Raw genomic sequence first — 133635 nt, 5'->3', positions numbered from 1 at the left:
AGAATGATGATGCTGGGAAAAATTCTGCTGAAATTATCAAACTCCAAGGATAAAGAATACATGCTTCAGGAATCTAGGTGAAAAAACTAAGTCACAAGAGGAAAGAAGTCAACAAGTCATAGACTTTTCCACAGCAATGTCTGCAAATTTTGAGAAAAGCATATAATTTTCAGCCACAATGCTATTCGGTTATTAAAGCAAAAGTCAGATATTCTCAAATATAATCGTATTTGTAGTTTTCATGAGTTCTTTTCGGGAAACCTGATAGTTAAAAACAAGTCAACAAAGAGATTATCAAAAAAAAGAGTACAGGGATGAAAATGCAATAACATGCAGTGAACATTAAGTCCATTTAAGAACCAAGAGTTAAAGTGGGAATTATGTTTATGAAATTAAATCTAAATATTTTAATGTTTGAAAACATAAATTTAATCTATAGATAAAAGAGCTAATTTATATAATGCACAAAATAAGTGAAATAAAGTGTTAAGCATAGTGGTTTCTTAATCTTTCATGGCATGGTATCAGTCAATTCTATCTTAAGTGAAATACATTACTTAAAAAATAAATTGACTGTAACCTCTTTAGTTCAGTTGCTCGGTCATGTCCGATTCTTTGCAACCCCATGGTGTGTAGTATGCCAGGTGTCCATCACCAACTCCCAAAGCTTGCTCAAACTCATGTCCATCGAGTCGGTGATGCCATCCAACCATCTCATCCTCTGTCGTCCCCTTCTCCTGCTGCCTTCAATAATCTTTGCATGGGTAACAGCCTAGAGAGCTGTTGGCTGAATATGGCTAATGGACTACGGAAATATTTTACTTCTTCATTTTCTTTGACCTACTCAGTGGTGACATTGACAATGTAATCAGAGAGATTTTTTATTTTGAAAATAATACCAACAATTTAATATCCACAGCTTACTTCACAAGTCATGTTGTCATTGGTTCATTGGTCCTAAAGCTGCTTGAGTTTGTGACCTCTGCCTTAGAGGAATATTTGACTTTGTTAAAGAAACAACTTCCAATCTGAAATTTCTTCCATTTCTCTTCCTTCCTTATCCACTTTAATAAAACTATTTCTATATAGCCGTATATAGCTTTCAAAAACTGCATATAGACTGAGATCTAGAAAAATATCCATCTAGAGGTTACTGGAGGCACCCCACTCCAGTACTTTTGTCTAGAAAATCCCATGGACAGAGGAGCCTGGTAGGCTGCAGTCCATGGGGTCGCTAGAGTCGGACACGACTGAGCAACTTCACTTTCACTTTTCACTTTCATGCATTGGAGAAGGAAATGGCACCCCACTCCAGTGTTCTTGCCTGGAGAATCCCGGGGACGGGGGAGCCTGGTGGGCTGCCGTCTATGGGGTCACACAGAGTCGGACACGACTAAAGCGACACAGCAGCAGCAGCAGAGGTTACGGGAATTTGGTTTGGCTAATATTTACAGTATTATTTCAGGTTGGTAAGATTTTCTATAATTTTTTACCCTCTACTTTGTATTTCTCTGTACTGCTTCATTCTGGACTCCAAGGCCAAATTTGCCAGTTACTCCAGGTGTTTCTTGACTTCCTACTTTTGCATTCCAGTCCCCTATTATGAAAAGGACATCTTTTTGGGGTGTTAATTCTAGAAGGTCTTGAGGTCTTCATAGAACCACTCAACTTCAGCTTCTTCAGCATTACTTGTCAGGGCATAGACTTGGATTACCATGATATTGAATGGTTTGCCTTGGAAACGAACAGAGATCATTCTGTCGTTTTTGAGATTGCATCCAAGTACTGCATTTCAGACTCTTTTGTTGACTAGGAGGGCTACTCCATTTCTTCTAAGGGATTCTTGCCCACAGTAGTAGATATAATGGTCATCTGAGTTAAATTCACCCATTCCAGTCCATTTCAGTTCGCTGATTCCTAAAATATCAATGTTCACTCTTGCCATCTCCTGTTTGATCACTTCTAATTTGCCTTGATTCACGGACCTAACATTCCAGGTTCCTATGCAATATTGCTCTTTACAGCATCAGACCTTGCTTCCATCACCAGTCACATCCACAACTGGGTGTTGTGTTGTTTTGTTTTGGCTCCATCCCTTCATTCTTTCTGGATTTATTTCTCCACTGACCTCCAGTAGCATATTCGGCACCTATTGACTGACCTGGGTAGTTCATCTTTCAGTGTCCTATCTTTTTGTCTTTTCATATTGTTCATGGGGTTCTCAAGGCAGGAATACTGAAGTGGTTTGCCATTCCCTTCTCCAGTGGACCACATTTTGTCAGAACTCTACACCATGACCCAAGAAAAATAAATGCAAAAAAGCAAAATGGCTGTCTGAGAAGGCCTTACAAATAGCTGTGAAAAGAAGAGAAGTGAAAAGAAAAGGAGAAAAGGAAAGATATAAGCATCTGAATGCAGAGTTCCAAAGAATAGCAAGAAGAGATAAGAAAGCCTTTGTCAGCGATCAATGCAAAGAAATAGAGGAAAACAACAGAATGGGAAAGACTAGAGATGTCTTCAAGAAAATTAGAGATACCAAGGGAACATTTCATGCAAAGCTGGGCTCAATAAAGGACAGAAATGGTACAGACCGAACGAAGCACAAGATATTAAGAAGAGGTGGCAAGAATACACAGAAGAACTGTACAAAAAAGATCTTCATGACCAAGAAAATCACGATGGTGTGATCACTCACCTAGAGCCAGACATCCTGGAATATGAAGTCAAGTGGGCCTTAGAAAGCATCACTATGAACAAAGCTAGTGGAGGTGATGGAATTCCAGTTGAGCTATTTCAAATCCTGAGAGATGATGGTGTGAAAGTGCTGCACTCAATATGCCAGCAAATGTGGAAAACTCAGCAGTGGCCACAGGACTGGAAAAGGTCAGTTTTCATTCCAATCCCAAGAATACTCAAACTACCACACAATTGCACTCATCTCACACATTGGCAAAGGAACGCTCAAAATTCTCCAAGCCAGGCTTCAAGAATACATGAACTGTTCAAGCTAGATTTAGAAAAGGCAGAGGAACCAGAGATCCAATTGCCAACATCCACTGGATCATCGAAAAAGCAAGAGAGTCCCAGAAAAACATCTATTTCTGCTTTACTGACTATGCCAAAGCCTTTGACTGTGTGGATCACAATAAACTGTGGACAATTCTGAAAGAGATGGAAATACCAGACCACCTGACCTGCCTCTTAAGAAATCTGCATGCAGGTCAGGAAGCAACAGTTAGAACTGGACATGGAAAAACAGACTGGTTCCAAATAGGTAAAGGAGTACATCAAGGCTGTATATTGTCACCCTGCTTATTTATCTTATATGCAGAGTACATCATGAGAAACACTGGGCTGGAGGAAGCACAAGCTGGAATCAAGATTGCCGGGAGAAATATCAATAACCTCAGATATGCAGGTGACACCACCCTTATGGCAGAAAGTGAAGAACTAAAGAGCCTCTTGATGAAAGTGAAAGAGGAGAATGAAAAAGTTGGCTTAAAGCTCAACATTCAGAAAACTAAGATCATGGCATCTGGTCCCATCACTTCATGGCAAATGGAGAAACAGTGGAAACAGTTGAGGGACTTTATTTTGGGGGGTGCCAAAATCACTGCAGGTGTTGACTGCAGCAATGAAATAAAAAAAGCTTACTCCTTGGAAAAAAAGTTATGACCAACCTATACAGCATATTAAAAAGCAGAGAAATTACTTTGCCAGCAAAGGTCCATCTTGAGGCTATGGTTTTTCCAGTAGTCATGTATGGATGTGAGAGTTGGAATATAAAGAAAGCTGAGCACCAAAGAATTGATGCTTTTGAACTGGGGTGTTGAAGAAGACTCTTCAGAGTCCCTTTGTCTGCAACCAGTCCATCCTAAAAGAGATCAGTTCTGAATGTTCATTGGAAGGTCTGATGTTGAAGCTGAAACTCCAATATTTTGGCCACCTGAATCGAAGAGCTGACTCACTGGAAAAGACCCTGATGCTGGGAAAGATGGAAGTCGAGAGGAGAAGGGGACAACAAAGGATGAGATGGTTGGATGGCGTCACCAATGGACATGAGTAGACATGATGGACACCGATGGAGATCATCAGTGGACATGAGTTTGAGTAAACTCCGGGAGTTGGTGATGGACATGGAGGCCTGGTGTGCTGCAGTCAATGGGGCCGCAAAGAGTCAGACAGGACTGAATGACTGTACTGAACTGAAGACATCTTCCCCCACTCTGACTCAATATCCAGTATTCATCCACTCCTAGTCCTCTCACACCCCATCCCAGGGCCCATAAACCTTCAGGAACCTTTTGTTCAGGACTTGTGGACCGTAAGACGCCCTCCAATCACTGCCCAGTCCACCTGACCCTCCACTATGGAGAAAAGAGAACAGGGTGACGGGGTGTGGTACTTTGCTTGGTTTTGGCCCCTTGCATATTACCATCTCAGTAAGTGATTAAAGACTTAATTCTTTCCTTTTTGTCCCCTTAATTGGCTGCTATAACTCCTGACAACTCAGCTCTTTCTCCCAGCTCAGCGAGCTCCTGACAATTGGTCCTGAGGTCACTTTCCTCTGTTCGCTGCTCCCCAGCTCCACAAACAACCTGCTCTTTCCAAAGTGGGCTCTTATACATTACCTCACACGTGGTGGATCCTTTTTTGGCTTAAATTAGCTAGACTGTTTGCAGTTCAAAAACTGTAACAGATATAAGCATGTCTATATGCTGATCATGAAAAGCTAACAAAGAATAAGAGTGCAGAGATACAGAAAAGAAAGAGAAATAACAACAATTAATACAGAGGGGATCCAGAAGAATCAGGGGAGATGGGATCCAGAGGTCACATCTTTGGCAGGAGAGAAGCTAGAGGCATGGAGGCAAGAAAAGAATAGAAGTTGTAATGAAAATTTGGGGTAGGGGAGACAGAATGTCAAACTTATCTGTGTTGGCAGACCTCTATCCTTTCTAAGAGAGAGAAACATTCCTCAAATGATGAGGAGGTGGTGAGTTCAAATGGCTAAAGTTTAAATGGCGAGCAGCTGAGGAGTTTGTTGGACCTGTTCGCATTGCCATGGGTACATGCAATGGCATCAGTCTGCATAACTGGTACCTTCACCACAGATAGCTTGAGAAAAAGTCAAGATAAAGAGAAAAAGTCAAGATAAACAGAGCCACACATTTTTATTTGAAATACTTTCTAAACTTTATGTTTTTGCTAAAGGTAGCCTTTGTTTTCAATTATAACTTTGAAGGAAAAGAAAGCAGCAGAATAAAAATGTGGATACAAAATTGAAAGACTGTCATAGATTTGGAAGCATTAAACTGAAAAATTCCAATAAACTTTGCAGGGTAAAAACCCAAATCTGTTTCGATAGTGGTGTTTTTGTTCTCGGTGTAAAACTTACAAAGAACATAGGACTCCCCCAGCAGAGGGAGCCAACACCATGCATATAACTTTACAAAGCTTTTAGGAAAGAGGACTATTAAAAACTGCAAAATGCAAATGAACCTCATCTTCCAAGAATATATGCAAAAGTTGTAGAAATCATATAATTTAATGCTACTCTGATGCCAAGTACACTAGAGAAATTTCAAAGCTAGAAGGATTCTGAATCTCAATTAGTTCAAAAAAGCAGCATCCCTCCCTGCCTCCCTTCCTCCTTTTCTCTCTTCTCTCTCTGGGGCTGGTTTGCAGTAAGTCCCCAAAGCTAGCTCATTTGTATTCTATTTCAGTGGAGACATTCTGTGAGCTGTATCAACACTTTTTTCAGCTACTGCTGCAGGGAGCATACTGGTTATAGGTGAAGAAACAGAGCAAGAAACAGGTCTGGCTCAGACCTCTCAGGTAAGGCTTCAGATAAAACTTAGGAAAGAGATGGGAAACACTTCTGGTGGCAGTTTTTTTTCTAATTGCTGCCACTAAATAGACATGTGTTTCCATTTTCTGCATCATACTTGTGTGCGTTAGAATATTTATAATTCAACTTTGACTAACTTGCTGCTGCTGCTGCTAAGTCGCTTCAGTCATGTCCAACTCTGTGCGACCCCATAGACGGCAGTCCACCAGGCTCCCCCGTCCCCGGGATTCTCCAGTCAAGAATACTGGAGTGGGTTGCCATTTCCTTCTCCAATGCATGAAAGTGAAAAGTGAAAGTGAAGTCACTCAGCTGTGTCCGACTCCGTGCGACCCCATAGACGGCAGCCCACCAGGCTCCCCCGTCCCTGGGATTCTCCAGGCAAGAACACTGGAGTGGGTTGCCATTTCTTTCTCCAATGCATGAAAGTGAAAAGTGAAAGTGAAGTCGCTCAGTCTTGTCCAACCCTCAGCGACCCCATGGACTGCTCCGTCCATGGGATTTTCCAGGCAAGAGTACTGGAGTGGGGTGCCATTGCCTTCTCCTTGACTAACTTAGGAGAAAGGAACTGATTGAAAGATATTGGTCTGTACCACCCTTTGAGCAGTTTATAACTAAAATCTGGGGAAATATTTTATAGTGAAAAATGATAATAAGAGTTTATTTTGAACAAACTTATGTTCACAAATGTGAAAATTCAGATTTAATGGATAATTCCAAAATTGACATTAGGATAGAATATAACTGTTTTTACAAATGTATATATTATTATACACCTTCTTATAAAAACCAACCAACCAACCTCAGATTCAGTGGTTTCCCTGGCAAGTTCCAGCAAACATTTACGGAAACCACAGTCATCTGAAACAAAGCCTCCCCAGAGAAGGAAAAGAGAGAGAGGGATCCACAACTCCTTTTGTGAGATGAGCACTATCTCTGTATCAAAGACGACAAGGGACTCCCACCTCCAAAAAGACGGGGCAGACATTCTCCCATTTCTCTGAGGAAGTACAGGTGAAAAGGTTAGACAAACACAGGATGACTCTGAAAAGAGGAAGGCAGACTGGATAGAGAGCTTGGATCTGAGGAATGACAGTTTAAGTAGCCTGCGTTTTCTTTCTACTTCATATATCCCAGGTTTATGAATTTTTTTCTTACCCACTGTATCCTTCAGATCAGATCAGATCAGTCGCTCAGTCCTGTGCGACTCTTTGCGACCCCCATGAATCGCAGCACTCCAGGCCTCCCTGTCCATCACCAACTCCCAGAGTTCACTGAGACTCACGTCCATCGAGTCAGTGATGCCATTCAGCCATCTCATCCTCTGTCGTCCCCTCTTCCTCCTGCCCCCAATCCCTCCCAGCATCAGAGTCTTTTCCAGTGAGTCAACTCTTCGCATCAGGTGGCCAAAGTATTGGAGTTTCAGCTTTAGCATCATTCCTTCCAAAGAAATCCCATGGCTGATCTCCTTCAGAATGGACTGGTTGGATCTCCTTGCAGTCCAAGGGACTCTCAAGAGTCTTCTCCAGCACCACACTTCAAAAGCATCAATTCTTCGGCGCTCAGCCTTCTTCACAGTCCAACTCTCACATCCATACATGACCACAGGAAAAACCATAGCCTTGACTAGACGGACCTATGTTGGCAAAGTAATGTCTCTGCTTTTCAATATGCTATCTAGTTTGGTCATAACTTTTCTTCCAAGGAGTAAGTCTTTTAATTTCATGGCTGCAGTCACCATCTGCAGTGATTTTGGAGCCCAGAAAAATAAAGTCTGACACTGTTTCCACTGTTTCCCCATCTATTTCCCATGAAGTGATGGGACCGGATGCCATGATCTTCGTTTTCTGAATGTTGAGCTTTAAGCCAACTTTTTCACTCTCCACTTTCACTTTCATCAAGAGGCTTTTTAGTTCCTCTTCACTTTCTGCCATAAGGGTGGTGTCATCTGCATATCTGAGGTTATTGATATTTCTCCCAGCAATCTTGATTCCAGCTTGTGTTTCTTCCAGTCCAGCATTTCTCATGATGTACTCTGCATGTAAGTTAAATAAACAGGGTGACAATATACAGCCTTGACGAACCCCTTTTCCTACTTGGAACCAGTCTCCTTAGCACCCAGTAAAGTAGCTGGTAGACAGGATGTACTCGAATGTATGAATGAATGGTCACTAAGTAGTATATCTATTAAGCATTCAGGGCTATTGAATTCACCATCCAAGGAATAACAATTAAAACCAGTCATCTCTTTGAATTCATTATATCTGATTTAAGCATTGGCCAATTTTAAAAGAACCATACAAAGTGAGGAGGGAAATTCTGCTCAAACTACAAACCATAAACACAAAATAAACTACTTGTTAGACACACATAGACAGTGATGGTAACAGAGTGAAAAAGATTACGGAAAAAGAAAAATTGTAGGAAATGTGTGAATATGAAAAAGAATAATCCAATCTAGGATTAAAATGTCAACTATGAGAAACAAAGTATGAAAACTGGTTTGACCAGATAATATATTTGGAGTACTGTTCAAACTAACCTGAAAACTGTAGTCTGCTCTTAAAAGACACCACAGAGGATGAAGGTAAAAAAAACAGTTCAAGGGGAAAAAGCACGATGTAGGGCTATTCTGTTAATTATTTTATACAAGATAAATCCACACATCGAGGGCACCTGCTACAATAGAAGAGCCACTTTGCTGTGCTCCCGGGGGAGTGGTGGCAGTATAGTAGAGTATATATTATAATATAGCATATATAGTATCAGTTCAATTCAGTTCAGTCACTCAGTCGTGTCCGACTCTTAGCAACCGCATGAATCGCAGTACGCCAGGCCTCCCTGTCCATCCCCATCTCCTGGAGTTCACTCAAACTCATGTCCATCGAGTCGGTGATGCCATCCAGCCATCTCATCCTCTGTCGTCCCCTCTTCCTCCTGCCCCCAATCCCTCCCAGCATCAGAGTCTTTTCCAATGAGTCAACTCTTTGCATGAGGTGGCCAAAGTACTGGAGTTTCAGCTTTAGCATCAGTCCTTCCAAAGAACACCCAGGGCTGATCTCCTTTAGAATGGACTGGTTGGATCTTCCTGCAGTCCAAGGGACTCTCAAGAGTCTTCTCCAACACCACAGTTCAAAAGCATCAATTCTTCAGCGCTCAGCTTTCTTCACAGTCCAACTCTCACATCCATACACGACCACTGGAAAAACCATAGCCTTGACTAGACGAACCTTTGTTGGCAAAGTACTGTCTCTGCTTTTGAATATGCTATCTAGGTTGGTCATAACTTTCCTTTCAAGGAGTAAGCATCTTTTAATTTCATGGCTGCAGTCACCATCTGCAGTGAATTTGGAGCCCCCAAAAATAAAGTCTGACACTGTTTCCACTGTTTCCCCATCTATTTCCCATGAAGTGATGGGACGAGATGCTATGATCTTCGTTTTCTGAATGTTGAGCTCTAAGCCAACTTTTTCAGTCTCCTCTTTATAGTATAGTCCCCATGAAAAGCACCCCCATGTAACAGCCTGCCTGGCCAAACACTGCAGTCCTGCCTGTATGTTTACGTTTCCAAGGCATTAGAGAACTACAATCCACGATAACCACAAAATATCACGTTGGCATTGTTCACTTTCCACAACAAGTACATAAATATATAAAGGAGAGCTTAAGTGATTTTTCTTTTTTTTTTTTTTTAGTGATTTTTCTGAGAGTTTGCATCCAGGATTCGTATTGTGGGGTGGGGGGAGGTACAGATTCTTTCTCTTACAAATTAAACTCAGATAAACTATTATGCAAATTGATGTGATATGCCATTCTACTTGCATGGAATAAATCCTTGTGTAAAGGAATACTGAGTGACTTTAAATCCTTCAGTTTATATTTTAAACAACCTATGAAATAGCTTTCCTTACAATTGCTATACATATTCATGAAGACGCACTGGTCAACACTGAAGGATCACCAAGAAGAGAAAAAATCCTATTACACTGACAAGACAGTGTCCTTAATCAGATGGTACAGCTCTATTTCTTGTTAATTTGAATTTAGTTCAAATAACTAAAGAGCTTTGCTCAGTCTGTGATAGAACTAGACACTTACAAAATAAGTTTCTGACAATTCACATCAATTTATTTTTGCAATAATCAACTGCAAAAGGCTTTTCAAAAATATATTGAATTGGCATTAGATCAAGATGAAATAAACTGCTTTACAAAAAAAGGACTTCATCAAAGACTTTACTAGGCTTCCATAAGAGCAGTATATCTGCTTAATAAATATGTGCATTTATTTTTTGCTTTATTTGGAAAACTTGCCACCATAATCTGCCAACATGTTTTAAATCAGATTCTCTCATCTAATGTTTAAGACGATAGGACAAGAGGAGATAAAAGGGAAAGACAGTTTAATGTCAATTTGCCTGATAATTTTTTAATATGAAAATGAGTTGTCACTGGACAAGATACAGATACAAATTGAACAGGGAGGTTAATATGAACCAGTTCAGTATCTATTTCCCCATTTCAAATCTGTATCACTGAAGAGTAGTTTACCTTGTCATGCTGACTCTAAGTGTTCTAAATCTGAAGTTACCAAATACGTGTATATTAATAAAAAGTATTTTTAAAATTATATATATGTGTGTGTGTGTGTGTGTGTGTGTGTGTGTGTATACTTGGTAAAGCAATGTTTCTCAGACTCACCTGATCATGAGACCTACTTGGGGGCGCTCGTTTTAACGTGTGGATTCCCAAGCCTCCTCTCCCTGGGGATTCTGATTCCTATAAGGTATGGGGGTGGGTATGGTGGGCGCTCAGGAATGCACACTAGTAAAAGCACCGCATGAGTTTACAATCAGGCCAATTAGGAACGTATGTGATGTCATGGAAATAACCTTAACCTCACTTACCTGGGCAGGTGGGCGAGCAGGCCTCAGAAGGAAGAGCAGCTGGAAATGGCTTTCGGGAGAAGCGACGGGGAGTGGGCGCATTTGTAGGGCCAGGGGGAGGTGACTAGGGTGTGGCGGGACCCTCCGGAGCCAGGGGGAGCGCGCGGGTCGCGATCTCAGGGGTCCGAATCACCGCCGCAGGGAACTCGCGCAAGGAACGGGGGCTCGGGGGCCTGCTGGCGGACGGAGGCGGCGGGGGTCGCCTATCTCCGAGACCCTCCGTCCACGTGCAGCCCAGAGTGGAGCTGCCGCCGTCGGGGGAGGGCGGTGTGTGGGAGGGGATCCTTCCGGGTGCGAGGAATGGACGTCCTGCCTCGGTTTGTCGTCCTGCCCACCTGGAGGCAGGGATGAGGCAGGGGAAGCCAGGTGGGCTCGAGTTTTGCTCTCTGGGACCCAGGCTTTGGCTTCCCGGCTCGGGTGCTCTTGGCTCTCGGCCACCCTGCCCTATCCTCTTTCTGGAACACAGGCCTTCCATCTTCCTGCTCCCTGGCCCACCCTCCCATCCTAGCCTCCCTTGTTCCACTCTTTTGCCCTCCCGGCCACGCTAGCAGCACTTCCCCTTCCCCGCTGGCAAAAAATACAGTTTTCTTGAATTCTGACCTCGTCCAAGGTAAGAAGCAATGGCTATGCTTTGCTGGAGCAGCCATGAAGAGATACCCCATGCCCAAGGTAAGAGAAACCCAAGTAAGACGGTAGGTATTGCAAGAGGGCATTAGAGGGCAGACACACTGAAACCATAGTCACAGAAAACTAGTCAATCTAATCACACTAGGACCACAGCCTTGTCTAACTCAATGAAACTAAGCCATGCCTGTGGGGCCACCCAAGACAGGCAGGTCATGGTGGAGAGATTTGACAGAATGTGGTCCACTCGAGACAGGAATGGCAAACCACTTCAGTATTCTTGCCTTGAGAACCCCATGAACAGTATGAAAAGGCAAAATGATAGGATACTGAAAGAGGAACTCCCCAGGTCAGTAGGTGCCCAATATGCTACTGGAGATCAGTGGAGAAATGACTTCAGAAAGAATGAAGGGATGGAACCAAAGCAAAAACAATACCCAGCTGTGGATGTGACTGGTGATAGAAGCAAGGTCCGATGGTGTAAAGAGCAATATTGCATAGGAACCTGGAATGTCAGGTCCATGAATCAAGGCAAATTGGAAGTGGTCAAACAAGAGATGGCAAGAGTGAATGTCGACATTCTAGGAATCAGCAAACTGAAATGGACTGGAATGGGTGAATTTAACTCAGATGACCATTATATCTACTACTGCGGGCAGGAATCCCTCAGAAGAAATGGAGTGGCCATCATGGTCAACATAAGAGTCTGAAATGCAGTACTTGGATGCAATCTCAAAAATGACAGAATGATCTCTGTTCATTTCCAAGGCAAACCATTCAATATCACAGTAATCCAAGTCTATGCCCCAACCTGTAATGCTGAAGAAGCTGAAGTTGAACGGTTCTATGAAGACCTACAAGACCTTTTAGAACTAACACCCAAAAAAGATGTCCTTTTCATTATAGGGGACTGGAATGCAAAAGTAGGAAGTCAAGAAACACCTGGAGTAACAGGCAAATTTGGCCTTGGAATACGGAATGAAGCAGGGCAAAGACTAATAGAGTTTTGCCAAGAAAATGCACTGGTCATAACAAACACCCTCTTCCAACAACACAAGAGAAGACTCTACACATGGACATCATCAGATGGTCAACACCAAAATCAGATTGATTATATTCTTTGCAGCCAAAGATGGAGAAGCTCTATACAGTCAACAAAAACAAGACCAGGAGCTGACTGTGGCTCAGATCATGAACTCCTTGTTACCAAATTCAGACTGAAATTGAAGAAAGGAGGGAAAACCACTAGACCATTCAGGTATGACCTAAATCCAATCCCTTATGATTATACAGTGGAAGTGAGAAATAGATTTAAGGGCCTAGATCTGATAGAGTGCCTGATGAACTATGGACTGAGGTTCGTGACATTGTACAGGAGACAGGGATCAAGACCATCCCCATGGAAAAGAAATGCAAAAAAGCAAAATGGCTGTCTGGGGAGGCCTTACAAATAGCTGTGAAAAGAAGAGAAGCGAAAAGCAAAGGAGAAAAGGAAAGATATAAACATCTGAATGCAGAGTTCCAAAGAATAGCAAGAAGAGATAAGAAAGCCTTCCCCAGTGATCAATGCAAAGAAATAGAGGAAAACAACAGAATGGGAAAGACTAGAGATCTCTTCAAGAAAATCAGAGATACCAAAGGAACATTTCATGCAAGATGGGCTCAATAAAGGACAGAAATGGTATGGACCTAACAGAAGCAGAAGATATTAAGATGAGATGGCAAGAATACACAGAAGAACTGTACAAAAAAGAGCTTCATGACCCAGATAATCACGATGGTGTGATCACTGACCTAGAGCCAGACATCCGGTAATGTGAAGTCAAGTGGGCCTTAGAAAGCATCACTATGAACAAAGCTAGTGGAGGTGATGGAATTCCAGTTGAGCTATTCCAAATCCTGAAAGATGATGCTGTGAAAGTGCTGCGCTCAATATGCCGGCAAATGTGGAAAACTCAGCAGTGGCCACAGGACTGGAAAAGGTCAGTTTTCATTCCAATCCCAAAGGAAGGCAATGCCAAAGGATGCTCAAACTACTGCACAATTGCACTCATCTCACACGCTAGTAAAGTAATGCTCAAAATTCTCCAAGCCAGGCTTCAGCAATACGTGAACCATGAATTTCCAGATGTTCAAGCTGGTTTTAGAAAAGGCAGAGGAACCAGAGATCAAATTGCCAACATCTGCTGGATCATGGAAAAAGCAAGAGAGTTGTAGAAAAAACATCTATTTCTGCTATTGACTATGCCAAAGCCTTTGACTGTGTGGATCACAATAAACTGTGGAAAATTCTTCAAGAGATGAGAATACCAGACCACCTGATCTTCCTCTTGAGAAATCTGTATGCAGTTCAGGAAGCAACAGTTAGAACTGGACATGGAACAACAGACTGGTTCCAAATAGGAAAAGGAATACGTCAAGGCTGTATATTGTCACCCTGTTTATTTAACTTATATGCAGAGTACATCATGAGAAATGCTGGACTAGAAGAAGCACAAGCTGGAATCAAGATTGCTGGGAGAAATATCAATAACCTCAGATATGCAGATGATACCACCCTTATGGCAGAAAGTGAAGAGGAACTCAAAAGCCTCTTGATGAAAGTGAAAGTGGAGAGTGAAAAAGTTGGCTTAAAGCTCAACATTCAGAAAACGAAGATCATGGCATCCGGTCCCATCACTTCATGGGAAATAGATGGGGAAACAGTGGAAACAGTGTCAGACTTTATTTTTCTGGGCTCCAAAATCACTGCAGATGGTGACTGCAGCCATGAAATTAAAAGACGCTTACTCCTTGGAAGGAAAGTTATGACCAACCTAGATAGCATATTCAAAAGCAGAGACATTACTTTGCCAACAAAGGTCCATCTAGTCAAGGCTATGGGTTTTCCTGTGGTCATGTATGGATGTGAGAGTTGGACTGTGAAGAAGGCTGAGCACCAAAGAATTGATACTTTTGAACTGTGGTGTTGGAAAAGACTCTTGAGAGTCCCTTGGACTGCAAGGAGATCCAACCAGTCCATTCTGAAGGAGATCAGCCCTGAGATTTCTTTGGAAGGAATGATGCTAAAGCTGAAACTCCAGTACTTTGGCCACCTCATGCAAAGAGCTGACTCATTGGAAAAGACTCTGATGCTGGGAGGGATTGGGGGCAATAGGAGAAGGGGACGACAGAGGATGAGATGGCTGGATGGCGTCACTGACTCGATGGACGTTGAGTCTCAGTGAACTCCGGGAGTTGGTGATGGACAGGGAGGCCTGGCATGCTGCGATTCATGGGGTTGCAAAGAGTCAGACACGACTGAGTGACTGATCTGAGCCGTCTAGACTAGTAGTCAGAGAAGGCAATGGCATCCCACTCCAGTATTCTTGCCTGGAAAATCCCATGGATGGAGGAGCCTGGTGGGCTGCAGTCCATGGGGTCGCTAGGTGTCGGACACGACTGAGCTACTTCCCTTTCACTTTTCACTTTCATGCACTGGAGAAGGAAATGGCAACCCACTCCAGTGTTCTTGCCTGGAGAATCCCAGGGACGGGGGAGCCTGGTGGGCTGCCGTCTCTGGGGTCGCACAGGGTCGGAGACGACTGCAGCGACTTAGCAGTCTAGTAGTGTTCCTCACACCCAGGACTCCTGCAGCCCTGGTGGCATACACGGAGAGAAGAGCTACAGGGGGAGGGAGATCACTCCAGGATGTGGCCTGGAGCCCCCACCCCCTGGAAATGGGAAACTGGGGGTGCGCGGGGTAGTGAGAGCTCTGCACGTCCCCCGCTCCCCTTCCTTGCACTTGTTTCAGGAACAGTCCCTAGGCGAGCCCCCAGAATGGCTGGGTCCAAACTGAAGAACTGAAAGGGAAATTTGATCACTTGCTATCTGGGGAGATGTGGGCATGTTAGGGAGGCACCCTAAAAGGAAGACAAAAGGAATTCCTCTGGCTACATGCCTGGATGGCTGAGTGGAGTGGGGGGTGGTGGAATCTAGGGGTCCTGGTATCATGTTATGGACTTCCCTGGCAGCTCAGACAGTAAAGCGTCTGTCTACAATGCAGGAAACCTGGGTTCAATCCCTGGAAGGGATCAGGAAGATTCCCTGGGGAAGGAAATGGCAACCCACTTCAGTACTCTTGCCTAGAAAATTCCATGGATGGAGGAGCCTGGTGTCCATGGGGTCACAAAGAGTCGGACATGACTAAGCGACTTCGCTTCACTAGTCTTAAGGTGCAAAACACCAAGGTTGCCAGGGCTTCTGTTTGTCCTTAACCGAGTCATTTTAATCTTACTGGGTCTAAGTTTCCTCAATTGTATTAAAAAAAAAAAAAAAAAAAACAGACTGTTTTTAGTCGCTAGACTCTGAAGACAGGACCAGCTGTGTTCTACGCATGGCTCCATCTCCGTGCCTCGCACAGAACAGTCTCTTGGTTATAATCTGCTGACAAACCCCTAGTTAGACAACCTGGAAGATTCCTTTTAGACTTTAAAATTATATTATCCTAAAATAAGTAATGAAACAATTCACTTGGTCAGTCATTTACAAAATAACGATTATTCTTAAAGGAAAACATAATCTAAGCCAAAAAAAAAGGACCCCATTTCTTTTGACTGGTCTCAGGGCTGTGTGCCCCTGATGGGCATTTCAAAGGATCTGACTTGGGTGATTTGATTTCTTCCTCCCAGGGCTGTGATGGTTAAAGGCAGTGAACTGGAAGCATAGAGCACAAAGTTGAGTCTGGAAAACCCAGTAAATTCTGTGAAAGAGAGTCAGTTTTCCGGCTACATATACAGGAATATCGGCGTCACAGCCTGACTTGCAGGATTTTTGTTACTTTAGTCTCCTTTTGAAAAAATATTCTGAAATACTGATCCTGAAATGAAAAAACAATGTAAACTACTGACCTTTAGGATATTCAAGTCCTGTTTCCATGTTACAAGTAAAATACAAATTTTTAATACAAACACTGCCAAGTATTAACAGATTTTATTGTTAAAACAGTAACAACAAAAAATGAGACTACGGGTATGCAGTGCCATGTCAATCCAAAGAGCAGTTCTGATCTAGAACTGGCAATGTGTAACTAACTAAGCGTAACTATTATAAATGTATGACTCTACGTTCTATGTCAAGACAAGCTCTCAGCTACAGAATTCTGAAAATCCTCACACTCCATCTTCCAAGGTCCCAGCAAAGGGGAAAGGGACTTTTAGTCTGAAAGTAAGAGTAGTGATGGAGGTGCTGGTACTGATAACCACCCCAGGCCTCGCTCCTGGGTTACCAGGGGAGGAATCTGAGACATCAGAGCAGGAAGGTTGGAGAAGAGGGGCCCGTTCCACACGGCTCTGTGGCTTCAGAGAACATGCGTCTTAAGTTACGTTTTTAAACACTGTTTCCCCCAGCCCTAAAATGCATCCAGGAAAAAGAAACTGGCTTAAACGCAAAGAAGAGAAAACCGATCCGCCTGCAGGGCTGCGTCCTAGTCGGGGATGTCAAACGGCTGCGCGCTGATGACCTCCCCGGTCTCGGTGACGATGGCGTCGTAGACCCAGCGGCGGTTGCAGCGGCACTCGGGCCCGCACTTGTTGGAGTTGCACTTGGGGCAGGGGTAGAAGCAGCCCAGGCAGTTCTTCTCCAGGCAGTCGCACAGGTCCGCGTCGTTGCAGATGAGCCTGCCGCTTTTGTCGTACTTCTTCATGACTCTGCAGAGGAAAAGAATAGCGCTAGCAACCTGCCGAAACAAGCTCCCTTTGTTCTGAAGAAGCAGAACCCTAAAGATGACCCAGCCACACTCCAGAACTTTAGAAGGCAGTATGTCCTAGGAAATTCAGTCCATACACTGCCTGACCAACGCAGTCAGGCTGTCACTGAGAGTGGTGCTCCATCCTTCCAGCATGCTGGGGGCGTGATAGCCAACTGCAGCCAATTGTGAGGAGGAACCGACTGAAAGCTTTCTTCTACAAAATTTCACTTAGAAATATAACCATTCTTAATGGGATTTTTTCCTACTACATTACATTCTTTTTTTTCTTTCTTAACAAGAAGCACTCCATACACCTAAAACTGGGCTTCACCTGGCGGCTCAGTGGTAATGAATCTGCCTGCCAACACAGGAGACACGGTTCCTTCCCTGATGCGGGAAGATTCCCCGTCATGGCACTAAGATGGTGCACCAGTCACTGAGCCTGTGCTCTCGAGCCTGCGAGCTGCAGCTGCGGAGCCCGAGCGCCACAACTGGAGAAAAGCCCACACAGCAACCAAGACCCAGAATAGTCCCAAATAAATAAATACATCAAATAAAATTTTTTTAAAATAGTGGTCTACTTTTACAAAAAAGGAAGAAGGGACTTCCTGGTGGTCCAGTAGTTAAGAATCTGCCTGCCGGTGCAGGGGACACAGGTTTGATCCCTGGTCTAGGAACTAAGACCCTACACACTGTGGGGCGGCTAAACCTGCCAGTCGCAACGACGGAGGCCTGAGCACCGCAGCACCGTGCTCCCCAAGAGAGAAGGCACTGCCGAGAGAGGCACTGCAGCTGGAGAGCAGCCCCCGCTTGCTGCGACCAGAGAAAGCCCGTGTGTCATGGCAAAGGCCCGGTGCAGCCAGAAATAAATAGATTTTAGAAAGAAAAAAAAGCACTGTAGTGAACACAATCACATTTCGAATGACTCAAGATAAGCATCAGAACTGTTAGTTACTATTCTGACATCACTAAGAACAAAAACAGGCAGTTATCCATGAAAAGATGCTCAACATCACTCATTATCAGAGAAATGCAAATAAAACCACTATGAGGTACCATTTCACGCCAGTCAGAATGGCTGCGATCCAAAAGTCTACAAGCAATCAATGCTGGAGAGGGTGTGGAGAAAAGGGAACCCTCTTACACTGTTTGTGGGAATGCAAACTAGTACAGCCACTATGGAGAACAGTGTGGAGATTCCTTAAAAAAACTGGAAATAGAACTGCCTTATGATCCAGCAATCCCACTGCTGGGCATACACACGGAGGAAACCAGAATTGAAAGAGACACGTGTACCCCAATGTTCATCGCAGCACTGTTTATAATAGCCAGGACATGGAAGCAACCTAGATGTCCATCAGCAGATGAATGGAAAAGAAAGCTATGGTACATATACACAATGGAGTATTACTCAGCCATTTAAAAGAACGCATTTGAATCAGTTCTAATGAGGTGGATGAAACTGGAGCCTATTATACAGAGTGAAGTAAGCCAGAAAGAAAAACACCAATACAGTATACTAACGCATATATATGGAATTTAGAAAGATGGTAACAATAACCCTGTATACGAGACAACAAAAGAGACACTGATGTATAGAACAGTCTTTTGGACTCTGTGGGAGAGGGAGAGGGTGGGATGATTTGGGAGAATGGCATTGAAATATGTATAATATCATATATGAAACGAGTCGCCAATCCAGGTTCGATGCACGATACTGGATGCTTGGGGCTGGTGCACTGGGAAGACCCAGAGGGATGGTATGGGGAGGGAGGAGGGAGGAGGGTTCAGAATGCGGAACACTTGTATACCTGTGGCAGATTCATGTTGACGTATGGCAAAACCAATACAATATTGTAAAGTTAAATAAAATTAAAAAAAACAAAACAGGCAAACTGAAGACTCCTCTGCTAACCGTCTCCTGAGGCCATGGCTTCTGTCCCTGTCTCATTCCGTTTTCCACCCAGTGTGGAGGCAGGACATTCTATATGAGTGGAGAACACTAGAGAGCTACCTCGTGATTTGCATCCGCTTGATGCCTTCAGCCTCTACAAGTCCAGGAAGCAAAAGTCTTCCACCAGGACTCTGCCACCCTCTCAAAACCAAACCATTCTGAAATAAATCCTGCAATACGGAGCTGCTTGAAACCCTGAGAATGACAAAAGTACCTATGTAGGGCCTGTATCCATTATTCCCAGCTGAAGTCAGACAAGGCTGTGAAACTCTGACCTTCTGCACCCACGGTCCCCAAGCATTACCTCCGCTTCCTGTTAGCGGAGAAGGTTAAGGGTCACTACACAGATTTGCCTGATCATCTCAATTTAGCAGGACAGCCTTCCGATGAGGACTTACACTGGAAGCATTTCATCTGAGGAATGAGAGCGCCTACCCCCAACAGGAAACTCAGGTGTCAGCAGCCAAGGAGATGGAGAATCTATTATGGGAACGACAGGGATGGGGAGTCACGCAGCCGGCAGAGAGCCCAGCTCAGCCTCTGTCCTCCCTGTGCCTTCACCCAAACACTCCCCACCATGACTCAGACGTCAAGACGGATCCTAGTTGCCTGCCCACCGATGCTATCTATCCGCTCTAAGAGTCTAAGCTAGCCTATGTACAAAACTGTACAAGACACACATGCACAGATCAATAAAACACACGTGCCCACTGCCCAGCTTAATGAAGGGGTGTTGCGTCTTTGACATCTTCTTCATGCGCCACCGGCTGCATCCCTCCACTTGGCCAAAAGGAATCTCATCTCCTTATTTTACTTTTTCTGATGCCATATGCATCATTCAGATGCAACATTCAGAAAACTAAGATCATGGCATCAGGTCCCATCACTTCATGGCAAATAGATGGGGAAACAGTGGAAACAGTGGCTGACTTTATTTTTCTGGGCTCCAAAATCACTGCTGATGATGACTGCAGCCATGAAATTAAAAGACACTTGCTCCTTGGAAGAAAAGTTATGACCAACAGAGACAGCTTATTAAAAAGCAGAGACATTACTTTGCCAACAAAGGTCCATCCAGTCAAACCTATGGTTTTTCCAGTAGTCATGTATGGATGTGAGAGTTGGACTATAAAGAAGGCTGAGTGCCAAAGAATTGATGCTTTTGAACTATGGTGTAGGAGAAGACTTTTGAGGGTTCCTTGGACTGCAAGGAGATCCAACCAGTCCATCCTAAAGGAAATCAGTCCTGAATATTTGTTAGAAGGACTGATGCTGAAGCTGAAACTCCAATACTTTGGCCATGCGAAGAACTGACTCATTAGAAAAGACCCTGATGCTGGGAAAGGTTGAAGGCAGGAGAAGGTGGTGACGACAGAGGGTGATGAGATGGTCGGATGGCATCACTGACTGAATGGACATGAGTTTGAGCAAGCTCCGGGAGTTGGTGATGGACAGGGAGGCCTGGCGTGCTGCAGTCCATGGGGGTGCAAAGAGTTGGACACGACTGAGCAACTGAACTGACTGATGCCATATGTGTATGTATCTCCAAGCACTCTGCATTTTCCCTTCTGTAATTTTCTTTTAGAATTCTATATCATGATTTGAGATTCATCCATGGTAGTACATGTAGCCATATTCAAATATTTCTACGTCTATATGTATTCCACTGTACAACTCTAGCAGCTACTCATCTTTTCCATAATGGAGAGGCATTTGGATTGTTACTGCTTTATTTTCTTTGCTATTGCAGAGATGAGTTTGTTGAACATGTATCCTGTTGTATGTGTATGGGTTTTTCCAGGATACACACCCAGGAGTGAAGGTGTTAGGTCATAAGGTACACAGGCAGCAATGCAAGCTGTTTTAAAATAGTGGTTGTCCTATTTTACACTGTTTCATGTCCCATGGCTTCATCAACAGTGATCTCAGAAGACTAACTTTTTACCCACCTGGGCAGTGCAGCACTGCCCACACATCCTGAGTGTTCACTAGCCTCTTCGCGTGTCGTGTGTGTGTGTGTCTAGTCGCTCAGTCGTGTCCGACTCTTCGTGACCCTATGGGCTGTAGCCCACCAGTCTCCTGTGCCATGGGAATTCTCCAGGCAAGACTACTGGAATGGGTTGCCATGCCCTCCTCCAGGGGATCTTCCCAACCCAGGGATCAAACCCAGGTCTCCCGCATCACAGGCCGATTCTTTATCAACTGAGCCACCAGGGAAGCCCAAGAATACAGGAGTAGGTAGCCTATCCCTTCTCCAGGGGATCTTCCTGACCCAGGAATCAAACTGGGGTCTCCTGCATTGCAGACAGATCCTTTACTGGCTGAGAAAGCCTTTTCTTCTATTCACTGTTTGGTTCATTTTTCTCTTAGGATGGTTATCTTTTCCTTCAGAAATAACTTCTCCTACCATGTGATATCTCTCTTGTTATTTTTAGGGTATCTTGCAAAGGGCATTAACTCTTAATTTTAATGTAGTCAAATATATCAACTTTTTCTTTATGGTCTTCTTAATTTATGCCTCTGATGTGCTAGCAATAATTGAATTTATGATACTTCTGTGCCCTTCTGATACTTGAATTCATTCCTATGGGTATATTATTTCTCCTAATCGAAAGGGATGGAGTAAAGGGACAAAGTAGGTGATTAAACTGTTAACCTCACTAGAGGACTGTAATGAAGAAAGAAGTATGGAAGACCCCTGTAAGTTAATGATCACTGAAGAAAGCAGGTTGGCTTAACCATAAAACCAAGCAGGCTTGCTTAGACAACCACCATGTAACAACAGCATGAGACACGCCCCCAAACAATGAAACAGTGGTGGCCCGAGACCTGCATCCTGCCCAGGGAGCACAGGAAGCTGATGAGCCCCAGCACGTGCTCTCTGGATACATAAAAAGCAACGATTTATGGAAAGATGACATTTCCAAATGAAAGGCCCTCACTGCACTGAGACCTGACATAATTTTTCCACAGTGCCATGATAGTCCTGGCTTGACCCTGTAGGAACAAGAACACTCCCCTGCCCAGCCTGGAGGAGGAGCTGATGAGACAGCTAAGGAAGAGGAAGAAGGTGGTCTCGCCTTCCTCCTCACTTTTCCTTTGATTATAAAACGGTAGCCCACTAAGTTCTCGGGGCCTGGCACCCTCTTGCCTGCCCGTAACCCTTCCAACATCCTATTCTAATGAATCACTTCTTACCTATCTCTTTGCCTCTCACTGAATTCTTCCTGCACTGAGACACAAAGGACCAGAGCTCCTTGGAGCCCCTGAAACTCCACCTCGAGGTTGCATAATATGCGTGTGCTTGGCCACCTCAGTCATGTCCAGCTCTCTGCAACCCTGCAGACTGTAGCCCACCAGGCTCCTCTGTCCATGGGATTCTCCAGGCGAGAATACTGGAGTGGGCTGCCATGCCCTCCTCCAGGGGATCTTCCTGCCTCAGAGGCTGAACCCATGTCTCTCATGACTCCCGCACTGGCAGGCAGGTTCTCTACCAATAGCGCGACCTGGGAAGCCCTTCATAATTATATAACTTTCTTAATTTTAATCATCTTTCATACTACATCTATTACTCCAGTGCAAGGAATTCTGAAGCATGTTTTTAAAAAATTGATGCCTCATTGGCGATTACAGGCTATTTCTTGAAATTGCTAACTTCCAGACATATGGGGTGATACTGTACTTTAGAAAATACATTTTTAGTATACATGCTACTGAAGCGAACACGGAAAATACATTTTTCAATCATAAAAAAGAGGCCACCTGTAATTACTTTATCAAGGAGAACTCATGCATTTTATAATCCCACAGATCAAATATAATAAATCTTGATCTTACTTGGAGTTTACAGAAAAATACTCGTTCATCTTTGACATTCGTGCTTTCTTTTTTTGCTGCCTTGTTTCAGGATTAAAGTCAGCTACCTGTGGTCCAGGATTTTGAAATGCCAAGCATTTTAACTGCCGCTCTATCTGTTGCTACAAAACAAATAAAATGTATTAGTAGTAAGAATCTGATAGTTTTATCTGTTTTACATTGCATCAAGATGAAGTTTCTGTAACTTTTACCATAATAGCATGACAGTTCAGCTCTTTTACCTAGAGAAATAAACAGTTTAATCTGATTAGTTTCAAAAGATGATGTAAAATTTTTCATATTAGGTCATTCTTTCTGAATAAACAAATACATAGTGTAAAACTACATATAATTGAAAAATAAAAAACAAGGGGGAACAGAAGAATTTCCTTTAAACCTGGAAAACACCCCTTGGCTTCAAAAACTGGTGGGGATGAAGTAAAAGCCCTTCCCCCAGGCAAAGTGTCCAGAACACAGTGAGAGCACAGCACCAGAGCCCTCCATCCCCAAGCTCAGCAGAGGGGCACCCAGCCTCTGGGGTCTAATACCCGACGATCCGAAGTGAAGCTGATGTCATTAAGAACAGAAATACAGTGCACAAGAAATGCAATGCACTCGACTCATCCTGTACCCAGTCCATCCCCCGCCTCAGTCCATGGATAAACTGTCTTCATGGAATCAGTCCCGAGTCCCAAACGGGTTGGGGACTGCTGCTCTAGGGACGTCTCCAAACTCACTGCGCTGGGGGTGTGGACCCCACCAGGGTGCGGGTGCAGAATACAGCCACCCGAGGGACCCTCTCTCAGTCAAAGCCAGGTTGCAAGACGACGACTCTGGCTTGAAAGACTTTCTAGCATGTTAGTAGAAATTTTCAAAATACCTGTTTGGGGATATTTATAATTTGAATTCCCACTCCAGTACTTTTGCCTGGAAAATCCCATGGATGGAATGCCTGGTGGGCTGCAGTCCATGGGGTCGCTAAGAGTAGGACATGACTGAGCGACTTCTGTTTCACTTTTCCCTTTCATGCATTGGAGAAGGAAATGGCAACCCACTCCAGTATTCTTGCCTGGAGAATCCCAGGGATGGGGGAGCCTGGTGGGCTGCCGTCTATGGGGTTGCACAGAGTCAGACATGACTGAAGCAACTTGGCAGCAGCAGCAGCAGCAGCAGCAGCATAACTTGAATTGGAGAAGGGAAATGGGGACCCACTCTAGTATTCTTGCCTGGGAAATCTCATGGACAGAGAAGCCTGGGAGGCTACAGTTCATGGAGTCACAAAGAGTCAGACATGACTGAGTGACTAACACAAACACATAATTTGAAATTGAGGCTTCCCTGGTGGCTCAGTGGGAACAGAATCTGCCTGCAATGAAGAAACATAGGTTCGATCCTTGGGTTGGGAAGATCCCCCGGAGAAGGGGACAGATACCTATTCCAGTATTCTTGCCTGCAGAATCCCATGGACAGAGGAGCCTGGTGGGCTACAGTCCATGGATCAAAGTCAGAAACAACTTACCAACTAAACAACAACAAACTGGAAAGGCAAGTAATAAACATGTTTCGATCAATCCTGAGAACTAGTTCTGATCATGCAGCACACATATCAGGAGGGAAGGCAATGCTCTTTCAAAAGTTCTTAGAAGAAAGTAATCTGAGTTGCCCCAAAACACTCAGGCTAACCCATATATGAAATAGAACATTTCTAAACCAAGGGGAAACTTTCAATGTAACAAATTAGTAACAGAACCTCAGACTTTTCTTAGAAATAAGTCTAGTCACTCTAAAATAACATGGGTATGTTTCTTTAAATTTCATTTTGGTTGGTGTGTATGGCTTTCTCTTACAACCTTAGGAAACAATTCTATATTTAGATATGCTGCTGCTGCTAAGTAGCTTCAGTCATGTCTGACTCTGTGCGACCCCATAGATGGCAGCCCACCAGGCTCCCCCATCCCTGAGATTCTCCAGGCAAGAACACTGGAGTGAGGTGCCATTTCCTTCTCCAATGCATGAAAGTGAAAAGTGAAAGTGAAATCGCTCAGTCGTGTCCAACTCTTAGCAACCCCATGGACTGCAGCCTACCAGGCTCCTCCATCCATGGGATTTTCCAGGCAAGAGTACTGGAGTAGGGTGCCACTGCCTTCTCCATATTTAGGTATGCTATGCTAAGTCACTTCACTTGTGTCCGACTCTGTGTGACCCCACAGACGGTAGCCTACCAGGCTCCCCCGTCCCTGGGATTTTCCAGGCAAGAACACTGGAGTGGGTTGCCATTTCCTTTTCCAATGCATGAAAGTGAAAAGTGAAAGTGAAGTCGCTCAGTTGTGTCCGACTCTTAGCGATCCCATGGACTGCAGCCTACCAGGCTCCTCCGTCCATGGGATTTTCCAGGCAAGAGTACTGGAGTGGGGTGCCATTGCCTTCTCTGATATTTAGGTATAGGTGTGTAATAAACACAGCTTAGCATGATCTACTATTCTCTGAAGCACAACAAGGAATTAGATGTCTCTGCTCAAACCCTGGCTCTACCACTCTTACTGGGGTGCTTTAAGAACATTCCTACTTCTTCTAAGACTCAGTTTCTCCTTTTGCAGAATGGATTAACAATAGTATCTTATGTTAAGGGTTAGGTGTGTTAACCTGGGCCGAGTTTTCGAGCCAGGATAGCATACTATCCTGGGGGAAAAAAACACAAGGATTTGTTACATGAAAATACTTGACCATATTCTTGGCAATTATTCTACTCCAAGGGTAGGACTTTATCACACAGGACACTGGGAACTGAGAGGCACAGAGGGGACAGGGGAGATGAGAGCAGCCTGGCAGTGAGCAGGATGTGGATGAGGGAGCAGAGATCCTTCCCGTGGAATCCTGATGGGGCCACCTTCCCACCCAAATCCAAGGCAACACAGAGACTCCACACGTTGAGAACGCCCCAAATACCACGGAATCATAGTATCCATGTGCCATACCAGTTGCTTCTGTCCGATCTGACAGTTTTTCTCAGAAGTTTGACCTGCAGGTCTCTCTTGCGTGGAATTGGTTTTTCCTGATTGTTCAGTCATTTCTGATCACTAAAGAGAAGTAATTGGAAAAAATAAAAACACATTAACATCATATATTCCAAGTAACTTAACCCTGTGACTTTCCTGCTCTCTCCCAACATCTTACTCTCTTCTCAAAGCCAGACTTACTGGAAAAACCATTGCTTTCCTGGCTCTTAATTTTTCTTTACCACTCACTCTTAAATCCTGCATCTTACTTCTCCAGAATGCTTTACTGATGTCTTCTTGGCCGGGTGTTCAATGAGCAAAGTACCTTTGACAGTTCTTAGCATCGCAGACCTCGCAGGAGCAGGCAACCCTGAGGCCATCCACTCCTGCTCAAGAGGACTAGAAATTCTTAGACCTGGGTTCTTCCCCCACTTACACTTACTTCCTTGAAAAACAGTAAGATGTGTTATCATACACACATCCTCAGTAACTTTGCGAACATCTCTGCTCCCATGGTTTCATTATCACATCTTCCGAAATCATTGCCTGGGTTGCCTCCAAAAGCCCTAACTTTCTCACTCAAGTTTTCTGACAAATTTCTAACACAATTTGTGGTAAATGGAAACAATCAGTTTTCCATACAACTCAGCTGTTTACATGCCTGTAATTTACTTTGAAATACTTCAATATATGTACAAGATGTCTCTGCAGACACACGTGTGTATGTGTGTGTGCACGTGCGCATCTTAGGTGAAGCTCACACACGGTGCCAATGACAAATGCCCACTCTGAGCTTCTCTGCAGTGTTCTGCCAGAAAGGACCATGCTCCAGAAATGGTACTGCCACCCTGCTGGCTCCCGCCTCTCTCATCAACCACCCATGCTGGGAGCAGGGCACTGTTTCTAACAAAGGACCTGAGCGTTATGCTCAGTTATGACCAGTCCATCCTCACTACCGCTCTGCCTCTGCCTGCCAACCAGAAATTCCAATCCCACCAACACCTCTGCATTCTCCCATGTCCAGGGCCACTAGATGTGCACTGTCCACTCTTGTATCCCCTCTCCAGTTCCCAAGGTAGGTTAGAAGTCATGTTGACTTTTCTTTCCTAACATTCCTAACACTGACTCTTCCTTTCCATCCTGTATCAGGTGGTTGTTGTTTAGTCACCAGTTCATATCCAACTCTATGACCCCATGGACTGCAGCACGCCAGGTTTCTCTGTCCCTCACCATCTCCTGGAGTTTGCCCAAGTTCAGCCCCATTGAATCAGTGATGCCATCCAACCATCTCATCCTCTGAGCCCTCTTCTGCCTTCAATTTTTTCCCAGCATCAGGGCTTTTCCCAATGAGTCAGGTAGAAGCTACCCGAAAGACAGCAATAATAGTAATAGCAATAATGACCAAGATGAGTATAATGTTCACCTCGGTCTGACTAAACTTCCGCCTTTTTCTGACTCTATGCCTTGACCTCCCTTTTCTTACATCCTTTCTTCAGAAAATGTGTCATTGTGAATTCTTTCTCTACTCCATTGAGATGTAAATCTTTTCCCAGCCTCCTAAGGCCAGTTTTACAAGCCCAGAAGGTCTTTCTCAAGGACTATGAACTATCCCTTTGAAATGTTATCAGCCAGAAAGACCAGACACCCATTTGCCAGTCTCTGAGAGAAGGCAGAGAAGCCTAACTCACTCATTGGTGGAGTAGTGAGCGCCGGTTAGTAAACACAGGCGGCCTAATCACAGAGAACATTTGCAAGCTTTGGAATTACTCAATGTGCTCAACACATCCCATGGATCTCGCCCCTAAAATCCTCTAATATTTCACTCCCACGTTTATTTCAGTGCAGTTGAGTTCAGACTGAGTTCTGGCTTTCCTTCTCTATGATAGCATGGTACAGAATCTACTTTGCCTGTTTCACTTGGTCAGGTGCAGTTTTTGCTTTGACACTATCCCATGCAATTTCACATCAGCCAGACATTCCCAGAGAGCGTTTCTCCAGCTATCTGGAGATAAAACCATACGGAGCTATTTTAAAATGATCAATTCCTTGTCAGATGTCAGCCCTATTGGGGTGACCACTTGTGGAGGAAAATCGTGATGATTGGCAATAATTAATAAGTTCTCCAGATGAATCATCCTTAGGAAATTACAGGCGGTTAGGATAGGTGTAATTTTCTTCACTCAGTTTTGCCATCTCATCCTATAACGACTGCCCACAATTTCTTCCTACCCTAAATTTACCCAGAACATTGTGGTCATGTTGATATTTTTAAATCAGAAATGTCTTTATCTGATTCCTATGAAGACTTCAGTGACTCCCCTCTGCCAATAACATCTCACATCCCTGGCATATCAGTGAAGGTTCATCGAAATGGACTCTGGTGACCTATCTAGGCTCACCTCCCCACATTCCTTCCCTTGGGCCAAAGCTACTGAGCTACCCACTCCTGTTAACATCCCTCCCATCGCTTACCTAATTCCAACCTTCCCCTTTGAACCCTGGTTTATCTCTTTATTCCAAGAAGCCTCCCCATCACTCTCATCCTCAAAGAGTCCTTTCTTTCTTGGGCTCAGTTAGAAGCTTCCTCAAGAAAATTGCCCCCAGAGGTGTCCTAAACCTTCTAGCTTCTTCATGTAACAAATTTTCTTCCATATGGGAATAGTCATGACTTTATGATCATCTTTGCAGGCAAGAACATCTGAAAGAGCATCCATTTAACTGCATTGGGAAAAATGAGTATTTTATGCAAATCCTCGACCCAACATGTCTTTAAGTCCTTCATGAAATAAATGTTCAGTTCAGTCGCTCAGTCATGTCCGACTCTGCGACCCCATGAATCGCAGCATGCCCGGCTCCCTGTCCATCACCAACTCCCAGAGCTTACTCAAACTCATGTCCATCGAGTTGGTGATGCCATCCAGCCATCTCATCCTCTGTCATCCCCTTCTCCTCCTGCCCCCAATCCCTCCTAGCATCAGGGTCTTTTCCAATGAGTCAACTCGTCACATGAGGTGGCCAAAGTATTGGAGTTTCAGCTTCAGCATCAGTCCTTCCAACAAACACCCAGGACTGATCTCCTTTAGGATGGACTGGTTGGATCTCCTTGAAGTCCAAGGGACTCTCAACAGTCTTCGCCAACAGAAATGTAGGTCTCCACAAATAGATTAGATTAGGGGTAAAACTTACTCCTTCTTGCTCTGAATAAAGCAAAAGGAATTTTTAGTAGAATTCCACCAGGTCCTAAAACTGTAATTGGATTTTAGTAGGAGTCCAAAATACCTGTCCCAGGAAAAGTAATAAAATGGTTCAGAACTCCATTTATTCCCCTGCTTGGCATTTCCCATGCAGGGGTTCCTAACCAGAGAAGGAAAGCAGGGGACCCTTGAACTTGGGATGAATAAAGAATACCTATTTATTTTTACTCACCTTTAACTGAAATTCTGATATTTCCTTTTATTACAAAAAAACCAACAAACCACAATAGTGTTAGTCACACTTTTGACAGAAGTTTTTTATAACTCATTATAGTTGGGGATATGTCAAAATGTCATTGAGACTCACCATCTCTTCGAAATGATGGTAGATCTCATTTGACACATTAATAATAAAAAATATGCATGATAAGTCACCTGAGTCTTGTCCAGTTCTTTGCAACCTTATGGACTGTAGCCCACCAGGTTCCTCTGTCCATAGGATTCTCCAGGCAAGAATACTGGAGTGGGTTGCCATGCCCTCCTCCCGGGGATCTTCCCAAACCAGAGATCGAACCCATGTCTCCTATGTCTCCTGCATTGCCAGGAGGGTTCTTTACCACTAGCACCACCTGGGAAGCCCCAATAAAACATATATCACCAACATAAACTGTTTTTTTAACATTTTGGTAAGTGTATTTCAATATGATTGGTTTTCTTTGTAACCTTATAAATTTTTTTCTGTATGATTAAAAACATCATTCTGGAAAAAAAAAAAAAACATTCTGAGAAATGGCCCATAGGCATCCATGACACAAATAAGATTAAGAATACTGGAGTGGGTTGCTATTTTCTTTTTCAAGGTATCTTCCCGACTCAGGGATTGAACCTGCATCTTCTGAATCTTTAATGAAAGGCAGATTCTTTACCACTTAGCCACCTGGTAAGCCCAGTACATAGCTGCTGCTGCTGCTGCTAAGTCGCTTCAGTCATGTCCAACTCTGTGCGACCCCAGAGACGGCAGCCCACCAGGCTCCCCCGTCCCTGGGGTTCTCCAGGCAAGAACACTGGAGTGGCTTGCCATTTCCTTCTCCAACGCATGAAAGTGAAAAGTGAAAGTGAAGTCGCTCAGTCGTGTCCGACTCAGCGACCCCATGGACTGCAGCCTACCAGGCTCCTCCGTCCATGGGATTTTTTCCAGGCAAGAGTACTGGAGTGGGGTGCCATTGCATTCTCCAGTACATAGCTAGTACTCAATAAATATTTCATAAATATCATGCTAATAATGCTAATTATTAGGCTCCTACTATGTGTCAAGCACTTTGTTAACCACCATTCTACATATATTATTTCATTTAATTCCACTACTGCACTCTGAACTAGATACTGCTATCCCTGTTTTACAGATGAGGAAACTAAGGCCCAGAAAGATCGTGTAGGCCACACTGATTTAAAATCCAGATTTGTCTGACTCCCTAAACTATGCCCTTTTCAGGAAGTTACACTGCTTCAAGCTTTGTTTTTATGATGACCACAGGGTATCATTTAGGGATTGGATATAATCAACCTGAGCCACACGGAGCCTTTTCAATCAAAGCTGGACTAGGAACAGGGGAAGATGCATTTAGATCAACTCAAGTCTGCCTCCTCCCACCTCTCTGTCCCAGCACACACCTCCAAGATGTGCTGGGAAAGGGGTCCCATCTCAGACACATGAGCCATAACTGACCTCAGGATTGGATTCAGAAGTCAGCTGAAAAGAAGAAAGTTACATACAGATCAGTTCAGCTCAGTTCAGTCACTCAGTCGTGTCCGACTCTTTGCGACCCCATGAATCGCAGCACACCAGGCCTCCCTGTCCATCACCAACTCCCGGGAGTTCACTCAAACTCACATCCATCGAGTCAGTGATGCTATCCAGCCATCTCATCCTCTGTCGTCCCCTTCTCCTCCTGCCCCCAATCCCTCCCAGCATCAGAGTCTTTTCCAATGACTCAACTCTTCGCATGAGGTGGCCAAAGTACTGCAGTTTCAGCTTTAGTATCATTCCTTCCAAAGAAATCCCAGGGCTGATCTCCTTCAGAATGGACTGGTTGGATCTCCTTGCAGTCCAAGGGACTCTCAAGAGTCTTCTCCAACACCACACTTCAAAAGCATCAATTCTTCAGCGCTCAGCTTTCTTCACAGTCCAACTCTCACATCCATACACGACCACAGGAAAAACCATAGCCTTGACTAGACGGACCTTTGTTGGCAAAGTAATGTCTCTGCTTTTGAATATGCTATCTAGGTTGGTCATAACTTTCCTTCCAAGGAGTAAGCGTCTTTTAATTTCATGGCTGCAGTCACCATCTGCAGTGATTTTGGAGCCCCAAAAAATAAAGTCTGACACTGTTTCCACTGTTTCCCCATCTATTTCCCATGAAGTGATGGGACCGGATGCCATGATCTTCATTTTCTGAATGTTGAGCTTTAAGCCAACTTTTTCACTCTCCTCTTTCACTTCCATCAAGAGGCTTTTTAGTTCCTCTTCACTTTCTGCCATAAGGGTGGTGTCATCTGCGTATCTGAGGTGATTGATATTTCTCCCGGCAATCTTGATTCCAGCTTGTGCTTCTTCCAGCCCAGCGTTTCTCATCATGTACTCTGCATATAAGTTAAATAAGCAGGGTGACAATATACAGCCTTGACGTACTCCTTTTCCTATTTGGAACCAGTCTGTTGTTCCATGTCCGGTTCTAACTGTAGCTTCCTGACCTGCATGTAGGTTTCTCAAGAGGCAGGTCAGGTAGTCTGGTCTTTCCAACTCTTGAAGAATTTTCCACAGTTTATTGTGATCCACACAGTCAAAGTCTTTGGCATAGTCAATAAAGCAGAAATAGATGTTTTTCTGGAACTCTTTTGCTTTTTCCATGATCCAGCAGATGTTGGCAATTTGATTTCTGGTTCCCCTGCCTTTTCTAAAACCAGGTTGAACAACTAGAAGTTCACGGTTCACGTATTGCTGAAGCCTGGCTTGGAGAATTTTGAGCATTACTTTACTAGCATGTGAGATGAGTGCAATTGTGCAGTAGTTTGAGCATTCTTTGGCATTGCCTTTCTTTGGGATTGGAATGAAAACACCTTTTCCAGTCCTGTGGCCACTGCTGAGTTTTCCAAATTTGCTGGCATATTGACTGCAGCACTTTCACAGCACCATCTTTCAGGATTTGGAATAGCTCAACTGGAATTCCCTCACCTCCACTAGCTTTGTTTGTAGTGATGCTTTCTAAGGCCCACTTGACTTCACATTCCAGGATGTCTGGCTCTAGGTCAGTAATCACACCATCGTGATTATCTGGGTCGTGAAGATCTTTTTTGTATAGTTCTTACATACAGATAAGATTACTCCTAAAAATCCTTTCAGAAAATGCTGACTGGGAAGAGCCCTGGACAGACAGGCTTTTGTCCAGTTTCTCAGGTTAGGAATCAGATGAAGTATTAAAGTGGACTTATATGTACAGGTGGCACCAGTGGTAATGCCTCCGCCTGCCAATGCAGGAACAAGAGGGGTTTGATCCCTGGGTTGGGAAGATCCCTGGAGGAGGAAATGGCAACCCCCTCCAGTGTTCTTGCCTAGAGAATCCCATGGACAGAGGAGCCTGGCAGGCTGCAGACCATGGGGTTGCAAGAGTGGGCCACGACTGAGCGCACACACACTACTACTGTACGTACCTAAGAGCCAGCATGACGGAATTGTGTTTACCTTTAAACTCCAGATCCATACACCCGGGCAAGTTTCTCACCCTGTGGAGGCCTCCAGAACTAGGTCACCCCAGAAACAGCACTGGGCCCTGAGCCCCGCATTTCTGCTCACTCTCAGGTACCCGGATCGAGGGAAACGCAGCGAAATGACTCACAACTGTAAGCACTTAACTCTGTCTCCGGGTTGCCTCCAGCACGGTAGGGTTAAAGTCAGCTGATGGTATCTTGCACAAGGTAAAGTGCTTTTTCTACTTTTATCCCTAAGGATATTTTCACATTTTCAAGGGAGGACAAGTCTTCAGTTTAAGCTCTAGCTCAAAAGTTGGTCTCCACTTTTACTCAGTAGCACATAAAGGGGTTTATTCAGAGAGGCTCTCAGTCAGACACTCCTCAGGAAACATTTAGAAGTAAAACACACACACGTTTTCATTCAATGCCCTTGAAGAACAGAGTCAAGTTCTCTTAATCTCATTCTGTCTCTAGCCTCAATTCCCATTCTTGGTGAAAATGACAGATCACTCAGATAATAGGTGAGCCAATCCCACCAGGGACCTATTTGGGAACAGAAACAACTTTGGTGCTGGCGATCAATTTAGGCCATTCCCTTGCTGCTCCCTCCTGGCTGACTCAGTTGTATTCAAAGCCACAAAATCACTGGATATCTCCAACGAAATCTCCATCGCCCTTCTTCCATAAGAATTAAAAGTTATCTTGATCCAAGTCTTTGAGCATGTTTTTAAAGCAACGTTAATGCTTTAGAAACAACTTTATTTGCAATGTATAATGATTCCTAGAAACATTTTTATTGCTGGATTTGCCACACATACACATGTAAAATGGCCCAGTATAAAATAATGTGAAAACAGCTATCATAAAGTAATTTGAAATGCACTCAGAAGAGAATATGATAAGCTGTGTGACCATACTGTTGCTTTTATTCTATTTTTTATTAGTGCCAGGAAGGCTGCATTCTGTGTGGTCATTCTGAATGAAACCAAAGCCCCTAATGAGTTCACACCTCACTCATTATCTGGATCTCTTCAATTATACATTTATATTCCTCCTTGTGATTTTAAGGATTATTTAAAAACAACAAAAAAAATGTCTGCCTGATGAGTCTGCCCCATCAATGCAAAGCAAAAGAAGAAAACTGGTTTATGAGACCAACAGCCTGGGCCACTTCAGCCTGATGCTGCTAAGTATACATTCAAATGTGTCCTGGTAAACATACTTCAGAACCACTCATCCCAAATTTCAAGCGTGGAGGTCCTTTTTCCTAAGGCCCTTGTACGCTCATTTCTTAGTTTTTGTTTTTGTTTTACGATGCTCTGCAACAAAAGCACCCCAATTTTCTTCTGCTCTTACCTGCACCACCTTGACTGTGATGGTATCTATTCAGAATCGACATCCTGTGGCTTACTTTTACCTCTCCTCTCTCTGCCAGCTTCAGAGGGACTCAAGAGCATCATTTGAAAAGGAGGGTCTTTCCAGTGATGATTTTCACAATGTTGTGAGTGCCTACTTAGCAATGAGAGTTGCCTTGCCAAGCCGAAGCAGTGGGAAAGAGAAAGCACACATACCTTTATGTTTGGATGATAAAGAGGAGAAGAATACCAGACAAAGAGAAACTGTACTGCCTGGTTTCCTTTGTTTTGCTGAGAAACCGCAGAACCCTCTGGGGGAAAAGTCAGAAGGCCCCTAAGGTGTTCCTACAATTTAACGCCTTGTCAGAGTGGCTGAGAGGAGGAGAGGTGGAAAAACAGAGGGGCTGGAGGGTGGGTGTAATTGTTACCTATCTCTTCCACCATGAGTCTATCTAAAATCATGTAAAATCAGGCAATGATCATTTCATTTGCTCACCCATCTTCAATCTGCAATAAGCAACGAATCTAGAATCCACAATTTAACTCTACTGCTCAATGTTATATCTCAACTTCAGATATTCAACTAATGTTAACAGCAAATTGTTTCCTAGCTATTTTTACACTTCAGTGTAAACAGCCCAATATACATATATAATGGATACATATATGTAGTAAAGGCTTCCCTGATGGCTCAGATGGTCAAAGAATCTGCCTGCAATGCAGGAAACCCAGGTTCCATTCCTGGGTGGGGAAGATCCCCTGGAGAAGGAAATGGCCACCCACACCAATATTCTTGTCTGGAGAACTCCATGGACAGAGGAGCCTGGTGGGCTACAGTCCATGGGATTGTAGAGTCGGACTGTGACTGAGTGACCAACACACAACACACACACACACACACAGAAATCTTGCAAAGAACAAAGAAGGGAAACAAAACTGTCAAGTTACAGGAGCTTCCAACCCATCTTGTATCTTGTATCTTGCAGGGATACAAGACCTGAAGGTGGTGCCAGAATTAAGTATATGTGACCTGAATTTTATATCCATTAAGTAACTGCTGTATTCTTGAGATTACACAGTAAGTATTGCATATAAATATAAAGATGTATACATACACATTTAAGCTAAAAACCATTTAGAAAAAAACTGATGTGAGTGCCTACTTCTCAATGAGAAACTAAACCATGTTTGTAAGCTGTGCCTAAGACATACATTAATCTCTAAATTACAGTCCTCTAATCATTCTCCTCCGTCACCAGGACTCAGATGTTGTGATGCGGGTCATTAAAACCACTTTTCAGAGAGATTAACACCTGCCTCGTTCATTTCTGAATTATATGGTAAAAACCATCATTTCACTCCTAATAACTTTTGCCACAAAAACAAGGAAAAAGGAAACAAAATCTTAGTTATAAGAGCTTGTAATTCCTTCGGCAGTGATGTAAAACCTTAAGGTGGTACCAGAATTAAGTATGTTTGACCTGAATTTTATAACCATAAGGCAAAGGCTGTATTTTTGAGACTACATAGTAAATTCTGCCCATCAAAAATACATCATCTTGTCATGTAAGAACTGCCAATTCCATCTTGCCAGTTAAGGATTAACAATCCTCAAATCAGGTAAAAATCCTGCCAGATTTTTTCACAGGCAATCACACCTTACAAAAACACATCTTTGGCCAATGTTTGGCTTTGTTCTTACATGTATAACAGGAGAATGCACTCTTCACTGATCTGACCACACAAGATGCTACAGAAAGAACATACATCAAGGTCCAAATACAAAGGATTATCCTGTAAAACTGAAGGAAAATCCTCTAAAGGATACGGATTATGGTCAACCAAGAAAAGTTCCAACTGAAAATCTTTTTTAAAAATTTAAGTGCTAAGAAATATGTGCCACAAGTTCAAAAGTTATTGCTTCCTCTTATTTCTTCAATTTTAAAAAGATATAAATTACACAAAATAATTTTCCTGCATTATTTTCAAGTTTCTCAAGCAAATTCTAATGATATTTTTAATAGCGGAGGGAACTATATATCTTACAATAGCTTATAATGAAAAATATCTGAAAAAGAATATATATGTGCATAACTGAATCACTGTGCACTTGAATTAACACAACACTGTAAATTAACCACACCTCAATAAAAAAACAAAAAGGGAGACCTGCTTAAAAAAATCTAAAGCATTGCAAACTAATCATGTAGCTAGCAAAGTTTCAGAGGAATTTCACATCATTTTTTTAAAAAGATAACAATATGATTTTAAAAGATGGAAGATAGTATTTTGTAAAGTTAATTATACTTTGCTAAAGTTCCTAGTCCTGAATATATTGCACTTTGACATGACTTTGACTAAGAAAATAATTTTCTCTCTTCAGATGTTCTCAGGTTTTTTAGAGCTTAAGTGGAGGTAATTCAAAATTGGCTGTTTTAAAATTAAGAATTCACACGGTAAAACACTCTTCAGTTACCTGTTAATTCTTGGAGTTTAAAATCCTTTATATTTGTAAGTTATATTCATTTGTCAGTTTGTAGCTACCTGAATCGGAGAAGGCAATGGCACCCCACTCCAGTACTCTTGCCTGGAAAATCCCATGGATGGAGGAGCCTGGCAGGCTGCAGTCCATGGGGTCGCTAAGAGTTGGACACAATTGAGCGACTTCACTTTCACTCTTTACTTGCATGCACTGGAGGAGGAAATGGCAACCCACTCCAGTGTTCTTGCCTGGAGCATCCCAGGGACGGGGGAGTCTGGTGGGCTGCCGTCTCCGGGGTCGCACAGAGTCGGACACTACTGAAGAGACTTAGCAGCAGCAGCAGCAGCAGCTATCTGTATACGAATTTGTAACAAACTATATCAGTTCAGTTCAGTTGCTCAGTCGTGTCTGACTCTTTGCGACCCCATGAATTGCAGCACGTCAGGCCTCCCTGTCCATCACCAGCTCCCAGAGTTCACCCAAACTCATGTGTATCGAGTCAGTGATGCCATCCAGCCATCTCATAGTTAACCCTTGAACAACATGGGTTTGAACTGTACAGGTCCACTTATACAGCTATTTTTTTTCAATACCATAATACCACATGATCCACGGACTTCCCAAGTGATGCTAGTGGTAAAGAACCTGCCTGCCAATGCAGCAGATGTAAGAAATGAGGGTTCGATCCCTAAGTTGGAAAGATCCCCTAGAGGAGGGCATGGCAACCCACTCAAGTATTCTTGCCTGGAGAATCCCATGGACAAAGGAGTCCGCTGGTCTTCAGCTCATAGAGTCACGGAAGAGTCAGACACAACTGAAGCAACTTAGAATGCAGGCACACCCATGATTCATGGATAGCTAAACCTGCTGGAGGTTGAATCCATGCATTCTGAGAAACCCTGGACACAGGAATTCTGGATATGCAAGTCTGGCTACAAGTTATGATCAGAATTTTGCCATTGTAGAAGGTCAGCATTTCAACCCCCATACTGTTCAAGAGTTCAACTGTTACTTTAAAAATAACACCACTCATAAACTTATGTATTGTAGTATTTCTTAAACTGGGAAATATTGGAATGCCCATACATACAAGAGTGGTTGAACAAAGTATGATGTAGCCACATGTACTATAAACATAGACTACTATGCAGCTGTGAAAAAGAATGAGGAAGATCTTTATGACATAATTTCCAGAATATTCTATTAACTGAAAATAGCACAAATGAGTATTTACCCTTCCTGTGAGAAAGAAGGGTATATAAGAAAATTTGTTACTTGCAGCCAAATAATTTTAATAAACCCAATGTGATATAGGATGTGGCTTATAAAGTAATTAAAGTCACTGATTTTGAGAGTCAGGAGCATCAAGGAAGGGGCTGCAGTAGGAAACTCTCTAGTTTAACTTCCTAACTGCATTAGAATCCTTCTCAGCAGCTACTGAACAGGCTTTCAGTGGGTTTATCTGAGCCTCTACTGGAAGGATCCCAGTGAGATGAATCCTTACTGTCGGGTACCATTACTGCAGGTTATCGTTTGATTAAGGTACTGTTCCGTTGTGAAACTCTTATGAGTCGTACTTTTGAAAGGACAGACTTCCTAGTGGGAATCAACATGAAGGTTTAGAAGTGAATGAAGCTGATAACCTGAACTAGGACCAGTGCCTTGATCACTGGAGGTGCTCACTGGGATCTATTATGACTGCTCTTTGAATCATTCACATAGCAAGCATTGATTAAATACCTTACTGGCGAGGCACCCTGTGAAAGATAAAAAGACAAATAAGACATGATTCATCTCTTTAAAAGAGTCCTATCTCTGATTTGACCTTTCATTTCAAAGAGGAATGCTCCCAAATTATTTTTTATTCCATGGAGAAATTTGTTCATATTTTCTTCTTCTTTATGGTGTATTTGTTCTGCTGTGTATTCTTCCCCAATTATTTGGGTTTTTTCCCCAGTGCCTTTGCAGAGGTCCCATTCTAATCATTTCTGATTATCTCTGGTCATAGCATGGAGGCCATTCTTTCCGGCTTCGCATGTGCTCCTGGCTTGCAACTCCTCTGACTTGGAATGTCCCTGGTCCTTTTACTGATCAAGACAAGGAGCTGCACAGCTGACTGCCACCCTGTCTCCCCAGTCCTACCACTCCAACAGCAAGCATCGTTTCCGTGCGTCTCCACACTCTGCCCCATTTTCCTGGTCGCTCAGGTGCCAAGGATGTACTGGAAGTCTATTGAAGGCTTTCAATTCTAAGGGAAGGGTTTCCAGTTTCCCCTAGGGTCTGCTACTTCGTATTGGAAGGCTCTGCATATTGTTAAGGATCCATCAGCACTGTGTGCTCAGTCGCTTCAGTTGTGTCTGACTCTTTGTGACCCCATGGACTGTAGCCCACCAGGCTCCTCTGTCCATGGAGTTCTCCAGGCAAGAATACTGGAGTGGGTTGCCATTTCCTTCTCCAGGGGATCTTGCTGACCCAGGGATCGAACCCAGGTCTCCTGCATTGCAGGCAGATTCTTTACCCCGAGCCACTGGGGAGGCCAGATCCACAGAACATATATCTGCTCTCAGATTTCTTTCACAATTGGGTCCAAATTTTACTTTATCTAGCAGTAATTAGTCATGGGATGTGATTTTCTACTTTACTCTGATTCCTAAGTTCACTGAATAAGGCATTTTCATCTCTGTTTCATACTCCACACAGTTAACAGGACAGCTTGGGGCCCTAGCCGGGTTTATGTGCTTTAATCCTGGTATCTCCACACATGACTACCACGGTCATCCTCCTAAAATCGCCTTACACTATGTCACCTCCCTTCTCCAACACGGCGGTGGAGTTTTGTGATCCTCAGCCTCGATACATGACCTGAGTCTGCTTTCCCAGCCTCACGGTCACTGCATCCTTCCGTTAGCCTGTCACTGAACGTCACTGTCCTTTCCTCAGTCCTGTTGCGCAGTTAGAGTCAGCATCCTGCTTCTATGTTTCCAAGCTTGTGTTGTAATAGTTGTTTAGTTGCTAAGGTGAGTTCGACTATTTGTGACCACATGGACTATAACTTGCCAGGTTTCTCTGTCCATGGGATTCTCCAGGCAAGAATACTGGAGTGGGTTGCCATTTCCTTAGGGGATCTTTCAGATCCAGGGAACAAACCTGGGTCTTCTACATTGGCAGGCAGATTCTCTACCACTGAGCTACCAAGGAAGCCCTGTGTTATAGTTAGTTGTCTATACACTGTTCTCTGGTACTGGACTTACCTCATTTCAAAGCAACAGATTTCTTCATTTATTTTTCTTTTTAACACACTGACAAATTTAATTAAAAAAACAAACTCTATTATATCTGCTAGCATAATATTCTAAATTATATATCAAAAAGGCTAAAAACAAAAGAATGAATAAAAATATATGGAAACATTCAAACAAAAAACATAGAGTTGGCAATCTTAATTTCAAACTTTAAGATGAAAAGAATTAGGAAGGACAAGAGAGCATCATTTTTTATATTTATAAAAGATATATAGTCCCAATATAGCTATGATGATAACGGAGCTTTATGTAAATAAATAACATAATATTGACATAATACAAGAACTGTTGGAAGCAAGGAGAGAGTAAGACTTCAGTTCTGTAGCATATGTCATAGCCACGAGCACGCTGCGGCTCAGTACATGATCACTGACATAAAGGGGCAGTGCCACACTGGACTAACTCAGGGAGCTGTTTCCTGGGAATCCAAGCAACAAAAGACCCTTTCCCCAGGGTCTAACCCGCACCCCCACCCGTACCTTCTCCCACGCTGCCCAGGTAAGTTCGAAGGTAGTAAGATCCCTGTCTCGCATAACTCGCAAAGCAAACCTTAAGGTTCACACACCACAGAACCCAAGTGCACTCCCACCCCATGAACCTCATATCTGCAAAGTGCCCTCTCCTTTTACTACAGCTGCAACCCAAATGAGCAGAGTGTGGACCTCAAACTTAAATGTTTTCTTATTTAAAACAGAAACAGACACACAGACATAGAAAAACAACTTATGGTTACCAAAGGGGAAGTGGGAGGGATAATTGGGAATTTAGGATTAACAGATACATACTATTGTACAGAAAATAGATAAACAAGTACCACCTACTGTATAACACAGAGAACTATTTCAGAAGCTTGTGATAACCTATAATGGAAAGGAATCTGAAAAACAATATATATGTGTGTGTACATGTATATGCTGTACACCTGGAACTAACACAGCACTGTAAACCAACTATACGTCAATAAAAACAAAACAAAACCCCTGAAACCACAAATCAAACCTAATGATGACATAATTGTGCGTTGTGTGTGCTTAGTCGTGTCCGACTCTTTGTAACCCCATGGACTGTAGCCTATCTAAGCTCCTCTGTCCATGGAATTTTCCCGGTAAGAATACTAGAGCTGCAGTGGGTTGCCATTTCCTACTCCAGGGACTTATTCTTGTGTGTATTTAAAAAAGAAAAAAAAAAAACCTGCTATATATTAGTAGTAGTTATCTCTAGATCTTTGTCTTATGCTATATTATTTCCTACACTTATCCATTTCCTATAATAAACATGCCTTTTACAATTTTTTTAAGTATTAATAAATATTTCAAAAAACACTTCTGAGAATAAATGTTCTCTTGTAGTGTAGCAACATATGTCCAGCAGATGGCGCAAAACCTCAATCCAGAATTAAAACAGACATAAAAAATGATAACCCTACTGCTCCAAGAAAGCGCATGTGGAGGGGACGTTTCCTGGTGGCCACAGATCAGTCAACGTGCACGCTGGCTCTAGAATTTGTGTTCCTCGAAGGTAATCTGTTTGACCTCTTCTACAGCCAAAGGTGAGTCATTGCAAAGAAAAGGAAGAAGACTATAAAGAGGGGGCATATGGAACTTCCAGAAGCTGCCACACAAGATGATTTATAGAGTGTCAACGTGATGTCACACCTGCAAAGGGTTTTGCAGGTTGTAGAGTCCATCAGTTTTCAAACATTGTTTTTTAGATTTTTCTCAGAGTAAACCCCAATATATTGAGCCAATAACACTCTAGCTATTCTAATTGGAGTGGGGGTTAGGGACAAGAGCCATCCCGAGCCTACTCTTTTTGTCCAAGTTTCCTCACCCCCGTACCCGGAGCTGGCATAATCAAGCATTGGCTATACTTAATCAACAGCTATGCAATCCATAAAATACTTCTAAGAAGCCCTAGAGAAACCCCCTAAGGGCAGTGCAATACTTTTACTTTACTACTCTCCTCCTCAGAGGAGTAGAGTTTCCAATTTGAAATGGAAACATGCATAAAAACAAACCAAAAAAAGTCACTAATTGATTTTAAAAGAAAAATCAGTAAGGACATTCAAAATGCATCAATAAATTCAATACTCATACATTCCACACATTTGACATCTGCAATTAAAATTTATGTTGAATTAAATTAACTTTCAGTTCAGTTCAGTCACTCAGTTGTGTCCGACTCTTTGCGACCCCATGAATCGCAGCACGCCAGGCCTCCCTGTCCATCACCAACTCCCAGAGGTCACCCAGACTCACGTCCATCGAGTCAGTGATGCCATCCTGCCATCTCATCCTCTGTCATCCCCTTCTCCTCCTGCCCCCAATCCCTCCCAGCATCAGTCTTTTCCAATGACTCAACTCTTCACATCAGGTGGCCAAAGTATTGGAGTTTCAGCTTCAGCATCATTCCTTCCAAAGAAATCCCAGGGCTGATCTCCTTCAGAATGGACTGGTTGGATCTCCTTGCAGTCCAAGGGACTCTCAAGAGTCTTCTCCAACACCACACTTCAAACGCCTCAATTCTTCGGCGCTCAGCCTTCTTCACAGTCCAACTCTCACATCCATACATGACCACAGGAAAAACCGTAGCCTTGACTAGACTAACCTTTGTTGGCAAAGTAATGTCTCTGCTTTTCAATATGCTATCTAGGTTGGTCATAACTTTCCTTCCAAGGAGTAAGCGTCTTCTAATTTCATGGCTGCAGTCACCATCTGCAGTGATTTTGAAGCCCCCCAAAATAAAGTCTGATGCTGTTTCCACTGTTTCCCCATCTATTTCCCATGAAAGTGATGGGACCGGATGCCATGATCTTTATTTTCTGAATGTTGAGCTTTAAGCCAACTTTTTCGCTCTCCTCTTTCACTTCCATCAAGAGGCTTTTTAGTTCCTCTTCACTTTCTGCCATAAGGGTGGTGTCATCTGCATATCAGGTTATTGATATTTCTCCCGGCAATTTCGATTCCAGCTTGTGTTTCTTCCAGTCCAGCATTTCTCATGATGTACTCTGCATAGAAGTTAAATAAGTAGGGTGACAATATACAGCCTTGATGTACTCCTTTACCTATTTGGAACCAGTCTGTTGTTCCATGTCCTGTTCTAACTGTTGCTTCCTGACCTGAATACAGATTACTCAAGAGGCAGGTCAGGTGGTCTGGTATTCCCTTCTCTTTCAGAATTGTCCACAGTTTATTGTGATCCACACAGTCAAAGGCTTTGGCATAGCCAATAAAGCAGAAATAGATGTTTTTCTGGAACTCTCTTGCTTTGTCCATGATCCAGAGGATGTTGGCAATTTGATCTCTGGTTCCTCTGCCTTTTCTAAAACCAGCTTGAACATCAGGAAGTTCACAGTTCACATATCGCTGAAGCCCGGCTGGGAGAATTTTGAGCATTACTTTACTAGCATGTGATATGAGTGCAATTGTGCAGTAGTTTAAGCATTCTTTGGCATTGCCTTTCTTTGGGATTGGAATGAAAACTGACCTTTTCCAGTCCTGTGGCCACTGCTGAGTTTTCCCAATTTGCTGGCATATTGACTGCAGCTCTTTCACAGCATCATCTTTCAGGATTTGAAATAGCTCAACTGGAATTCCATCACCTCCACTAGCTTTGTTCGTAGTGATGCTCGCTAAAGCCCACTTGACTTCACATTCCAGGATGTCTGGCTCTAGGTGAGTGACCACACCATCGTGATTATCTGGGTCATGAAGATCTTTTTTGTATAGTTCTTCTGTGTATTCTTGCCACCTCTTCTTAATATCTTCTGCTTCTGTTAGGTCCATACCATTTCTGTCCTTTATTGAGCCCATCTTTGCATGAAATCTTCCCTTGGTATCTCTAATTTTCTTGAAGAGATCTCTAGTCTTTCCCATTCTGTTGTTTTCCTCTATTTCTTTGCACTGATCGCTGACAAAGGCTTTCTTATCTCTTCTTGCTATTCTTTGGAACTCTGCATTCAGATGCTTATATCTTTCCTTTTCTCCTTTGCTTTTCGCTTCTCTTCTTTTCACAGCTATTTGTAAGGCCTCCCCAGACAGCCATTTTGCTTTTTTGCAAATCCAAATTAACTTTGGATTCACTTAAATCCTTTTTATGATTTAAAATCCTTTTCAATACTTTCCAAGGTTTATGCAAACTACAGGAAGTCAGTATTTGAGCTAAAGCAAGCTTTCCTGAGAAATATAACCATATTCTTGGATAAGCACATTCATTTGTATCAATAAAGTTTACTTGTATCAATAAAATATTCTTAAGCTGTACTCTCTGTACCATCTATATTGCAAAATGCAATTATAGACCATAACAAATAGTGATTTGACAACAAGAAACTAGTTTTTTTTTTAGAAATTTTGGAATTCCATGAAAATCTGACTAAATAATGTTTACAAAGTAGAAGTAACAACCTATTTAAATGCATTCGCCTAAAGTTTCTTTTCAATACAAGGCTAAATTTAGCTTTAGGAAATTATTTTTAGAAAGTTTCCCTTTGTTTTGAACAACATATCTACCTGAAGCATTGCTTGTTATTCCTAAGAGTTGCCTGGCTGGTTAGCTGGCTTAGTAGTTCAACCTTGTCCTCTCTGTGACCCCTAAGACTGCAGCCCGCCAGGCTCCTCTGTCCATGGGGATTCTGCAGGCAAGAATACTGGAGTGGGTTGCCATGCCCTCCTCCAAGGGATCTTCCCAACCCAGGTCTCCCGCACTGCAGGTGGATTCTTGACTGTCTGAGCCACGCTGTCTGGTTTATGGTAAGGTTGCGGATTAGAGCTTCCCAGGTTGCACTAGTGGTCAAGAACTCCCACGCCAATGCGGGAGACATAAAAGCACAGGTTTGACACCTGGTTAGGGAAGACCCCTTGGAGGACAGCATGGATTAAAACGTTTCACCTGTGGCTTCTCAGCATATTAACCATGTTCCAAGCTGATAGTCGGGGACTTCCCTGATACCTCAGGTGGTCAAGAATCCTCCTGCAATGCGCGAGACCTGGGTTCAACCCCTGGGTTGGGAAGATGCCCTGGAGAAGGGAAAGGCTACCCACGCTTTCACTTTCAAGCGGACAGTCAAAACAAAAATACCGAAGTAAATAGGGTTTGGCAGTAGCAGAGCTGGTCCTAAATTCTGACTTCTGGGGAGGGGTGCTTCCCTGACAGACAGGGCAGCCACAGCGTCGGCCGCGTCTGGAATGCTTAGGCAAGCAAGGCCACGGCTTCCCCTCGGAACCGGCAGATGTTAGGTCCAGCTCGGGTGCGGCCTGGGACGCCGGTAGGGCCTTAAAAAAAAAAAAAAAACAACCCACTGACTTCTGCTGTCAGTGGCACAGGTGGTAAAGAACCCGTGGTCCCAATGCAGGAGACACAGAAGAGCCACGAGTTCGATCCCTGGGTCGGGAAGGGAATGACTACCCACCCCAGGCTTCTTGCCTGGAGAGTCCCATGGACAGAGGGAGCCTGGCGGCCGCCAGTCCATAGAGTCACAGAGGGTCTAAAGACGGGACTGAAGAGTTTAGTCTCAGAGTTTAGACTAAAGAGTCTAAGACACGGCTGAAGCGACTGAGCACACACGCCCGCCTCTCCTAGCACTGGGGCCTTCAGCCTCTGTTTCCCCAGGTGGTAACATCAGAACAGTTAGACTGACCTGAGTGGGTGACTAAGCGGTTGTCGCCCAGCTCCAAACCCACCTTCTTCCCACGCGGGGAGACGTTAGGACCCGGGTTCTGCAGACCACAGTTTGACTCTGCCGACAGGGGGCGCCGGCGGGCGACAGGAGGCTGGCGCGGGTCAGCGCGCATGCGCCTCTGGCTCTTTCCTGTTTCTACAGCAACGCGTTCTCGCGGCAGGGGCTGTTGGGTTCCAGTTCTCAGGACCTCCTCCCACCCCACGCTCCATCCCCGAGGCCCAGCCTAACGTGTCCCCGAGGCCCAGCCTAACGTGTCCCCGCAGAACTACCAGCACCAGCTGTCCCGGGCCCCGCCCCAGCAACTGACCCATGAGAAGGCAGTCACCACTGCAGGGGTTCTCCCTGAGGCTGACGAGCCAAGCCCCACACTGGGCTCGTCAGCCAGGGGCCACGCCACGGGAAGAGGAGCCCCCGGGAAGCGTGTCTTGAAGGCGAGCGGGGCTTACTTTCAGGAGGGCCGGAAGGCCGTGGGTCACAGACTCCACTCAAAGGGCGCAAACAGAATCTCGCACTCCCGGGGACCCAGGGCAGAGACGGTAATGGGAAAGCAGCCTGGGCCAGACCCACTTGCTGATCTCGGGAGAGCCTCCTGGACAGGCAGGAGGCAGCTGGGACTCACCCCGGGGACACAAGCACTGTCAGCAGCCACTTGTGGGAGCTCGTCCCACCACGAGGACGCTGGAGGTGGTAAACACCGTTTCAGAATCCTGCCTCCAGCTTACTAGTGCCGGTCCAGGCCCCACCCATCAGCCAGTTTGCACTGGATCTGATGGCCTGGGGCGGAGCAGCCAGCTGGGAAGGGACACAGCCCCACCCATTAGCAGGCAGGCTGCTGAAGGACCCTAGAACTCCCAGGGGTGGGGGTCACAGCAAGGTCAGGACACAGCCCCGCCCACCTGAGAGATGGCACTAGCCCCCACTACCCCAGGGCACCACAGCCTGCGACCCCCACCCCCCAAATGTGTCCATCGGTGGACTGGCACTACCCCGGCCCCTTTTCTAATTAGTAAAACCGCTAATTAGAAAACATACATGCATGTATGGATGTGAGAGTTGGACTGTGAAGAAAGCTGAGCGCCGAAGAATTGATGCTTTTGAACTGTGGTGTTGGAGAAGACTCTTGAGAGTCCCTTGGACTGCAAGGAGATCCAACCAGTCCATTCTAAAGGAGGTCAGTCCTAGGTGTTCACTGGAAGGACTGATGCTAAAGCTGAAACTCCAACACTTTGGCCACCTCATGCGAAGGGTTGACTCATTGGAAAAGACCCTGATGCTGGGAGGGATTGGGGGCAGGAGGAGAAGGGGACGACAGAGGATGAGATGGCTGGATGGCATCACCGACTCGATGCACGAGAGTTTGAGTGAACTCCGGTAGTTGGTGATGGACAGGGAGGCCAGGCGTGCTGCGATTCATGGGGTCGCAAAGAGGCGGACACGACTGAGCGACTGAACTGAACATGCTCCCTATATTTTCGTGCTGTGCTTACTGGCTCTGTCGTGTCCGATTCTTTGTGACCCCATGAACTTTTGCCTGGGGATTCTGTCCAAGGGGATTCTCCAGGCAAGAATACTGGAGTGGGTTGCCATGCCCTCCTCCAAGGGATCTTCCCAACCCAGGTCTCCCGCACTGCAGGTGGATTCTTGACTGAGCCACGCTGTCTGGTTTATGGTAAGGTTGTGGATTAGGGCTTCCCAGGTTGCACTAGTGGTCAAGAACTCCCACGCCAATGCGGGAGACATAAAAGCACAGGTTTGACACCTGGTTAGGGAAGACCCCTTGGAGGACAGCATGGATTAAAACGTTTCACCTGTGGCTTCTCAGCATATTAACCATGTTCCAAGCTGATAGTCGGGGACTTCCCTGATACCTCAGGTGGTCAAGAATCCTCCTGCAATGCGCGAGACCTGGGTTCAACCCCTGGGTTGGGAAGATGCCCTGGAGAAGGGAAAGGCTACCCACGCTTTCACTTTCAAGCGGACAGTCAAAACAAAAATACCGAAGTAAACAGGGTTTGGCAGTAGCAGAGCTGGTCCTAAATTCTGACTTCTGGGGAGGGGTGCTTCCCTGACAGACAGGGCAGCCACAGCGTCGGCCACGTCTGGAATGCTTAGGCAAGCAAGGCCACGGCTTCCCCTCGGAACCGGCAGATGTTAGGTCCAGCTCGGGTGCGGCCTGGGACGCCCGTAGGGCCTTAAAAAAAAAAAAAAAACAACCCACTGACTTCTGCTGTCAGTGGCACAGGTGGTAAAGAACCCGTGGTCCCAATGCAGGAGACACAGAAGAGCCACGAGTTCGATCCCTGGGTCGGGAAGGGAATGACTACCCACCCCAGGCTTCTTGCCTGGAGAGTCCCATGGACAGAGGGAGCCTGGCGGCCGCCAGTCCATAGAGTCACAGAGGGTCTAAAGACGGGACTGAAGAGTTTAGTCTCAGAGTTTAGACTAAAGAGTCTAAGACACGGCTGAAGCGACTGAGCACACACGCCCGCCTCTCCTAGCACTGGGGCCTTCAGCCTCTGTTTCCCCAGGTGGTAACATCAGAACAGTTAGACTGACCTGAGTGGGTGACTAAGCGGTTGTCGCCCAGCTCCAAACCCACCTTCTTCCCACGCGGGGAGACGTTAGGACCCGGGTTCTGCAGACCACAGTTTGACTCTGCCGACAGGGGGCGCCGGCGGGCGACAGGAGGCTGGCGCGGGTCAGCGCGCATGCGCCTCTGGCTCTTTCCTGTTTCTACAGCAACGCGTTCTCGCGGCAGGGGCTGTTGGGTTCCAGTTCTCAGGACCTCCCCCCACCCCACGCTCCATCCCCGAGGCCCAGCCTAACGTGTCCCCGAGGCCCAGCCTAACGTGTCCCGAGGCCCAGCCTAACGTGTCCCGAGGCCCAGCCTAACGTGTCCCCGCAGAACTACCAGCACCAGCTGTCCCGGGCCCCGCCCCAGCAACTGACCCATGAGAAGGCAGTCACCACTGCAGGGGTTCTCCCTGAGGCTGACGAGCCAAGCCCCACACTGGGCTCGTCAGCCAGGGGCCACGCCACGGGAAGAGGAGCCCCCGGGAAGCGTGTCTTGAAGGCGAGCGGGGCTTACTTTCAGGAGGGCCGGAAGGCCGTGGGTCACAGACTCCACTCAAAGGGCGCAAACAGAATCTCGCACTCCCGGGGACCCAGGGCAGAGACGGTAATGGGAAAGCAGCCTGGGCCAGACCCACTTGCTGATCTCGGGAGAGCCTCCTGGACAGGCAGGAGGCAGCTGGGACTCACCCCGGGGACACAAGCACTGTCAGCAGCCACTTGTGGGAGCTCGTCCCACCACGAGGACGCTGGAGGTGGTAAACACCGTTTCTGGTAAACACCGTTTCAGAATCCTGCCTCCAGCTTACTAGTGCCGGTCCAGGCCCCACCCGTCAGCCAGTTTGCACTGGATCTGATGGCCTGGGGCGGAGCAGCCAGCTGGGAAGGGACACAGCCCCACCCATTAGCAGGCAGGCTGCTGAAGGACCCTAGAACTCCGGGGGGCGGGGGGTGGGGGTCACAGCAAGGTCAGGACACAGCCCCGCCCACCTGAGAGATGGCACTAGCCCCCACTACCCCAAGGCACCACAGCCTGCGACCCCCACCCCCCAAATGTGTCCATCGGTGGACTGGCACTACCCCTGGCCCCTCCCTTATCTACTTAGTAAAAATGCTAATTAGAAAACATACATGCTCCCTATGTTGGTGTCCTGTGCTTACTGGCTCACTCATGTCCGATTCTTTGTGACCCCATGAACTTTTGCCCGCCAGGCTCTTCTGTCCATGGGGATTCTCCACGCAAGAATTCAGGAGTGGGTTACCATGCCTTCCTCCAGGGGATCTTCCCGACCCAGGGATAAGACCGGGGGTATCCTGAATTGCAGGCGGATTCTTTACCAGCTGAGCTACTTGTATAGCCGCATTTTTTACAATAGCTAAAATACGGAAGCAACTGCGCAGTGGTAAAGAATCTGCCCGCCAATGCAAGAGATTCAAGAGACAGGTTCAATCGCTGGGTAGGGAAGAACCCCTGGAGTAGAAAATGGCAACCCACTCTTGTATGCTTGCCTGGAAAATCCCATGGAGGATCCTGGCCGGCTACAGTCTATGGGGTCACAAAGAGTGGGGCACGACTGAGCGCGCACACACCAAGTGCCCATTATTGAATGAATGGATAAAGAATATGTGGTGCATATACATATAATGGAATATTACTCAGCTACAAAAAAATTAAATCTTGCATTTTGCAACAACATGGGTGTACCCAGAGGGTATTATGCTAAGACAAGTAAGCCAGAGAAAAACGAATAATGTATGATTTAGTTTAGATCGAGAATCTAAAAATCAAGACAAATGAACCCACATAAGGAAACAGAAACAAGGTCACTGATAAAGAGAGCAAACAGGTCGTCGTTGCCAGAGGGAAGGAAATACTGGAGAGGAGAATAATAGGTAAAGGTGCACTGAGAATAATAGGAAGTGCACAGTGTGGGGAATATGGTCAATAATTCTATAATATCTTCATATGGTGACATCATAACTGGGCTTATTGTAGTGCCCATTTTGTAATGTACAGACATATAAAATCACTATGTTGTGAACCAGGAACTCTCATAGTGTTGTAAGTCAATTATACTTTAAAAACATGAGCTCCCCCCAGTAGTTCAGCTGGTAAAGAATCTGCCTGCAGTGCAGGAGACCCTGGTTCGATATCTACATCAGGAAGATCCGCTAGAGCAGGGATAGGCTACCCACTCCAGTATTCATGGGCCTCCCTGGTAGCTCAGACAGTAAAGAATCTGCCCACAATGCGGGAGACCTGGATTCTATCCCTGGGTTGGGAAGATCCCCTGGAGGAGGGCAGGACAACCCACTCCAGTATTCTTGCTTGGAGAATCCCCATGGACAAAGGAGCCTGGCAAGCTATAGTCATGGGGTGGAAAAGTGTCCGACTCGACTGAGGGACTAAGCATACACTTCAAAAACAAACTAACCAACTCCTGGAAAAGAGATCAGATTTTTATGATTACCAAAGGTACGGGATGGGGGAGAGTGGCGTGGATGGAGGGGTTACCTGAAGGTATTCAAAAGATATGATTAAAAGATAAATTATCTCAACTTTCAGAGATAATAAATACTAGGGCTATAATGTAAATACAATATATATAATTAACACTGTTTTATATGTATCATATATGAAAGTTAAGAGAGTAAATGGAGAATTCTCATCACAAGAAAAAATTTTTTTTCTACTTCTTTAATTTTGTGTCTATGTGAGACCGTGGATGTTTACAACCCCATGGACTGTAGCCTGCCAGGTTCCTCTGTCCATGGGATTCTCCAGGCAAGAATACTGGAGTAGGTTGCCAGGCCCCCCTCCAGGGGATCTTCCCAACCCAGGGATCAAACCCACATCTCTCATATATCCTGCATTGGCAGGTGGGCTCTTTACCACTAGCGCCACCTGGAAAGCCATATGTGTAAATCTATCCGTTTACTGAGAACTGCTAACATCAATACCTTCCATTTCAATCCAACAACAAAGGGTTCATTCTGGTTTTTCCTTTTGAGTATCTGCAACTCCCTTCTCCAGCAGTGAGAAATCTGTACCCTACTGTCATCTGTAAACTGTCTCATTTGATCCACACCCCAGTGGTGACCACGCTTCCATCTCTGCCTGCCCCCATCCCACAGAATGCCTTCCTCTTTCTCCTCAGGCACTGATACCTTATGCTGACCCCTCCTCCAATCTGAACGTCCTCTCCACCCCACTATGGGACTCCCCCACTCTCACCCTGTTTGGGCTCTGACGGTCTGTGTCATAAGCTAGCTCCTTGCACCCTGTGACCACTCTACTCACCCTTCAAGCTGCTCCCTGCTGGCTGGACTCCCTCTTCACCTACTCAAGCTCTTACACCCTGTTCCAGCTGCCCCTCAGCTCCCACTGGTGTTGATGCCTCACTCTTAGGACTGACCTGTTTATGAAAGGAAGGGGAAAGGAAGAGTCCTAATAACTCTTCAACACATGTGCAGTGAGGAACGTCTTTGCTGAATGTTGTGTAATTGGACAGAAGATCGAGCTGGAGGCAATATATGTGTAGTTTCTAATGCTGCTGCCTACGCTACATAATTCGTTTATACAAAGGAGCAGTTATATTTATTTTTAAGTCTCTCTTAAAGCTTGGGATAATCCTGCTAGAGTCTAGATGGAAAAAAAGATAGCATTTACTGGAGTAAACAGGAAAAGTAATTAAGCAGAGCTTTTAAGAGCTCGTTTTGCTTCTTCCTTCTTCAAAATAAATTGCTGTACAAACTGGCCCCAGAGCTCTAAGTTACAGAGCATCCAGAGTCCTCAAGACTAAGGCATTTGTTCTTTCACGTAAGGTCAACAATGGAAATTCACCAAATGGGTCTGAGGAGCAAAAAAGGATAAGATTGTAAGGAAAACTTTAATTTCTGATTGTCAAATTGAAAAAAATCATGAATACATTGTATATCTTATGAACCTGTTTTAGGATGAACAGTACAAAGCAAACTGATCAAAAAATTGTGTTAGAGCTGTGGTACTAGTAGATAAGCTGGCTCATTGGTCATTAAAGTAGTTCTATCATTTACACAAATCTGCCATAGTGTGTCTGACTTACTGCTATCACAGTAACCAATAATCACTTCTTTTTATACTAAATATAAGGTACGATTTAATAAAATGTAATAAAATGCTTATCTGGAGTGACTGGCTTCATCCAAGTACAAGAAAGTGTACATTGTTCAAAACTCTTGTTCATATTTAGAGGAAGGACTATCAGCAAAATATTTGGGCATTTGGTTTGAATAAATGCTTTCAGTGCTGTGTAATGACTACAGAAGCTATACTGTAATAGGACTTGGTCAACAAATGGTCTGAAGAACCCCGTGTGCTCCTCTGGTAGGATCAGGGCTTGGCATCACCTACTAACAGGCGTCAGGGCCCGCTCGGACCCCGGGCACCAGTGTCCAAGTACACTTGGTGAAATAAGCACAGGAGGGGAGGAAGACCAAGGAGAGGGGACATGGACAAGCAGGTGGAAGGACGCCGAGGTGACTGGAAAGGGAGAAGGACAGGGGAACCCAAGGGGAGAGAGCGGGTGGAAGAGGAGGAGAGGAGGAGAGAGCAGTGGGGAGATACGTGACACGGTGATGGGGAGATGCGCCGGACGACTGGAAGAGACACAGGAAATAGAGAATGCACGTTAAAAACAACACAGGGAGATAGTGCACAGCGATAATTCGAAGCCATAGAGGCGGTTTATTGCTTACATTTTAAATTGCTGAACTTAAAGAACAGTCTCCTGAACCCACAATCCATCATCAAGTCTGCGCAGATAGCTTTGGTTTGTTCTCACGCCCCATAGTTTCCCACTCCCTTGCAGGGAGAATCTTCCTGCAAGTGAATATGAAAGTGAGCTTAAAAAAACCCTTAGATCACATTACCTTGAGCTTATACGACATATTTAAAGGCTTTTTCTAAAGGGCAGCTGCTATATAACACAGGGAGCTCAGCTCAGTGCTCTGTGATGACCTAGAGGGGCGGGAGGGCAGCTCAAGAGAGATGAGACATATGCATACATACAGCGGATTCATGTTGTGGCACAGCAGAAACTAACACAACATTTTAAGCAATTATATTCCAATTTCTTTTAAATTTTAAAAAATAGAGGCTTTTCATTGACATAATCCTTAGTCTTTACAGCATCACTCTGAGGTAGATAGGAGATCTGTAGTTTTACCCCCATTCTGTAAAAACAAAATCAAAATTAAACAAGAATTAAAACAGTAGACACACGAAGTCTAGAGTACGGAGATTTGCCTTAGCGGTCCTGATTAAATCAGAGGTAACAAAACTGAGCTAATTCTGTACACAGGGACTGATGACAAAGTTTAAAGTTGTCCAGACTACAAACAGGTTCAATTTGGCCAATTGAAACCCCATTTCGAACTTAATCCCCCTGAGTGCAAAGTTGTAAAGATGATGCTCTGGTTAATCCGTTAGTTCTATTTCTCTTTATTTGACCATTTTCCTTGGCACTATAGATGAGTCCATAATTGCTATTTGTCTGTTGACATCACTATTTTTGCGGCTATACTTTGGCTGAAAGACAGTCCATCCCACAGGTGAAGTATACAGTCCAGAGCTTCCGCAGAGCCTTGGTCTCCATCTGGTCTCCACAACAGCGATCCTACAGGGACTTCCTGGGTGCTATGACCCCGGTCTCTTTGTGACACCAGGAGGTTCAGTAGCCAGTAAAGTGTGGGACGATGCAGCAGACACTGGGGAGAGAGACAGGGGCAGGAGGAGACTCATTTCTTGCCTCTGGGGCACTTAACGTGGCTCATAAAATTGTTCTTTTTAAAATTTGCATTTCTTTGGCTTTTCTGTCTGCCAGTGAATATTATTTTTCTGGTTTCTATTTCATTACACTGTTGTGTCATTTGCTTATTACTCTTTTCGGTATTGAACTAAATAAACCCTAGAGTATTGCAAATGTGTGTTTCCCTCAGAAAACAATGCTCTCATTTAGCTAATGATGTAATATTCCACTGGCCTTCACAACAAGAATAAGCGAAATTTTGCAAGGTAAATTTGTTTTTCCAAGGCATTTAAAGTAAATTATGTGGTTTGTAGCCTGACACGAAGCAAAATCTTCCCCAGAAATACAGCATGGTTGGCCAAATCCCCAACAGTCGCTGAGCCACAGGGCCAAATGTGACAACATGGGAGGAACAGGACTCTGAGCAGCAAATGTGACTGAAATGCAAACAACAAAATGTGTGGTTTTCCAGACTCAGAGAATATTGGAGGACAAAACTGTGAGCACATTATAATACGCAAGTGAAAGGCTGAAAGTCACCAGTAAATTATGTGTTTTTCCGCAGCCACGCCACTATCCTGGCATTTCGCTCTTTATTTTTCAGATTCTCGTTCTTTATTGTCTGTAATTTGGCCTGAACTGTGAGTCTCTGGTGCTCCTCCAACATGTTACTGCAAAACTGCTGCAGCTGAAAGAACAAATAGATGGTCAGTCCATCAGTGTAACTGAACTTCTCACTTAGACACAGTCAGACCCAGTTCATGTTAGGTAGTAGCGTGATCTTGCAAACGGATGAATGGCAGTTGGAATGAGTAGAAATGTGTGTCCCTGAGAAATGCGACTGAGAAAATATGACGAAGAATACACCTGTCCTGAAGAAGCTGATATAGAGAGGAAGTTCCAGGAAGTAGAAAATTTGTCTACTTTATTTGCTGCTCTATTCCCCCAGCAGCACACAGTAGGTGTTCAACAAAGATTTCCTGATTCATGTTGGATATTAGACCAGATGTGTGGACAGAGAGACCTTCCCTCTTCTCAAAAATAACATAATTTCCAAAGCTCAAACCCAGTACACAGCATCTGTTTCTTTACAAATGTTATCCTTAAGAGTATTTATAGTGGATTATCCATTGGCTAAACTCCTTCACTGAATCAGATCAAGCATTCAGTTATAAGAACATTTGTTCCAATATTACATACAAGCCAGATGCCAAGTGTTGGATAAAATACATGTCAAAAGTCTGTTTCTGTGTCACTGGATAAGAACTCAGAACACGGGCTACCATAAAATGCTAGTGTACCCTGTTGTTTCTCCTCCTGGCAGGAGGGGAGGGGACAACAGAGGATGAGAGGGTTGGATGGCATCGCTGACTCAATGGACATGAGTTTGAGCAAGTTCTGGGAGTTGGTGGTGGACAGGGAAGCCTGGCGTGCTGCAGTCCATGGGGTCGCAAAGAGTAGGACAGGACTGAGCGACTGAACTGAACTGATCCTGTTTTTTAGTCGCTAAGTCCTATCTGACTCTTTTGTGACCCCATAGACTAAAGTCCATCAGGCTCCTCTGTCCATGGGATTCTCCAGGCAAGAATACTGGAGTGGGTTTCCATTTCCTTCTTCAGGGGATCTTTCTGACCCAGGAATCAAACCCCAATCTCCTGCATCGGCAGGCAGATTCTTTACCACTGAGCCAACAAATTCCACAAAAGGTCACTTAAACTTAATATATTTGAAAGTCAGTAACAATAGGGTTGTCATGCCTAACTACAATGCAGAAGAAAAGTAAGGTTCTAGGAAAAAGTAGATTAAGGGAACAAGAGCAAACCTCTCTCTCTCCCCGCCACACCTGGGCATTCCTGCCAGGCAGTAGGAGCCACATGCCAACAGCATTGCCCAAGACTGGGAGTCTGCAGCAGGCGGGAGGGGAGTGTGGGTCTAGGGACTGTGGGGGGCTTCATAGGTGCTTGAGAGCACGAGAGAGGCCCAGGCTCCAGCAGGGTAGAGAAGAAAGACCAGATCAAGAGATATGAGAGTGGATAAAAACTGCCGGTATGGAGGGAAAAGGGATTCATGTGACTTTCATTTTCCTTTTTTAGTAATTATTTTCAATATTACCATGTGAACTGATAAAAATAGGACTGTTGGGCATTAACAGCTTTTTGATAAGGATATTCATGGGAGCTAACTTGTTTTCAAGATTGCAATAATTGAACCACTACTAAATCCATTTCTGTGTTTTTAAAAAAAATGAACCATCAGTGATTGTAGATTTTTGGAACTTTGGGGAGAGCTAAAGTTACACAAACTTCACTCACTCATTCAATAACAACAGCAACACTTTTCTGGGTTCTGTAGAGAGAAAGCTGAACTGAGGCACTTTTGAAGAGATCAACACACAAACTCAGTGTTGCTTCTAGGAGCTGCCATTTCAGCATTTTTGGGGGTGCCCCTCACTCTCTTGTCTGGGGAATCCCTGATAAGTTAGGTCCTGACAGCTCAGTCTCAGGCAGGCCAAAACTCAAGCAGAGATCATTCCTCCAGGAATTATCAGTTCTTCTCTCTCACAGTAACAGCTACATAGGATGATTTGGGTGCATGGAGGAGAGGGTGTCAATGAGGATGTGCTTGGAACAGGGTCTAAAAGGATGATTAGGAATTATCCAGCCAAAGACAGGCATGAGGAGGCCAGGACACAGAAGGTAAGTGTTTCTGAAATCTAGGAAATGTGCAAGGACATGATAATTTAAGAAATGTTCTAAGTGGAACAGTGTAACTAAAGGAAATGTGTGCAGAGGTGCCTATGTCTCTTATTCTCTGAAACGGTTGGTGAAGAGGGCAAAAATTAAGATGGAGAGTAAGGCAGCCAGATTATGAAGGGTCTTGTGCGCTAATGAAAAAACTTCTACATTTTTTGTGAGAACTATGATGAGCAGGGCAATGAGCGGCAACACTGTGACAGGAGGGACGGAGGGAAGACAGGACCAGGGTGCGGAGGCCGCAGTTGCGATGACTCAGATGGGAAATGGTGAAATCCACCCCTCCAAGAATAAGAATGGTCTCTATCAGGAACAAGGCAGAATTAAAAGACATTTCCTGCAGCGAGAAGAGCACCAATAGAGGACGGAAGGTAATGATTCAGATAAGCTTATTATTTTTAATTTTAGCAACTCCAGATTACATAAAAATGGCTTCTACATTGTCATAGTTCACACTATCTATACTACCTACCTCTGAGATCTGTAAATCTGTACTTATGGTTCTCCCGATCACATATAGTAGGGTAACCAATGATTGTGTTCCATACCTACAAAGCAACAAACCGCTAATCAGGAGTGGAAAGTGTTTTGTAAGACAAAGCTATACAGCAGGTAAATGCTAATATACAGTCCCTATTAATCCCTATCTCCCAAATCTAAGCAAAACCATATATAAAGTAGTTTAGCTTCATCTTTTAATAGAAAATTCATGCTCTAGAAAAGTCTATTAGCACAAAGAAGTAATTACAGTTAAATACTGATTTGTGTAACACATGGTTTTAAAAGTTTCATATAAATGTAAAAAGCTCTTCTTAAAAACAGTAACAGCAACTGCTTTTATCTTTTAAAATGAAGTGGTTAGAATAGATGTCACACACCCAAAATTAAGAAAATTTAAAAGAGAACAAGGAAATATTCAAAGTACTTTCCTTAAAAATGTAGTTAATATAGAATCAGTTTCAGAAGCTCTGACTTAAATACCCTGAAAGCTTACTGAAACTTTCGTATTTGTGCTTTTTTGAAAGAGGATCCATATCTTCAGAGATTCTCAAAATGCTGGTGCTCCCTGATGGCTAAGGACTCTGGGTTTCCTTGAGCTCCCTGAAGAGGCCTGGCCACTGAAACTTCCCTTTTAGTTTAGTGACCCTGAAAGCCTGACAAGATACCTGACAAACAGCCACGAAGCATTGCTGTAGAAAGACGGCAGATACATACCTGCTCAGAGTGCTGCTGGGGTTAAAAAAGTAAAGAAAGACTTTTGGATGCGTTAAAAGAGAAAGAAAATTAAAATAGGTTAATATAATGGAATGGACAAGAAAGGACTGAACTACCATTGTCTTATTCATAGTTGATTCCCACAACTGACTTACTCCCAAAATGTATACTTGAAACTAAAATTTGTGAGACTTAACATTGGCATCTGTGTGACAAAGGCGGAAGAGAACAGAGCTTTTTGTCCTTTTTTAAGTTCCCAGCTGTAAGGTAAACTGAATCTACTTCAGCACAGTGGAGAACAGGAGACAGTCTACATATAATTCAGGCAAGCAAACCTGTTTCTATGGGGAAAGAAGAAATGTTTCTTAGCTCTTCAATTTTGCTGGCCAGGTATAAAAAGCCTGTGAAATGACTCAAGAAATTCGACAAAATCTGCAAAGAAACTGAGCTCAAAAAAAAAAAAAGGTAGGAAATAGAAGACAACTACTTACGTTGCTAAATGTGTGATTTTTCTACCAAATAAAGAGAAAAGCTATGCTAAAAGCTGAGTTGGGTTTGAAGACACCTTGGGACAACTTATAAATTGTCAAAATGGGGAATCACATAGAGTTAAAAGCATTGGTGTGGAGATTAAATGTGATGACTTGTGTTGAAGCACGTATCAGGGTACGTGGCACTCTTCATTCCTTCCTATTCTTGAAAGTTTGAAGAGGAGATATTTTTGAGACAGATGGTTTCTCACTCCTGTTGAAAGAGTAATCTCTCTGAAATAGTACTCAACAAAAAAGAAATATGTTACAAATAGTGTATCCTGCCAGTAGTGCATTAATGTGAAGGCAGGAGCCAGTGTTTGTCAGTACAGCTGCCCCTTCATGAAACTGATACCATTCAGTGCTGCTGCTGCTAAGTCGCTTCAGTCGTGTCGGACTCTGTGCGACCCCATAGACGGCAGCCCACCAGGCTCCCCGGTCCCCGGGACTCTCCAGGCTAGCCACAGTGATTTGGAACATTAGTCCGTCTCACCTTCCAGTTCCCTCCTTTCTACCATTCGTACTCAACAAAAAAATATGTTACAAATAGTTTATCCCGCCAGTAGTCAAGTGTATTAACGTGGAGGCAGGAGCCAGCGTCTGTGAGTACAGCTGCCCCTTCAAGAAACTGATACCATTCAGTGCTAGCCAGGGTGATTTGGAACGTTAGTCCGTCTCACCTTCCGTACCTTCCTCTTCCCTCCTTTCTCGCATCCGTCCTCCCTCCCATCCCTTCTGCCACATCTGGCTTCCTGCAACAAGCATGGAGGCGCCCAGGCATCTAGCCTGACCCGGTGACAGGTGATGGGAATGGGCCCCCCAGTGCCTCAGCACACCACTCTGATAACATCTTAATTCTCTCGGTTGTTCCAATCTAACCCTTTCAGCTCCATGTTCCCCATCATGAAATAGAACAGAGTAAAGTGAAAATGAGTGTAAGTTTTTAAGCTTAAGACTTCAGCCAGTATAACACATTTGGAGAGAATTCCCTGGTGGTCTGGTGGTTAGGTCTCCATGCTCCCACTGCAGGGGATACAGGTTCGATCCCTGGTGGGGGAACAAAGATCCTGCATGCTGTGTAGCTCAGCCAACATATATATAATTTATATTATTACAATTCATATATTAATATTAAACATTTACAAAAAATATATATATTTGTTATATATAATAAATAATAAATTTAAAGAAATAAACTGGAGCAATCAAAAAAAGAAAGAGAAAAGTGCTGCCAATTAAAATGGTACAAAAAAAATTAAATAAGTAAATAAAATAGCACAAAGTTTTGGGAAGTTAAAAAACTTATCTGGAGAAGAAATGAAGCATTTGGTGAAGAAGAGGGTAAGATTTATTCAGTTTGAAACAGCTGATACTTTGTATTCTATATTCAAGTAAAACTAGGGTTTTCCTATAGGCCACAAATCTACTTTGTTTTATAAAAGACGAAAGCAAGGTAATAAGGATAATACAAATAACATTTCTACCGCATCCAATAAAACATCACCAAAAAATCGTGTTGCCTTACGTCTATTTACACGTTCTTTCATAGAGTCTGTCCACAGCTGCAGGTATATATAGTGACTTCTCTGTAACCTGAAAGATGTCTTTATGGTTAGTGGACGCTCCTTCACTGGGATCAGGATCCAAAAGATCTCTCATCTAACAATGAACTAAATGCCCCATGACTGCCGGTGCAGAGGCCTGAACAGGGGAGTGAGAGAAGCAAGAGCAAACCATTTTGCTCAAGCAAATGGTCCTACATATATGTTCAGATCAGGCTCCCTGGGAAGAATTTTGGGCTCAGTTGGGACTGCTACTGGCAGGGTCTCAACTGTTTCGCTTGGCCAGCCCTACCTGCTCCTTTCCAGGGCCTTATGCTGCAGCCAGTTATGAAGGCCCGTCCCCAGTCAGACTCTCAGCCTTGCCCTCCCAGCATTTACTGGTGTCCTCCCCTCCACACAGAAGGGGATTTCTTCCAATTCAAGCCCCCTTCTTCTCTCAGTCCCCAGAGCCCTTTCCATCTGTCCTCTGTAACATTTATCAGACACCATGTCTTCATCACTTTACAGCCCCTACAACAGCTTGAGCTAACTGCCTCAGCATAGAAAAACTAGAACATTTATTACCAGAAAGAACCTTACAGTTGATCACATACAACATCTTCCATTTTATACAACTTTTTAACCGAGGCCTAAAAGTTAACTAGTGGGTCATCAATAAATAAATGTTGGTCTAGTTTCAGTTCCAGATGAGAGGGTAAGAGAATTTAGTTTCTCATCTGTCTTTGTTTTGGAACAACTGACCTACTGGCAGAATGACAGTTTATGTCAGCCCAGACAGTACAAAGCAGGATCACAGTGGCAAGACACTGGGCTAGATGCTAGATTTCCTTCTGATGGGCTTCTCAGAGCTTTGTGATGCTAACATATACTGTGAATTTGAGGGAGTTAAAATAGTTTCCAAACTGATTGGGCTACTGCCTCCCTTGTTTACAGAAGGCTTGTCAGTATCTTCCATGAATAATGCTCAGTGACTTTCAGAAAACTAAGATCATGGCATCTGGTCCCATCACTTCATGGGAAATCGATGGGGAAACAGTGGAAACAGTGTCAGACTTTATTTTTCTGGGCTCCAAAATCACTGCAGATGGTGACTGCAGCCATGAAATTAAAAGACACTTACTCCTTGGAAGGAAAGTTATGACCAACCTAAATTGCATATTAAAAAGCAGAGAGATTACTTTGCCAACAAAGGTCTGTCTAGTCAAGGCTATGGTTTTTCCAGGGGTCATGTATGGATGTGAGAGTTGGACTGTGAAGAAAGTTGAGCACCGAAGAATTGATGCTTTTGAACTGTGGTGTTGGAGAAGACTCTTGAGAGTCCCTTGGACTGCAAGGAGATCCAACCAGTCCATTCTAAAGGAGATCAGTCCTGGGTGTTCATTGGAAGGACTGATGCTAAAGCTGAAGCTCCAATACTCTGGCCACCTCATGCGAAGAGTTGACTCATTGGAAAAGACCCTGATGCTGGGAGGGATTGGGGGCAGGAGGAGAAGGGAACAACAGAGGATGAGATGGCATCACTGACTCGATGGACATGGTTTTGGGTGGGCTCTGGGAGTTGGTGATGGACAGGGAGGCCTGGCGTGCTGTGATTCATGGGGTTGCAAAGAGTCATACACGACTGAGCAACTGAACTGAACTGAAACACTCTGGAGAAACACGAGTTTCAAAGCTAACTCACAAGTGATCAGTCAGATTTTAGTAAATTCAGAATAAATCCTTTTCACTTATATATGATAAATGTTAAATTTGTGATAGCATTTGTTTCCTTGTCTCATATCATTTTATGAGGACTGGTGACATACAACTATTTGTGTCAAATATAACTTTAATAAGTGATAAGTAAATATTCTACTATACAACGAATAAGGTAAGCATCCTGGTGCCATTTTAATGTAGAAAACATTTGAATTATTAATTTGAACTTTTATGTCCTCTTATAATCCATATACATTATTACTATTCAAAATCATTTTCAAAATTCAGCAAGACTGGTGACTATAAATTGAATCCTAAAAATAAATCTTTTAGATGTAGAAGGCAAATTTACTTGAGTCTCAAAGATGTTTTGTAGCAGAATGGGCAAGAGGAGTGAACTGAGATTAATTTATCATAAATAGAAAAGAAAAGCATCTATTTTATGAGCATAGCATTTTGTTAAAAGATAAAAAAATTTAATCCATGGTTAAAAGTGAATGCATTTATAATTCTAAGAACTTCTCAGGGATGATGAAATATCCATTTAGAGTTGTTCTTTTTTTAAACAAAGGAAGTCCTTCTATACTCGTGTCTAATACAGTTAGATCATTTAAATAAATTACTAGACAATGGACTTTTTAGAGTATTGCAAACACGTTTCTGTTCTCCAAATGCAGAAAAAATTCTTCTGAGGGATAAAAATTAAAACACATTTAAATTAAGAGCAATCTTTCCCATAGGTTGCTCAAGCCATTTGCAAGAGGTTCACTAGTTAGATGTGCTTTGTATGGTATAGAAAGAGGGAAAATGAACCGGGGGGCTGTTTTGCCCCATAGAGCAGTGCTGTGCAGTCGAATTCTCTCCAGGATGGAAATGCTCTCTGGTCTATTACGGTAGCTACTGGCCACACTGAGCACTTAAAACAAGGCTAGGACAACTGGGGAATTGAATTTTAAATTTATTTAATTGCAGTTAATTTAAATTTAAATAGCCATATGTTAGCTAGTACCAGTGTATTGAGCAATGCTGCTGCTGCTGCTGCTGCTAAGTTGCTTCAGTCGTGTCCTAGTTAATTTTTTAATCTGGTGCCAATTGGTTCCTTGTTAAACTATACCTGGGTCACTCAGGGGACTGTTGAAAGGTATAGATTTTGCACCCTATTCTGACAGATTCTGATTTTTAAGGAGTAGGTGGGCTTGGAAGCCTTTAGATGTTTCAGACACTCCAGCTAATTACAAAGCTCTGCTTCCCGGGGTGGCGGGCGGGGAGTCAGTAGTAAAGAATCTGCCTGCCAATCCAGGAGATACAAGAGACCTGAGTTTGATCTCTGGGTTGGGAAGATCCCCTGGAGGAGGAAATGGCAATCCACTCTAATATTCTTGCCTGGAAAATTCCATGGACAGAGGATCCTGGTGGGCTGCAGTCCCTGGGGTTGCAAAGACTCAGACCAGACTAAGCATGCAACATTAGAAAGTGTCAGGTTTGTGCTTATGCTCACCTGTCTTAGTGTGGATATGACCGTGGACTGACAGGCACCATGTCACCTTCAGACACAATATGAAAGACCCTTCAGTTCAGTTCAGTCACTCAGTCGTGTCCACTCTTCGAGACCCCATGAATCACAGCACGCCAGGCCTCCCTGTCCATCACCAACTCCCGGAGTTCACTCAGACTCATGTCCATCGAGTCAGTGATGCCATCCTGTCATCTCATCCTCTGTCGTCCCCTTCTCCTCCTGCCCCCAATCCCTCCCAGCATCAGAGTCTTTTCCAATGACTCAACTCTTCGCATCAGGTGGCCAAAGTACTGGAGTTTCAGCTTCAGCATCATTCCTTCCAAAGAAATCCCAGGGCTGATCTCCTTCAGAATGGACTGGTTGGATCTCCTTGCAGTCCAAGGGACTCTCAAGAGTCTTCTCCAACACCACAGTTCAAAAGCATCAATTCTTCGGTGATCAGCTTTCTTCATAGTCCAACTCTCACATTCATACATGACCACTGGAAAAACCATAGCCTTGACTAGATGGACCTTTGTTGGCAAAGTAATGTCTCTGCTTTTCAATATGCTATCTAGGTTGGTCATAACTTTCCTCCCAAGGAGTAAGCATCTTTTAATTTCATGGCTGCAGTCACCATCTGCAGTGATTTTGGAGCCCAAAAAAATAAAGTCTGACACTGTTTTCACTGTTTCCCCATTGATTTCCCATGAAGTGATGGGACTGGATGCCATGATCTTCGTTTTCTGAATGTTGAGCTTTAAGCCAACTTTTTCACTCTCCACTTTCACTTTCATCAAGAGGCTTTTGAGTTCCTCTTCACTTTCTGCCATAAGGGTGGTGTCACCTGCATATCTGAGGTTATTGATATTTCTCCCGGCAATCTTGATTCCAGCTTGTGTTTCTTCTAGTCCAGCGTTTCTCATGATGTACTCTGCATAGAAGTTAAATAAGCAGGGTGATAATATACAGCCTTGATGTACTCCTTTTCCTATTTGGAACCAGTCTGTTGTTTCATGTCCAGTTCTAACTGTTGCTTCCTGACCTGCATACAGATTTCTCAAGAGGCAGGTCAGGTGGTCTGGTATTCCCATCTCTTTCAGAATTTTCTACAGTTTATTGTGATCCACACAATCAAAGGCTTTGGCATAGTAATAAAGCAGAAATAGATGTTTTTCTGGAACTCTCTTGTTTTTTCCATGATCCAGCGGATGTTGGTAATTTGATCTCTGGTTCCTCTGCCTTTTCTAAAACCAGGTTGAACAACTGGAAGTTCACGGTTCACGTATTGCTGAAGTCTGGCTTGGAGAATTTTGAGCATTACTTTACTAGCGTGTGAGATGAGTGCAATTGTGCGGTAGTTTGAGCATTCTTTGGCATTGCCTTTCTTTGGGATTGGAATACACTTACAAATACACACAAGTGCCAGGAACTAGGAAGCACTGAGCCTGAGAAGTAACGTGAAGCTGTGTCTTAATTCTGGGCTTTTAAGAAGGCATGGTTAATTAAGGCTTTCAATGACTGTGAAGCTGGGGAGATCCCAGCCAGGAGAAGGATATTGAATCTTATTGTCTTCCTGCCCTTTGACCGTCTGCCGAAGACCATCAGTAAAATACTTGATCCCCTCCCCCTCCAAAAAAAGAATGTATGGTTAAGTCATGTTCTAGAAAGAGCAATTATTAAAGGTAAGCTATTTGATCTGTGCATTTCAATGTCTATTCTACCTGACAGGCTGTGAAGCAAGCATATTTAATCTTAAAAGGTGAAAAACATAAAATGTTCAATAATATGGAACCCAAATACATAAAGGGAATCTGACAAAAGACACAAGCTCAGCATCCAAGCATATGTAGTAATATGTTGCATACGTTGTTTCTTAAAGATACGGCGATGTATTTCACAAAACAAAATGGAAAATGTACACTCATACCGAAAAACATGACTTACTCTAATCTGTGTCTCTGAAGACAAGATTCTTAGTGGGCAAAATGGGGAAACTGAGGTAGATAAGTATCTCATGCAAAACTACATTCACAAAGAAAACCAAAACCAAGGATAAGTGACCTTATCTTCCACGAAGCTGGTGTGTGGTAAGACTAAATGCAGGAAAAATAACCACTTTTCTAGGCAACGTGAAGGCCTTTAGGGATCTAGCCAGACTAAACCTGAGCCATTCACCAGATCGATGACCTAAAGAAAAGGGTGGTTTCACATTTCCTCCTCACCTTTCGCTCACAGCTTGCCAATTGTTGATTAAAAAGTCCTTTGCAACATATCGGCCAACTTCAGATGCTGCAACAGCTTCAATGACATTTGTTTCATTAAAAGTGAAAGGGGACACAGTGATGGCATAATCCATATATCTGCAAAAGCACATTTGGCAGAAAATAAATATGTAAAAATTATTCAATAGAAAGAATATAAGTGGAGTTAAAAATCCCATATGGTTCTAAGTTAGTGGTGCATAAATATGTTTCATATTAATTCTTACATTAGCTCATGTCTGTCTTTCTCCCTTTAGTTTATTAATTGCATTCCTCCACCAAGAACCTTTTCAAGTTAAGTTACAATAATCACCTGTTCAGTATCCGTGGATCTTTACTGCAGCTCATTGCATAAGCAAGTTGAATCCTTTCTTCTTCCTCTGTGTTATTATTGTAGATTTTTAACAAAAAGTCCCATTCTTTATCATTTCCCAAGGCAATGCCATAACATAAAATAACATTTTTAATTGGATTAGGTATTCTGTAAGATACAACATACAATGAAGTTATCTAGGTTGTCACATATTTAGAAGTATGCTGCTGCTGCTAAGTCACTTCAGTCGTGTCCGACTCTGTGCGACTCCTTAGACGGCAGCACACCAGGCTCCGCTGTCCCCGGGATTCTCCAGGCAAGAACACTGAAGTATAAATCTAGAAAAAATGTCTGCGATCTCAGATATGAATATCAAAAGCTGGAATCTAGAAAAGCAACTGTGAAAACTGTCATTCACACTAATATCTTGAAGTCATCAAATTAGTTTAGAAACTAAGGAGATTTGAGGGAGAAACAAATTAGCACAAACAGTGTATGTTGATAATTTTGTTTGATTTTATATATTATTATCACATTTTCTAAGAGTCCATCTGAGGGCATATATTCAAGGTAATATAATAACACCAAAATGACAGAGTATTGGTCTCAGCTGTCAGTGAGGCTGAAAACTTAGAGATGCACTGATGCACTTTTATATGTATGAATAAATAACCATAAAGAACAACCTAAATAAGCACAGGTGCTTATTAGGGAATGCACTGGTAATGAGAGGTCCTGGGTGAGAATCCAGTGTATAAATTCTGATCTATTGTGAACTGCGGTGTTAGAGAAGACTCTTGAGAGTCCCTTGGACTGCAAGGAGATCCAACCAGTCCATCTAAAGGAAATCAGTCCTGAATAGTCATTGGAAGGACTGCTGCTGAAGCCACCTGATGTGAAGAACTGACTCCTTTGAAAAGACCCTGATGCTGGGAAAGATTGAAGGCGGGAGAAGAAGGGGCCGACAGAGGATGAGATGTTGGATGGCATCACCGACTCAATGGACATGAGTTTGAGCAAGCTCTGGGAGTTGGTGAAGAACAGGGAGGCCTGGCATGCCACAGTCCACGGGGTTGCAGAATCAGACACGACTGAGCGACTGAACTGATTGTTATGCACAGACCTACATGAGACAATTCTCTGTGTGCATGTATCTGTTTTTAAAGGATATTTGAAAAAAAATAAAAAGAGAAAGAGATTATGTAAGTAAAAACAAAATGTTCCTTCCCAGAGTAAAAGCATGAAACATTGAGAGACATTGTTGGTACTGAAACAGGGTAAAAAGAAGGGCAATTACAATATGACTCTTACTCATTCTCTGGATGGTTCATCCAGTTTCTGAAGAGTTCTCTGGACAGCTGAAGACAGTCCTCAAGACCCAACCAACATGCAGTTCCAAAAACTTTGTCCAGTGATATTCTTGAAGGAAAAGTCAAAGAACATTTATTTTTCATTACTACATTTATTTTTTTCTGCTTCCAAGAATATGTGTTTCATAAAAAGATGGGTATTTTAAAAACATCCTTCCAATAATATCAGGTTTGTTAAAAAATAGCCTTTGTGGATGGCAACTATATTTAAGGTTCAGGGAAATATTTGTTGAGACGCTCTCAGGCACCAAATAAGCTCTCAGAATGATATTTTTTTGAAGGTAAGAAATAAATTACTGCCATCCTTCATCTCCCTCAAACACGGGTGTACACATACACCACATCTGTTATCAATTTATTTTTTCTCTCTCATACAACAATTGGCTTACAGATTTTTAAAAAATGACTTTAGAGTATCTGATATAATACACTTAAAAATAAAGTTCTTTCTCTACACAGGAAAACAGAGGGAATGGTTTATTTCTCTCCTCTGACGCTATGCCTTCCCTCGCTTCAGCTTCCATTTTTCCCTCTGCTCCTCCTGGCTATTAATGTCATCCCCAGAAAAGGAATGGAGGTTTCTGTTTTGTTTTTATAGTTGAGCAGAGGTACATGTTATGATTGCAAAGAAAGTAGGTTCAAAAGAACATGGAGAGGAACAATGATAAAGCCAGATAAGTGTGACATGTGACTCCTCACACTCTGCAGTTTGGAGTCAGAGGTAAAGGAACTCAGAAGGGTCAGAAGTTTTTCAGAAAATACAAGAGCCAAATCTCCTTTGTTCCACCCTCCCTCTGGTTTGCTCTCTGCCTGGCCTGACCTTCTGATAAGCAGTAGTAGTAAGACCAGGGGTGGAAGCCTTCTGAGAGACAGCTCTGACCACTCACTACACATTCACTCCTCTCCCCACTCTTCCCAAGCTGGCAGCAGCAAGAAGGCATTCTCTGGAAGCACAATCTAACTCCCTAGGTTGGCCCCAGGACGCTACAAAAAACAGGTCGCTTCAGGTCAGTGTAGGAGAGCCAAGGCCACAGCTGGTTAACAAAGGTGCCGCCTGGTTGGGCCCTTCTGCTCGCTCAGACAACTTGCCTATCCACTCTCCATTCCAGCTCCTCCCCCTGTCTTCCATCCATCTGTAAATCCAACGCCATGTCCTCCTAGTCACACTCTCTAGGCTAAAATCTCTCCCCTTTTAGAAGGACACCCGTGAGAGAGAATAATCACCTTTTGTATAGTTTGTATTTTTCGCTTGGTTTAATTGACTTCAGCTTGATGTTGACTAGAGCTGGAGATGGAATTCCTGCACCATTCACAGTTGCTCACAAATCCCCTCTCTAAATCTGGAAGCCCCGCCTACCTTCTGTCACAGGGTCCTGCGGCCCTGTCTTGCCCTTCACCCACTTCCCAGACTAGCATTACGGCTTACTCCCCCAGCAAACCAATGTCATTCACAATACTTGCTCATGCTCACGCACAGGTGACTGATACAGGTCACCGTATGATGTTTGATGATTGGATCATTAGTCATCAACCTCCCTCATCATATTTGCGTAATGTTAGAATTTCTATTTGACATACGTAATGGAACTTTTCCCTGTTTCATCAATAACACACCAAGTGGAATGTTTTCTTCTGTGGCCTTCCGATACCCTTCATTTGTATTAGCTGGTTTTGCTTAGCACAACTTTTCACCAATAGTACAACTTACTTAAGATTTCAACCAGTAGCATAATAGTTGAGAATATTAAGCTATACACTCCTGTGTGTACACGTATGTGCTTTGCAAGTAAATTAAGATCCCTAACTACTATTTCCCATTAAGATATATGTAGCTCACCAATCTCAAAGCTGCTATTCCCAAATTGCACACAGCTCTCTCAGTGAATCGTTAACTATTAGGATCTTATTTTATGAATCTGGAAACCTATCCATTAATATGAATCATTTAATTCAATTGTCACTGTTCAGAAAGTACTTACATAGCTAAATAGTCCTCCTGCAAGGCTGTCACATTTTCACGGATCATAGTTGAGTAAGTATTCCATATTGAGATAAGTTTCTTCAACAGATACTTCTATAAACAATAAAGAGAATATTAGTTAGTTCTGCTCACAACACTCAATTTGCACTGCTTTTCCCTTGTCTGAAAAGACATTAACAGAGAGGTGACAGGTATTTCTTCAGAAATAAACTTCATTTGTTACTAAATATTTGATGATTTTTTTTTAACATTTTAGGTTCACTTTCTTCATAAGAAAGCGATATGTAAACAACACGATGTGTGTAAGCACAGTGCCTGGCACATAGTAGGAGCTTAATCAGTATTATCCACTCTTATTGCTTACTATCATCCCAAAATTTCTAGTTGTCTTTAAAATAGAGGGAAAAAAAGGAAAAAATATAAGACAAACTTTCTACCCTGAAACTCTCAAACTTTCATGCTTAGTGTGTGTGTGTGTGTGTATATATATATATATGTGTGTGTGTATATATATATATATATGAAAACAAGGAACACTAATTTATGCCTTGGACAAATGTAAACCCTGGATCCAAAATAAGATTTCTTCAACTGAGCTCTTGGCTGGTAAATAACAGCATTTTTACAGTCATATATTTACCAATACATCCCTCAGAATAGTATCATTCATTGAAATTCTTTAAAAAAACAAGTGTGAGCTTTTACTTCTTTACTCACGGGCCAAGGATCAAATGTCATCAATGGGCCACCTCAACCCCACAGACATCCAAGCGCCTTCTATTGGTCACTATGCCCACATTCAAGTATGTTCACATCAGCACTTTAGACACTAGATGAAAGAAAGTCTGGAACTCCAAGGTGCTTGTGATTTTGCTCTCAGAGCCCTGGAAACTCACCTGAAATCATCACCTAACACATCTGCTGTTCTGTTTGTGGCCCCCAAATCTCCGAGGGGCTACACCCAAACTTAGGCTTTTCCTATGCCATCTATCTTATGATCACTGGCTCACTGCTAAAGACCTAATAATGGAAATTTCCCCTTTTATTGATGCTATTTTCCCCTTTTATAAGGACAAGATGGCACAGTCATTTCTTCATTCATTAACTCTAATTTCCACATCTCTCTTCCCAATATCAAAAGCAGCTTCAAAATATTTACTTTTCTAGAACATTGCTCTCTGGTTTCAAGTGCTGGCCCTATAAATCAGAGTATATAAATTATGGATATAGAACCATGAAAGGTCATTCTGTTTACCAACAATCTTTTAGGAAAACAGTTGTTAATAGACACTATCCTTTCTTTATATAAAAAAGAAAAGTATATCATTTCCATCCACTTCTGGTTTCTTAAGACACATTGACACCTCAGCAAGAACTCAATACCTTCTCTCATATACAACTCCTAGGGCAGATCTATGACCAAGGTATTTTCTTTTAAGAATAAGCAACTATTCCTAAGAAAATGAATATATACAGAACTAACAGGCTCTTATTTTGGGAAAGACTAGTTTCACAGATGCTACCTAAAATATGGAAAGAAGATGAAACAAAGGAATTATTTTTAAAAACCATCTCACAAAAATGAATTTACCTTTAACAATGGATATATGTCATGGTTGTTCCCATCAGAAACAAGATCCCTGGTTACTAGGTTCATCAAAACTGCATGCCACACGATGATTTCATCTTCCTCAGCAAGGTACTTGGTTAAATCAAGTGCTGTTTCAATTTCGATATAATCGTTTCTGTTTGGTTTTTAAAACAACAACAAAGATTCAAAAAAGCCTTTCCTTGCTAAATAATCTGCACACTTTCCATGTTTGTTACATGATTCAGTGCCTGATTTCAAGAAGGTATATGAAATCGAGAAGCTAGAGGGCAAAGGTCCCATCTCTTGATAAGGTGGAACCCAAGCAATGTTAACAGGCTCTCCATTTCAATTTGATAGATTCAAGGTCAATGAATACAATAAAGTAACAAAGAAGAAAAATATAGGTATGTGATGGGAGGGACAGGGAAGGCTTTCTGGAGGAGGAACTTGAAAAAAGAATGAAGGAAGGACAGGACTGGAATAAGTAGAAAGATAGAGGAAGGCAGTTACAACAAAGAGGGGGTTTATGGCAGACCAACTTAACCAAGGCAGGGAATTTCTTTTGTGTGTACTGAGAGATGGGGGCTAACAGGTAATCAAAAGTGTGGAGAGGCTTGACTATCAGGATAAAGAATTTACATTTGGTGGGAAGGTATTTAAACAATCAGGGTAACATCATGAAATTGATGCCTTAAAATTTTATTTCAATTTGTGCTGCAGAAGACAGAACAGAATTCTAAAGGACTAACAGCTAGAAGCTAATGTGACAGGCCAGGCAAAGGGTGATGCAAATTTGACTTAGCAAGGAAGCAATGAAGGTGGTAACTGAGGTGAGAATCCAAAAGACATTCCCCAGATCCCCAGAATGAATAGATAAGACACAGTGACTTGATGAGAGAAGGAGAGAGACAGGAGGGTCAAGGATATCTCTAATGTTTCAAGTGGGGGGAAGAACAGTAGTACCTTTGACAAAGAGAGATTGATAGTAGCAATTTAGAGGCAGAAATAAAGTTCAGTGCTTTTGGTACTGAATTTAAATAACCTCAGGATGAACAGAAGACAGGAGGAGACAAGTAAATACATAGATTTAGAAGTCATCGACATATCCTTTACAAACGTTTATTGAATACCTTATATCTGGTGGGCACTGTACATATACATAATAAAATGACCGCTGAAACCATAAGAAGGCAAGAATTATTCAGAGGAAAGATAGAAGAAAATAACATAACCATGACTGGTCTTAAAGATGCTCAGGGCAGCTGGAAAAAGAAGTCAGATACTGGAGGAGAACCACATTTGCACACTGAAGTCTCAGGAAGTCAAAAAAGAAGTTTGCAGGAGGATGTGGTTAACAATACTAAATTCATGGTAATCTCAGAGAAATGTTTCAGTGAAGTAGTGGGTGGGGAAATGTGCTCTACGTCAAGAGGGGAAAAGTCGGAAAAAAAGGAGGGATAAAATACGCAGACATTCATTCAAGAAATACAACAGGTGAAGGAAAGAGAGAATGAACTGGATAATTTATTATGTGTACTCCTTAACTTTATTGTCTAAAAATTTAAATTCTGATCATACATTCATTTTCCTGGTTAGAAACTTAGCAGTAGAGTAAATCTACTATCAATGAAATCAATAAATCTGTAATACATTAGAATTTAGGCTCATTAAAATTATACATACAGGTATTACCTTTGGGTAACAAAAATCACTTCAAAGTCCTAATTGGTAGTCTATTCATTTCCAGAAACTCCTTATTTTGGATATATCAGTTACTTTATTTCCTTAACTTCCAATATCTTGGAATAATATGAAAATATCTTTCATAATTTTCCTAAATTTATCCATTTGAACATTAACAGTCTCTATGAATGCAAGTCTGAACTCCATGTATGTTACCTAAGTTTTCACTCTTGATCTTGATTTTAAAATAATGAGTCTTATATATTTTGTAATAATCCTATAAATATTTAAACACTATTACTTTTTCCTATTTACATCGTCTCTACTGCATCCGTCTAAAGGTTTTCCTTTAAGGGCTTCCCCCCCTCTTTTTTTTTATCATGGAAAGGCATTTTATTTTATTTTAAATATAGCAGTGTATACATGTCAATCTCAAACTCCAGTCTATCCCTGGCTTCCCCTCAGAACTTCCCTTTAAAACATTAAATTTTCTTTGCTGCTCCTTTAAGAGCCTTTCAAAATTTCTCCATGATCAGTTTAAATCTTATTTTACCAAAGTTAATTTAATCAAAAATACATGGGACTTTCATATAATTAACCACCAAATTTTGACTTGACAAAGAACATATATTCCTTCTTGTCAAATTGTTATAAAAAATATTGTGTCCTGTGGCTTTCATTTTTATTAGTAGTAGATGTTATTGCTCTTTCCTGATGATGACCTTTTTTGAATTGTCTTTTTTTCTAATTTTTTATTGTTGCAAAATACGCATAACATAAAGTTTGTCTTCCTAACCATTTTAAAGTGTACGGTCCCCTGGTATTAAATACATTCATATGTATAACTGATTTACTTTGCTGCACAGCAGAAACTAACACTGTAAATCAACTGTTCTCCAGTAAAAAATTTTTTAAGTACATTCATAATGTATAGCTATCATCACTAGCCATCTAGAGAACTCTTCTCATCTTATGAAACTGAGACTCTGCACCCATTAAACAGTGTCTCCCCATGCCTGCCCCCTCCCACCCCAGTCCTCAGCAATCACCAATCTTTCTGTCTGTGGTTCTCACTACTCTAAGTAGCTCATATAAATGGAAACATACAGTGTTTGTCTTTCTGTGACTGGTTTATTTCACATAACATAATGTCCTCAACTCCAGTACTCTTGCCTGGAAAATCCCAAGGACAGAGGAGCCTGGTGGGCTGCAGTCCATGGGGTCGCTAGGAGTTGGACTAGCGACCCCATGAGCGACTTCACTTTCACTTTTCACTTTCATGCATTGGAGAAGGAAATGGCAACCCACTCCAGTATTCTTGCCTGGAGAATCCCAGGGACAGAGGAGCCTGGTAGGCTGCAGTCCATGGGGTCGCTAGGAGTTGGACTAGCGACCCCATGAGCGACTTCACTTTCACTTTTCATTTTCATGCATTGGAGAAGGAAATGGCAACCCACTCCAGTACTCTTGCCTGGAGAATCCCAGGGACGGGGGAGCCTGGTGAGCTGCCGTCTATAGGGTCACACAGAGTTGGACACGACTGAAGCGACTTAGCAGCAGCAGCAATGTCCTCAAGGTTCATCCATGTTGTTGCATATTCCATCAACTTTTTAAAAAATTTTTAAACCTTTTATTTTGTATTGGGGTATAGCCAGTTAACAACGTTGTGATAGTTCCAGGTGGACAGCAAGGGGACTCAGCCATACAGAGACATGCATCCTGTGTCCTCCAAACTCCATCCCATCCAGGCTGCCACATTACATTGATCAGAGTTCCGTGTGCTATGCAGTAGGACCTTGTTGGTTACCTATCTTAAATATAGCAATGTGTATGTGTTTGTCCCAAATGAACCAAATCTCTTCCCCTCATCTTTCCCCTTGGCAACCGTTAAGTTCTTTTTCTAGGTCGGTGAGTCTCTTTCTGTTTTGAAAGTAAGTTCATTTGTATCATTTCTTTTTAGATTCCACATGTAAGGGATGTAATATGATATTTCTTCTCAGTCTGACTTACTTCACTCAATATTACACTCTCTAGGTCCATTCATGTGGTCCAGCAACTTTTATGTCATAAAATTTCACAATAACCACAGAATTTGACCCTAATCTTAGTAAGTTAGGGCTTGTATAAACTAAAGAGCCAGCTTCATAGGGATGAGGTTATTATTTTTGTAAATTTCTTAAGCTACACTGTTAAATGATGAGAGAAGAAAATATACTCACTTAGACAAGGAAAAGGCATCATCAACCAGCTGAAGTCTATGAATAACAGGAATAGCCTGCAGATGAGATCCAAAAACGCTCAGGAAAAGATGAGAACATTTTTAGTAGAAAAATAACTTTCAAAATAATAACAACATTTCAAGATCATTGCTGCTTACAAAGCACTTTCATGTGCATTATCTCATGTACAGAGAAATGATCATTTCTAAGGATAATTTCCATAATTTATTTATTATACATCTGTTTTTGATAAGCGATCCCTTTGGACATCAATCATATGGCTTCAGTATGGCTGAGAGTTCTGCCAAAATACTCTGTGAAAAACAGCATGTTAAAAAATAAAACGGGAAGCCAAGTTTAAAGGGCCTCTCTGAAACAAAAAGTATACATTAATTGTATCACAATGTCCAAATTGTTGTCAGGGGACTTTTTGGCATAGAAAGCCTTAAATAAATATTACTTAGCACTATTTTGGCAATGCTGAGGTACTCTTTTCAGTGGTATCTCTCTTCTCAAGAGTTTAGTAATTCAACACAGTACCACCAACAGAGCCCTTTGAATCACGAAAAGGAGTCAAATGCCAACCTAGCTTCTCAGGCTTCTGTTTGAGCTGCCAGGCACTGCCAGGCCACAGGACTGTCTCTGCTTGTGTTCCAAGGGTCCCAAAGCTTCCTACAGCATTCCTTCAACAGCAACACCCGACCCCCGCCCCCCGCCGAGCATATTCATATATGTGGTCCCAGAAGATTTATTTTCACAACATCCCTTTGAACATCTGAACAAGCGAAGCTTAATTCTTTCCTTGGCAGTAGTCACGTATCTTTTCTGGAAGTAATAATAATACTTACATTTTCTAGATTAATATTAATAGTAGAAATGTTTTGTTTGCTCAGCAATTATGTTGTAGGAATAACTGACTTCAGTTTTTCAATAAGTAAAATCTACAAGGGCTTTGGAGAAGGCGATGGCACCCCACTCCAGTACTCTTGCCTGGAAAATCCCATGGACGGAGGAGCCTGATGGGCTGCAGTCCATGGGGTCACTAAGAGTCGGACATGACTGGGAGACTTCACTTTCACTTTTCACTTTCATGCATTGGAGAAGGAAATGGCAACCCACTCCAGTGTTCTTGCCTGGAGAATCCCAGGGACGGGGGAGCCTGGTGGGCTGCCATTTGTGGGGTCGCACAGAGTCGGACACAACTGAAGCGACTTAGCAGCAGCAGCAGCACAAGGGCTTCAAGAAATCATTGCTATAATGGCATGACCTAGTGTTTCCACAGCTCAGACTGCCCTTAGAAATTTAAAAAAATTTAGCTACTCTGAAAAAGATTTTTAAATAAAGTATTACTACAGTTGGTTTTTATACCTTTTTTCAAAAGCCCAATGATAACTCTTTTAAAATTACTGATCATGTTCTGAATGCCTGAATTAGATTAGGCTTCTGTTAAACATCATACATACATCATCTTATTTAATCTTCACAACAAGCTTTTAACATTGGTCCATTATACCCGGTATTATACAGACAAGGAATCCAAGGCATGACTGGCTAAATAAAAGGCCCAAGGTCACACATCTGGTAAATGATGATCAAAAATACGAACGCAAGTTGATCTGACCCAGAAGCCAAGCTCTGCCAGCTCTGTGCACTGCCTCTTTTGCCAGACTCACTGGGCAACTCACAGAAATTCTGACAACAGAGACACCTAAGATATCTTTTAGTTCAACACACGAGTTTTACAAATGCAGTCTAAATGAACTGCCCCAGATTTCACAGCAGAGCCAACTCTACAGACTTCTAAGCCAGTATCCATCTTCACTAATGGAGATTTGGTTTAATTCAACCAAGTCAAGTCTGACTGATAAGAGCTAGCCAATATTTTAATTTTTATATATTGTATAATAATTTAGCTATTTGATAATTTAAAGTGATATTGGATTATTATTCATATCTTGTGAATTAAATTATCTCCTTGGCCAGAAGATGAAAATACAATTTTTAGAAAATTAACATTTTCTAGCATTTATGTACTGGCACCTATTATGGGCTTAGAAAGTTTTTTGTTTTGGCCACACCAGGTGGCATGGGGGAATCTTAGTCCCTGTTAAGGGTTTGAACCTGTGTCCCCTGCATTGGGAGTAGAGTGTCTTAACCGCTGGACTACTAGGGAAGTCCCTAGACAATCTGTTTACTTACATTATCTCTAATTCTCATAAGGAATAAGAAAGATATATTATTCCCATTTTAAAGTGAAGAAATTGAAGCAGAACATTTAAGTAACTTGCCTAAGATCACAAAATTAACAGTTAATGGGAAATTATTTTGATTTTCACTTAGGCAAAATTATTGTGGAAAAGTGAGAGAAATGTTCAAAAACACAATACATTCAACCAAAACCTCTCTTTTCTAAGAAAAAAAAAAAAAAAATCCAGCATGCCTTGGTATGAGGGGTGGCAAAGAGGTCAGGTTCCCACCAGTCAGGTTAATAAAAGCTCAGCCTACAAAGTCTAGAGAGTACAGTGTTAAAGATATTCAATAAAAGGTATAAAAATAAAACTTACCTTAGGATCTTTTTCAAGCTGTTGATTTAATTTCTTCCAACCTAATTTATCATAGTTAACTCTATAGTATCCAGTCATATTCAAATTTAGTATCACCCAGTCATGATCAGAATCTGAAATTTGCATTTCAGGAAATACTTCTACAAAGAAATACGTGAACAGTTTGAACTGGTACATTTAAAAAATATTTCACTACATGTTTTACTATGCCCTGTTAATTCTAAACAACAATCCAGTAAAACAAAAAGTAAAGATATTCCAAAATATGTATTGATCTTACCATATATTTTTTCACATACAATGACTTTTGATTAGAAATGTTTCTTGAAAGCACTATGTTCAACAAGAATGATATAATATTTTAGTTTTAAATAAGCTATTCAAAAGCTAGACATTTTAATATTTTATTCTCTGCTTTTATATGTGTGTGTGTATATACATACACATATATTTGCATATATATGTGAAGGTATTTTAAAAAATTTGTTACTTACTGCTGCTTTTATCTAGCCAGACTAAAGACTGTGTAGTTCCATTTTTCATCCAAAGAATAGGTATAATCCATGTGTCACTTTTTGGAAAAAAAGTGAAAACTTCAGTTATTTTTCACACATAAGAATAAAAGCTTTGAGCTAATATTAAATAAGATGATAAAATAAAAGAATTCAAATTGTTCGGTCATTCCTTGTGGATATGACCTTGGAATTATTCACTGTTGTTTCACAAGCCAGCTTTGGCTATTTATTTATTCTTTGTGCCTCACAGATTTGCTTCTTCTTGCAACTCAGGGTAGCTTCTAAGGTTCTCCTGCATCTGAAACTTTCAAGGCCTGTTTATATTCAATTATAGCCATCTGGCCTTACTCAGGGGTCATTCAAATGCTGCAGACATACCCAAAGCTATCTGTGCCAAGAAAACTGAATAATCATTTAAGAAGAAAAAGCATGACAAACATTTCAAAATGCTTTTCCACCTCAAGTTTTCTCCCAGTTTGAAAAGTGTTCAACAGCAATCAGCCAGATTATTCATATTCAATGAATGCAGGCACTCTTCCCGTGTTGGTGGATGTGACCTGGATGAAGTCACTGACCACGAGGAGGACATTAGTCATCTGAAGACACGCATTACTCGGAATTTAGGCAATATTTCCAATCTTGCTCAAATGCTCGCACGTCTGGCTTCTCAGACTTTGAACTGAGAGTCTTTGTTCATATGATAGCTAAGGCCACCTCTTCTCAAAAGTCATGAAATATCACAGGGAGAAGGGACCTGCAGGTCTATGTCCTCCCCTGGAGTTTTAAAGAAAGAATGGGACAACCTGAAACTTTTGGTGATGGTACATGAAAATAAATTACTCATTTGTGCTTATACTTAATATAATGTGATCTGAGAATCAAACCCTTTATCAAAAACAGCTGAAAACTATCTAACAAGTTAAGGAAGAAAAGGAAACGGAAGGAGAAAGTGGTAATGCTAAGCCACGGTATACTTACTATCTCATTTCACTTCTACAACAATCCCCTGGGGTTTGTATTATTACATTTGCTTTATAGGTAAGGAAACTGAAACTCAGAGATTTTAAATAAGATTAAGGTTTGAATTTGGGATCTATAACTCTAATATTTTATGTATGGTTACAAAAGCACACACACACACGTGTGGGCATACATGCACAGAATCATTCCTCAAGGATATGGTCACCATTCAGTTCCATTTCTAGAGAAGGGAAGACAACCTGGCAACCAGATCCCCTTTTTTCTTAAATAACATAAGGCCATTCAGATTCTATTTTACTGGCTTTCACACAGAATTCTGAGTAATTCATTACCTCTGTCTAAAGGACAAAAAAGAATGCGTAGCACTCAAAGCTTTGGTTGTGGGTGTGGCCGTAAGTCCCAGGGGAGGAACACTGCAAGAATCCCCACGGCAGGTCTCTGGCCTTGCTCAGGGCCTCAGGGGCTCTGCCCCGTCCTAGCCCACAGTGGCATCCGGCATGGAGTACTGCGTCACCATCCCCAGGTCATCTCATGGAGGGGTGTGCACCCAGTGGGAGTTATGCTTCCTCATCCATAGGCTGGTTTCCTTCTGGTCAGAGCTCAACCCCAAGGAAGGTGAAGACAGGAGCAAATCTACCTACTTGTGGGTTAGAAGAGTCTGATTTTTAACCTTTCCAAGATAAAACGGCTCCTGTTTCATGACGCCCGTGGATACATTTAAGGTGATAACTGGAAAACCACTCTGGTGTGTCCAACTGTCCATGATGCTTTTTACTGTTGCTGGCAAAAGAATTTTACTCTGGTCATCTATGGCCTGTTTCAAAAAAAATCATCACAAAAGCGGTTATTTACCATCCAAATCTTTTGAGGTAGCCAACTCCTAAAAGAAACTATCAATACGTAGCGATTGTATTTCTCATTTATATAGTAAAACCCAGTGGGGAATTTCTGGACCAAATTTAATTCTGTTCATCTCTGTATGTATGAGTGGTTCCTTAGTTCATCCTTTCATTCATTCATTCAATCATCACTCATTCATTCAATCACTGAACACAATTTTTATGGATCCAATATATGCAGGCTCTATTCTGGGCACTGGAAACAGTGTGTGTGTTAGCAGTCGCTCAGTTGTATTCAAAATGCTGTGGACTGTAGCCCACCAGGCTCCTCCATCCCAGGTAAGAATACTAGAGTGGATTGCCATTCTCTTCTCCAGGGGACCTTCCCAACCCAGAAACTGAACCCAGGTCTCCTGCACTGCAAGCAGATTCTTTGCCGTCTGAGCCACCAGGGAAGCCTGGGAATACAGTGGTGAAGACTACAGAAGTAACCTCTGACTTAAAGGAGTGTCGCAGACAAGGGAAGGGGGTTTTCCTGTGGCATCAGCACACACACATGGCCTCACGATCTTACAGCACAACACAGCAAGCACATCGCAGAGAGTGAGAGAATTACCATTTGGAAATGTCTCCATAGATCATCTTGCTCAGCATTTGAGTAAGAAAACGTCTCCAAATATGACTGTTAAAATAGAAAAGGTAAGGTTAAGATGAATAACCTGCCAAAGCAATTCATATTTACTGTCTTTAGGTAACAACAATTTTGTAAACTCACCTTAAGTGCGCTGATAAATATTTTCTCATTCAAGAAACTAGAAAGCATCCGGGCCAGAGACGCTCCCTAGGACATAAGAAGTTGTCCATCATTTGAACAGAATTCAGTATCTAAATACTGACACATTCCATTTTGGTACGCTAGATTTTGGGCTGTGCTCCTCGTTGCATGGTATACCTCAGTTGAATGTCTGGGTTAACCCAAAATGTGCTAATAAAATAAACTGTCACTAATTAATAGATAAAAGATGAGAAAATGTCCTACATATAAGAATTCAGGGTACAGAAAACTTTTTAAATTGAGATACTCACACGACAAGTATAAACGAATAAATGTTGCCGGTCCTTCCAGTTCCACAAGGATCAGCAATTAGCCGCTGTGGTTGCCTACGGACAATGTCCCGGGGTGGGTGTAGGGGGAGGGCAGGGGGGATTCAGGATGGAGAAAACTAGGAAGCATTCTTTGTTTTGAATATGCTAATCCCAAGATAGTTCAGATACATATCTAAAGAAAATTTTCAGTGGCCCCAGATTCTTGCATCCTTCCATACACAGACAAGCAGGAAAAGTATTCATTTGAGATTCTGTTCCTTGTGACTAGCAGTAGTCTTTTTATACCTGACTGGGTGTTTTTCCCAGGAACAAAACAAAACAAAGCCTTCAGCTATATCCTGGCTCCTCCCTTATCTCTTTGGAACAGTTTCTCAGAATACTCTGAGAGGCTGTCTCCTGGGCTATAGTCCTCTGTCAGGTTCCTGAATAAAACTTAACTCACAGCTTTTATGGTGTGTACTTTTCTTTCAGTAACACAAGAACAAATTTCCACCAGGCAGAAGAGTTCACCTTAAAAGTATCCAGCTGTCTGTCTATATTAAAAAAGGTAGATGGCATTGAGCACCTATTTAGATTAACATTTACTAGATAAGAACTGATTTAACCACGTTTTCTGAAATCCATCTACTGAATAATATTAAGGTCTTTGTACCAAAATTGTGTAGTAGCACATTAGTCTAGAACCCAAAGAATCCATTTTATGTAGCTTTCTGCAAGAGTGCAGCACAAATATAAATGTGAAACTGTTTTACCTTGTTGTAAGTAATTAAGTCAAAGAGCTCATCTATTTCATTGGTTTCTGTGAAACTTTCCACCTTCATGGAGACGGCTCTAGACACCAGGGCGTGATCTTCTCTGAGCACACCATGTAAAATGTTAGAAAAGAAGATCTCATTCTAAAAGGAAAACATTGAGACACACTAACTTCTGAGGCATCACAGAAACAGGAAGTTCAATGTTCCTAAAATATTTTCAGAAACTATCATTGAAGAGGGGAAAAAAATCAATAATTGAGAAGTGCTCTTTGGGCTACAATGTGCCAAGTCAGTCAGGAGTCCTTGAATAACAAAACTCTTGTGAAACTTTCCTTCCCACTTGGTTCCCTTTTTTATTTCAATTAAAAAAATCAATTACGAAAGTTAATGTGGTTTCCAAGACAGCCATCTATTGGGTTGGCCAAGAAGTTTGATTTTTCCATAAGATGGAACAAACTTCTTGGCCAACCCAACACATTCCTTATGTAAGGAGGTCGCTGACCACCCAGACAGGTCCTCCAGGGAACAGCATCTCTAGGTGGTTCTAATCCTCTAGAGTTTTATTGGTAACTTTATTCAGTTCAGTTCAGTTGCTCAGTCATGTCCAACTCTTTGCGACCCCATGAATCGCAGCACGCCAGGCCTCCCTGTCCATCACCAGCTCCTGGAGTTCACACAGACTCACGTCCATTGAGTCAGTGATGCCATCCAGCCATCTCATCCTCTGTCGTCCCCTTCACCTCTTGCCCCCAATCCCTCCCAGCATCAGAGTGTTTTCCAATGAGTCAATTCTTCACATGAGGTGGCCAAAGTACTGCAGTTTCAGCTTTAGCATCATTCCCTCCAAAGAAATCCCAGGGCTGATCTCCTTCAGAATGGACTGGTTGGATCTACTTGCAGTCCAAGGGACTCTCAAGAGTCTTCTCCAACACCACAGTTCAAAAGCATCAATTCTTCAGCGCTCAGCCTTCTTCACAGTCCAACTCTCACATCCATACATGACCACGGGAAAAACCATAGCCTTGACTAGACGGATCTTTGTTGGCAAAGTAATGTCTGTGCTTTTGAATATGCTATCTAGGTTGGTCATAACTTTCCTTCCAAGGAGTAAGTGTCTTTTAATTTCATGGTTGCAGTCACCATCTGCAGTGATTTTGGAGCCCAAAAAAATGAAGTCTGACACTGTTTCCACTGTTTCCCCATCTATTTCCCATGAAGTGATGGGACCAGATGCCATGATCTTCGTTTTCTGAATGTTGAGCTTTAAGCCAACTTTTTCACTCTCCACTTTCACTTTCATCAAGAGGCTTTTGAGTTTCTCTTCACTTTCTGCCATAAGGGTGGTGTCATCTGCATATCTGAGGTTATTGATATTTCTCCCAGCAATCTTGATTCCAGCTTGTGCTTCTTCCAGTCCAGCGTTTCTCATGATGTACTCTGCACAGAAGTTAAATAAGCAGGGTGATAATATACAGCCTTGATGTACTCCTTTTCCTATTTGGAACCAGTCTGTTGTTCCATGTCCAGTTTGAACTGTTGCACGTCAGGTGGTCTGGTATTCCCATCTGGTATTCAGAATTTTCCACAGTTTATTGTGATCCACAAAGTCAAAAGCTTTGGCACAGTCAATAAAGCAGAAATAGATGTTTTTCTAGAACTCTCTTGCTTTTTCCATGATCCAGCGGATGTTGGCAATTCGATCTCTGGTTCCTCTGCCTTTTCTAAAACCAGCTTGAACATCAGGAAGTTCATGGTTCACGTATTGCTGAAGCCTGGCTTGGAGAATTTTGAACATTACTTTACTAGCATGTGAGATGAGTGCAATTGTGCGGTAGTTTGAGCATTCTTTAGAAATCCCTTAAAATGTATCAGTCTCTTACATGGACATTTATAAACCAAAAGCAATGCCAAATTTACAAATTCACAGTGATGATGATGTAGTAATATTAGTTATTAGAAATAAATCAAAATAAATCTACAAACTGGATACTGTAATTTATAGCTCATGCATTAGGAATTTTTTTTACTGTAAAAGTGTTAGTCGCTGTGTCATGTCTGACTCTTTGCAACCCCATGGAACTTCAGCCTGCCAGGTTCCTCTGTCCATGGAATTCTCCAGGCAAGAACACTGGAGTGAGTAGCCATTCCCTTCTCCAGGGGATCTTTGCTATCCAGGGATCAAACCCCAGTTTCCTGCACTGTAGGCAGATTCTTTACCTTCTGAGCCACCAGAGAAACTGGCAGTTATTTATATTTTAATAAGGTCTAGAACTCTCCAAAAGATTCGATCTCTCTTAGACACATGACCAGGGCCATTTCTTTCTGAAGGAAAGTGGGAAGGAAAACCAAAGAAGAGTTAAGAGGTGCATGCAAAGACAGAGCCAAAGAAAGGGCCGTGGAGACGCTGCAAGGGAAGCCGAGGCATACCCTGGCGAGCACCTGGAAACCACGGGAAGTCCCAGCTCCCAGGGCACTCTCTCTGTGGTCCCAAGTTGACTCCCTTACCCCTCATCAGTGTCAGATGAGCTTTCAAACTCTGCCCCACTGCCATCTGCCAATGTTTCAACCAACCCTCTCTAGTTAGCATATTATGTTTAGATTTATGAATACTTTGGTTACGTTATCATCAAACTGAGCTTTTCTCAAAAGGAGAAAGCCTGTCATTTAGAGAAATGCATGTCAAACTTTACTGTCCATAAGGATCCCCTGGGGATCTTGTCAAATTGTATTCTAATTCAGTTGGTCTGTGCTGGGGTTGGGCTTTTTTTTTTTTTTTTGGCAACACCTTGAGACATGCAGGATCTTAAGTTCCCCCGACCAGGGATGGAAACTCATGCCCCCTCCAGTGGAAGCATGGAGACTTAACCACTGGACCACCAGGGAAGTCTGGGGTCTGTATTTCTACTAAATGACCAGGTGATGCTGATGTTGGTATATAGCTCAAGAACCACACTTTGAGTAGCAAAGATTTAGAGGAGACATCTGCATAAAGTCCCACCTTACTCGTTAAGTATAGGTTTTATTAATTTAACACCTAAGAGCTCTTGAGAGTGTGCATTGTCGATCCCTGTGTTCATATAAACAGAATGAAGAAAATAGTAAAAATAAAAAACACCCATAAGTACACACCCTGCAATAACTCCCATTAGAATGCTGTTAATCCAGCTCTTTCTAATCTTTTCCCCTATTTATTCATTCTTACAGTTGTAAAAACTTTTTGTCTTGTTCATTTACTTATTATCACATTCATTTAGAAATTTTGCTATCTTATCTTCATAACTATTCCTAATAATGGCTGCTGTATTATAAATGAAACAAATATAAATTGGAAAGAAATAACCCCAAACTTAATCATGATTCTCACAGGGAAGATATAACTTTTGCAAAAGCAAAACACTAAAATAAACTAATGCACAGCTGCATAATACCCCTTCAGGTTGATGGACTATAACTGACTTAATCATTTGCCTACTGGGTAGGCATTTAAGTTGTTTCCAGTTTTTTGTTTTTTTTTTTAATGAATACTTTTGTACACATAACCTTTTCCATATTTTTCTTTCAGAATGGATTGTCTGTCTCTCTTGCGCCTGCCTGGCATAAGGTTTATATAATCTTCTTCGTTTCTTCCCAATCACACAAGATAACTGTGATGAACGAGGCAAACACCTCTTACTCAACATTCCTCGGGTTTTTCTACTCTGGGCCTTCCATAAGGTGATGCTCGTCCCAGTCTGTTCTGGTCTTGTGGAAGGGAAACTCTATGTAAAAAGCAATATCAGCTTTTTAAAAAACATTATCTAGCTACTGCAGATAATGATTGGATAAAGTGAGTCTGTTCACTCTCCATTTCTTTCTTCATGCAAGCTGTGAGATCCCAGAGAACAAACCTATTTCTATCAAATCTATGATTATCCTAAGAAATGTAACAGTATTTATTATGAAATTTGTATGGAACATCACTGAAGTTGAAAGCATAGGGTCTGGAGTTGAGCTACTTGGGTCTGAAGCCTACTGCAGCCTCCCAGGGATTGTGTGACTCATAAAAGGCAACTAATTTCATCACTCTGGAAATTCAGTTTCACCTCTGAAAATGGGGTGAACACTGTCCTCACTGGATTATTATCAGGTCTAAATTAATTTATATAGAATTTTTAGCACTGAGACTGGCAAATAGAATATGCTCAATAAGGGTTAACCACTACTGTAATTATATCATCATCATCATTAGGTCTTCAGAAGGGTGAACCAGATATTGTACATAATACACTCTAAGCACATAACGAATGCTTAGTAAATGATGGCTGTCACAATAGTGCCCATTAAATACTCAATCTATTGAATGACCGCGTGAAACTTTTTCTTACAGATGAGGAATGAAAGCTCACAAGTGTTCGGCTACTTGCCTCAGCTGACAGTGATCATAAAAACGAAGCGAGACCTGACTGGTTGCAAGGCCCCTACATGCCCTTTCCCTCTATCGGATCTGCTGCTTTCTTAGACTAGTCAGAAGAGGGATGCAGAAAAGTCAGTGAGTAGCAATGTGGACATGGAACAACAGACTGGTTCCAAATAGGAAAAGGAGTACGTCAAGGCTGTATATTGTCACCCTGCTTATTTAACTTCTATGCAGAGTACACCATGAGAAACGCTGGACTGGAAGATACACAAGCTGGAATCAAGATTGCCGGGAGAAATATCAATAACCTCAGATATGCAGATGACACCACCCTTATGGCAGAAAGCAAAGAAGAACTAAAGAGCCTCTTGATGAAAGTGAAAGTGGAGAGTGAAAAAGTTGGCTTAAAGCTCAGCATTCAGAAAACGAAGATCATGGCATCCGGTCCCATCACTTCATGGGAAATAGATGGGGAAACAGTGAAAAGTGTCAGACTTCATTTTTTTGGGCTCCAAAATCACTGCAGATGGTGACTGCAGCCATGAAATTAAAAGATGCTTACTCCTTGGAAGGAAAGTTATGACCAACCTAGATAGCATATTCAAAAGCAGAGACATTACTTTGCCAACAAAGGTCCGTCTAGTCAAGGCTATGGTTTTTCCAGTGGTCATGTATGGATGTGAGAGTTGGACTGTGAAGACGGCTGAGTGCCGAAGAACTGATGCTTTTGAATTGTGGTGTTGGAGAAGACTCTTGAGAGTCCCTTGGACTGCAAGGAGATCCAACCAGTCCATTCTGAAGGAGATCAGCCCTGGGATTTCTTTGGAGGGAATGATGCTAAAGCTGAAACTGCAGTACTTTGGCCACCTCATGTGAAGAGTTGACTCATTGGAAAAGACTCTGATGCTGGGAGGGATTGGGGGCAGGAGGAGAAGGGGACAACAGAGGATGAGATGGCTGGATGGCATCACTGACTCGATGGACGTGGGTCTGGGTGAACTCTGGAAGTTGGTGATGGACAGGGAGGCCTGGCGTGCTGCGATTCATGGGGTGGCAAAGAGTCGGACACAACTGAGTGACTGAACTGAATTGAGCAATGTCAGAGCTGGAGCTTCAGGGGTCAAGAAACCAATTGGAATGTTCTGAATGCTTGATCATGACCCATTCATCTTGTATGTTAATAACTTTCAGCTGAACTTAGACCAGAATTAGAAAAAATGGAAATCTGTTTCTGCATATGTTTCTGTGATGCTCTTTACTCAATTTCAATCTAACAACTGATTCAAAGGAAGCTAAAGTTCTGATTTCTTAAAGACCATTGAAACAAAGCCTTAAGCTTTTCAAAAACAAAGCTCATGGCAATTTTTTCAAGCTCCAATATCTGATACTCTTCTGGCAAGGGTTATGGTTCACTTAGCTCTACAAGTGATTGAGAAATGTACACTCAGAAAATAGTGATTAAGAACCAATGATAAAAAGAAATAAAACTAAATGGTATGAGAGGATAATCTTACCATCTTAGCTTCAAAAACATTGGTAACATGTTTTCATCAATGTTTCCCAGAAATGATAATATCTTAGCCATTTTTGTTGCATTAAAAGGTAACTGATTGATATTTATAGTATAGTCTATAAAGGACATACAGCTGAATCTAATTGTTTTAAGGACTGGAATGTCTTTCCATATTGACTTTCAGCACAGAGGTAATTTGGGGTACAACCAAATGCTTTCAAAAATAGTTACAGACAACACTAACCATGTGTAGATGCTACTTTATAAAAGAGAGATATAAACAATTTTGTAGGTGTAGCATATATGGAAGGACTAAGACTTACTATATATATTTATAGTTTACATAAATGAAAAGAGTCATAATGAACATGCTCACACACACTATAAGCCCCTTGAGAATGAGGACACTACCAGGAGTTTTCTCCCTAAGGTTAAAGACACGGGCTTTGCAGCTAGAGAAACCTCGGACTGAATCTCATCTCTGACCTTTAACAACTGTGAGATCTTGAACGACTTACCTAATACTTATACCCTCAGTTTCCTCAATAGAAGATAGAAAAATTAATAACTATACTCACAGGATTATTTTGAAGATTGATTAAGATGATATATGTGTAAGATTCACACTACCAGGCAGTTAAGTCCCAAGTGCTCAGTGAATGGTATTAAATAATATTTTTGATTATTTATTAATATTTATTATCATCATTATCCTCATCTTCAGCCTAGACCCAGATCACTGGAATGTAATCACAGTTTCGCCTCAACCAGGCAAATGACCTTGGCCAAGTCAATTAACCTTTCAGTATTTCATTCTGCAGATCTAGTTAATGATGTCTAGCCCAGGGGAGGAAGAGCAGAGGTACTGTAGAGTGGCTGGACTGTGTGATGGTGGGCATTTTATAGGATGTCCACAAAGGGCAGGAGGAAAATTCTTAAAGAGATGGAATACCAGACCACCTGACCTGCCTCTTGAGAAACCTATATGCAGGTCAGGAAACAACAGTTAGAACTGGACATGGAACAACAGACTGGGTCCAAATAGGAAAAGGAGTACGTCAAGGCTGTATATTGTCACCCTGCTTATTTAACTTATATGCAGGGTACATCATGAGAAACTCTGGGCTGGAGGAAGCACAAGCTGGAATCAAGATTGCTGGGAGAAATATCAATAACCTCAGATATGCAGATGACACCACCCTTATGGCAGAAAGTGAAGAAGAACTAAAGAGCCTCTTGATGAAAGTGAAAGAGGAGAGTGAAAAAGTTGGCTTAAAGCTCAACATTCAGAAAACTAAGATCATGGCATCCGGTCCCATCATTCCATGGCAAATAGATGGGGAAACAGTGTCGGACTTTATTTTTTGGGGCTCCAAAATCACTGCAGATGGTGACTGCAGCCATGAAATTAAAAGACACTTACTCCTTGGAAGGAAAGTTATGACCAACCTAGAGAGCACATTAAAAAGCAGAGACATCACTTCATCAACAAAGGTCCGTCTAGTCAAGGCTATGGTTTTTCCAGTGGTCATGTATGAATGTGAGAATTGGACTATACAGAAGGCTGAGTGCTGAAGAATTGATGCTTTTGACGGTGGTGTTGGAGAAGACTCTTGAGAGTCCCTTGGACTGCAAGGAGATCCAACCAGTCCATCCTAAAGCCGATCAGTCCTGGGTGTTCATTGGAAGGACTGATGTTGAAGCTGAAAGTCCAACACTTTAGCCACCTGATGCAAAGAGCTGACTCATTTGTAAAGACCCTGATGCTGGGAAAGATTGAGGGCAGGAGGAGAAACGGAAGACAGAAGATGAGATGGTTGGATGGCATCACCGACTCAATGGACATGGGTTTTAGTGGACTCTGGGAGTTGGTGATGGACAGGGAGGCCTGGCGTGCTGTGGTTCATGGGGTAGCAAAGAGTTGGACACGACTGAGTGACTGAACTGAACTTGCAAAGTGGCATGGAACTGGGGCAGTAAAAGACTGCTACATCAGTGCTCCTCAGAAGCTACCATTTCACAAATAGGTAAAAAAAAAAGTTTTTTTTTTTTAAGGTTTCTGTGTGGCAAAGAGAGGTCTGTCAATTTTTTATTCTGCCAACTCTTTAATAAACAAAATATAAATATCATCTACTTACTATCTTCTTCCTTTCATAAAAGAGGGAAAAATTTACAACCAATATATTAATGGTCTTCCCTGATGGCTCAGACAGTAAAGAATCTGCCTGCAATGAGGGAGACCAGGGTTCGATCCCTGGGTTGGGAAGATCCCCTGGAGAAGGAAATGGCAACCCACTCCAGTATTCTTGAGTGGAGAATTCCATGGACAGAGGAGCCTGGCAGGCTATATAGTCTATGGAGTCACAAAGAGTTGGACACAAATGAGTGACTTTCACTTTCACTTTCATAATAATAGAACAATCTTAGATTCTCCTTCAAAGTGAATAAATTTAGCCTGTAAGGATCTGACCAGTGGAAATCAGCATGTCAAACGTCAATACACTCTAATGAGCAAGGGTATGGAGAGGAGGAAAGAGGCTAGAAGTAGAGCCTTGGAAACACTTGGGAGGGGAGAGGAAAAAAAGACCTGCAAAAAGCAGCAGAAAGAGCAGCTCTGAGCATCAGAGAGATGGCAGGAGGCAGGAACAGAGAGGAAGAAAGAAACTCTGACTTGGTGTGAAGAAATGAGGTCTGTGTCAAAAGATCATATTAAATCTAAACATTTAAACACTTAAATCAATTTAGCTTTATCATGCCATTCTGAAAGCATTACCTAACTACTCTAAATAAAATATTGGAATATAACTTTCAATTCAGATTTGCATACACATAAATTAATTTTCCATGTTACTATTTACTCAACATAGCAAAAGATTATCAGCTATAACAGATACAATGTCAGCTATGAGTATCATATGCAATATCAGCTACATTATGGGTAATATAACATAGCATATTACTTATTATTAAAGTTGTAGATTACTGACTGCAAGTGCTTTAAAATTCAGTCTAGGTAGAAATTAATGAAAATAACCTAAAATCTAACAGTAGGAAAAATATTTTATATATATATATATATATACACACACACACATTCATATATACACATCTTATAAAGTTATATGATAAAATACTAGGCAACCCTTAAAAGTCTTATTTTCAAGGATGATCTAATGACCTGTGGAAAAGCTCCTGATATAGTATGAAGTAGATAGGGCATTACACATTTCTGTGTAATTTTCTCTTCTAGGAATATTTACAATAATAAAAGCCTGACAAAAGAAAACAAATCAAAAAGACAACATTGATCATCTCTGATATTACAGATAATTTATTATCTCTATATTTTTCTGTATTTTACACACTTTCAACAATGAAAATTAACTACTATTATAATTAGAAGAAAAATTATAAATTAATTTAACAGACATACTTACCATTGGGAGTTTAGGATTGAAGTGGTTAATTATCCCAAATTCAAAATAAGATGCAAAACCTTCATTGAGCCAGATATTATTCCACCAATTCATGGTAACCAAGTTTCCAAACCACTTTTGGAGTTGGGAATAAAAAGAACAATCTTAACTTCAATTTAAGTAATATTTATTGTAATTACATGTTAAATAAATGTAAGGTCAAAGACAAAATTAAATGTAATTTGCTATCAGTGATAAAACTTAAAAACAGGACTCCAAAATCATGTTGTTGTTTTATTAATAACATGAAGTCATTCATTTTTTTCTGTAAAATTTCACATCCAACGACTGGAAGCAATTTTTGCTTTGAAACTGTGATGCTCAGAAATAAAGTAAGCTTTATTTACTTTATTCTTAAATTGTCCACTTTACTCCAAAGTTAAGTCAAAGTAGAAGGCCTGAATGTTCACTTAACACCTACTGAATGGCAGCATCTCATACTCTAAACAGACTACATCAGAATTTTGCTGTAAGCAGTTGATTATGTTTTAAGGACATGATTTGATCTGCACCATATAAGAATCACTCAAGTATTCGTTTCTGCAAAGTGGTCCAGTTATAATTATTTTCTATTTGAGCTTAACAGAAGGAAAGTGTCAAATGATGATAAATAGAATCAGGAAAGATAAACACAATAATTTCCAAAATCAACACATCCACACCCTGGTTTTTAACCAAATTCTTATAATAGCTGTGATGTACTAATAGTTAGCACCCTATTTTCCAAAACAATGTGTCACTTAGGCTATAATAAAAAATGACACTTTGGGTGATGATCAAGACTTGTGAAAGTATGTGTTGACTGTGTAAGAGGGTATAATTTAATCACAGCAAATCACTCCTCTGCAAAACTTCTTAGGGGTCCATATAACAAGAAGATAATTTCACAGTTTAGGTGACTGTCACCTCAGTGATACTAGTATATTGACTATAATCCTTTAACTTGTAACTTCTCACACAAAAAAAAAAGTTTGTGACAATCTACTGTTGAAATGGGATATCTTCTAGTGACTCTTTTGAATATCTCTATTTTAAGATGGAATGAAAAGCAGATGATCACAGGTCTGCTTGGTTTACTTATCCTGAAGAGAACTTTGTGGCACACAATTACTCTTTGAATATATGACCTGCTACTGTTCTGAGATTTCTTATCACCATGATCTATCCCCAAAAGTTCAAATCCACCCAGGATCTGATTACATAGATCCTTCCTTGTTTTCACTCACTGGACCACTTTTCAAGTTATTTTTTAAAATTTGGTGTACGGTATAGTTTGAGGAGTTTTTGCTGCTTTTGGTACAGAAGCTGGAGAATATTCTCGTGTGAAATAAGAAAGAACATTTTACCACATGCCTGATGTCCGATTTCGTGGGAGACAATATAGGAGATCATGATCTTTTTTTCTGTTAGTTTATCATTTGGTTGCAGCAACAATAATGACTCGTCAAATATCAATAGTCCCCAGTTTTCCATTGCACGGTTGTCAAAAGTAGGCAAAGCAATTATATCTAAGTGGATTTAAATGGAGGGAAAAATGAATCATCTCTTTCTAAAGACTTGAGAGTTCCAGATGCAACATCTCAAAATGAAATCATAAAATTACTGAAAGAAAATGCAAGTGAATATCTATAACTTAAGGGGCAGGAGAAAGACATTAAAGACATAGAGAAGACAGAGTCAGAAAACAAATTGCTTTGACTGTATGAAAATTAAATAGTTTTGATTAAGGACCTATATTCAAAATATACAAAGAACACTTGAAACTCAAAAATAAGAGAACAACTTTACAGAATTAGCAAAAGATCTAAAGAGACACTTCACTAAAGAGACACACAAATGGCAAATGAACAGATGAAGATATGCTCAACACCATACGTCATTAGGAAATTGCAAATTAAAATGAGATACCATGACACACCAGTTCAAAACAAAACATCGATGTTAGAGAAGATGTGGAACAATAAAAACACTTATTCGTTGCTGGTGAGAATGCAAAATGGTACAGCCACTTCAGAAGACAATTCAGCAGTTTCTTATAAAGCTGAACATTGGCTGGCTATACAGTCTAGCAATTGAGCTCCTAAGGATTTACCCAAATGAGTTCACAACTGAAGTCAGCAACATGTATGTGAATGTTTATAGCAGTTTTAATCATAACTGCCAAAACTTGGACACAATCAAGATGTCTTTTAATAGGTGAATGGATAAATAAACTGGAAATGGCAACCCACTCCAGTACTCTTGGCTGGAAAATCCCATGGACAGAGGAGCCTGGTAGGCTACAGTCCATAGGGGTCGCAAAGAGTCGGACACGACTGAGCGACTTTAGTTCAGTTCAGTTCAGTACAGCCATACAACAGAGTACTATTTAGTGATAAAAAGAAATGAGCTATTAAGGTATGAAAGGACATGGATAAAACTTAAGTGAATGTTACTAAGTGAAAGAAAAGTGAAAGTCGCTCAGTCGTCTCCGACTCTTTGCAACCTCATAGTCCATGGGGATTTTCCAAGCAAGAAAACTGGAGTGAGTTGTCATGCCCTCTTTCAGGCGATCTTCCCAACCCAGGGGTCAAATTCAGGTCTCCTGCATTGCAGACAGATTCTTTACCAGCTGAGCCACCAGGGAAGCCCAAGAATACTGGAGTGGGTAGCCTATCCCTTCTCCATAAGATCTTCCCGACCCAGGAATCTAATCCAGGTCTCCTGAGTTACAGACAGATTCTTTACCAGATGAGCCACCAGGGAATCCCACTAAGTGAAAGAAGCCAAAAAGAAAAAGTTACACATGGTATGATTCCAGTTAGTACATAACATTATAGAAAAGGCAAAATTATATAGACAGTACAAAGATCAGTGGCTGTCAGGGATTGGGGGAAGAGGGGGGATGAGCAGGTACAGCACAGGGGATTTTTAAGACAGTGAAACTATCGTCTGATACTGTAACGGTAGACATATGTCATTACTATGCGCTCAGTCACTTCAGTCGGGTCTGACTCTTTGTGACCCACTGGACTGTAGCCCTCCAGGCTCCTCTGTCCACGGAGTCTTCAGGTAAGAACGCTGGAGTGGATTGCTGCCCTTCTCTAGAGGATCTTCCCGACCCAGGGATCAAACAAACCCGTGTCCCCTGTGTCTCCCGCACTGCAAGAGGATTCTTTACTGCTGAGTCACCGGGGAAGCCTCATTACTGTATGCATTTTGAAATTCACAGAACTGTACACCACCACAAAGAGTGAACCCTAATGTAAGCTATGGACTTTAGTTATAAAAATGTATCAGTACTGATTCATCAATTGTAATTTTTAAAAACCCACACCAATGTACGATGTTAACAAGAGGAGAAACTAGGGGTGGGGGCACGGGGAGGGAGAGGAGATATATGAGGACTCTTCACACTCTGGGCACACTTTTTTCATAAACTGTTCTAAAAAAGTAAGTCTATTTAAAATTAAATATTTTACTGCACCAAAAAACACCACAAATAAATTTGAAAGGCAAAACACAGACTGGGGTAAATATTTGCAGCCTATACCACAACTAGAAAATATTTTTTCAATACTTGAAGAACTTTGATGAATCAAAAAGGAAAAACGTGAACAATTTAATAAAGAAATAATTCAAACACCCAAAAATCTTATTTAAAATTTTCAGCTTCATTAGTATCAAAAGCAAAAATTAAAGCAATGATATAACAAGCTTTCAAATGTATGAAATACATTTTCAAATGTAATAATTAGTATTGGCTAGAATTTATAATTAGGTATAGGAAAACTGACACATAGCCTATTGGTGAGAGTGTGAACTGGTAGTTTTTCTGGAGCAGTCCAGCAAAATGCTTCATAACTTTTAAAAATGTTCCTAGCCTTTCAAATTTTGCAACTTCTACTAAGCCAAATAGCATGGATATTTGTAAACACTTCCTTATGTTTTCTTTCATGTTTTAAAAGCAGCCCCCTCCCCCTCAGGAAAGGAAAAATCAGTCCAAATTTTCAACCACTGAAGATTGAATAAATTATTTTGTCAAATTGATATGTAGGCAGCCTATGAGTTAAAATGACAATAAAAAAGCACAGTTACCTGGATCATATTGCTTTATATTGTTAATTTTTTTTAAATCAAAGAACAATATCAATTCCATGGTGTCATTTTTGTTAAAAACAAAGAAGCAAATACAGAGAAAGATGGAAATTGAGACAAAGAACTAGACATCAAAAACTAGACATCAAAATGTTACCCATGGTCATCTCAGCATGGCAGCATTCCAAGAGATTTTGCTTCTCTTTTTTGTGCTTTCCCTATCTTTCCAAATTTTTTACAGTGTGATCATTTGTTACTTCTAAAACTAGAACGATATAAGTTTTGAAATTTTCCTTTGCTAGTGAAAGAAATATCATCGCTATAGTCCATGCTACATTTGTCTCATGAATGCTTTAGCTATGCTACGCTCAGTAATTTAGTTGACTTTACACTTGGTTGAAGCTGACAGTGTATAGGAAGAAACATTCAGGTCGTTACATAGCCTCAACAGGTAATGCTCCATTATCTTTCGACATACTTAGTTGCCTCAGCCTGGGTTTCCCATTCTACCGGATAGTTTTCCGTTGTGTGAATGACCCATATCCATTCTATCAGTGACCACTTTGGTTGCTTTGGGTTTGGCACTAGTCTGAAAAGTGTAGCTTCAAACATTCTTGCACATGTCTTCTGGCATGTATGTGCTCAAATTCCTCTTGAAGATATATCTAGGAATGGAATTTCTGGGTTTTAAGGTATTCTGATGATTAACATTGTAAGACAACAAACAGGTTTTTAAGTTGTAACAACTGATACTCCTTTCAACAGTGTCACTTTCTAACACTTGTTTTTGTGAGAATGCCTACTCTTTCACAACTGAATAGGGTGTCACTGTGATCTTGGGTACTCATTTCTCAGACTGCTTAATGAGGTTAAATATTTCTTCATAAGTTTGTTAGCCACATGTGTTTCCTTTTCTGTATAACATCTATTCATATATCTTTTACTTGTTTTTTTCCTATTGTATTTTCCTTATTTATCTGTAGGTGTTCTTTATATATTTGGGCTACTCCCATTACCACTTACTGTCCTTTCTTTTTTGTTTAACTGTTTCTTTAAAATGTATGTATTTGTAATTGAAGGACAATCGCTTTACTACTATGTTGGTTTCTGCCACACGGTCCTCTTTCTGCTGAGACTTCTGCTGACTTGATGAGTCACTGCTGTCTCCTCCTTCGCAGTTTGTTGGCTTCTGTTTCTAACATGTAGATGCTATCTGCCGAACTCAGCTACCTGAACACAGCCGCTACCATCTACTGCTTCTGCATTCACAGAGCAGCTAGAAAAGCAGCAGGTGATGCTCATTTACTCAGTAGATTCTCACTAATTATGGTAATTATGTCACCACTTTACGATTCATACAGTACTTGAGTTTTATAAGAGAAGACTCTACACATGGACATCACCAGATGGTCAATACTGAAATCAGATTGATTACATTCTTTGCAGCCAAAGATGGAGAAGCTCTATACAGTCAACAAAAACAAGACCAGGAGCTGACTGTGGCTCAGATCATGAGCTCCTTATTGCCAAATTCAGACTGAAATTGAAGAAAGTAGGGAAAACCACTAGACCATTCAGGTATGACCTAAATCAAATCCCTTATGATTATACAGTGGAAGTGAGAAATAGATTTAAGGGACTAGATCTGATAGACAGAGTGCCTGATGAACTATGGACGGAGATTCGTGACATTGTACAGGAGGCAGGGATCAAGACCATCCCCATGGAAAAGAAATGCAAAAAAGCAAAATGGCTGTCTGGGGAGGCCTTACAAATAGCTGTGAAAAGAGAAGCGAAAAGCAAAGGAGAAAAGGAAAGATATAAGCATCTGAATGCAGAGTTCCAAAGAATAGCAAGAAGAGATAAGAAAGCCTTCCTCAGCGATCAATGCAAAGAAATAGAGGAAAACAACAGAATGGGAAAGACTAGAGATCTCTTCAAGAAAATTAGAGATATCAAGGGAACATTTCATGCAAAGATGGGCTCGATAAAGGACAGAAATGGTATGGACCTAACAGAAGCAGAAGATATTAAGAAGAAGTGGCAAGAATACAAAGAAGAACTGTATAAAAAAGATCTTCATGACCCAGATAATCACAACGGTGTGATCACTCACCTAGAGCGAGACATCCTGGAATGTGAAGTCAAGTGGGCCTTAGAAAGCATCACTACAAACAAAGCTAGTGGAGGTGATGGAATTCCAGTTGAGCTATTTCAAATCCTGAAAGATGATGCTGTGAAAGTGCTGCATTCAATATGTCAGCAAATCTGGAAAACTCAGCAGTGGCCACAGGACTGGAAAAGGTCAGTTTTCATTCCAATCCCAAAGAAAGGCAATGCCAAAGAATGCTCAAACTACCACACAGTTGCACTCATCTCACACGCTAGTAAAGTAATGCTCAAAATTCTCCAAGCCAGGCTTCAGCAATACGTGAACCGTGAACTTCCAGATGTTCAAGTTGGTTTTAGAAAAGGCAGAGAAACCAGAGATCAAATTGTCAACATTCGCTGGATCATGGAGAAAGCAACAGAGTTCCAGAAAAACATCTATTTCTACTTTATTGACTATGCCAAAGCCTTTGACTGTGTGGATCACAATAAACTGTGGACAATTCTGAAAGAGATGGGAATACCAGACCACCTGACCTGCCTCTTGAGAAATCTGTATGCAGGTCAGGAAGCAACAATTAGAACTGGACATGGAACAACAGACTGGTTCCAAATAGGAAAAGGAGTACGTCAAGGCTGTATATTGTCACCCTGCTTATTTAACTTATATGCAGAGTACCTCATGAGAAATGCTGGACTGGAAGAAACACAAGCTAGAATCAAGATTGCCGGGAGAAATGTCAATAACCTCAGATATGTAGATGACACCACCCTTATGGCAGAAAGTGAAGAGGAACTCAAAAGCCTCTTGATGAAAGTGAAAGTGGAGAGTGAAAACGTTGGCTTAAAGCTCAACATTCAGAAAACGAAGATCATGGCATCTGGTCCCACCACTTCATGGGAAATAGATGGGGAAACAGTGGGAATAGTGTCAGACTTTATTTTTGGGGGCTCCAAAATCACTGCAGATGGTGACTGCAGCCATGAAATTAAAAGACACTTACTCTTTGGAAGGAAAGTTATGACCAACCTAGATAGCATATTGAAAAGCAGAGACATTACTTTGCCAACAAAGGTCCATCTAGTCAAGGCTATGGTTTTTCCTGTGGTCATGTATGGATGTGAGAGTTGGACTGTGAAGAAGGCTGAGTGCCGAAGAATTGATGCTTTTGAACTGTGGTGTTGGAGAAGACTCTTGAGAGTCCCTTGGACTGCAAGGAGATCCAACCAGTCCATTCTGAAGGAGATCAGCCCTGGGATTTCTTTGGAAGGAATGATGCTAAAGCTGAAACTGCAGTACTTTGGCCACCTCATGCGAAGAGTAGATTCATTGGAAAAGACTCTGATGCTGGGAGGGATGGGGGGCAGGAGGAGAAGGGGACGACAGAGGATGAGATGGCTGGATGGCATCACTGACTCGATGGACATGAGTCTGAGTGAACTCCAGGAGTCGGTGATGGACAGGGAGGCCTGGCGTGCTGCAATTCATGGGGTCGCAAAGAGTTGGACATGACTGAGCAACTGAACTGAACTGAACTGAGTTTTATTGCTTCAAAAATACAAACTTTGCTGAGATGTACAATATATATCATTAGCCTGCTATGGTTACAAGTTAAGAAAAAATAAAAACTTAAAAGGGAAGTTGCTATAAGTTTGCAAATCGTAAACACCTATACTTACTCCTAAAAGCATCATGATGTCACTTTTTCTTTTAAGGCTTATAACAACCTAAACAGCCAACTCCACCAGCGGCTGTAATAGTTTTTTTGTTTTGTTTTTAAATGACTCAACGAAAAGTCAAAGTAATTAGGAGACATTAGTTCATCTTTCTCTTAAGGATCCAGTAATAGAGAAACTCTATTGTAATCATCTATCCATCAAAAGGCAGTTTTGACTGAGCACCGCCTACACGTGCTCATAGAGCAACACTGGATCAGATGCTATGAAAGATACAGAAAAAAAAAAGTGCCAACATAACCTTGACTTCCAGGAGCTGGTAATCTAGCCAGAATTTACATTGAATTATGGAACTCATTGAACATATTTTTCCCCCCACCAAAAAAAAAAAAAGTTTACTGTTTACTAGTTTGAGAGAGGGCCTTCCCTTGTGGTTCAGTGGTAAAGAATCTATCTGCCAATGCAGGAAACGTGGGTTTGATCCCTGGTTTGGAAAGATCCCTTGGAGAAAGAAATGGCAACCCACTCCAGCATTCTTGCCTGGAGAATCCCATGGACAAAGGAGCCTGGCGGGCTCCATGGCATTGTAAAAGAGGCAGGCATGACTTAGCAACTAAACAACAACTCTGAGAGAAGCAGTGTCACAGGCTCAGAAGGTACTTAAAAAAGGACAGTCCAGACCCTGACCTTCAACTTGTCATTGACCTAAAGCAGAGATGATTAGGATCTAGCAGCTCAAGAACTTGAATGCAGGGATGCACAGGATGCTATGGAAGTTTGGGAGAGAAAGAGTCAGGGAAGACTTCCTGGAGGAGGAGGCACTGTGTTGAGAAATATAAGAATCAACAAGTTGGGTAAAAGGAAAGGCAGGATGTGCAAACTGAATGTGCAAGAGCCTGACCGAGAGGAGGAGAAGATGAAAGTGTAGAAGAGGACAGAGATGCTGCTAGAGCAGCCCTTCTACTCTGAGAAACTGTCAAAAGCCCCAAGAGGTTGGCGAGAGATGCACTGTTAAAGATAGGGTGTGAACTTTGGACTTTATCCCCAGGGCACTGGGAAGCCACAGAAGAGTTTTAAACAGGGCAGTAACAGGATCAGATTTTGCTTTGGAAAGATCCCTCAGGCCTCAGTGTAGAAGATGAACTGGAGGAGACAAGAGGGACGGTGGTCAAACTAAGCAAGGTCAGTTGTGGACAAGACTTTGGTGGTGTGAACTAGGGAGAATGAGGGGGATGGGGAAGAAGTGGGTGGAGGTGGAGATAATAAGGAGGTGACTTAACTGGATGGAGGAGATGTTTTGACAGATGAGGATATCAAGAATAACTCTGGACTTCTCCTTATCTAAATAAAGATAAAGAGAAATTTTCTTGCCTAGACAAGGGTCATCTTGAGATCGTTCAGCCACAGAAGTGCCAGAAACTTGGTCTCCATGCTCCGATTCCTGTTGCTGCAAACTTTGTTTCTTTCCTTCTTTTTCTAGTTTTTTTTGGCCATGCTGCGTGGCATGTGGGAATCGAGGATCTTAGTTCCCTGGCCAGGGACTGAACCTGTGCCCCCTGCAGTAGAAACTCAGAGCCTTAACCACTGGCCTGCCAGGGAAGTCCCTGCCTCCAACTCTCTAAATGACGGGTATAACCTCTGGGATCCACGAGCAGGCCATGGCTGGCCCCCGTTCCTTCACTCCCTGTCCCTCCTCAGCCAGAAGGCTTGAGCGGCAGAGGCCCTGGCTATGCAGCATTCGGGAGCCTGGAGCGCCCTAATTTTTACTCCCCACCTTCTTCCACTGTCTGCCAGTAAAGGCCAAGCATACTTTCCCTCAAGACTTCAACTAAATAGCCCTTCAGAGGAACAAAACACACTGACATGATACCCTCAAGCGAGAGAGAAAAAACATGGAACGACTTTCTGAGCTGAGCGGCTCACATAATTTTAAGGACATTCCATACCGATCTACGAGAAACAAAATGTTTACATATTCCTTTGAGGATCGTATTCTGTTCACACATGATTCCAATTTTATACAATAAAAATTCACTGATGGGACCCCCAAGTCCTAATCCAATGACTCACAGCTAAAGAACATATTTTGAAAAAAACAACAAAACCTTCCTAAAGGGAACTGGAGTAATTCACGCAAGCGGTTAAAAGGATCCAGAACATCGCACTGCATGCTCGCGGTGTGAGCTGAAAGGACAGAGGGCCAGGGAGAAGGCAAGGTCTGGAGGAGGTAAGCCGCCAGTGAGCACCCAGGAGGGATCTGAAGCTGGGAGCCCTCTGAGCACCAGCTAGTCACACGGCACCATGCAGAGAAGGAGCAGACAGGCCTCTGCGTGTTTAGAAACGTGCAGGACACAATGATGGGAAGCCAGCAGGGCTGACTCCAAAACAGCAAAAACAGCAAAGTGCCAATGGGTCCTTGGAGGCCCATCTAGGTATCTTCTGATCTCAACCTAGAGCACCCATAATAGGAAATCAAACGCATTGTAAGGGAAGATATCTCACCTGTTTTTGGAAGAGGGTAACTGATATTAAATAAATCCTCCAGAAAAGAGAAGATGGGACCTGTGATGTTCAAAGCAAAATCTGCATTTCCATCTGCGATGGCATCTTTCCGGGCCCAGATGCGTATCTAGACAGAAACAATTAAGCAGTGATTAGGAAAAGCAATATGTACAGTGATTTTGGAAAGTGGCAGCCTGCTTGCTCTGATTTCCTGATGCTCTGGAGCCAAAGGTTATCTTTTCAGAAGAAGTTGCATAATAAAATGTTTACATGTGTCCATGCAATGAGAAAAGCCCTGGAGGCTATTCATTAAGTTGGGAACAGTGATTCTCCACAAAGTGTGTTTTTTCAATCTTTTGCAATAATGTGTAAAACTTTTATAATTCAAAAACAATCCTGGTTGCGGGGGGGTGGGGGTGGGGGGTTTCCCTGGTGGCTCAACAGTAAAGGGTCAGCCTGCCAATGCAGGTTTGATCCCTGATTCAGGGAGATCCCACAGGCTGTTGAGCAACTAAGCCCGTGTGCCACAACTACCGAGCCTGTGCTCTGGAGCCCGGGAGCCGCACTGGAGGTCGAGCTCCGTAACAAGAGAAGCCACTGCGATGAGAAGCCACTGTGATGAGAAGCCCGCACACCACAGTGAGAGAGCAGCCCCTCCTAGCAGCAGCTACAGAAGAGCCTGCATAGCAATGGAGACCCAGCACAGCCAAAAATACATAAAAAATAAATTTTAAAAAAATCCTGGGGAGTGGTATCTACCCCCACAGAAAACATGGATTCTATACTAGAGCAAAAGGGCCCTTTGGATCCTAGCTTCCCTTTTCAGGACATATTTCCAGTGATTCAAAACAGAGTTGGGCAGTTAGCAGGGGTTACACAGTATAAAAATATGAAACAAATGTGAATCATGCAAATTTAAAATGATTTGTTAATAAAAAACATGAACGCAAGTGTGCTCAGTCATGTCCAACTCTTTGCAACCTCATGAGCTAGAGCCCACCAGGCTCCTCTGTCCATGGGATTTCCCAGGCAAGAGTACTGGAGTGGGGTGCCATTTCCCACTCCAGGGGATCTTCCCGACCCAGGGACTGAACCAGCATTTCCTGAACTGGCAGGTGGGTTCTTTACCACTGTGCCACACAGGAAGCTCCCAAAACATGAACAGTCCCATCTTATTTTCAAAATTTGAAATAAGGTTAATTTCCTCAATTTTAAAAAGTTCATCAAAAGTCTCATGACTTCTACAGTTATTGAAGCAAGCAAATTATATCCTCTGTATATGACACTTCCATGTTAGCAGTAGATGGAAAGAAATCTCTGCCATGCTTTGTTAGTTTAGCGTGACTGTATTGTTGTTTGGGTGCTTGAACTTGTTTGTGTTATTTCGGTGACTAATTTGATGTTGTTTTACCATCCATTGTCATTTTATTTTGAAATCATGGTACTCCTTCAACAATACCATCTGAGCACTTTTAAATGGAATTGCTGGTGTCAGTGCTTAAAAACACGTATGAAGCACCTAACTCTAGAATGAAAGTTAGCGAGGAGGGAATTAAGATACTCATCCTGATTGTGAATGCAGTTAATTTGAGAAAGAGCTGTCTACAAAACACAAGAGAAAACGTGAAGAAAACGAAAAGCAGCACAACAATATCTGCAGATCGCTGTCCCCCAACCAAACGTTCACTTGTCTTTGCTTTTATTTCTGCTGGAAAGTTTGTCTTGCGTTTTGTGACTTTTGAATGACATGAGGTCTTGGGAACGTGTTTTAGAAGCCTCCCGCCTGGATCCTCTCCTTTCTTCCAGCCTCCTCCCAGCCCGAGGCTTCAGTTCTGCCCCTCCACTACCGGCACCTGCCCTGTCTCAAGCTCTCACCTCCAAGGCAAAGCCAGGAGGACATCTAGACCAGAGCCCACACTGCTGAGTGGAGGCAACAGTCACCTCGTTCAGGACAATACACACATATTAACTGTAGCCTTTTGGGAGGGAAGGCAGTCATAAAGTGTGTATATAAATTTCCAGTTTACAAGGCTCCTCCCACAAATGACCACTCTAAGCCACAGTGGAGGCAAATGATGATTTCAAGCTGTGGGGGAGGGGCAGGGCAGTGAGGATCACAAATACGTGTGGAACATTTTGAAGAAAAAGTTCCTTCAAAATCACACCTAGCCCACCAGTGTGTCCTTGTGGTCCTGCTTAGACCCAGCAGACCTCAACCTCTAAAGGAAAAATCTCTTTACACGTGCACATGTGTGATAAATTCAAAATGTTATTTCTGAGAGACAGAATATTTCCTGCTGTATCAGGAAACGAAGATGTTACAGTCGTCAATGACTGCAGCCCTCCCGAACGAGCCGAGGATCCCCGAGAGAACACAGGAAGGTAAAGAGCACCGGGCCGCTAGCAGCCATCAGACTGTAGCCACTCCCCATGGTGAGCAGCCCCCAGGAAGCTCAAGACGTGAAAACCACAGGGTGCCGGTCCCAGGTAGCTGATGGTTCACGTCCCTTCATGGCTGCCATACCTATCGAGTGAAAAAATATAGCAACCTAAAAGTTGAGAGTTATGGCAGAAATTTTTAGGGCTTCAAGCCCGGGAGACAGCATCTCAAGCAACCAGAGAGAATTGCTCTGAGGAGGCGAGGGGAGGAGTCAGATCATATAGAAGTTCTGCAACAAAGGGCAGGTAGTCTGAACATCAAAAGAGTACTGTTAATTAGAGAAAGCCCCAGACATCCCAAGTTAAGGAATTTAGCACTTTCTATGTATGGGAAGATGCAAGAGTCTGGGCTCACTGGAATGATTCCTTTGATATGCACCTCAGCTATCTGTGGCAGACATCCTATGTATTTCACATCCTGAGCTTCCTTGGGGCTCAGCCTAGGGAGTGGCTGGCATCTAATGGCGGCTAGATGACAGCTATTCTCTTCCTTCCTGAGTTCCCTCAGGGCTCACCAGCTCACGCTGGAAGGCTGCAACTCTGACGACCATGACATCCTTCAGGAGAAGGCAATGGCGACCACTCCAGAACTCTTGCCTGGAGAATCCCAGGGACGGAGGAGCCTGGTATGCTGCAGTCCATGGGGTCGCGAAGAGTCGGACACAACTGAGCGACTTCACTTTCACGTTTCACTTTCATGCATTGGAGAAGGAAATGGCAACCCACTCCAGGGTTCTTGCCTGGAGAATCCCAGGGACGGGGGAGCCTGGTGGGCTGCCGTCTCTGGGCTTGCACAGAGTCGGACACGACTGAAGCGACTTAGCAGCAGCAGCAGCAGCATGACATCCTTCTCTATTGATATAGCAGAAAATATTCCCTTTCTCATTTCCAACCTTAGTTATGCGTGTCTTATATTTATCCTCATGCCACGCATGAACCATATTTTCAACTTTGCTAAATTTTTTCTCTTATTTAGGGAGTCCTTTTTGTAGAGTCTGGATGCTATTCCAAGAGTACAGTCCGGTTCCCTGTAGGGTATATGGTGAATTCCTTAGCTTTCCAGAACTGAATCGTAGCCAAAGACAACATTCCACTGATAAACTCATCCCAAATTTCAATTTTCTGGCTAAGACCATTACTTTCTTAGGCATGTTCCATTTTCTCTTTGCTTCCACGGCAGCTTTCTTTTCACAGTGACCTTTCATGAAGAAACAGATACGATCCGTTTGTAAGAATTATTCCCTGTGCAGCAGCATTGAGAGCAACAAGCCAACGGAGATGAGGATGCTGAGAGCCATCTTCCATCGCTCGCGAGCCCCGAGTCACTCCTTCATACCAGGTGCAAAGCATAGGCTTCCACACCCTGTCTGAGTGGATTTATCAATACATGTCATGAATGTTTGACTTGGCCCAAGTTCTATCTGTGAATATCAAGGATCTACCAGCGATTACTCAATAAGGGAAATCAGGCTGGAGCCAACAGCTGAGGGTAATAATGAGCTGTCCTTTGTATCTAATGCAAGATTATTCATTCATCATTCGGAGGAGTTTTGAGCAATTCTCCCCTGGTAATAAGAGTTGGTTCATCCACAGCTTCCTTATCTGCACAAGCCAAAGGCACAAGCCTGGAAGTTCACAGGCCCAGGAGACAGCCTTAGCCTGATGAGGTCCATTTGCTTAGAAAGAACTGGGCCTAAGGCACCGGCCCTACCTACCCCCACACTCTAGCATAGGGAGTGAACCAGTCCATAAAGTACTGTTACAATCACGTTGATATTTTCCCAAAGGATTATTATGTAACAAGGGTACAACTGGGTGAAAACTAGGTGTTCCAGGACAGAGCACCTATTTCCACAACTCTGGGGAAGTGTTCATACCCAGCAGGCCTGGTCCTTCATAGGGACGGTGCTTAACCTGCCTGCAGCATTTCAGCCAGAGCAGCTGCCTCAGCTGGCATCAGGAGCAAGTAGGCAAGGTACACAACACGTAACCTGAGTTTCAAGATGCTAGTGTGGCCCCTTGCCCTCTTCTCTCTGTGCTCTGAAAGGCAGCGAGGGCCCGGAAAGAGGGGACGTGCGGCGCAACCTTTCCATAGAAATCCCTCCGCCCCAGCGGGAAGGGCTGCGCTCCGCTCCGCAGCGTTTAGCTCAGAGCAGTGACAGGGCTTGGGGGAAGAACCAGGAGAGGTCCGCGAGGGGTGCAGGCCCAGCCCCCGAGGCGAAGGAGTGCTCGAACAGTCCGCAGCCAGCACAAACGTCCCCGCACCTGGAGAGTCTCCCTCACTCACCTCCTTGCCCCTCTCGATCCTGCCGATGTGTTCATAGTCACAAATGACAAAGGCAGCTAAGTAAGTGGGCATGTGGGGCGTGGTGTGAAAGGTGGTAACAGTCCACTTGCTTCCGTTCACATCGTCTTTCTCAGACTGACCTAAAGAAATTGATTTTAGTCCAAATCACTGTAAATAAGCAATAAGGAACACAACTATCTACCTTTGAAACAATTTGCCAAGTTCGACGACCACTCAACTACGGTCTTCCCAACTACTCCCCACGGTTCGGTGGCTTGGATTTCTCTACCTTCGAGCTATCTATCAGGAAGGCCTAAGGACAGTGTCGGGCTTCGCTCCTAGCTCTGTCAGTAGAGAATCTGCCTGCAATGCAGGAGACCCGGGTTCAATTCCTGGATCAGGAAGATCCCCTGGAGAAGGAAATGGCAATCCATTCCAGTATTCTTGCTTGGAGAATCCCATGGACAGAGGAGCCTGGTAGACTACTCTTCATGGGGTCGCAAGAGTTGCATACAACTTAGCGACTAAACCATCAGCACCAAGGACTCGATTCTCGGTTCTGAATTAGCACCATGACTAATGTGGTCTGGGAGGAGGGCAAATCCACGAGCAGCTGTCGCCAGGCCCATGAGCTGCTTTCTTTTTCCATCCACTGCTGTTTGCTACCCCAGCCGGCCTCTCTCAGCACTTAATCTCGAGTTTCCCAGACCCATGGCAGGTCAACAAGGTACAATTCTGCCACTTTCAGGTTCGGGGCAGGTCCTCAGTGGAGTCCCACTGGGGTCTCTGAACCTGAAATCACAAACTGGAAGGCCTGTGCGGGCCGGGTGCTCAATGTGAACAGGCTGATGTGCATAACAGGGCGGGGTGGGGACCACAGAGGGCAGCCGCTTCTCACCTGCAACCAGACTGGCATGTAGGAAGTGCAGGGCAAGTGCTGTTAGGTGGTCTTAGCTTCCCCCCAAAACTAAGAATTTTAACTTTTATGAGAAATATCAGAGTTTTTTTAAGTTGCATACTAATTCAACCAAAAGAAAAACAAAAAGTGCTGTGAGCTAACAGCCAAAAAAAAAAAAAAAAAAAACAAACCTGAAACTAACAAAAAACCCACATCTATGTACCAGATTTAGACTAAGTCCACTAGCTTGCTATCATTAATGATTACAAGACTGAAACCCAAATTAATGGGCAGACAGGATACCAATGTATGAAAACAGTACAATGTTCCCAGCTCCTAATACAAAAAGGATCAGGATTTACCATTGCCAAGATGTGGGTGCTGACACATAGCCCAGGTGACCACCCTCTCTGGTTATAATATACCATAATTAAAATACATTCTCAATACACTGCCAAGAAAATCTACTGTTGTAAAATCTATTACAGAGTTAAATACACACACACATATATATAAAACATGTAATACACAAATATATGTGCACATATAAAAATATATAAGTATATATTTATATAAACATACAATTACATATAGATACAAGATGACAGAAAACATTACTTACTTAGCTTTGGCATGTTAGAAAGGGCCACATAACGTGGATGATGAATGACTGTAATATTAAAAGTTGCCTTCAGAGCTGGCTCATCAAAACAAGGAAAAACATTCCTGGCAAACGTTGGTTCCATGTGAGATGCTAACAGGGCCCTGAAATACATTTGGGGGACAAATCTACTTATTTTTATCTTAAACCAGTGGAAGCAAATGTGTATATATACATATATACATATATATATATACACACACACACACACACACACACACACACAGAAAGAGAGAGAGATGGATTATGGCTTAAAATTATCTGAAGAAAGGAGCTGGAACGTTTTCCCCTCATCTTCCTTATTCCCCTTCCCATAATATACACAAATTCCAGTTCTCACTACCCCTGAAATTTCCTGTAAGATCCAAAATACAAAAGAACTCTTTAATTTTCAACCACAAAACAACATTTACTTCATTACATCATATGCCTTTAAAACCTTTTACAAACAAAATAGGAACAAATATGCAATGCCAGGCTTTTGAGAACTAAGGATTTTTTAAACTAGGATTAATTCTTTGGGGATGGTCTAGCTTTCATTCCCCACCAAAGTGCAAGTCAGAAGAAGAATGTCTATATTTTTATCTTTTTCTCACATGTTCCTTCTTTTTCCTGGTTCGAAATTTTAAAAGGTTTTATTTTGCATACCCTTGGTACTAAACAATATAGACATATCCCAACTGAACAAAACAACTTTCATTTGCATATGGGTGGATTTATCGAATCCCTCATCCTCTGCTGCCCTCTTCTTCTGCCTTCAATCTTTCCCAGCATTAGGGCTTTTTCCAGTCAGTCGGCTCTTCACATCAGGTGGCAAAACTACTGGAGTTTCAGCTTCAGCATCAGTCTCCATCAGTCAGAGGATGCCATGGTTAGATAGTATCACCGACTCAGTGGACATGAATCTGAGCAAACTCTGGGAGGTGGTGAAGGAAGGGAAACCTGGCGTGCTGCAGTCCATGGGGTCACAAAGAGTCAGACACGACCCAGAGACTAAATAGTAAGAACAACAATCGAATCCTTACCGCTCCTTCCTGTATCTTCATGGAAAAATTCCAAAGTGACATTATCCCACAGTGGACTGGTGATTTATGGGGAAAAGCTTAGGAACAAGAGTACCCTGAGGAAATATGGAGGTTGCCAGTTTCACCCTGCTGGAGGCTGACAAGACCATGGATGCTTTCTCCTCCAAAGAAATCTGCAGTCTCATTAGCCCATTTTCCAAGACTCTGTGACCTGGGAATTGCTTTTAGGTGACAATTACGGATGCTAAATTCCTTTTTTTCTCCTAAGGTGCTGAGACTTAATGTCTCTCATGCTAATGTCACTCTAGCTTCAGGTCCAGTTCTTTTTTTTTTTTTTTTAAATGTGGACCATTTTTAAAGTCTTTAAGGAATTTGTTACTGTCGACTACAAATTGGCACCTCCCAAGAGCACCTCCTAGCGACTGAACAACAAGAGCATTTGCCAAATGCCTATGTGGAGACTGAACCCTGTGCAGCTGCAGCTGTTGACCTTCAGCAACTGCGGGGGGAGTTCAGGGTGGAGTGAGGCGCTCTGTGCTCCAGGGAATCTGGTGGAACAGATCTTTCAGTTCAGTTCAGTTCAGTCACTCAGTCATGTCCAACTCTTTTCGACCCTGTGGGCTGCAGCATGCAAGGCCTCCCTGTCCATCATCAACTCCCAGAGCTTGCTCAAACTCATGTCCATCAAAATGGTGATGCTATTCAACCATCTCATCCTCTGTTGTCCCCTTCTCTTTCCACCTTTAATCTCTCCCAGCATCAGGATCTTTTCCAATGAGTCAGTTCTTCATATCAGGTGGCCAAAGTATTGGAGTTTCAGCTTCAGCATCAGTCCTTCCAATGACTATTCAGGACTGTTTTCCTTTAGGATGGACTGGTTGGATCTCCTTGCAGTCCAAGGGACTGTCAAGAGTCTTCTCCAACACCACAGTTTAAAAGCATCAATTTTTCAGCACTCAGCTTTCTTGATAGTCCAACTCTCACATCTATACATGACTACTGGAAAAACCATAGCTTTGACTAGACAGACCTTTGTTGGCAAAGTAATGTCTCTGTTTTTAGTATGCTAACTTGGTCAAAGCTTTAGTTATGATAGTTTAGATCTTTAGTTAGATATTTTCAGGAACTGATTTCATGATCCCAATCCTTGCATCTCTTCGTATCTAGAAAATCACTAAATCCCTTCATAGTGACATCAGCTCCTCACAACTAGCAGGAAGCCTTTTGTAAAGTAAGCGCTTGATTGTACTGACCTCTACCTTCACCAAAATCTTATATACTGACCTTCCACCATTGCCTCTTTGGAGCAGTCTCTCACAGCTCTCTGATGTGCTGTCTCCCGAGCGGCAGTCCTCATTTTGCCCCCAATAAAACTTAACTTGCAACTCTCCAGTTGTGCATTTTATAGTCGACATTATGATACGGTTTTTGTGTTTTGGTTTTTAGGGCATTAGGCATGGGGGATCTTAGTTCCCCAACCAGAGATGGAACCCACACTCCCTGCCTTGGAGGGCAAAGTTTCAACCAATGGACCCACTGGGGAAGTTCCAGCCCAGTTTTTAGATAAATAAAAGGTGAATTCAACACAGATACCTTGAAAGCACAGCCCACCCATCATCCGCCTCTGTAAATGCCTCCTCCACCATGAAAAGGGCCCTGTTCACATGAAACTTCATACAGTTTTCGGAAGAACGCACAGAACAGGAGCACGTTCAAACGTGTCACATCAGCTAGTTTGATGGGCTCCCAGTGTCACAGTGACAAAACTATAATTTTCAACAAGCCTATTTGGCTTTATTTGCTTTTTCCAACTTTATTACACTCTTACTTTCATGGGCTGAAAGGATTTGAGGCTCTGACAGCAGCCACTTTGGTTCCAAGACTCTGCTCTATGTAATGATAACACTGAACTAGTTACATACCCTTGCCAAACCTCAGTTTCCCCTTCTAGAAAATAATTCCACTAGCTCTGTTTCATTATTAATTGAGGTTTTATATTATTAGTAACTGAATTTAGCAATAAATGATCTGTGAATTCTCCTCTATTCCTTCTACTCTCACAAACTGTTCTTGATATAGATGAACTACAGAAGAATTCAAGGAGGGATAAATTACAGATTAGGGGTGGAGAGTTGGAAATCACTAATTACAAATGTATCTAAAAAGGTTCCATCATTTTCCCATACAGCAGAAATTAAACACAACATTGTAAATTTAAAAAAAAAAAAAGTGTTCCAGAGATCATAGGTGGCCATAAGCTGAATATAAACCATGTTAGTCTCCCCAGTTAATTTTAAACTACCAGAAATTAGGGATTATATATTTTTCCTTTGTACGATTTTTTAAAACTTGGCAAAAATATGGGTTCACAGCAACTATTTTCTCAGCCTTGGAGTTACTACAAAGTAAAGGAAGCTTGATATTAATATATACAGAAGAATATGAAATATTTCAGTAGAGTTCACCACATGCCACATTGACATTTATTTGCTTTGTAGTATTGGTTGGTATCTTTAAAGGGGATGGGATAAACTTTAAAGAGGATGGGAAAGATTGGAGTACCGAACAATACAGTAAAAAGAAAAAAGGAGCCGGGGATTCAGCAACCTGAGTCATGGCTCAGGACCTGCAGTGTAAACAGAGTGGTGTAATGTTGGAAAAGCTGCTTAAACTCTCTGAACATCCAGTTCTATAAAATGCAGGGATGGGACTAGAGGAGTCTGTAAGTCCACTTACAGCTCTAAAACTGATTCTAGCAGAGATGAAGACTCCAACGGGAGAGAAAAAAGAGCCCATGAGGTGGCCATGACTGAGCCATCTGGGATGGGACAGTCCCCTCGGGAGTGTTCACACATGACCTTCATTCAGAAGATCTATGAGCCTTCTGAAATAGCAGGATACTCTGTACAAATGGTGATCTGTCAGCATGAAAAGTGCAACGTAAGGTGAAAAAGCACATTCAGTTATGTAATACACGCTTATATATTTGGAAAGCCAACACATGCCTGTTGTTTTTGTAATGGAAACTGTAGAAAATACAGCTCGGTAACATCTTTTCTGCTGCCATGACTTCCCAAAACATGCAAATCTCAAGGAGGTGGCAAGGTGGGGAGGAGGGAGAAAATCAGACTCTTCAAGGAGGTGGGAAACTTTCATGCTCACCGGAAGGAGCTGCAGGTTCAAAAAGACTAGGAGACACAAGCTTAGGGAGTCACTGCATTAACAAATCAAGCATCAAGCACGTCCTTCCAATTCCGTGATTAAGGTCTCCAGAGAAGTGAAATGAAAAACACTTGGGTTTTACTCAATTATTTCCCTCCCTGGTTTCATACAAACAAACAAAAAGGGGGAAAGCCCTACAACATAGGGCCATTCTGGCTAAGTCTTAACTGCAAAGGTCAGTGCCAGCCAGCATCACACACAATCTGGTTATGCCATATCAGGACCCAAGGTTGATATTTATTTCCCTTCTCTCTCTGCTTTGGATTCAAGCAACCCCGTGAGGATATCCTGGTCTCAGAAAACAGAACCTCCACCACCCTCTCCTCCCTGCAAACCTCACTGAACCATGTTATTATGGTGCCTATGAAGTCTGGGTTTAGAGTGGTCAGCTGGGGAGAGAGTTAATTTTGGAGAATTTGTCTCCCAGTGGCTCAGTATTGCAAAGCCACTCTCCTGCCCTCTTGTACAGCCAGAGAATTGTGGACTCACCGCGTTCTTGTGCTGGAAAAAGTCTTAGCAGGCAAGATACGCAATGCCCTTGGGGATCCATCTACTCTCATAGAAAACACACCCATTCAGTACAATATTTCACTCCAAATTATTTCATGAATGCTGTCTGCCTACAGCTCTAGTTAAGAAGTGCTAAATAGCATGGCTGGTTAAAGATAAAATAAGATGCTCTGGAGCATTTTCCCCCACCCTGATTTTTTTTTTAAACACAGTAACAACACTCAGAAACCAGAATGTTTAGTGAAGACAAATGGTGCACCACTGGACTGCGGTTCAAGGACTGGCCCATGAATCATGTTTGTTTATTACTTATGTAATACGATCTTAAAACTGAAGGCTCCACCAGACGACAAAACATAATAGATGTAAAATTCCAAAGAAAGGTGCCAAACCATGTTACGAAGATTTTGAAAGTAAATGGCCTCAAGAACCTCCGAGCCAATCTTGGGATTCTCAGCTCCATTGAGGACACAGAAGAAGGGTCAGGGAACACAGACAAGAGTGATCAGAGAAAAGATTCCTTGATAGGGAGGGACATTGTGCTGCCAAGTCGTCCTGCATTCAGGCAGCTACTCTCTAAGCCTGAGCTAGGCAGAAAAAAATCCCTCAGAGAGCAGAGAAAGTGCTTCCCAAGGCTGAGAGACTTAGTGTGTGTGTGTGTGTGTGTGTGTGTGTGTGTGTGTTAGTTTCTCAGTCATGTCCAACTCTTTGGAACCCCATGAACTGCGGCTCACCAGGCCCCTCTGACTGTGGAATTCTCCAAGCAAGAATACTGGAGTGAGTTGCTATTCCCTTTTCCAGGGGATGTTCCCAACCCAGGGATTGAAACCAGGTCTCCTGCATCGCAGGCGGATTCTTTACCCACCAGGAAAGCCCTGAGAGAGAGACTAATTCACTATTGGGAAAGCTGAAATTGACACTGGCTGGAGTCGAACTCCTATCAGGTAGGAATCTATACCGACTGTTTTGGAGGCAAAACCAGGAGAGTGTTGTTGTCTTGCCACCCACATCAGCCTCGGGCAAGGGGTGTATGAGTGTTCCTTGGAAGAGCTGTGGTTCCTGACACGCACAGTGAGCCAGTATGAAGACTGCCTGGGTTCTGTCCAATAGAGCCACTTGGAGGAGTTTGGAGATGCAGTACTGTGTGTCTAGGACCTGAGGAAGGAGTCCCAAGGGACCATCAGAACAGAGAGATACGAGAAGCATCCTGCAAGGACAAGAGAATTGTAGGAGAAAAAGAAACAGTGAGAAAGCTCTGAAGAGTCTGGGAACATGACATCTCCAGGGAAAGAGGCATGTGCTAGACCAGAGTGAGACCGAACAATGAGAGTACCGGTTTCAGTCAGAGCTGCCCCATGTGTTGCCTCTCCCTGTCTTCCTCTCAGGACCTGGTGGGGTTGAAACAACAGCTCTCAGGTCGGAGAGGGGGACTCAAAATAGGAGGTGGAGGGAAGGAAGGACCACCGCCCTCTATCTCACTGCAGGCTTCCATCCTGAAGTTAGCCCAAGCTCCGAGAAGTAAGGTTGGAGAGAGAAAAAGGGAGATTTAATAGTAACTGAAGTTCAGAGTTTTGAGTATCATCCAAGACTGGATTTTCTAAATTTTTTGCATCGGATAATGTTTGTAACTTAGTGAGCATAGATCTTCTGTTACTTGAGAATTAGTAGACAATTATGGGTTGCTAGAGCATTCATGTGGGGCTTCCCCAATGGCTCAGTGGGAAAGAATCCACCTGCAATACAGGAGGCACAAAAGATGTGGGTTTGATCCCTGGGTCAGGAAGATCCCCTGGAGAAGGAAATGGCAATCCACTCAAGTATTCTCGCCAGGAAAATTCCATGGACAGAGGAGCCTGGCAGGGCTACAGTTCATGGGGTCACAACAAGTCGGACATGACTGAGGATACCTGCATTTTCATATATATATAATATTAGAGGATTCAGGCAGGAGATAATACTCCAGAGACAAAACTGTAAAGAGAGAGTGAGAGAAAAACGACTGCATTTTTGCTGAAATATGAGGTATGCTTTTTCAATATGCTAGTTACACTTGTTTTCAGATACAAGCTCTAAAACCCTGCAGAGTAAACCATCTCCCAGAGAAAACAACTCAGCCACAGAAAATACATGGGTTCAACACCTCTATAGGATAATGAACTGTGACCTCTTTTCTCTGTGACACCAACCATATCATGTGCCTGGCACTTGTCTTGAGACTTTTAAATTCTTCCCTAATATTACTCAATTTCTCTCTTGTGTGTCATACCCTGAGGACTGTGCCAGATTTCTTAGCATAAAAAATAACGAGTCTTTTTCAATTCACTGTTCACTCTTTAATAAGACACCTGCACAAAATGATTGATTTTGATCATGCTATCCTCATCTTAATTTGTCCAAATAAAGATCTTAATTTTCAATTGTGAATGCAGCCATGAAATTAAAAGACGCTTGCTCCTTGGAAGAAAAGCAATGACAAAACTAGACAGCATATTAAAAAGTAGAGACATTACTTTGCCTACAAAGGTCTGTATAGTCAAAGCTATGGTTTTTTTCAGTTGTACGGATGTGAGAGCTAGACAATAAAAAAGACTGAGCACCGAGGAATTCATGCCTTCTAACTGTGGTGCTGGAGAAGACTCTTGAGAGTCCTTTGGACTGCAAGGAGATCAAATCAGTTAATTCTAAAGGAAATCAGTCCTGAATATTCATTGGAAGGACTGATGCTGAAGCTGAAACCCCAATACTTTGGCCACCTGATGTGAAGAACTGACTCATTTGAAAAGCCCCTGATGCTGGGAAAGATTGAAGGCAGGAGGAGAAGGGGATGACAGAGGATGAGATGGTTGGATGGCATCACTGACTCAATGGACATGAGTTTGAGCAAACTCCAGGAGATAGTGAAGGACAGGGAAGCCTGGCATGCTGTAGTCCGTGGGGTCAGGAAGAGTTGGACATGACTAAGCATCTGAATAACAACAAATTTGTAGTTAAAAACCACCCCACAAAGAAGCTCCAGGTCCAGGTGGCTTCATTGGTGGAAAGCAACCAAGCATTTAACAAAGAAATAATACCAATCCTACATAAATTTTTCCAGAAAATTAAAGAAGGAATACCTCCAAATTTATTATTTGAAGCCAGTGTTACTCTGATGCCAAAACCAGACAAAGACATTGCAAGGAAAAAAGTAAGACAACATAAAAAACCACAAGTCTACATGTCTCATGAGCAAAGATAAAAAATCATAAGCAGAATTTTAGTAAACTGCAACAAAACATAAAAAGGATAATACATCAAGACCAAGTGGGATTTACCACAGCAGTAGAATGTTAGTTTAATATTAGAAAGTCAATCAGTCAGTGTAATTTACCATATTAACAAACTTAAAAAGAAAAATCATATGATTATCTCAGTGAGCAAATCTTATACAGAGGAATAAAAATTAAGTTTCTAGACTTCTCTTCAGAAATTATTTAATTCATAAGTCAATGAAGTAACATCCTTAAACTGCAGAAATTAAAAACAAAAACCTGCCAATTTAGAATTCTATACTGAGCAAAAATATCTTTCAAAAATGAAGGAAAAATAAGACATTTTCAGACAGACACAAACCAAGAGAATTTATCACCAGTATGCCTAAACTTGAAGAAATATTAAAGTCTTCTTGATGGAAGCAAAATAATACAGCATGGAAACTGAAACGTACACAAAGGAATGAAGAGCCCTGGAGGTGGTATATATGTAAGTAAATAAAAAGAATTTTTTTCTTTTGTAAAAATTTATCTTAAAGCAATTAATTCTTTAAAGGAAAAGCAGTAACAGTATATAGTGGGGTTTATAACCTATGTAAAAGTAAAATGTGTAGCAGCTATAGCCCAAAGTAGAGGATGGGTAAAATGAAAGGATATGCTTCTAAAATTGATACATAATATGAGAAGTGATTTCATTTGACTTTAGCCTGTGGTAAGTTCGGAACACAGATTATAAACCTTAGAGCAATCCTCTTTCCCTACTTTCTACCTCAACCACATACAAAAGGACATAACTAATTAGCTGAGTTAATATTAAGTGGAATACTAAAACCTACTTAATACAAAAAAAAGAGAAAAACAGAATTAAAAAACAGTTTAGACAATAAAGAGCAAATAGCAAGATAGTTGATTTAAGTCCAATCAACTCAATAACTACATCAAATGCAAATAATCTAAACACCCCAATTATAGGGCAGAGATTGTCAGACTTTAAGACCCAGGAGAAGGAAATGGCAATCTACTCCAGGATTCTTGCCTGGAAAAGTCCATGGACAGAGGAGCCTGGCGGGCTGCAGTCCATGGGGTTACATGACTGAGCATGCGTGCAGAGGGTGGAGGGAGATGGCTTGGTAACAACAAACTGGTAGAACTAAAAAAAAAAAAAAAAAAAAAAGGACCTAATACTATGTTTCGATAATAAATTCATTTTACTATTAAGACACATATAGGTTAAAAGTAAAACTTTAGAAAAAGATGTATCATGTAAATAGTAAAGAAGGCTGAAATGGGAACGCAGGGAGAAGATCACTGGTATATGGCCCATGTAGGGCACATTCTCTCAAAAGTGCCATGAGCAGGTTACGCAAGGGTTGTCATTTCTAATGTAGATTTGACCTTCAGATTTTTTCAAACAAAAGGGGGCCATTTTCTTCACAGTAAACTTAAAAGATTTTATTTGTTAAAAACAAGATAACAGGCCCCAAATGGAGTCATTGTCCTATGCCCACATTACCAAACCAAGACTTGAATACTTAATTATAGTCTCAGCCTCTCCCAGGAATGGAATTTTAAACCATTCAACCTGGAATTACCCTAGTTATCTCTAGTGAGGTTATGTGTCTGATAGACCCTAGCTGTTCCCTGAAGAAAGATGATCTTGCTGTAAACAGTCAGCTCTTTGCCAGTATAACTTCTCTGTCCTGCCCATTTCTGCCAGTACACCTTTCATTCTTAAGCGCTCCTGCGGGCACTTCTCTATTTGCCAAATGGGATAGTGCCTGATTTATGCATCACTGAATAAAGCCACTAACATCTTTACATTTATGCAGTTGAATCGGAGAAGGCAATGGCACCCCACTCCAGTACTCTTGCCTGGAAAATCCCATGGATGGAGGAGCCTGGTGGGCTGCAGTCCATGGGGTCGCTGAGGGTCGGACATAGCTGAGCGACTTCACTTTCACTTTTCACTTTCATGCATTGGAGAAGGAAATGGCAACCCACTCCAGTGTGCTTGCCTGGAGAATCCCAGGGACGGGGGAGCCTGGTGGGCTGCCATCTCTGGGGTTGCACAGAGTTGGACACGACTGAAGTGACTTAGCAGCAGCAAGCCCTCTCAATCTACTTATGCTAATAAGGAGGTGGCTCTTGTACTGTCATGGTTTTAAACTGCTTTTCATGGAGTTAGATTCCATGCTTCTCATGTCCACCCTATCCTAACATAAATCTTGCACACAGTAAATGAAGAGATGCATATTTAAAAATTCTCATAACTAGTAATGGCAAAATATCACAGTCATGAAATTGACCCCAAAGGTGTATATTTATTAATTGGGATTAGTGATTATGGGCAAGCATCTCAGGGAAGGCCAAGTTCATCTTCAAGAGGTGTAAGTGGAACATGGTCCCCTAATATTCTCAATACTGCTGTAGCCAATTTTACCCTCAGAAAGACATTTTAGAAAAGACCAATTTACATCTTTAAAACAGCCAAACACAACCTGTTAGCCATTCTGTAGTCGAAGGACATTTCAGTGACTCATACTTACCAGGAAAGAAAAGAATATGTTTTTTATTTCAATTTTCATAATATGCCTGTTATCAGATGGCTAAGTAAAGCTTCATGAGCTGAGAAACTGCCATTTAGCATAAGTATTCTCTGCAATAGGTTCCAAAGGTCAGAAGAAACTGTTATGAAATATTGTTTTATGAAGAAGAATGGTTTAGAAAGCTTGGATGAATCCAAATGTTATAAGCTCTACTCATTCATGTTGGAGGAAACCTTTATTTTACAAGAAGGGAACTAATTGTCAAAATTTACTTACCAAAACTCAGATATGTAAAGCAATCTTGTCCTATGACTTCATACTCTGGAACCCCTGTACTCAAAGTAGGTAGAGGAAAAAAATGCAAGTTTGCCAGTTACAGGTTACTCATTGTTACTGATTTTAAAACAGTCTTGTTTGCAGGGATAGTCATTCAAAATCCAAATTACCTTCCAGGGATCTTTTATTTCCTAAGTACAGGAGAACTAAGATGCTTTCTCCCACACCCGAATGTCAGCAGAGAAAGAGGAGATCTCTTGAAAGGAGAGGACTTCTTGGATTTACCATACTGTTTTAACTGCATTCTCTTGACTGGTATGACTTGTAAACGATTCCTTTAGGACAGTCAAGGTCCAGTAGTTCTGACTGATAGCATGGTGCTCATCTGGGCTCTTGCTCACAAGGCCAGTCCTCTGAGCCTGGCTGCAGCTCCCTCTGGAACCATGCCTTGCACAACCACTCCACAGCATTCACTGCAACACAGTTACTTTGATCCCTGGCGTAGTGGCTCCTCTTTAGCTCCCTAGTCAATATCCTTATCCCATGTAAACAATTCTACATCCCCTCAGGTCTCAAATCAATCACAAAGATAACTTGCACAATCAGGACCCATTGGCCTAAGCCATTTCTAGTGTATAAATTAGATGCCACATTGACTGCCAACCATGCTCACCATAAAGGGAAGAAGGGTCTTGCTCTGAGGTCTTCCTCAGGTGCCCTTTTGCTAATTTTGCTGTATGTTCCATTATCCATTACGTTCTATCCTGTGACAGCTAATGACAATGTGTGACAAAATCCAACACCTATTCATGATTAAAAAAAAAAACAACACCCCAGAAATACTATGATTCAACAGGAACTTTTTCATCTTAATAAAGAGCACATACAATAAGTTCCACCTAAAATCATACTTAATGGTAAAAGGCTAAAAACGTTCTCCCTAACATTAGGGAAAAGAATCTCCACTCTTTCCACTTTTATTCAACATAGTGCTAGAAATTTCAGCCAGCAAAGTAAGATAAGAATGGAAATGAAATGGCATATGTATTGGAATGGTAGAAATAAAACTGCCTCTATATGCAGATGACATGATGATCTACACAGAAAATCCTAAGACATCTATTAAAAAAAAAAAAACTTCCTAGATATTTCAAGTGAGATCACCAAGTCCTCCGATAATAAGTACACAAAACTCAGCACTTCTATGTAGGAGAAACAGATACCTGAAAACTAAAATTAAATGTACAATACTGTTTATAATTGTTCAAGTAAAAATAAATACTTAGGCAAAACTCTCACAAAACAGGTATAAGATTTATATGCTGAAAATGATAAAATGCTGATGAAGTAAATTAAAGATTTAAATAAATGAACAGTTATTTCATGTTCATAGATTGGAAAATCCAACATAGTAAAGAAAAGCAGAAAAACAGTGGGAGACAAAAATAAATATAAAGAACAAGGGCAAAAAATAGAAAAAAGTAACAATTATGGTATATATTTATCCCATTATATTGATACCAATATCAGAAATGAAAGAGGAGACATCACTGCAGATCCTATGGACGTTAAATGGATAATAAGGAATGAACTAATTTATCCCCATAAATTTGATAATCTAGATGAAGGACCAATTCCTAGAAAGAACCAATCTACCAAAACTCATACAAGAAGAAACAATCTGAGAAAGCCTATATCTATTAAAGAAATTGAATCAATAATTAATAACCTTTCAAAACAGAAATCATGAAGCCCAGATGGATTCACTGGTGAATTCTACCAACATCTAAGCAATATCAATTCTTTTACAATCATTTTCAGAGGACAGAAACAGAAGGAATACTTCTTAGCTCATTCTATGAGGCTAGCATTTCCCTAACACCAAAATTAGAACAAAACATTATAAGAAAAGAAATCTACACGCCAACGGCCCTCCTGAACACAGATGCAAAACTCAACAAAATATTAGCAAACCAAATCCAACAAGGCATAAAAAGAATTATGCTCCACAATCAAGTGAGATTTATCCCAGGTATGCAAGACTGCTTTCAACATTAAAAAAATCTACTTGTCTAATTCATCACATCAACAGACAGAAAAATCACATGATCACCACTTGATAGAGGCAAAGAAAGCATTTGCTGAACTCGGGCTGCCGTCTATGGGATCGCACAGAGTCGGACACGACTGAAGCGACTTAGCAGCAGCAGCAGCAACACCCAATTATGACTAAATTTCTCAGTAAAGTAGGAATAGAGGGGGACTACCTAATCTTGATAAAGTGAAAGTGTTAGTTACTCAGTCCTAAAAATCTACAGCTAACAGCTGTAGATTAATGGTGAGAATTTGAAGCTTTCCACTAAGATCAGGGACAAGACAAGGATGTCTCCTCTTGCCACTTTTCAACACTGTACAGGAGGTCATTACAAATGCAATGAGTCAAGGAAAGGACATAAAAGGTATATTCATTGGGAAGGAAGAAATAAAACACTCTTATTTGCAGATTACATCATAATCTGGGTTTTCTACAAATCCAAAAGAATTGACAAAAACCTCCTGTAACTAATAAGCAATTATAGAAAAATTGCAGGATACAAGGTTAATACACAAAAGTCAATTTGTTTCCTATATACCAACAATGAAAAAAATGGAATGTGAAATTAAAAACACAATACCACTTACGTTGAAAAAGTAAAAGTGTTAAGTCATTCAGTCCCTATGGATTGTAGCCCACCAGGCTCCTCTGTCCATGAAATTCTCCAGGCAAGAATACTGAACTGTAGCCTGCCAGGCTCTTCTATCCATGGAATTTTCCAAGCAAAAATACTGGAGTGAGTAGCCATTCCCTTCTCCAAGGGACCTTTCTGACCCAGGGACTGAACCTGGGTCTCCAGCATTGCAGGCAGATTCTTTACTGTGTGAGTCACCAGGGAAGCCCAGCTATTTACATTAGTGCCCCTAAAAATGAAATACTTAGGTATAAATCTAACAAAATACGTATAAGATCTAGGTAGAGAAAAAATGGAAAACTCTGATGTGTGAAATTTTAAAAAGAACTAAACAAATTAAACAAATTCATATTCACGGATTTGAAGACAATATTATCAGCATATCATTTCTTCCCAACTTGATCTACAGATTCAATGCAATCCCAATTCAAATCCTAGCAAGTTAAGAACAAACTGATTCTAAGGTTTACAGTGAGATGCAAAAACAAACAAACAAAACCTCAGAATACTCAACACAATGCTGAAGGAAAATAACAAAGTTGTAAAATTTATACTACCTGATATTAAGACTTACTTTAAAGCTACAATAATCAAGACAGTGTGGTACTGACAAAAGAACAGACAAATAGGTCAAGGGCATAAAATAGCCCAGAAGTAGCAACAGAAATACTTCTAAATATTTCTGGGCTTTCTAAAATAGAGAGCCCAGAAATAGACCCACATAAATATAGTCAACTACTCTTTGGCAAAGGAGCAAAGACCAAACCACGGAGCAAAGAAAACCTCTTACTAGACAACCACACTCAGGCCTTACACCCTTCATAAAAACTGACTCACAGTGTTCATAAAGCTAGATGTAAAATGTAAAATTATAAAACTCCTAGAAGGTAACACAGAAGAAAGTCTAAATGCCCCTGGTATGGTGATGACTTTTAAGATACTACACCAAGTACAAGATCCATAAAAGAAATAATTGATAAGCTGGACTTCACTAAAAGTAAAAAACTTCTGTTCTGTGAAAGGCAATATAAAGAGAATAAGAGGACAAGCAACTGACTGGCAGAAAATATTTGCAAAAGACACATCTGATAAAGGACTGTTATCTACAATATACAAAGAACTCCTGAAAATTCAACAATAATAAAACAAGGGGGAATTCCCTGGTGGTCCAAATGGTTAGGACTCACTTGCACTGACTTGGCCTCGTTTCAATTCCTGGTTGGGGAACTAAGATCCTGCAAGCTTCTCAGTGCAGTCCCTCCCACACCCAAGGAAGAAAAAGAAGACAACTCCATTCTATGTATGTGTAACTGAATCACTTTGCTGTACTGCAGATATTAACACAACACTGTAAATAAACTATACTTGAATAAAATAAATTTTAGAAAGGAAACAAATAATTAAAAAATGAGCCAAAGACTTCAACAGAAAACTCACCAAAGAAACTATTCAGAGAAGCCTATGAAAGGATGCTTTACCTCATATGTCATCAGGGAAATGTAAATGAAAACAACGAGATACTTATTAGAATATAGGCCAAAATCCAGAACACTGGCACATCAAATGCTGACAAGAATATAGGGCAAAAGAAACTCTCACTCACTGCTGTTGGGATTACAGAATGGTACCTCCACTCTGGAAGACAGTTTGGCAGTGTCTTACAAAATTAAACATATGCTTACCCTATGACCCAACAATTATGCACCTTGGTATTTACTTAAAGGAGTTGAAAATGTATGTCTACACAAAAACCTGGCCATCAGATCAGATTAGATCAGTCGCTTAGTCGTGTCCAACTCTTTGTGACCTGGCCATAGAGTTTTGTTTTTTTCTTGATTGCCAAACTTGGAAGCAGACAAGATGTCCTTCTGTAAGTCAACGGATAAATAAACTGTGGTACATCCAGACAACAGAATATTATTCAGCACTAAAAAGAAATGAGCCGCTGCGGCATAAAAAGACTTGGAGGAACCTTAAATGCATATTGCTAAGTGAAAGAAGGCATGCTGAAAAGCTGATATACTGTAAGATTCCAACTATGTGACATGTGGAAAAGGCAAGACTATGAAGGCAACGAAAAGATCTGTGGTTGCTGGGCAGAGTGGATGGTGGGAAGATGAACAGGCAGAGAACAGGATTTTTAGAGCAGTGAAAATACTCTGTGTGATAATATAAAGATGGATATGTCATATATTGGATCAAACATATAGAATGCACACCACCAAAAGTGAACCCTAAGGTAAACTATGTATTTCTATAGATGCAACCTTAGTTTTTTTTTAAAAAAAAGGGTCATTTTAATGATTGCCTGATCATGGAGGGCGGAGAAGGCAATGGCAACCCACTCCAGTGTTCTTGCCTGGAGAATCCCAGGGACTGGGGAGCCTGGTGGGCTGCCGTCTATGGGGTCGCACAGAGTCAGCCACCACTGAAGCGACTTAGCAGCAGCAGCATGTCATGGGGGAGGCTATGCATGTGTTGGGGCAGGGGATAGATGAAGAATCTCTATACTTCCCTCTAAATTTTGTTCTAAACCTAAAACTTCTCTTAAAAAAAAAAAAGAATTTTTAGACATGACACCAAAAGCATGTTCTATTAAACATTTTTGATAAACTGGACTTCTTTAAAAAAACTTTTTGCTCTCTGAAAGACCTTGCTAAGAAGATAAAGAGACAAGCTACAGACTAGGAGAATGATATTTGTAAGCCATATATCTCACATTGGACTCAGATGTAGAATATATAAAGAAATAACAGAACTCAACAGTAAAGAAACAAAACAATTCAATTATAAAATGGACAAAAGACATGAAGAGCCATTTCACTGAAATGATATAAAGATGGCAAATAAGCATGAAAAGATGATTATCTGCAGCAATTGCTAAAAAATACAAATTTCCAAACCCTCATTCAAAACTCACTGCTCTAGAAATTTTTTGCTTTTGAAATTTTTAAATGGTCAAAAATACACATAAAATTCACCATCTTAACCATTTCAAAGTATAACACTGAGTGGTGTTAAGTACATTCACATTGATGTACAACCAGTCTCCAGAATTCTCATCTTGCAAAACTAAAATTCCAAACTCATCAAACAAAAACTCTCCATGACACCAGCCCCTAGCAACTACCATTTTACTTTATGATTCTATAAATCTGACTGTTCTAGGTCCTTATATAATGTCCTCAGGACTCATCTGTGTAGTAGCATGGGTCAGAATTTCCTTCCTTTTTAAGGTTGAAAAGTATTTCATTGTGAGTATATACCACATTTTGTTTCTTCCCTTCATCCATAAATTGATACTTGGGTTCCTTCTACCTTATAGCTCCTTTGAAAACAGTTGCTATGAACATCATCGTACTGGTCTGGCATTTTTGAGGGTGTACCCCTGGAATCTGCATGTTTAACAAGCTCCTCTAGGGCTTCTGATACACCTTGAATTGTGAACCACACTGCAATGCCAGATTTCCCAAAGCATAAATGGAGAAAGATTTTTGGTAACCCTCAGACACACTATTCCATAGATCAGGCTCACACATGATAAAGTCAGTCCTTTTTCAGTTTTACGAATCATTCTGATTGGGTCAAGAGAAAGCATTGGCTTGGTGTTATTTGTCTTGAACAACTAATTCTAATTTCCCTTTTTAACAAAGAGACAACAGTCTCCCTATTCAAAGCCTTCAGATCCTTCAGCAGGCAATAATAATAGGTGGAACATATTAACAATGTTCTGTTTTGTTGTATTTGTGCCATTCCTTTCTATAAATTTCAAGTGGTTTTTCATCTATAATAATGATACAGAGTGGCTTCAATAAATCTAGTTAACATTTATGCTTAAATCAAGAAACTTTTTAAGCAAATAATATGGGCATAGATGGGCTTCCCTGGTGGCTCAGCAGTAAAGAATCTGCCTGCAACGCAGCGGAAGATACAGGTTGGATCCCTGGGTGGGAAAGATCGCCTGGAGGAGGAAGGCATGGCAAACCCACTCCAGTATTCTTGCCTGGGAAATCTCATAGACTGATGAGCCTGGTGGGCTACCATCCATGGGGTCACAAAGAGTCAGATATGACCGAAGTGACTGAGCACACACCGCCAGAGTTAAGTGAATACAGCAAAATCTGAACACAGTCAGATGCCAGCAAATGAAGCTTGGGAAATCCTGCTTAGAGGGACATTAACGTTTGGATCTTGCTCTCAACCTTCCACACATGCAAGATGCACATGTCCAAGGCATGCAGTAGACGGATCCTATGGCAGAAACGTAAAGTCACCGGTCAAGTAGAGAAAGGCTGAGAATGAGTAGAAGGCATCCCCATCAACTTCTGAAGCTAGAAAATCGTTCCCTAAACTTTATAAGTGTCAAATAGTGATGCTCTTTGTATTTCCTGGATTGACTTCCTCTCTTTCCTTGTGTGTGTGTGTGTGTGTGTGTGTGTGTGTGTTCACTAAGCTGCTTCAGTCGTGTCAGACTCTTTGTGACCCCATGGACTGTAGCCCACCAGGTTCCTCTGTCCATGGGATTCTCCAAGCAAGAATACTGAAGTGGGTTGCCAGGCCCTCCTCCAGGGGATTTTCCTGACCTAGGGATCCAAGCCACATCTCTCTTCCCTTAGAGTTGAGTAAAATTATTTAAAAACATTAGCCTGTCTGGACTGTGATAAGAGACCATCTAGGAACAGAAGTAAACATGTCCCAATCACTGAGGCTGCAATTAGAGACACCCAAGAAAAATGTGAAGACAGTAGGCAACTTTTACACATGTAGAAATAGTCTTAGAATTTTATCTACCAGTAATGTGGCAGGTTTCATGCTTAGATAACAGGAGACTGTGCCTAATAATACCCGAGCTAATGATAGTGGCCACCACTACAGAGCTTATATACTGGTCAGGTCAGTTCAGTTCAGTTCAGTTCATTCGCTCAGTCGTGTCCGACTCTTTGCAACCCCATGAATCGCAGCACTCCAGGCCTCCCAGTCTATCACCAACTCCCGGAGTTCACTCAAACTCACGTCCATCGAGTCGGTGATGCCATCCAGCCATCTCATCCTCTGTCATCCCCTTTTCCTCCTGCCCCCAATCCCTCCCAGCATCAGAGTCTTTTCCAATGAGTCAACTCTTCGCATGAGGTGGCCAAAGTACTGGAGTTTCAGCTTTAGCATCACTCCTTCCAAAGATCACCCAGGACTAATCTCCTTCAGAATGGACTGGTTGGATCTCCTTGCAGTCCAAGGGACTCTCAAGAGTCTTCTCCAGCACCACAGTTCAAAAGCATCAATTCTTTGGCTCTCAGCTTTCTTCACAGTCCAACTCTCACATCCATACCTGACCACTGGAAAAACCATAGCCTTGACTAGACAGACCTTTGTTGGCAAAGTAATATCTCTGCTTTTCAATATGCTATCTAGGTTGGTCCTTTCCTTCCAAGGAGTAAGTGTCTTTTAATTTCATGGCTGCAGTCACTATCTGCAGTGATTTTGGAGCCCCCCAAAATAAAGTCTGACACTGTTTCCCCATCTATTTGCCATGAAGTGATGGGACCAGATGCCATGATCTTAGTTTTCTGAATGTTGAGCTTTAAGCCAACTTTTTTACTCTCCTCTTTCACTTTCATCAAGAGACTCTTTAGTTCCTCTTTACTTTCTGCCATAAAAGGGTGGTGTCATCTGCATATCTGAGGTTATTGATATTTCTCCCAGCAATCTTGATTCCAGCTTGTGCTTCTTCCAGCCCAGCATTTCTCATGATGTACTCTGCATATAAGTTAAATAAGCAGGGTGACAATATACAGCCTTGACGTACTCCTTTTCCTATTTGGAACCAGTCTGTTGTTCCATGTGCAGTTCTATGCTCAAACTACCACACAATTGCACTCATCTCACACGCTAGTAATATACCAGTCAGGATCCCCCTTTTCCCATTCAACTCTCACAACATTCTAAAGGTTGACATTTATTATGTCTATTACATGAATGAGGCAACTCAGAGAGGTGAGGAGACTGGCTCAAGTCACATAGTTAAGACTCAAGCCTGTTGGGCTTCCAAACTCTGCCCCATCACAAGTCATCGTTTTGTTCAGGTTCTTTGTGACCTTGGCTTCAAGTGCAACTGCAGCTTTCTCTTCTTCCTGGTTTCAGAGGCAGAGACTCGAGAACAACTTCCAGGCAACTGCTCCTCTCAGAGGCCCCAGTTCCAGAGCCCCACCTGTAGGTCTATGAACATCTGTAGGACTTCATTAAATTTTCTGCTTATTTGAATTTGAATGCTCTCAAAATATGGTTTCTAGTTACCGCTTGAGTTGGCAGCACCACAGAAGAATGAAAAGGGACTTTCCTTTCCTGTGTCTGCTAGGGTCGTTTGTCCTGGCCATAGCCTCATTAAGACAGGAGGAAGGAAGAGAGTGGTGGACAGATGAAAATTTACTGAAGCACAAAGCACTGGCAGATAGGTGTGCAAAAAGCGCCCCTTTTCAGTTATTTCAAAAGGTTTCCAGAGCCCCGTAAGTGCAGGAACGCATCCTCAGCAGAAACTTTTCAGAACTTTCCTCAAGCACTGATGCATTTTTAAGAGAAAAATCAAGCATGCTGTCCTTAAAAACAAAACTTACAGATTACACACCCACCTAGGCCAGCTTGTTAAATTTATTTTAAACCCCTGAAGTTTCGAAAATAGTTCAGAAGATTTAGGGGGTAATTTAGTGGGTTTCTTTCCCTCAGAGAACATCTGAGAACATTTTCTCTAATAATAAAGGGAAAAGTACATGCAGTTGTGTAAACCGCAAATGCTCTGAGTACGTGAGTGAAGCAGGAGCTCACAAGTTTGAAAAAAATCAGTTTCCCTGGTGCTTGTTTGAGGTCAGTGATGGGGTCCCAGAGCGTGGCAAGAGGCAATTCTTAAGCTGGAAACATTCCGTGCGGGAGACACTATCGCAGAAGAGTGTAAAGAGAACACACATGCACACTCTGTGGGCTTGCAGGCTCAGAGGGGAGCTTTTATTTGAAAAGCAATCCCTGTCATTGCTTTTACTTGAACGCGGACACAGAGGCGGTGAAAGAGCAGGGGATGCCCGCTGCTCACCAGCGAAACGACACGCGGGGCCGGGCAGGGGTGGGAGGGCAGTAATGAAAGGTGATTCTGAAGTTTTGGGAGAACCTTGGCAAAAAAAGAAAAAGCGATGCACAAACAGCCCGGACGTGTGTCTCTGTTTCAAGAGCAGCAGTTAGGGCGCCTCCAGTTGAGAGGCAGAGCACGAAAAGCGTAGAAGGACGCTAAGGAGGAAGAGCCTCAAGGGTGCTCCAGCGCCGAGCTTCAACTCTAACGCGGGCGAATCACCCGAGGACCAACGTTAAAACGCATATTCGGATCCCCTTGGGTGAGATTGGGCCCACGCATCTGCGTTTCCAACAAGCTCCCAGACGGTACACCTATCGCTGGTCCGCGGACCAAACTTTGAGTAGCAAAGGGTTTACTCATTGCCCTGAGGATAATCTGGGTTAGAGAACGTCCTGAATTACAGGTAAAGCGGTTCTCTGAAGAGAACAAGAAAATTAAAAGGGTCAACGATAGGAACAATCTGGATGGGCAAGGATGGGGGCTGAAACCTGGCCGGAAGAAGCATCACAGTCTCCAAAGCCTTTTATTCCGAGCAGTTTCTGGAGGGATGGGAGGAAGGAGGCGCTCACCCTCTGACTCTAGAAGAAAACGTCGTGAGGGCTGGGCTGGCGACCTTTGCGAAGGGCCAAGAGACGCACCCCGAGGCAGCTAGACCCGCAGCCTGCGCGGGGGCCCTAGAGCCGGGGGTCGACGAGGCCCAGGCCGGTCTGCCCTTACCTGCGCTCACCCTGGTCCGTGTAGAGGTTGAGGAAGAGGCCCTCCCTGGTGTCCTGGCTCACTGGGCCGGAGAAGCTGAGCTGCAGCTCATAGAGGCTCCCGGGCTGCAAGGCTTCTCCGAGCTCCAGCACCAGGTACTGCATGTCCACCGCGAACCACATCTCCACTACAGATACCCGGCCCGCGGTGGCGTCTCCAGCGTCCGGGGACAGGGGTCCGCGCACCTCCGCGCTCTCACAGTCCAGGAAGAGGCTGTGTAGCAGCAGCCGCGCGGTGGCCGTGGTGCAGCGCACCGTGATGTTCACGCGGCCAGTGAAGCGCAACGCCGACGCCGAGAGGTTGTCTGGCCGCAGCCGGGGCCACAGCTCCAGCTCGTAGTGCAGCGGCACGAGCCAGGGCGGCAGGCGCAGCTGGTCCCAGGGCCCCGGAGGTCGCCAGCTGCTCCGGGTGGCCGCCACGTCGGGCTCCGGAGTGGGGCCGGGCTGCGAGGTCGGCTCCTGCTTGCCGGGGAGGGAGGGCGCGGCAGCCGGAGCCCCGCGGTCCCGAAGCTCCGACGGCGGGACGCGCGCGCAGTGGCCATACAGCGAGGCGAGCACGGCCAGCGCCAGCAGGAGCGCGGCGGCCAGCCCCGCCAGCAGCAGGGCTACGGCGCGGCTCACGTAGAAGCCGGAGCTGGAAGGGGGTCCCATGGCCGCGGCCCAGGGTGGGGGAGACGTGAGCGTTCAGACCCCCGGGCCTGAGCGCTCAGTGATGGGACCCCTGCCCCTCCTCTCGAGCACCGTCCCTCCCTCCTCCTCGAGGACACACGAGAGAGTGATTGGGACCACAGCTTCCCCTCCCAGCTAATCGGATCCAGGTCCTCTGCCCACCCACCCTCCGCCCCCTGCCAGGGCCGGGGGAGGAGGCGGACGCGCGCAAACAAGCGCGCGCGCCTCTTGGAGTCCGCAGCGAAAGACACCGCAGAAGAGGCTTTTAGAATCGGCGCGGTCGGACCAGACTAGAAAGGGGGCATCTCTGACGGGGGTATCTGGATTCATGGGGTTTGTTGAGGGTGCCCCGGTGTGGTACCGAGTGCTGTCGCAAAAGAGACAGTTACAGAGGACCCTCAGTTCCCTGACAGTAGTGATGCTTCGGGCTGCACACCTGCCGCCCCCAACCTGGGAATTCTAGCGCTAGGAGCCGAGGTGGCGACTTAAGGACCGGGACTTTAGAGGATACGCTCTGAGATGATCCTCTAAGAGACAGTCCCTCTGTCTGAACTAACTTCCGGAACCAAATTTTTGGCCCTAAATTAGCTTTCTAGATAAGTTCGGGACTCACGCGGTCCAGGCAACAAGTGCGAGGTTGGAAACGAAGTCCAGGGTGTCCCGGAGCCTCTTCCCAGCTTGGGAAGTGGGGCTGGAAGAGGGGACAACAAAGAGACAAACGAGCGTGGCGTCTGCGTCTCCAGGTGAAGGCTGCTTTACTTCGGGAAGAGACCAGGCATAAAGCTGTGTCTTGGCTCTGCAAATGCCAGGGATGGGCTTTCAGTACTGGAGCTCGGACTGGCTCCCCACACCCTGCCTGCGGCAAGAGGACACCCTGCTTTCGAAACCCACTGGTTTCAAGTACAGGGAACGGCACCGTCCGGCGGTTAGCCTTTCCACTTGAAAACAGCCGGCTGGAACTCGTTTCCAGGCGGTGCCCTGGTCGGTGAGGTCTTCGGCGTCCTGGGCATCTGTTTGCTATTTACCGGGTGCTTCCGGGGGAGTTCCGCGTGCTGTGGGCCTGGTTCCCACCTACGTGCCGCACTCGAGTGAACTGGGAAGACACAGGAGGCGCTGGGGAAGTGGGGGGAAAGGTGGGTGAAGATTCTTCTCCGGACATACCCCATCTTTAGACTCCTTCAGTGTTTTTGTGTTTTCAGAATGAAGAGAATTTTTTTTCTTCGCAGCCATAAAAAAAGTCTTCGCTTTTCTGCTTGGAACCGTATCTCCATTCCAATGAGGAAGCCCTTTCACCAGAGGTCAGAGACGGGGTAACCCGAAGTGATTCTCCTAGGCCGTGTGATCTTCACAGTTCCTCGAACTGAAATTAATCACATTAACAAAAAGACCTCTGGAACAAGACGGGGGACTTAACACCAAGCTTGTGCAATGGTTGTGCTGTGATTACAGGTGGGGTTTGCTTTCTTCAGAGACGGAATAATCATATTTAAAAAATAATTAGGATCACGCGCACCACTCTCAGAAGATTCTGGGAAGCGGAGAGGGAGGAGAAGCTCCGTTCCTTACCCTGGGCAGGACCTACCGCTATCAGGCTGTCAGAATTGCGAGCTACTGAGCCAAGAAGGCCCTCTGGGTGTAGGTCATGGCCAGATGGGGATCGCGCACAGATATGGAGCTGATTAATTACTGGCCTTACCATTCCCTGGACAATTTCTTGAAGCATTTTGATGGATTCCAGACTTCCAAGGAAAGGTTAAGAAACAAAGGATAGAAAAGAAAAGAGAAGAAAGGAAATGGAAAGAGTAGAAAGAAAAAGAGAGTCAGTAACAGAACTACTTCATATTAGAGCTGTCCGTCTAAATTAAAAACTCTACTGAAAAGTGTCTACCTGGATCTAATTATTTAATTCCACTTCTCTAATATCATTGAAGAAACAGAGATTGGCTGCCACACAAAAAGCTTAAAAGTGATAAAATCATTTCAGGTGGTTGAGCAATTTAAATATCTTATTAAAGGGAAAACAGTTCTGATAAACCATTAATGTCACTAAAAAGACGTTGCAAAATAACATACTGATTGAGTCATGCTTATGTTAATTTTTAAAGGACTGGAAAATACTATCATATGCAATATTTGACATTTCCATGAAGGAGCAGTTTTGGGACACAGATCAACTGCGGAGAAAACAGTTACTAGAAAATTTTTTAAAGAAGTTTTAATGAGTTGCTCAGAAAATCAGCTAAATCAGATCAGCTAAAGGAGTCATTGACAACTGGGGGGGCTGCTGGTGTCCCCCTTCCCTGGAGGTTTGGCAATGTTTAGAGACATATTTGGTTGTCACAATGTTTCAGGGGTGCTGCCACTGGTAACTAGAGGGGAGAGGCCCGCGATTCTGCTAAATTTCCTACAAGGCCCAGGACAGTCTCCTCCAGTGAAGAAATACTCCACCCACAATATCGTCAGTGCTGCCCTTCAGAAATCCTAAGCTAAGCAAGAATCCAAGCCTTTTCAAGCCATCCAAGTGAAACTTCTTCCTTGTATCTGTGTCTCTGTTTACTTTCACTATTTATGTTTATTGTTTGGCATGTCAATTATTTTTCCATCTTTTTTTTCTTGGTATTTATTATAGGCCTCCGTAATACTTTATGATCCCCCTTGGGTCACATGACCTAGTTTTTATTTTCCTTTTTTCTTCATTTACTTTGAAATTTTAATTTTTTGAATGGGAATATTCATAAGTTTCAAAATCAAAACAATAAAATTTGTATCTTGCTTCCATTACTTCCATAGTTAATCATTTAAATAGGTTTTTTGTATTATTTCCTTATGCAAATCAAGCAAATACAATTATATACCCTTGTATTTCTCCTCTTTACTACATAACAAAGATAGTATACCAAATATGCAGTTCTGCATCTTGCATTTTCATTTAACAATATATCCTGGATGTCTTTTCATATCAGTTCACAGATATCTTTCATGTTCCTTTCTATAGCTGCATGCTATTATACTGTATGTACATACCATTGCCAATATCTCCCAGTTTGGTTATTTGAAAGGATTCACCAGCTTTCACAGAGTACTTTCATTTAAGCTTTTATTTAAAGGAAAAATAATATAGTGCAGGAAGAGAAAGAGAAAACAGGCAAGCATTGGAAGTCTGATAGACCTCCCATATGCAAGCTCTTCAAGGGCCCTTATTTACCTAAGTGGTCCATGCCATGTCACCAACTAGAACTACTAAGGTCTGTGAAAGGAATCTTGTTTACAGAGGGTTCAAAGGAGAAACTCTTAGGGAGGCTCTTGAAATAATCAAGCTAGGTTAGTCAGACCATAAATCCAGTTGTAAACTATCAGTAAAGAAACTGACCCTAAGGGTCTCCCGGGAAAATTTTAGACCTTAATCAACACATCATAAATTGATCAAGAGTCAAAAATCAGATATCCAGAAAGAAGGCAGGGCCAGGATCACTGAAAGTCTCCTCCATGAAACCAATGTGAACACTGAAAACATGGTCAGAAGTAACTATTTCAGAACTCAAGAACGTAGCCAAAAGCTTGCAGCCATTAAGGGAGGGTTTGTTCAAGAAAAAAGGCCGAATTTCAGTTAAAAAAAAAAAAAATCAGTGAGCTTTGTGGCATTTTAACTTGCATTATTCTCATTTTCCTCTCCTCAGTTCTGCAGTAGACTTAAAAATCAACAACCTGGTATCGTGGTGAAAACCAGCAGTCTGGCAGCCATCAATGAAGCATAAAAGTGTTAAATTCCTTTAAAGCCTCATTCTGAGAGAATTGTCATTTATTTGAATTATCTGGTGATTCCCTGGAAGACTCTACTGTTATGGCTGTCTTTATTGACCTGACTCGGGGCTGATTCAGTGCAAACAGCCATTCCCCAGGGGCAGTGGTTGACAATAAAAATAGGCAATTGTTTAACATTGCAACTGCCTGGGTGGGCAAACAATTGAGGCAAACATTAAGCTCAATAGAAAGCCTAA

At 42.4% G+C, this 133635-nt stretch overlaps 2 protein-coding genes across 9 annotated transcripts; both read right to left on the bottom strand.

Annotated features, from left to right (window-relative positions):
* Positions 1–16373: 16373 nt before the first annotated feature.
* On the bottom strand, positions 16374–46469 carry ARL14EPL (ADP ribosylation factor like GTPase 14 effector protein like). Of its 4 annotated transcripts, none has more exons than XM_055536556.1 (4): positions 46333–46469; positions 25930–26031; positions 22937–23076; positions 16374–17104 (listed from the first exon to the last, which is right to left on the bottom strand). In XM_055536556.1, the coding sequence occupies exons 2-4, from the start codon at positions 26020–26022 to the stop codon at positions 16882–16884; spliced, it is 456 nt and encodes a 151-aa protein (XP_055392531.1). In that variant the 5' UTR covers positions 26023–26031; positions 46333–46469; the 3' UTR covers positions 16374–16881. The 4 variants fall into 4 exon arrangements, with proteins under 4 accessions (XP_055392531.1, XP_055392532.1, XP_055392530.1 ...); XM_055536557.1 differs by lacking the exon at positions 46333–46469 and adding an exon at positions 46160–46309; XM_055536555.1 differs by lacking the exon at positions 46333–46469 and adding an exon at positions 45715–45868.
* Positions 46470–53329: 6860 nt separating this feature from the next.
* On the bottom strand, positions 53330–129732 carry LVRN (laeverin). 5 transcript variants are annotated; one of them, XM_055536550.1, is made up of 21 exons: positions 128931–129732; positions 107505–107647; positions 105985–106124; positions 101259–101385; positions 92247–92401; positions 90855–90968; positions 81506–81649; positions 80422–80487; positions 80263–80328; positions 79449–79621; positions 77806–77882; positions 77312–77451; positions 74748–74803; positions 70846–70999; positions 69253–69347; positions 67215–67322; positions 65904–66071; positions 65552–65689; positions 57299–57374; positions 54614–54761; positions 53330–54032 (listed from the first exon to the last, which is right to left on the bottom strand). In XM_055536550.1, exons 1-20 carry the CDS (start codon positions 129617–129619, stop codon positions 54621–54623), a joined length of 2970 nt encoding a protein of 989 aa, XP_055392525.1. In that variant the 5' UTR covers positions 129620–129732; the 3' UTR covers positions 53330–54032; positions 54614–54620. The 5 variants fall into 5 exon arrangements, 4 of the variants coding, with proteins under 4 accessions (XP_055392525.1, XP_055392524.1, XP_055392526.1 ...); XR_008698734.1 differs by lacking the exon at positions 57299–57374; XM_055536549.1 differs by having other exon boundaries at positions 53330–54761.
* Positions 129733–133635: the final 3903 nt, after the last annotated feature.

Source organism: Bubalus kerabau, chromosome 10 (genome assembly GCF_029407905.1).
Source record: "Bubalus kerabau isolate K-KA32 ecotype Philippines breed swamp buffalo chromosome 10, PCC_UOA_SB_1v2, whole genome shotgun sequence".
Taxonomy (NCBI): domain Eukaryota; kingdom Metazoa; phylum Chordata; class Mammalia; order Artiodactyla; family Bovidae; genus Bubalus; species Bubalus kerabau.
The sequence above is the reverse complement of the archived record's forward strand: the minus strand, read 5'-3'. Positions and strand labels throughout refer to the sequence as shown.

Excerpts from the sequence above, each read along its gene's own strand:
- ARL14EPL (XM_055536556.1), bottom strand. The coding sequence starts at position 26,022 with ATGACTGAACAATCAGGAAAAACCAATTCCACGCAAGAGAGACCTGCA. Across the intron at positions 23,077-25,929 it reads AGATCGGACAGAAGCAACTG|CAACAGATAGAGCGGCAGTT; the intron begins GTATGGCACATG and ends TTTGTTTTGTAG. Across the intron at positions 17,105-22,936 it reads TATTTTTCTGTAAACTCCAA|AGTCATGAAGAAGTACGACA; the intron begins GTAAGATCAAGA and ends TTTCCTCTGCAG.
- LVRN (XM_055536549.1), bottom strand. The coding sequence starts at position 129,619 with ATGGGACCCCCTTCCAGCTCCGGCTTCTACGTGAGCCGCGCCGTAGCC. Across the intron at positions 92,402-101,258 it reads TTACCCTCTTCCAAAAACAG|ATATAATTGCTTTGCCTACT; the intron begins GTGAGATATCTT and ends AAATCCACTTAG. Across the intron at positions 77,883-79,448 it reads CAGACTCTTCTAACCCACAA|TGACACATGGATTATACCTA; the intron begins GTAGGTAGATTT and ends TTTTCCAAAAAG.